Source organism: Embiotoca jacksoni, unplaced genomic scaffold (assembly GCF_022577435.1).
Source record: "Embiotoca jacksoni isolate LCO1_2020_lvr unplaced genomic scaffold, fEmbJac1.0.p SCAF_11, whole genome shotgun sequence".
Lineage (NCBI taxonomy): Eukaryota > Metazoa > Chordata > Actinopteri > Embiotocidae > Embiotoca > Embiotoca jacksoni.
In genome coordinates, this window is record NW_027185241.1 from 6356097 (window position 1) to 6460153 (window position 104057).

Below are 104057 nucleotides of genomic sequence, written 5' to 3' on the forward strand. Positions count from 1 at the left end.
AATTCCAAAGACTTAATTCCTTAGTTTTGACTTGTAGTTACTCGTTGTGCAGATATTTTTATTTGTCCGCGTTTTGAGAACTGCGTCCGAGACTTGTGGCGCCGCTGCAACAGCTTCAAGGTGAAATGAATTTTCTTTGCACGGCTTTCTCCGATGAAAAATTACATAAAAAAAAAAAGAAAAAATTCAACAGTAGCATCTCTTTCGTGTTTGTTCACACTTTTCTTAATTTTTTCCTTGACATTTTTGTTTTTATTCTATGATGGTGTTTTTCAGTTAAGTGTATCGAGACCACGCTACGTGGTGATACTACACTCAAGTAAAATAGATGGAATTATTGAAAATAAACATCCCGATTCCTCTGAATACTTCTACTTCTTTCAGTTCACTGTAAAAACAGCCACCACCAGTAAGTAGTTCATTCACTGCCCTCAATATTAGAAACACCAGAAATCTCAGATGTAAATCTTAAAACCTGAAGATAAATAAGAACATGTTTTTGTTTTTTTTAATAGGGGTGAACATCCCCGTTAGACCCACGCTGTTCTGTTCAAAGGCCGTTGACCCTCTTTCAATCTCACTCTGACTTAGATTTAATGTCATTTATCCTATTTAAAAGCTCCATTCTTGCACATTATGATCTATTATCTGCACAACTATGTAATTTAAAGGTTTAAAGATGCTGACTTTTTAAGTGAGATCCGAGTTTGATTTAAACTTTGTTTTCAAACCGATTCAATCCAACGGCATCGCGAACCTGCTTCGGCTTTTGTCTCTCTCGCTGCATAAAGAACACTCAACCCTCTCTACCTGTTTCTCAACCACCTTGGCCGCTTTTGTCCAGTCGATTCCGTTTATTATGTCGGAGCCGACACCTCCCTCTGTCTGTCTGTGTCACTGTTGTGACTGATGTCTTTTCCATCCTGCTGCCCTCTCTCAATTAAAAAGGAAAAACTTCCAATCCTCTTGACCTTTACCTTGACTTGGCTGTTTCCACTAAACACACATGAAAACACACAGCCCTGACTCGGCTGCTCTCTCTCCTATTTTAGTCAAATCCTCCTCCGTACGCTCCCTTTCTTCCAGTCTTTTAAAGGTATGCCTGGTTTTCTACTCTGGTATCCTCACAAGACTTATCTAAGCGGGAGGTTTGCATATTTAATGCTTTCAGCAAACAAATTGCATCTGTAGCTGAGTAATGCTGACTTTAGACAGATAGCGATCTTTAAATAGCCTTCAATTTCTTCTTGTACTTTTTAGGATATACAGGCGGAGTCCATTAAAGGGCAAATCAGCAATGAGTGAAGACTGTAAACATTAGTGATTTATATACCTTTATTACCGTTTTCCCCAGCCATTTCTTCAGACAAAGCCAAATTATAACAGCTGGGACATTTAAAAAGAACATTTATTACTTCAGTGACTCAAGATTTCCAGGACTACCTCATCAAAACTCATCTTGGTTGCTCTTGGTATCTCGTAGCTGCGTGAGGGACGTCAGCACCTCCTCAGTTGGCCTCCTCCCCATCTGTTTACCCCCTCTGCTCCTCACATTCACTGTTCCACTCTCGCGCTCCTCATCCCCCACCACTGCACAGAAACACATGGAAAAGATGCTCAGACATGTTTGCATGTCAATGAAAAATTGGAGATTGTTCACTAAATGAAACCAATCAGCGGTGAGGCAGTCAAGCCTACAAGTAGCCTCCGCTTTCTTCCTTAGTTACTCATCGTTACCAAATATGTAGTTGTACTGAGCCAGCTGAGCAGAGCGAATCTTCTTATTAAAGGTCGCTCCCTGATCATCATTGAAATCAACCATGAAGCCAGCTTCACGGAACCGCCGGACCACCTTAACAGGAGAGAGAGAGAGGGGCTTATTTTAAGATTGTATCTGCAATGTGATTCTCACATTAGCGGGCAAATTAGTCATGACAGAAAGAGAGAAAAAAAAAAAGTCAGAAAAGTACACTTCTGATATACTAGAAGCTAATTTCCATCAGAGACTAACCTGTCTGCCGTATGACTCACTGTTGCCCCCTACAGGAATAACCATGACCTGCGCTGGAGACAACCACAGCGGCCTGAGGGAAGGAAAACAAAGAAGAGGAGATGGGTCAAGGTGGAGCAACAGTATCAGAATCCCTCAATAGAACACGTCTGATTCAATGTGACTCTTATCATTATCTCACCATTTCCCTCCAAAGTTTTCAGCCAGTATGGCGATCATTCTCTCCAGTGACCCCAGCACTGCTCTGTGGATCATCACCGGCCTGCGCAGCTGTCCGTCTCGTCTGAGACGAGTTTAAAAAAAAAAAATTGGATTTTTACATCAATGTGATGACGTATCTTCATCTGTAAAGTGTCTAATCTGTTAAATTAACAAAAACATCTCTCTTTTTAAATGATTTTTTTTTTTGTCCAGAAATTGTACTATATCGTTACATATATTCATGTTGCAATATAAAAATCACAGATATAGATAATAGAGGCTTTTATCCATGCTGGTCTTTCCTGAACTGAGTGATCAAGTCCTCTCAGAGGAAAGCAGGGAGAGGGGATGAGAGGGGGGGGGGGGGGGGCTAATAAGAGGCAAAAACATTGAGTGTGCTCATTGTGGCCGATAAATTCAATAAAGACTAAACATTCAGGATCAAATTAGGTCCCTGTGAAGTTAGGCTTGAGCCATTTTAACCTGAGGAATTATAAGATGTTATGTACAAACATGTGAGTTTTCCAAAAAAGATAAGAAGCATGTGCCACAAGAGTGCAGGTTTAAATCAGTACGGATGTAGGAATGCTGAAGAGACTGATTGCCAAGTACAGAAATGTAAAACCGACCCACCCGACATACTGCAGGTCAAATCTGAGGGGCAGCTGGAAGTCCAACTGGATCGTGGCGCACTGGTGTTGTCTGCCAATCGCATCTTTGATTTGGATGTCAATCTGTGACGAAGCATGACCGAGTGTGTTAGTATCTGGATTTGCTTCTCCTTTCCAGACAAATTCCTACAAATCTTGAGTTCTGAGACGCTGCTGGAGACAAAGAGCGTCTTTGTGAAAAGAGATGGTTACAAATGGTTTTCCAAGAGAAGCTGATCTGTCAAATTGTAGCCAACGCACCGCAGCCGGACGGCTGCGAGGAATGTTTGTTTGTTTCATGGAGCGCGGCGGCGCGTGTCCGACTCCAGCCCTGACTTGACCTCCCTCCTGCTCTCCCTCTGTGCCTCCATAGGAGCGCAATCGTGTCTCCCCGAGACCGACTTCCTCCTGGTGCTCGCCGACGTCTTGCACGAAAAGTGAAAATGAAATCGCGCCAAGAAAAACCAAGGTTTGCTTGCCAGGTTACGCCATTTCCAGTTTTACACAACACCGCAGGGAGCTTTTGTTATAACCCATGAAAAACGATCACATTTTGCTTTTTATTCGCGTGAACGGCATCATTTGTGCTCAAAGATTCTCTCTGCAAAGCCAGAAGGAAACAAAAGATGCCTGTCGCCGTTTAATCTGACGATGGAAGAATCGGACTGTGAATCATTAAATCTACACTCTTAATTTATTTAATATTTTTGACAACCTGGCAAAACACACACACACACACACACACACACACACTGTATTTGTTTTCTTTCTGAGATTTGGATGAGGAGACTGAAACCACCCTCATGACTGTGTATTAAAAATGAAGCTCCAGCCAGAAGCTAATTAGATTAAAGAAAAGCATAACAAGTGGCAGCAGGAGAAAAAGAGAAAAGGAAAAAGTTAACCTGGACCTAACCAGAAGTTAAAAAAAATCCACCTAACAGCACCTCAGAAGCAACACATTTTTATATCTTGTTTGTTTAATCCACAGCAAAGGAAAACACGTTTTTTTTTCATCACCTTAAAGTTGCTGCACTCAGCAAAGAAATAGTCCCACATAAAACCGCCTATAAAAACACTGCTTGTCTTTGTTTTCTTTGGATTAAACAAATCAAATGTAATGTGTCACTTATTAATATAGCGGTGCTGGTAGGTGGATTTTGTGATCTTTGGATGAATCTGAACTGGCTGTTTCCACCTGTTTCCTCGTGTTTTTGCCAAGCTAAGCTAACCAATACTTGGCTGCAACTTAATATTTACCAAGAAATGTGAGAGGGGTATCAAAGCTTTCATTAAAAGCTCTTTCAGGATTTAAAATAAAGTACTTTAGAGGAGTAAAGAACAAAACGAAAAAGTGAATGCACTGAATGAAGCAGCTCGGATGTTTTGGCAGCTGTTAGCAAAGACTGTGATTAACAATATTTACACGAGTGTGGAAATCCCTTTTCTTAATTTCATGCTGCTCTTCACACTGACCTTCGGTCCGTAGAAGGCTCCGTCTCCAGGGTTCAACTCCCAATGTTCACCAAACTGCTGCAGACCCCTCTCCAACTGCTGCTCACACACACACACAAGGACCAACATGGCGATCATAATGTGCACTAATGTACTTACAATCTCTTCCATGCCTACTTACTTACTTACTGTGTGTGTGTGTGTGTGTGTGTGTGTGTGTGTGTGTGTGTGTGTGTGTAGGAGCTGGGAACCATCATAATGTTCAATTACATGCAATTGAATCAGCTTAAATTGCTGCTGTGCCTATTTAAAAAGGCGTCCACGGGGGATTTGGAGATATACATCTACTCAGTAGCTCTCTACTGGAAAGTACCACTCGTATAACTGATTGTTTAAGTGGATATCATTACACCCTGTCATTTAGTTTTAGAGATTTGTTTCCCATAGCTGTGATTAAACTGCCCGCCTCTTACAGTGTACACACGTTTGACATCAGGGCCTGGCTAGAACCGCTGTAAAAAAGAATGTGTGCGTTTACCTGCTCAGCACTGTCCCACTGTTCAGGCTCCCCGAGGCACGGCGTAGGACGTGTGGACAGCAGGCAGTGAAAGGAAAACCCAAACACTTGATAGACACTCCTCACGAAGTCCAAACAACCCACAATCTCTTCTTCCAGCTGGGAGTGAAAGAATGAAAAAAGGTCAAGACGAGAGCAACGAGAGGACACGATAATATCAAACAAATACAGATGAGAGTTAAGACGGAGGAAATTAAAAGTGGCTCATCCCAACCGAGGTGAGAAAAAGAAAAAGGAAAAAAGAAAACAGCACGTGCGTTCTCCGAGTGCTCCCGGGATTTAATTCGAATTTCAGACATAGTGATGATTATCATGTGACTACGATCTCTGTGCATTAACAGGATTGCAAACAGGGCTGGAGGAGCAGTAACATGGTACATTGCAGGACTCTAAGTAGGGGGGGGGGGGATCAGGATTACTGTAAAGACGCACATACGGAGGTGTAATGTTTGAACAGGACAAAGACGTTCATTCATCCAGGCGGAGGCCTCCTGGAATGTCTCAGGAGTTATACGTGCGGTCCATCTAATCACTGTAATATGCGTCCACATGCGTCCCCTTTAGTTTCTATCCCAGTCGCAGCACCTCAACACACGGTGTTTTCGAGAAAAGAACGAAACGAATGTCTGTACGTTAATGTGTACCTGCTCAGGTGTGCAGAAGATGTGAGCGTCGTCCTGGCAGAACCTGCGAACCCGAGTTAAACCTCCCAGAGCTCCAGACAGCTCGTTGCGATGCAGCGCCCCGAAGTCGGCCCAGCGCAAGGGAAGCTCCCGCCACGAGCGAACGCGCTGCTCGAACATGAGGCTGAACATGAGAAAGGAGAGTCAGTCGCTGTAAAGACGACAGGAGTGTCGTGTGTGTGTGTGTGTGTGTGTGTGTGTGTGTGTGTGTGTGTGTGTGTGTGCGTGCGTGCGTGTGTGTATACGAGTGTTCACCAGTGTGCAGGGCAGTTCATGGGTTTGAGAGCGTAGGTCTGAGAGCCCTCCGACGTCACAGTGAACATGTTCTCGCTGTAGTGCTCCCAGTGGCCCGAGCGCTCCCATAATGCAGTGCTGTACAGAGTCGGGGTCACGACCTCATTGAAGCCTCGCCTTCGGTACTCGCTCTGCGAGAGGTCGGGAAGGAAGGATGTGTGTGACAGCGAGTGCAGGACAGGGTCAGACTGTCACAACAGTGTCATAATTGAAGGCTAACGAGAGTAATATCCTGACGACTAACATGAACACATATACCCTGAGGATTACAATCAACACAGCACATGTTAATGCATGTGTGTGTGTGTGTGTGTGTGTGTGTGTGTGTGTGTGTGTGTGTGTGTGTGTGTGTGTGTGTGTGTGTGCGTGTGCGAATTATGTTTACATGGACAATATTCATTATAATCCCAATGGAGGAAACAGTCTGAAGGAAGAAGCTGCACTGTGAGCATCATTTTATGATTAAATAAACACAACTGAAAGGTCAGAGTTGGAGTTTGCGGGATCAAATTCATGCACATGAGGTTTTTGGTTTTAGTTGCACGAACAGTGCTGAAAGGAGTTATTGAATTTCATTTAATTTAAATTGGTTGCTGCAGACAGAGAGTACAGGCTGTCACTGTGTAGTGTTTCTGTTTTAGTTTTTATTTTTTTTAATCAAGGCAACATCTCACAATCTATCACAAAAAGTGGTATTTATGTTCGAGATGGCCAATCAAAATACAGACAAATGGATTATATATAATATTATAGTGATTCCAAAGTGTCTTTGTATTACTGAAGTCTGTGTTCACTCTTTTACACCAAAGTTAAGCGGGCATGTTTAATGACACCTGCTCACACCGACACAGTATCTGCAGCTTTATTCAGGATCCTTGGTTTAGGCTTTCTTATGGTATATTTATACAATTGAATCATTTGTGAGCCAATGTAAGTACAAATAAACCGTCTCTGTGTGGGTTGTAATTTCTTTTTAACGTCCAGAATATAATTGTAGAGAAAAAAAAAAAAAAAAGAGGCCTATTTTAAGTGTCATGCTTTTGCGAGTGAGCGATCTGTTTCCTGACACCGCTGCTTGGTCGTGGATGCAAACATCTCTACTCTTATAGTTCTACAAGCAACATCCGATTCATAATCATTCATAATAATATAAAGTCAGGTGCACCTTTATGTAGTCCGTGAGAGTGCTGTAGATGTGGGCTCCTTTAGGCAGGAAGAAGCAGCTGCCTGGACTGACTTCATTGAAGAAGAACAGCTCCTGGTCCTGTGCGAAAATATGGAAATGTGATTATTGTCGGGGAACACCGGACGTCACCATTTATTTGCTTTTGCTTTTCAGCGGGTCTCCTTCAGAGGTGGAAGACCTCTCCTAACGAAGTTATCCTCTCACCGTCCCGATGCGTCTGTGGTCCCTCCTCCTCGCCTCCTCCTGCTCTCGCTCCCACTCCTCCTTCTCCTTCTCTCCTGGAAAGGCCACACCTAACAGCCGAGTCAAGCCGGAGGACTCCGCCTCGTTGGCCAGGGTCACGGAGGACAGCTGAGATGGTGCAGAGATGTATCATGGAGAGGATGGTGAGGAGAGAACGTAACGAACGAACAAAGAGGCGGTAAAAGAATAAAACGGGAAAGTGAGGGCGAGCCAGAAGAGGAAGGGTGAACAGATGAGAGTGACAGCACCGTCTGACGGATGGCAGTGTGTTTGTAAGAGCCCAGAACAGGAATCTGGCCTCTGACAAACACAACATCCTGCTGCTGATATTTCCAGCCGCAGGCTGTTGTGCAATCCCAGTCTGCCCAGTGACAGCCCAGTACGGGAACACCTCCCTCTCTCTGGATCAATAAAGACGAGGAGGGAAATTCCATTCACGCAGCATGTGTCCCAGATGGGTCCAACTAAAACAGATTTTTACTGATGATACGACGAGATGAAACACAGCCGCTTTCATTATGGTGCGTGTCGTAAATTCTTGAACGCATTGTTTGAAGCTCAAACAAAAAAAAAGAAAGAAAATGACAGCGCTACAATAGATGAAATGTGTTTGTCTTTCAAGGGACTAGTCATCAATCTTGAAGCTCAATGCACGACTAATGCACGACTAATGCACGAGGCCAATTTTTGGAGCAGCTGTGCAAAACAAAGCCAATGAAAAAAAAGAGAGAACAGAAAGAGTACACAAAACCACAACGGAGAACAGGTACACACACAGACACACACAGACACACACACACACACACACACACACACACACACACACCTGGAGCATCTTGAAGACCTTGAGGAGGCCTGTGTGTGGGAGGAGGGGGCCGCTGCAGACCCCGACTCTGTCCCCACACCTGAGTTACACAGAAAGGATGAAACATGTTCAGTTTTTGGTGACCATGCTAGTTAAGTCCACATGAGGTGTGTGTGTGTGTGTGTGTGTGTGTGTGTGTGTGTGTGTGTGTGTGTGTGTGTGTGTGTGTGTATATACACTGATACATGCCTGTATACTGTGAGAGTGGAGTCATTCATCTGCTCTTCAACAAGCTGCAACCTCAGCTTGCTGTTCTAGAACAAAAACATCCACAGAACAAACAGAAAATGAATTAATCAATACACACAGCAGGACAATAGGAAGGCGTCTGACTTCAGTAAAGTTGCTTTTCCGCTGCTCGTCTTTTTTACGGTTTTCTACTGGGAAACGGTTGTGGATAGAAGCTTCTACTGTTTTTTAAATATCACCGCTTTCGGGGCTCTGAGCTGAGCCAATACTAAAAGGTGATGTGAAAACACTGCAGACCTCTGACTGGTCAGAGACAATAAAATCACAATTACTGTGTCATTGTGTGCGCGACACGGGACGTCCTGCACAAACCCACCATTGTTAACTTGCCAAGCTGCTATAGTGGCAGCGATTTTCATTATTCACTTGACTGCTCAATTATGGGCAGTCTGCAAAACAACATGATCAAAAGCAGAGGTTCAGTCATTCCAGTTTAAGATAAACCTTTAGAAGAGTGCCTTTGAAACACCTTCAATATAATGACAAAACGTATAATGTGTCTGTGTTTTAATTATTTAACCGTTTCAGGAAGTTCTCTGCACACCACTTCAGTCAACTCTTTTAGTTTTTATGAGTAAATTCGACTTGGCTTGACTATGACCTCGGAGCAGACATCATGCACATACTGCACATATAAATGCAGGAAAGACACAGGTGCAATTAATAAAATAGTAACGACTGCAGGCTGATAGACCCTTTTCATTGCAGACGTTTTGACTCATTGCAGGACGAAGACGGGTGGAAACTCGCTTCATTTCCAACAGCTTCGATTACCAACTGAACGAGTATCCGAGCAATCCAGGACGGCGAACACAGGTGTTAGTGTCTTCAGCAACAATTCAATTAGATTTTGCTACGCAAATTTGGGCTTCTGGTGTGGTGCGTTAAACGGAACCGAGCCATCGTTAATCTCATTAGAATCACTTGTGCTTTCACTGGTTAAAACAAATGAAGCCGTCCGCTGCGAAACGGGTCTGTTAGCGGTGCCATTTTCAGAGCCCTGCTCCTGTGCATGTCGGCTCCCTGAAGCAGCTTACAGGAACAACCTGAGCCCTCATTAAATGTTATAGGTTTGCGCCTGTGCTTTTCCTGCAATGACAACTAAAATGTCTTTGGTTAAAAAAAAAAAAAAAAAAAAAAAAAAAAAAAAAGTCTATTATCATTTTGGGATGTTAAAAGGAATAAGAGCTGCTGACCTGGAAGAGCTCTTGGGCCTCGTCTGTACTCAGCTCCAGTCTGGACAAAGGCAGTTTGAGGGCTGCCGACTTCTTACACCTCGCCTCCACATCACTCAGAGACAAGGAACTGTGGGCCAAGTCACATTCAGGTAAGACATTAAAAAAAAACAAGAAAACCAGCAGCACTTACACAGAACAGAGCGCAGGAAAGAAATGTAAACCGAGGTGATAATGAGGGAACAAAGAGGTCAGGGAGCCGGAATATTATGACATTAAAGCAGCAGAGAATGACAATGACCTGATCAAACACATAAAGAGAAAATAAATGAGTAAAAGTCATAAAAAGGTCAGGACAAATCTGTAACAAAAGAAGCTTAAAAACACAAATATGATAAGAACTACGAATTCCTTTGTATAGATTAAATTGCTGATGAACTCGAGCTGTTCACGCAAACAAAATATTTTAGACAGATTTCATAACTGATGAAAGAACCTGGCAGACGTAGTCACATAAATATTTACCCGCTATCCAAGAGATGGTCACAGAAGAGCCCGAGCTCCGACGCTCCTTCTCTGCACACCTCGGCACCAAACAACCCCTCCAACACACCACCCAGGACACACGCTCCTGTCCTCCATGCTGCCTACAAATCAAGAATGGTACAGAGATGGTGAGGTGTGGAGAACTACGGGGGGGGTGGGAACGTTAGATATATTTTGTTTTCACTGCGGCTAGAATTAGGGAAAACTCAGAAATGTCTTTTGTGCAGTATGACATGGTTATTATGTCGTAAATAATAAAAGAAGGAGAAAATGTTGTTACAATTTTTTGATAACTTATTTCACAAAAATAGAAAAAAATAATGTGCCCAAATGTTTATTTTTTTACAAACTCTACAACGCTCTCTGTTCTCTCCATCCTCTCCTCGGCGCTCCAGCGTGCACACCGAACATTTGGTTACATTTAAAATCTGACAGTAATTTCAATTTCTTTTTTTTTTTAAACAGTTTCTGGCTATAATAAATGGTGTAATTTTGTACATTTTTAAATAAGAACACATGCCTGACAAACCCACAGGCTGGTCGTGGGGTTCGGAGGGTTAAATCAGTTAAAAAAAAAAAATAAATAAATAAAAGTGGTTAAGATAAGAGGATGTCGTCCGTTTGATTATCAAGATCCATGTTAGAAGTCATTCCATGCAGCTGTGGCACATTTCAGAAAACCTCAAGGAGCCTCATGTAGTTTCCAGTGAAAGGAATAACTACCTGTTTTCCCTCGACTGTGTCAAATCCCAGAAGTTGCAGTTCGCAGTCTGCCTCAAGAGGTCGTCCGAGCTCCCACAGCTCCCCGTTCACCTTACCCACCAGCGCTCCTCTCACTCTGCAGTAACACACACACACACAATTACACTGCTACATCACTGCAGTTAAAACTAACAAAAACAGCCGTGTATGTATTGTGCACTCACCGCACACTCTGAGCAACAAAGGAAGGTGTGGTGACACCAGCTCTTCCTTTTACCGTCCGGCCGTCAGCCAGTCGGATACTGAGGGGTTTCTCCGCAGCTTCAGTTCTCTTCTTACTGCCTTGTTTTTCCCTGAGAGACTCGAAGACTCGCAGTTGCTCAGATAAAGCTGGGGACACCTGTAGCACGGCAAAAAAAAGATTAAGAGTCAAAAAGGGGTGAAAAGCTGCAGAGGATGACAAAAGAGAAATATGAAGTGAAAGGCAGTAGCCAGGAGGAAGGAGTGTATGTACAGTACAGCTGAGAGACATAAAAATACTTTTAATAGGGAATTTGATAATAACAATGCTGAAATAGCATGAATGCCTTACCCTCAATTTAAAAGCCAATAATGTCATATTCTGAACTTATTTACTTTTTCAGCATTGAATAACAATATGGACATAAAATGTGTTTTTCTTGAATATCTGCATCTAGTTTACTTTGTATTAATTTAGACGACATAATATCCTCAACGATACATGTGCGGTTCACTAAATTTGAGAAACACGTCAGTTTAATGCAACGTCATTCAACAGTTCCACAAAGTAAAACCACTAAAATGCCCTCAAAGTGGAATTTGCATATTTAAGACAAGAAGAACTGAGGATCATAACCTTTATAAAGGCAGAGCTATTGTAATAGACCGTGTTGGTGTTACCTGGGTGTACCTAATAAACTGGAGCCTATTTTACTGGTTTTAAATGAATGAATGAATGAATGAATCAGCCTAAATCTTTTCCATCCACTCATAGTTAAATAAAACATGAACTCACAGTGCCATTAGAGGAAAATGATAACATTTCAGGTACAGCATAACAGCCACACCCATACTATTATCAGAGTATTGACATTAAAGTATTCAGTATACAATATTTTGATTACTTTTAGTTTTAAGGTGACCACAAAACCAAACAAGATAGAGACAGAGCAGTGAGAGGAAAAGGATGGCACGGCTGGCTTCATGTAATTCATACATAGTACTACTGTAAACATTGTACTCTCCATACACGTTACATTTGATCCCAGGTGTACTGTTGTCTACCCAAAAGTGACAAAACTAAGACCAACTTCACCAAAAAATGCTGTGGAGTAAAGTTTAACTCGACGGCTACGTTGGTCGTCACGGCACAAAACAGCTGTATTTCCAACCCCACATCAGAAAGGCCAGAAGGAGATCAGCTGCAGCTCCACAACACTGACTGACCACACTCCACTGGCGGCTAACGTTAGCTTCAGCTGCTGTACTCCTGTAATAACAAAGCCAGCGCACCTTGCTGTACCTCCTGTGCGCGCGGAGTGTCGCACGAGCTGCCGACCGACGGACAACCAGCCGAAACAGCTGCGTCACCGCCATCCCCCCCCCCAAAAAAAACACACCTTCCTACACACAAGCGGTCATTTCCAAATATCCTACATTACTGTCCCCCACCCCCGTGCCCTGCGAGCCGCCATATCACCGGAAGCACGGACTATAAGACGGCAGCGGTGACGTCGTGGATTTAACACTTTGTGACGCAGCTCCGGAGCACCGTGCGCGCTCCGGGCGTTTACGACCAAGAGCGCGCGCTTCCACACAGGAGCTGAACATATGAATACTAATCGAGGCATTGCCAGTTATTGCAAAGTGAAATAAAAAAAAATAAAATAAAAAAATAAAATGTCCAGAAGAAACCATGCACAGTCAAAATCAGTCTTTTTTTTTTTTTTTAGACTGGATTCAAATATAATGAAATCTGAACCAAACAGCGCATGCGTTTGGAGCTGGCGACAAGCGATGCAAAACACAAGCTCGTGTGGTGTGACACTCTGGTGTGAAACTCTTGAAGTAATTTTACACAGAGAGGAACCGACCTGACGCATCACGACCGCAACATGGCTAAGCAGCAGAGCCGGTGTGCTCCAAAATGGAGCTGAACACTTTAAGAGCCTGCTGTAGTTTTAAATGCGTTTAATCTATCGGTTTAGTGCCAGAAATACTATTTTAAACCACGAAGTAAACGTGACAAAAATAAAAACGGAATATAACGAATATTTTACTCGTCACAAAAAAAACATCTTCACTGTTGCTACTATTCAGATCATTGACACATTTAAAGCCTTCCCTGTGTAAACTATCACATTAAATATGTAATGTAAAAAGTTCTTAAAATCTTAACGTCAACATGTCAATGCAGTGATAACTGGATTACATTTTAACAAATGGACTTAACCTGCTGTCCTACACGAATAGCTCAGTTAATTCCGAAAAAGGGACGTGATTATGTTTTGATTTCAACAAATTAGCCAACAGAGGTTACTCTGTAAACAAACTGGACTTAATAGCTGAAGTACCACTGATCTGCCACCTGGGGGAGCTACAGCTCTTTGAGAAGTCTGCCTAATCGCGAGATAAAACTCGTATCAATACTAGAGTACAATCCTGTACAATCAGACCACTGTAAACAAGTTTTTGTCACAATGATCAATTAGTGACATCACTAATGGGCAAAACCTAAACAATTTTGCTTTGGCTGAATCCTACATTTAATATATGGTTTAATATATGGGATCGCTTTCAGCGTTTGGTCTCTTCACTAAGCCTTTGTTGAAATGTATTCAACAAAGCTAAACAAAACTAAGCCTTGTGTATATGTATGTATTTGTACACACACACAGATATACATAGCTATATAGATATATATATATATAAGCAACTTATTGACTAGCAAACATTGTTGGCCTTTTGTCAAATACCTGACAAAATATGGCATCAGGTGTTTTTGGTTAATGGTGCAGTATTCAAGATCCAAAAGTTTAGCTATACAATTAACATTTAAATTTTCACTGCTAACCGAAGAATAATGGCATAGAGGCCATAATGTGTTGATGACATGACCCTCAACATGAATGCATAGAGTTAAATTATTTTTTGTCATTTTAACTGATTAATAAAAGAATGTAAAAGCATTTATTTACTGAAAACTGTGTTTTTCTGTTTGTTACTGGCTGGCCCACTGGAGCTAGGTCATCAAAAGAAATATCACATCGTCTAACGAGAGTTCTCTAAATGTGACCCATGTCAGGGGCAATACTGTGGTGTAAAGCTAACAACAATGTTTTAAATTGCATATCGAAAGTGTGGTTTTACAAAAACAGTGTGTTGTGTAGTGTGTAAATGTTAAGCGAAAACAATCAAATAAAAAAAAAATAACAAAAAAATTCTCAAGGAAGTAATGAGATAAAAAAAAGTCTAAGGAAAAAAGAAACAAAATATAAAATTGTCTCTGTTGTTAAATTAAGACAGAGCATCGACTAGTGCAACCACTGGCAAAATGACAGCTGTGCAAAATATGTGAGGAAAATTGAAGCAGGTCACTTCATAAAGGCACTAATAATGTAGTCTTACTAATGGTTGTTTATGATTTGCAAAATATATATAAATGTATTTTCCTCTTCAAATAATAACTGCTGCAGAATGTGTGCATGTTCATCACATCAGAAAAGATTGGACACTCAAAGACCAGTGATATAGCATCATTGATGAGAACAGCAGTCATAGCAGTTAAACTTATCAAATATACACACACTAGATCAGCGTTGTCACATCTTCAGGCATTTTCAAGCTCAAATGCTTTCTTGAGGTCAACAGAATAGAAAGAGGGTATTATTTACAAGGACAACTAAAATGTGATTAATAAGTTGAAAGATGTCTATGACAATGATCTAACTTTCTCAGTTAGCAATGTGAACACAACAAGCCGATATAATATTAGCTGATCCACTTTGTGACCGAGTTAACAGAGTTTACAGAGGGAGGTAACAGACATGTAGAACATTCGGTGAAACGTCAGAACGCTGATGGTGCGTCAACACTGGAGAGAAAAAAATATGTTCTGTTGTTACACTTTTTACAATATATCTATTCACCAACTTTACACAGGAAAGTTGGCAGCATGTAGGTGAACTGTAATTTTGAACTCAACTTGTAAGTGTACACACACACACACACACACACACACACACACACACACACACACACACACACACACACACACACACACACACACACACACACACACACACACACACACACACACACGAGGCCTTTGGCTGCGACACTCAGACCGCACCTCTCTGACAGAGGGCAGGACTGAGGCAACAACTCCTGCAGGAGAGGGGGGATTACTGCCATTGTGCTGAGCCTGTGCCGAGTGTTGAGAGGTGCAGCGGTGTTTTCTGGACAAAGCCATGTGAGCGCAAGGTAAGCAAAGGGGGCTTGAAGGCGGAAGCATGAAATTAGCAAAGAAACAATATAGAGAAAGGGGCCAAAGCAACTGGAGTATTTAAATAAACCTTTTTTTTTTAACACGATCCTAATCGGCTCAAAAGTATTCGCCCCCCCCCCCCCAACATCCACCAGCGAGTGCCTGCAAATGGAAAATTGCCAATTCTATCTAGTTGAAAAACACAACGCAAAAAAACATAAAGACGTCAATGCAATGTGAAAATGGCAACAGCTGTGTGAATATGACAATTTCTTTGAAAACAGGCAGAAAATACAACAGAACAGCGCAAAATAAAGGAAAACAACGCAATTCAAGAGATAAATAGTGACCAAATAAAATAACCCCCCCCCCCCAGTTGAATTGAAACTCTGGATTTTATTCAAGTCAGTACATGTTGAAGCCTAGCAAGTGTGGTTCAAACTGAAATGCCTTCCCCCCGTCGGCCATCCACTACCGAGTATCTTCATGACTCGGTCTAACTTCAAGCGCGCACAGGCAGACATTTATGTCTGAAATAAAATACATTATCTTCACCATCCTCTTCAGTGTGGTGCTTTCAAAAGGAGGGCAGAAAGGTACGATAAGATACTACAGTGAAATTCTTCGGGGCTAAAGCTTATCGATGGCCTCAACCACAGTAAAGACGAGCTGCGTGAGTGACGATCATTGTCCTCATTTACAGAAATAAGAGTTTGAAGAGAAAAGGCTGTAACAACTCAGTCAGTCTTTATATTTACAAGCTTAGAAATATACAGTGAGAAGGACAGATTGGTGAAAGAGGTTGAGCAGGAGAGTAATAGTATTTACAGCAGTTCCTCTGGAAATAAGAACAAGTGTTAACTTCAGCTGCTACACAAATCTCATCACTTCAAAATGAGAATTACCATTTTAGGATGGACAGCACACACCCATACACTCATCGAAGAAGAGTTACTTTGGAACCTGCTTTCATCACTTCGATCACACCTTTTTTTTTTTTTTATTTTTTTTTTAGGGGAGTAGTTTTGACAATTTGGGAAATGCGGTTATTCTTGCCAAGAGTTAAGAGGACGTATTTATCTGTGGAATATGAAGCCATCAGCTTGGCTGAGAATAAAGACTGGAAACGGAGGCAAACAACTAGCCTGGTAGAGTCTCACGGTAACTAAGGTTGCCTACATTTTTTTTTTTTTGGTCAGGAACAGTGACTTCCTGGAGTCGTTCTGTTGCCGAGGTTGCCGGGCAACCAGGGGCGACTTTAAGTCACTGCACCCAGCCGCGACACATGCTGGCTCATAATCCAGTTTAAAGTCGTTTTCTTTTTATGTGGATGAAACAAATGAGATATTGTGTAAGTGGTCAGTAGGCATATAGTTTCTAACCCTTTAGACAGAGCAAAGCATTCTTGCCGTTTCCAGTCTTTCATGCCAAGCTTCTTGTATAGCGGGCTGATGAGAGGTAATAATCTTATTATATAAATCTTAGCAAGAAATGTAACAAACATATTTACCAAAATACCAAACTGCTGCTATTAGTTTCCTCTCAGTATCCCAAGAGATCAAGGCCTTTCTGTTCCACTGTCTGTTCGTCACAAGTAGGAAAACTCTCAATGCAGTATAGTTTAAGTCTACCTCAACTATCTGTGTTTTCTTCTTACGGTTATATCACTCTTGCATCAGACCTAATGAAACTTCTATACACTGTGTATGGATGCCTGGGGGAAAAAAAAAAAAGAAGAGAGATTTGAAGGTTGTTACACAACACTCTGCACTATGTAACAAATAACCTCTTAGCTGTACTGTACAGTGTAAGGTGACTGGCTACCCAGCTGAAGCATGAAGAGTTATCAGCTATTTACACACAACCTAAAGTACTTTTAATTCAAGCTAAATGAACAGAGAAAAGATACCTAGGCTCATACCAGCAGGGCTAACACACACAGCACTGCTAGATGTGTGGCTTGCACTTCTCATTCAGCTTGTCACAGACGACCACTTCAGTAGCGTGGGGGTAGGAAAGGCCTCTTCTGTGCATGGAAGGGACCACCTGTGAATGGAGGACCAGCACGCTTCCCCCCACGGAAACCCCCTTTGGGGAGATCTTGATTAAGCTGGTGAGAGGGGGCTCGGCCTCGCAGCAGGGGTCTCTGTGGGATGGGAACGGAGAGCATTGGGGGCCGAGGAGTGGGCAAGGTGAGGAGGGGAACGGGGTTAGAGGTTTGGTTGCGAGGCTGAGCTGGAGGGCTGGCTGGGGGTTTCTGGTGAGGAAGGGCAGCGGACTGAGCGAGTGAACGACCAGGAGCAGTGTCAACTGCAGGGGAGTTAGGCGTGGAGGGAGAGGTTGTGGAGGATGTGGGAGAGGGAGAAGGGGAATGAAGAGGTAGATTTAGAGGCTCTTTCACTCTGCCCAGTAAAGGTGGAGGAACACCAGGGGTTCCTGGGCGGTGGAGGGGGGGTGCATGGCGGGGGCCAAAAGGCTCTTTGACTGTGCCGGGACGGGGGAGCTTTGGGGGCTCGCCGAGTAACGATGACATGAGGGGTGGAGGGGCCGCTTTGTTTCCTCTGGGCCCCACTCCGCCTCGCTCTACACCCTCAGGTCGGATCGGGTGAGGAAGAGATAAGGGACGGTCAACAGGGACCAATACTCCACCCACCATGACTGCAGAGGGCACAGCAGAATGATTAGGTGGAGGGGATAGGCGCTGCGGAGGCGGAGGGGGGCGAGGGATTGGTGGAGGAGGACCGCTGAAGAAAGGGGATGTAGGAGGAAGATGCTGGTGGAGGTGCGATGGGGGAGGAGTCTGCATGTTCTCTGTGTGGTAGGGTATTTGGAACGGGGTCTGAGGAGGAGGATGTGGGTGAGGGAGGGAGGGTGGAGGGTGAAGATGTTGGAGGAGGAGATGTGGGGGAGGAAGAGGCATGGAGGGGTTCATTTCCTCGGGGCCACGCGGGCCAATATTAAGAGGAGGGGGGCCGATGTGGGGTGAGGGAGGCTGAGCTTCCAGGTATTCCTCCTCTTCGTACCACATCGCTCCACCCGGCCGGCTGCCGGCCCCTTCCCCTCGCCGAGAGCCTCGACCAATCACGCGGATGCTCTCTACCGTCTTGATGCGTTCTCCAGCGAGCGGTCGGTTAGAGTAGCAGAGAGTTTGGATGGGTGCCCCTTCAGTGCAGGGCGACACAAGTGTCTCAATACGGTGGTACTGGCCCGCCTTCCCTTCACCTGGAGACCGTTTTCCCTTCTCCTCTCGTCTTCCACACAGACCTCCATCATCTGAGCCCGTGCTCGCCTTACGAGAGCTAGCAGAGTGTCTCCTCTCTCCCATTGCTCTGTTGTTTCCCATCATCCTTAGCTGGCTGTGGTGTTCATCTTTCTTCCCCTTCATATCATGACAGGGAGAAGAGGAGACGCGCTTCCTCACATTCATCACCTCTTCATCCTTCAGTTTCGTGCCGCTCTTTTTCCCAGCTCCGTACCGGGACGACGAGGAGCTCAGATAGTTTCCATCACTGTTGCTTCCTGACGGGGTGATCACGGCATCCCAGGGTTCACTGCGGTAGGCTGTGGGTGAGAGGTTATGACCTCCAGATGAGCCTAAAGATTCCGGCACACTCCCAGGTGTGTCCATGATCTCATCCTGGGTCGGGGTGCCAGCTGCCTCGTCTCTGACCGGGGTCCCATCCACCCCATCGGGACTGACATCACCCAGAGCGAGACTAAAACCTGGATTACCCTGCAAGAAGCTGTTGATCTTGGATTCTAAGCTGGGGGGAGAGACAGAAGGAGCAGAGGAACGAGGAGGGGGTGGAGGAGGAGGGGACAGCTGTCTCCCTTTCTCCCAGTCTCTGGTTCTTCCAGGTGTGTCTCGTTTGAGGCTGTTCCCCAGGACAGGTTTTGGTTTTGGGGTGGTCGGGGTCACCTGGGTTTTAGTAGTTGCTGAATTTGGGGAGGTTCGGGTGGGAGTACCAGAAGCGGTGTTAGTCACACTTTGGAGGAGAGAGGACAAACCTGCACCGAGACAGAAACAAAGAAGAGGTGACAAATGAAAGAACATTAAAAGATTTTTAAGTCCTTTTGTATTACAATACAAAAAGCAAATAGATACATGTTTCTTACCTGGTGTGTTGGTTTTAGACAGAGCATTGAGTATTCCTTCAGGTGTGATGTCAACACGTGACAGGATGCTGGCCAGGGCAGGGCTCGGGGGGGCTGCTTTGGAGGCAGCTGACTGGCCAGAGGGGGTGGTGGGTGTCCCAGGAGATGGCCGAGGTGATGGACTAGCTGCTGAGAGGCAGGCAAGGATAGAAAGATATGAAGATCAAAGCCAAAGTGGAGATTTCAGAAATGACTTGAATCTTAAACAAAAAGGCAAGTGAGTATCATTTTTTTATTGTCAACAAATCCTATGAAAATAAGAGTGAATTTGTCACACAAACAAGTATTAACCCTGACTGAATTTTTGTCCAAATAATAAATATTACAAGTATTAAAATGAAAACATGGCTGCCACACGTGACATGTTTTTTCATTACAAAGACTATCGGCATAGTAGTATATTTAAAAAAAAAAAAAAGGAAAGGAAATCTCAAAACCAAAACGTTTTCTATGACCGCACAAACCATCTGTCCAAAATAAAAATGAATTATTGCAGAATTTATTTTTGTCAAATATAAAAGCAGATTTGAACTGTGCTCTCATATTCTCATATCAATGCACATTTATTTAACGTCTGTTCAAAAAATAATTAAACTGCTGTAAAATGACATGTGTGCATATTGTAAAAAAGGGGAAGATGACATTTAGTGTTCATTTATCCACCGAATGCTAGGAGAGCAAATCATTCTGGATTAGTCTAGTCATGGCAGTAGTCAGTTATTTTCAAAACTGTTAATACAGTCCATCACATTACATACCTCATGGTGCTACAGTAAGAAGAAAAATACCTTTCACGCTCGAACGGATAACCACTGTAGTTACTTCTAGCACATAAAAGTAAAAATAGTACAATGATTGCTAATCAATTCCTAAAACATTGTAAAGCAATGTTTCAATGTGTTTCTTTATGTCTCACAATGACTAATGATCCCACAGAAATATTGAAATACACTTTTCTGCTATTTGTCTTCTCCTAGCCCCAAACACACCTGTATTTTTCATGGCAGATGTGAGTGAGCTGAGGATGGAGCTGATCTTTCCCAGGTCCACCTTGGCCAGATTGACTCCCAGAGGAGTGGTTGGAGCACTTGCAGCAGTAGCAGATGTGGGAGTCAGCGGGGTTGCCGTGGCAGCAGCAGAAGCATTGGTCTTGGAGGCTTTCGTAGGTGTGTTTGGGAGCTTTGACGGCGCCTCCGACTTTGTAGTCTTGGAAACGGCAGTGGATGGCTTGTCCTTCTTGTCATCTGCGAGAGAACAAAATTCAAGGAGCCTATATATTTACAAATCTGAAATCACAACACAGCAGGTCAAAATGGATTCATATGGAGAATACAATTTATACCGCAACGCAACCCTAGATCTGCAACACTCTGTAGCCACTTACCTCCTGCTGCAGCAGCCTTAAACTCTTCGTCAGACAGATCCATGTCCTCCATGTCTCTGTTGTCACTCACAATTTCTCCTTCATCCATGGCCTTGCCATCCAGCTCTGGATCCACCTGGGCTCTGCTACCCCCCATTCCCAGAAAGGGTGAGTCAGAGCCAGTGGGAGAGGGGGCGTCTTCCGATGGTGAGGGGACGGGAGAGTCCTCTGGTCCAGGTATAGTAGACTTGAGGGAATCCAATTTCCTTTTGAGACTGGCCACACGGTTGGCAAAGGCATTGTATGCCTGAGTAGAGCGGCAGAAAGAAAGAAGATATGAAGAAGATAAAAAAGGTGTTAGAGCGAATTCGTATCCATGACAACATTAGTAGAGTTTTCTATTGTTTTCAAATGGTCAGTGTGCCTAAGCAACAAAGAAACATAACCTTCACATCCCATGTCTGGATCATCAATTTATTAGTTGAATTAAATAACTTAATTTTAATTCAAGAAACCATTTCACACAAAAAACCTAAACATTGTTGAGTCTTTACATTCTACCATGCCATCCGTTAAGTACACAACACTCACATTGGCCACAATCTTAACCTCCTTGTACTGCATTTCGTAGAAAATATCTGCATTTCCCAAAGCTTCCAGCAGAGGTGGTCCAGTTTTCAACTCTTTCTCCAGGAAGCTGACAAACTCCTGCAGCTTCAGACTGCCATCCTCAAAGTCCTTGGCGAACTTGTTCCCCCCAGCCTTGTCTAACCAAACAGACAGTTGACAAACAAGTGAGAAGATACATACAAGGTTTCCTTAAGTTTCTAATGTTTAAATATAAGACCATACCAATGTCAAGATTAAATTCAATGTTTTCAAATCTATATCCAAACACGTGTTTTAAACCAACAGCAAAAAAAAAAAAAAAAAAAAAAAAAAAAAAAGAAGGAAAACGGAAGCAACGTCTCTCTCCAGGTTTCACTAGACCTACTTTCATCTGAAGAAATATGGAGATGCACTTCTGCAGAAAATGGATGCAAACATTACAACTGAAAGTCTATTTTTACAGTTTGCTTGTGTTAAACGTGCACTGGGTGTTCACACGACAGAGTCAACCCTGTACAGGACTGCTACACCTCCACCGCTGATGTGTAAACCTGTGTTTTGACACGTCTTGAAGAGGACACGGATATCGTATCATATGTCGAGCGTGTTTGTGACTCGAGACATAAAGTACAGAGGACAGTAGGTGTCTGGTGATACAGAAATAAGCTCAGTGACGTCTGACCTTTAAGTCTCTTGAGGGCCTCCGTGCTGCAGACATCCACCCTGAGAGCCGCCAGCTGCTTCTCCCTGAACTCCTCCTCAGCGACAGCTCGCTTATATCTTGACAACTGTTCGATGAAGGAGTGGGGCTAGAAAAGAAACAAAGTGTAAATGAATAAAGACGGAAAGCTGTTGCATCGTCAATGGCACGGTTTAAGAAACGTGTTTAGAAAAAGTATTCCAAAACAACACAAATAAAAAAAAAAAAGGCTTACAGTGAACTCCGCTACGATCTTGGACTTCAGGGCAGCTTTGGCGTTGGTAGGAGCTACAGGATAAATAAAAATAAATAATTTTTTTTTTTTTTTTTTTTAAAAGACCTTAAAATTTAAAAAAAATAAAAAAAACTGCTGCATCTGGAAACAGATTTCTATGAAGTTTAATAAACTGACCAGTCACAGGTGGAGTCTCCTTTTCTTTCTCCTTTTCTTTTTCCTTCTGCTTCTCTCGCTCCTTTTCTCTTTTATTCATGCCGGCTTTGAACTTGGAAATGACCTCCTCGGGATACACGCTCCTCTCCTCCCAAATCGTCAAGATCCTTTCCACCGACTTGCGGACCTTCCCGTCTCTGAAACATCAGAATGACAAAACGCCAAACACACCTCAGTAAAAGCAGAAAGAAGAGATGCAGGCAGCAACTTTCATTTGGATACGAGATGGCCACGTCAATTTAACAAAAACAAATGCAAAGTTGACTGAGTGGTACAGGTGAAAAGAAACTTGGTACTCACTTGATGAGCAGAGTAGCATTAGGAAGGACCTCAGCGAAGGCCGAACGAAAGACGATGGCATTCTTTCTTTTGCAGTTTTGTATCACGTCATTGGCAACATAGAAAAGATTCAAGCGATGATTGTTGTCAGCTAAAAAGAAAAGAGAGAGCGGACAAATAAGAAATTATAAGATTACAACAAAAAAAACAATAATAAGTACTAATATTGGGCTACTGGACTATTATTGGGTTTTCACAGATATTTCATGTATAACATATCTCATAGATTGAGTACGTCATTAAATAAGTAAAACGAAAATGATTTTTATTTCCCACTTTGAAGTGATGAAGTTGGCAGTCACGGTTCAGTAGCCCTGGAGATCCATCTGTCTGTAGGAGCTGGGTTACCACCATTATTTAGTTTGAGATTTTGCCCCTTCTGGAGTCTGCATGTAGAGGCTGTTCAAACTTAGCAGGAAGAAGCTGTGGTTCTTTCCTACCCGACACTCTCTTCATTGCATTGTCAAGTGACACACAGGGGCGATGTCTTCCTAAATAATTAATCATATAGGAAGTACTGCCACTAGCATAACCAACATGTGTTGAACAGTGCTTGCACACAGTAGCTGTTTTGTCATCATCACAGGTAACACTAAACCCGTATGTGCCCATACAGCAGACCGAAGACATTCTGGTGGATGTTTTACTTCGTTTCACTTGTTTTTCCAATGACTATTTAATTTTTTTTTTTTTTTTTTTTTTTTTCTGCCCATGGCTCATAGCCTATTTAAAATGAACCTAATACAGAAATGCTGTAGTCACAACACCATGGTTGGACATTTCAGCTCAGCAACCGAGAACGGTCTCAAAAACATGGATTCAGACAGCCCGTGTTTCATGTCACAAACCAAAGGAGCCATGTCAACTTGCTGGGTGGAGGTTTCCATGTCATTAGTATAATGCTACAGCGAAGAGGGTTATCAGAGGGGAAGCCAGGAGTAGCTACATGTCGTATCTGGGAAGCTAAATTTCACAATTTCAAAAAGATGGCAGAGACTAGATCTGTCAACATCACACAGTTTGGGCGAGAAATTGTGAAACTTTAAGAACTATCAAAGTATCTGAAATTGGCGCAGTTTATTTTAGAAAGAAATTCAGACTGCCCCAGCTAAACTCCAGTGCCATTGTCCAGAGCAATGTTTTAAACAATAAAAAAAATAAAAATGTTTTCAAACAAAACTTTTATTGAAGCCCAGTGCTGCTCCATCCATTATCAACAGGACAAAGCAAGTCCACGCCAAGATGTTGATAAATCAGCTGGGCAGTGTACAGGTTCAGCCTGTTTTTCTGGTTTCCATGTCTGGTATGATATGAACATACTGGTGCACTTAAAACAACTGCTGTGATTTAACTTTTGGCAGAAATCAGGATTTACTCAGAGAACTAAAAGTTAAATCCAGGTAACTACAATTGTGCTGCGTTGAAGCCTACAGAGTACAGTTTAGTCACCCCACTTAACTACCTATCCTTTAAACTAATTGCAACAAAACAGTTAATAACTCACAACTAACTCTCTTTAACAGGGCAAAGCATGGTGGCCCACAACAATTTGTGGCACATAAACAATTTGTAACAATAACAATTATCCATTTTAAAAAATTACAAGGGACAAACGGCATGCTCGGTACACTACTTAGCTGGCAAGGTAACCTGACAGCCGGGAGAGGCTCTGCAGTACATTCAAGAACAGGAAAGAGCCATGGAAAATATATAGAGGGAACGGATTATGCACCAGAAGAACTCGTGCCCATGAGAGGAGCTGTGATGGTTGTTTGGAAGTTTTTGGGTTTAAAAAAAAATGGTAAAAATCCAACGTTGACCAAAATACTATATATTATAAGTGCAGTCATAATCAGCGAGTGGAAAGTGGCTTTACTGTGGCCAAAAAAAACTCTATCCTTGAGTCGACTGTCCAGAGCACATTATTCCCAAAAGCCCATGTTGTTATTTTTACAGCAAAGGCTTATTCCTGGCACGCCTCCAATGCGGGTCAAATTTGAGCAATCTCTTTCTGATTTTAGACACATGCACCTTGACCATCACAGGAGATACCTGCAGCTCCTTTGGTGACATGTTGGGGTTCTTGGAGAATTGTTTTTGCATTAAATAGCCTGATTTTTTTTTTTAAATGATGGGTCTAAAGGTGTGATCAATGTAGGGAAGGGGGGGTACTTTTACCATGTGATTAATTTTATTTTATTTTTTTACAATCATGCAAAGAATAAAAAAAATGCAAAATGTTATGTCATTTGTTTGAGCGTTTCACCATTATTTGTAGGCACCGTTTCAAAGAGGGTCAAATGTAGGCTCGATCAAATATGATGACAAATAAACAATTGCATTATGTGCTATTTTTATGACTGTATATGGGTCCTCATTTACACTGATGAAAATACCTTATTACAACTCAACATCAGTAAATAATATCAGCCCATCCACAATACAGTGAACCAAAATGATGATTAGATAGAAGGCTGAAGTCTCCGTCTGCTTCAGTTGGCATGGATTATTTCAGTCACAAATCTGTAATTGTGTTTCCATAGTCACCTAACTGGAGTATTAGTCATACATTTCCATTTCTAAAAGCAATACAATACTACTAAGTACACAATGATTTCTGCTGCGAACAAAAAAGGATTATTCACTACCCGGATTTTACTAAACAGAATACCATTGAAGTCAGTAAACTACATTATTGGAGAATATTCTCAGATTTTCAGAAATAACACTCAATCTCCCCATGTCACATTTTGTTATATGTCAACAGATGTTTGCATCTCAGATAGTCTGAAAAATATCACATTAATTAAAGACTCAATGCCAAAATAAAATGATTTCTCTATATGTTAAGTTTTAGCTTAATCTAATAGTAAAAAAAGAAGAGAACAAAAACCAAAATGAGTATGTCACACATGATCTTCACTCTTCCTTTCATAATCTGTTTCAGAGCTATCGTTTAACTATCTGCATCATCACTAATGAGCCAGTTGCTTTCAGGCTATTAAAATTTATAAACATAAAAAACAGGGAATTTCTTTAAAGAAACAATAAGGGCCAATAGTCAGCATTACCTGGCCAGACATTAAATTATTACCAAACATAATACAAAAATAAAATATCAAATAATACGAGGGTGACACGAGATGTAGATGGGACCTTTGAGAATAAGAGTCAACACGCTTGTGTACATCGCGCAGCCAAACACACTACATGAATCACTTTTATATAGCATCTGTTATGATAACCAAACAGTAAAATTAAATGTCTCAAATCGATTCCCGTACAGAAGATCCCTCTTTAATCTGGTTTCATTCCACCGTTCTACTGAGGGGGAGTTTCACTTAAAAATAATAAGGAATAAATTAATAAAACGTCATTAAAAACACACAGAACAACACCAAGAGAGAACAGTGTTTGTAACTTGAATAAGCCTATATATTTCGAAAACATTGACAAAATGTGCAGCATTTTAAGATCATACATTAAACTGGAATCCATCTCATTTTCAGATTTTACACCTGAATTTGTGACGTCTGCTTATGATCCCAGCGTTTCCTCTGTTTTTGGAGGACTTGTGCACATATTCGGTATGGGGCTCTCAACCACTACATTTCTTTGTTTTCAATTAGAAATATGCAATTTCACTTCATTTTCGACCCTTATTGTACTATCATATCTGTGTTAATGGTTTAAGGACAAAACTACGAGCTTTAGATCAGTAGAAGTCACTTAGATAGTGATAGTGATGGAGCCTGAACAGTTGGGGGGCAGCGTTAGTTACAATAGCAGGGAAATCCTGGATTAGTTAACGTTACAAAACGTACTGTTGTTTGCCTTACAAGGAGATCATTTCAAAACTGAGGAAGGCAGAAAGAATATTTAATCAACTAAATATCGTTCTACTTACAATTTTTTTCAAATCAAGAGTTATTTGCTGTTCATTTTCAATATTGAGTATTTTAAACAAGCGATTTTTTTTTTCCTAGATTGTTTTTAAACAACACTTTAACTGAATGCTGTCAAAGGGTAAAACGATACATGGTTTAGTCATTTTGAATATGTATATATATAAATATTAACTGTCTGAGTAGGAAATTGTTTTTAACCAGCTAGATTTACATCACCTAAAATTTTGCATGAACACTGTACATAACATCCTTTGTGAGTCGAATAGTCTCTCGCATACTTTAAAAACTCACTGACCAAAAAAAGCTATAATTCTCAAACTGAACAATATTACCAATTTTCACACTATTGGTCCTTTTTGAGACTATATTCAGATCAATCACATACACAAATCACATTAATTCAGATCTTTTTTTTTTAACAACCGAGTAATGTCTTATCCATGTCAATATCTAAGTCAATTGTGTTCGACATATCCCATAACACTGTACTATAATAGACGAATGCACAGTTCACATTAAATTATATTGTATCTTTAAAAAAGGACCCATCCAGCAGTTTAATCATCCTCTCTGAAAGTAACAGATCTCCACATCTGTAACATCCATCAGCTTACTGGAACATGTTTATTATTCCATGTGATCAACTTTGTCATTGCCTCATTAGAGTATCAATACACACCGGAAAGGAGTCCACAGCCAAGACTGGCGGACTTGTGGTTTAAACAAACACAACGCACACAAAACCATTTTTGTCACTACCACAAACACCTGAAGATCCTTTTATCACAAAACTGCACTACCATTCAAAATTGATGAATCTCAACTTTGAAATAAAATAAGAGATGAAATGACCATGGTCAAATGATAGGAAAACAATGTCTACTTGTAAGATATTAAACAAAAGAAAGAAATATAATTTGGTGTCTTCTTAACCATCATAGATTGTCTTCACTCAAAATGCCCACAACTCAAAGATTGGTTGAACATTTTTAAATAAATCCAACATGTCAATGCCAAAAGCACACAATAAATGATGATCAGCAGATTGCCTCTTGGTTTGTTGGCACGGCCCTCAACCAGAATACAAAGGCCGACTCGGCCCACAGCAGTTCATTGTGTATTGTCAGCATAAGCTTTTATCACTGTTCTTTGAGCAGTGATGCAGGATGGGGATTAAAAAAATATCTACATGATGATGTGGCTGAGAGAGAAATACCCCACTGGAGTTTTAATTTGTTTTCCAAATCTTAGGGCTGAGACCTATAAAAGATCTGCAGTACAATATTTGTAATTCTTGATGTTGTTGTTGAAGATACATTTAGGAGAAAAATCACTTCTGCCAATCTAAAGTGTGGTTTCTTTCTTTCTGTCAACTCTTGTAAGGATTTCTTTTCACACAGTTAACATCATTAAATTAGGACAAGACTGGAAAAGCACCTTTTGAATCAACGCTTCAAGGATTAAAAACGGACTATTCCTTCCACAATTTTCTTAATTTAAATATATATATATATATATATTTTTTTTTTAAAGATGACAGTGGTTTTAACCTCCATTAATGTTGACATAAAAATCCGCATCATGCAAACAACATTCAAGCAAATGCTATTCCTGTCAATTACACCTGTCAAATATAGACATCAAAATTTCCAAATATCTTAAAAAATTACCTGATAATTTTTTTTAAAAACCAAATATTTGGTATATCGCAGCACAAGTATTCACTTTGTGATTACAAGTCAATCCTCACACAAATTAAACTACCAACTGAAATGTATTTCCAAAAACAGATTAAGCTTTCCCAACGCCCACCACAGTAATGAATAAACACAAAAACATAATTCTTATGATGTTGTCAATTAGTCCTGACCTATGAAGTGACTACAAAATGATCCCTGAAGGGATTAACAAAGTAATCAGCCAATAGACAAACTCCTCCAACATTTAGTTTGGGAATTCACTAAATTTCTTACTTTTCTACCAAAAACAAACAAACAAAAAAAAAAAGCTAAAATTATTAATCACGTTTTCATTAAGCACTTGCAACAAGCCATTACATTTATTCCTGCATTCGTCAACATCAATGGCCGAGCACATGATATCTGAGACTGTGTGCTCGGTTTAGCCCACATCTCACCAAGAACCTGATTAAATCTGCTGAAACATTCATGACTCCCAAGTTTTACAAAAAAAATTCCGATTATAACCAATCAGTCTTCTACTAATTTTTCTACAAAACATTAAGTTAGACAGAGGCAGCTTTCTGTAAAGTTCCTTTAGTTTGAAGTAAAAAGATGACTAACCACATAAACACTAAACAACAACATTAAAATCATTATTTATGAGTGAGAATGGACAGAGATGAAAGCGACAAAGAAAAAGTGTTTGATAGTAAGTAAGAGATAGTGTGTCTGCAGATAGTGAGCGTGCTGTTAAAAGCACACAAGCTAAAAGAAATGAGAGCAGTTTGGTGGCTTCGTTAAGAGTACTACTGCTTCACATTGAAGAACTCGTGCTTGGCTTCCTTTATATTAATAAAGAATTAGTCATGAACAAAGAAGATCACTGTCAGACATATGTATCACTTAAATATACTGCGGCGACACCGTTCGGCTCTCAACAAATACTCCAAACACTGCAAGTGTGGTTTGACGAATACATTTCCGACACAAGATCCAGTTTGGAACCATTTCCACAGCTTTCAACCACATCTCTCAGCCTTCTTCGCTGGATGGAGTTTGCGCGGTTGTAACGCTCGCCATAACAACGGAGCAATCACGACAACTTTATCCGATTGGTTACACCTCGTGAGCAATGGCCAATCAACGCCGAGCACTTCTTTGCTTTCAGCAGCTCAGAGGACGGCAGAAGTTAAAACACCGCCGTGCCTCTACGCTGAAGTTGCAGAAACACCACCACGTCATATTTACTTGCTCTTTTTATGAGTTTAATGGCACACGGTGCGTTTCGTAAATTCGTCTCCCGCCGTAGCAACTCGTTAAGTGTTTCCACCACCACCGCCGCCGTCCGGGGAGGGCAGCCCGGCCAATGGGACCTCCCGCGCCGCCAGAACCAAATAATAGATTCTGTTATTTACCGAGTCCCTGTGCTCCCGCTGCATTTCAGCTCAGTGTGAGAGTCGCTCGTGCATTTTTCTGTCGCCGGAAGCCGCTCTAATTTCTGTTCTGCTGCTTTTCTGTTCACTCTCTGTATGTCATGGAGGGCACACAGACACACTGCAGCAGAGCAGAAGAGGGGATGCAAGTGAACGTTACTAGAGGCGATAACGACTGCGCTCGCTACGTGGCTCGTAATAAAAGCGCAAAGTTAAGCTATCGGTGAACAAACACAAAGCACATTTTAAAATCGGGTATCAAACATTCTGCTGGTGTTTCAATAAAGGATTTTTTGTTGTTGTTTTGTTTTCACAATAAATACCCCAAATTTTTTTTTACTGCAAATGTACATCGGTTCCAAATATCGGTTTATCGGTCTTGCCAATAATCGGTATCATAAAGCCAGATCAGTCGACCCCTCAGACAAACTGTCTGCAGACGGCATTTGCCACATTGAAATGGCCTTGCAGTCTATTGTTGTACACTGGCCCCGCCCCCTAATGCATCTGCAAATTTGGCGCAAATTGCCGAGGGTTACGCCAAGTAATGTGCCCGTAAATGTGTTCTTTTCTCTGATCGTCTTCAAGTCTGCGGTCTTTATTATGTTAGCGCAACAAATCGCCGTAAACAAAAAGGACGCACGTGTTGCTCTCGGCTCTTCTGTAGCTTGGATGTGCGCAATGATTTTCAAATGACAGGAAAAGTAGTTTCAGATTCTGATTGCGACTCCAAAAGTGACATTAGAGGTGATCTTGGACGATGGAGTAAAACGTAAACCCAGCCGATCATAAAACACCAGCATTGACACCGGATGCTGTTTATGATCAGTTACAGACAGCGTTAACAGACTGTTTACGGTGGCTAGGCTAACGTTAGCTCTAACATCTAATAAAGAGGCGAGAGAAACATGTACATGCCTTTATTTACAGCCCGCTGTTGCGCTAACATAATAAACACCACAGACTTGAAGATGATCAGAGAAAATAACACATTTACGGCAGTACTCGGCAAAATCGCGCCAAATTTGCATATGCATCCGGGGGGGGCGGGGCCTGTCTACCGTGACGTAGCATACGCCACTTTAATGCGGCAAAGGAGCGGCATGCTCTCTCCTGATAGGTACATAACCCCTGAAGGAGTTGGTGTACCACCAGGAATCGGCACATGGCTCTTTAGAGAAGGCGGGTCATAACCATAAAGTGTCCCCACCACCAGGGAACATTTGTTCTCCAGTAGTTTGTGATATTTCCCTCTAAAGTACATCCAATAAAACTCTTGTTGTTGTTTTTTTTAACATAACCAACCAAGGACCTCCGTACGAAGTGAACAAACCTGCTCGAGCAACACACACACATATTATAAAATCCGGATTTGTAATAAGTTTTGCTGTCCTACAAATATACAGCGTCGTTTTAAATGCGAAGCAGACAAAAGTGAAGTTTGAGGGAGTCAAAGGTGCATGAATAATTTACAACGTAAATGGGGTGAGAAGTGGCCCATCGTTAATACTCCCATACGTCAGGCGTGACACGACGGTGCTGCGTGAATTTGGTTAAAGTGGACTTTAACGCTTTCCATTGTTAAACTATGTCCGCCACAAAGCTACAAGCCACGGGATCGAAAAAAATAAATAAATAAAAAAATTAAAAAAATAAATCAAATCACGCAACGACTATAACCTTCAGACAGAACCGAGCTAAAAAAAATAAAAAAAACCTGCAAAACACGCCGGACCCACTCTTGTGTTTCTAGTTGGCGCAAAGCTTCAGCAGCGTGTCGGTCGGTCTGCAGCCGGACAACAACCAGGAGGCCCGACTGTAAACACAGCAGCGATTAGCTTAGCTTAGCATCCAGCAGCTAATTTTACGTCGCGGCAGCAACACCTGCGTTAGTTGTTTTTTTTAAATGTCGGTGCGAGGTTTACAATTATCTTTTGGGAATCGGTTATTGTGTTACGGTGCAAATAAACTACTTTGCTCTTCACGCAAATCTTACCAAAAAATTTTTTTTTTAAAAAAAGAGGGTTTAGTTTGGCGAGCAGAAATAAATATATATATATTTTTTTTGTAGCTAAAAGTGCGTTAGCCAGCGGCTTTAGCTTCAGCGGCGAAGCTACTCACATTTCTTGAGCCACTTCATCCAGGAGCGAACGACGAGGCCGTGGTGCTTCTTGTTTTCAATGCACCAATTGGCAAGTCCCTGTATCGACTCCATAGTGTTGGATACTCCTTGAAATCGCCGGTCCAAAGACGCTTCGAGAGCGGCGGTGGAGCTGCGTGCTCCGTGGCCGCTGGTAGCCCCTGAGCCGGCCGCCATCTTTCGAGCTGTCTGCAGATCGCTCGCTGCTGATGGGGATGAAGGAGGAAACGTAATGAGGACGACCCGGGAAAAACACGCCCCCCGTGTTTCACTTTATCGGGACATCTTAGAATAATAAAAAAATAAAAACTAGTCATGGCAGTTAACGCTGCATAACAGCCGACTAATGTCTCGCGTTGGGAGTAATTCAACATTAAATGTGACGAAAAAACGGGACACACGGTCGCTTTAATTTTTGTTTATTTAAGACGGGGGACTAATGTTACAGATATAGCTACAGCTGGATCAGACTTGCTTGTTTCCCCCAAAATAAAAAATAAAATAAAAAAAATGATTTGGGGACTTTACAGTTGTTTGAAATGTATTTGCAATGTCTACAACATTAACCAAGTGTTCAGTCTTACACTGATGAGGTGGTTTTTTTTTTTTTTTTTTTTTTTTATTAATTGTTTGACTCAGACGGATTATTATCAGTGGAGACTGGGATTTTAGCACAAAAATTGAGTTGTAACAATCTGACACCATTTTTAATGATCACATAAAGCCTTGGGTACGTGATTTATATGCAATCTGCCAGATTTTATTCAATAATGCATGACAAAATATCTGACAGAAAAGGTCTACCACCAAAGAAAAGAACACTGCTGCCGACCTAAACGCACATACTGTTCTACACGCACCCTGATCTGACTCGCATCCTCACAAAAACATCCACACAGGTTTATTGTTGCTCCTTTTCAATGTTCAAGTCTCTTGGTGAAGCTCATGTCCCCAAGAGCTGAAGCCAGCCAGTCAGGAGTGTGAGGGGCCGGCTGGCTGGGAGGCTCTGGATCTGGAGGCTCGTGAGGAGGGAGCACGGACTGAAACTCGGCACCCCACTGGCAGGTCTCAGTCATCTGTGCAGTCCAACACACTCTGGCTGAGCGCTAGGTCCCAGTAGTGTTCTGTGCCGTGCTTCTTGAAGTGTTCTCTGGCCATGTTCTCTGTGGGGCACTGCTTGAACTTCATCTCCCCAAAGCTACGCTCTTTAGCTGTTCCCTGGAGAGCCAAGAGGAATCGGTAGGTTCGAATGAGATCACAAACAAAAACATCATCCAATTTCATTAAAGTGACACAACATGAGCATGCAACAGAAAGAAAAGAAAAACATGTGACCGCTCACCTCCCAAATCAACCAACACTTGTTGTTCCTCTTTGTATCGTCGTCACCATCCGGATCTAATTAAGAATAAAAGAAAAAGAGTTTAATATTACTGAAATACTTACAAACATGACACAGAAAGGCCCAAAAGTAAGACAATCTTACCATCTCTTTTACTGTTGTGTTCTTCCCATTTGATTCTGTGCATCATCAACCTCTTAAACTTTTTCTGGGATTTAGGGCCTGAAAGAAGAGAAATTTAGATTTTAAGTAGGACTTTGATCATCCAACCGCTTAACTTTCCCAGTGAGTAACAGGTCAGATAAAACAATGAAATTGACATCAGGCCTTGAGAAAGTGAAACTATGTCATTTCTGTTCATACACTGGAGCTATACTTAACATTACACAGCTTATTAGTACTGCAGATTAAATGGAAAAAGAAGGTCTGCAAGTCATACTAATAAGCTGTGGGGACCGAATGGTCAAGGCTGGGCAATATCACCTACAATCCATATCATGATTTTTCACATTTGCCATGATAACTATTGATCTAAACATTACATTTTAGATCCAGCGCTGAAGAAAATCCATATTCAAAGCAGACATTTATTTTTATTTGCACTGCTAGTCCTTTTTTTGGGGGGAAAAAAAATCTATACTCTCACTCTCTACGGTTGTAAATGTATCAAACTGTGCATCACTTACCGAATGCAAGTGTATTCAAACACAATAAATGAATAAGGTTGTTGTGTTTGGGGAAATATATCAAACAGCTGAAAATATTTAAGTAAAGGAAAAAAAAAATTCAAATCATTAAGCTCTTAAGGACAAAATTGATGTCCCTTACCTCCCTCCACCACAACAAGGTTGACATCTTTGTGCAGAACTACCGTGCCCGTCAGGTACAGCTGGTTGGCATTGGCCTCCACTTTAAACTTCTTGGCAGGATTTTGCAGGTTACGGATCCTGTAAATGGAAGGCAAGGTGCTTAAATTAGACACACAATCGCTGCACCATGCAATATATCTGAAGCATGTGCGACAAACACAAACCTGTACACTGCAATGTAAACACCATCAGTGATGTCTTCTTTTAACTTCTTCACCTTCTTCTCTTTTCTCTGCCCTGCTGTGAGCTTACGAGCCGCATTCGCCTCTTCATGAGCCCTGCGAGTAAAGGACAGATTTAGAACAACCTTAAAAAAGGGCTTTGTTCTTCATGAATTATCATACAATATCCAATAGGTCCAAGAATACACAAAAGGTGACAGGATTAACCGCGTTACTCACTTTTGTCTCTTGGCCATTTGTGCTCTGACGTGGGCTTCTACTTTTGTGGGGTCCTGAACCGCCTCCGTTCCCAAGACTCTCATCAGGTTTGAGATTCGAACTGAGGAAATGAAAGCAAATATCAGCTACATTCTGTTTAACCTGGCACTGTGATAGTTTGTAATAAAAGGGATTTGTGCGCGTCTACCTTTGGGTTCTGGTGGGGGCATCAGGCCCAGACGGACCTTCTCTTGCACTTCTTTTTGTCCCTCCCTCCGTGTCTGTCTTCTCAGTTTCTTCTGCTCTTTCTTTGTCAAGTATACGCCCAGCGTTACTGGCTTATCTGTGTCAACTGAGAAAAAGAAAAACACATATATGTAGTAATGTCTAGTAATGAAATGGACACCATTAAGACAGGTGAAAGAGTGTAAAAAAGAGCTTGCAGATGAGGTAAAGATGTATAACGTCTTTCAAAAATTAGAGCAAATACTGTACATCTCACTGCTCAGAGACACGACAGACGTAACAAAAGTACATAAAAGTCTGCACAGTCCTAAAAAGCTGCTGCACAAATGCAAAATAATGAATTGTATCTGCTACAAACAGTTTCACAGAGTAAGGATCAAAGTCTGAGAGACCAAAACAAACATAGACATCTTCAATTCCAGCTGCTGGAGAAGTTTATGTGAATACAAAAAAACTGGATGATGCCGGGAAATTTGATCCGTTTCAAAGACAGTCATCTTCCTGCATCTGAACACCACATTCCTAACTATGAAAGTATGCACAGCTGGTGTTTTTCATGCAAATGCTTGTGAATGCAATTTTACTTTCTGTTGTTATCTTCTCAGGGGAGTGCTTTTTTAACTTTCTGTTGACAGTGGGCATCGCTGTGCCATAAATCAAAGAGGAGCATAAACTGTGAAAATTGCTGCAATCAGTAGACAACCAGGAAGAGTCAATTTCATGATGAATTGCATATTTTCACAGGTGTTCCCCCCCCCATTTATGAAATCAGATTATTTCAAATTACTACTATATTAACTTTTAACTGTTCAGGTTGATGTAAATCTCACCACCTATAGCTAGCTCCTACTAGGTTTATTTCTACCTCTATGATTAATATCTTTGTGGGAGAGAAATGTTCCTGTTTAAACAAAAAATTTTACCTTCCATAGACTTACCCGGAGGGCTAATTTGGGCGGGATGTTCTACCAGGTTGGTGACTCCAAAAAGCTCTAAATTGTCAAATTTTGAGTCCAGATTTCTTCATGAGATAAAAGGAAAAACATGTCAGTAAACTTCAACAGGTCAACTGTAAAAACTGCATTAGGCCACAAAGATTGAGCTACATAACATAACTTCACTATGTTAACATTGTGAGGTTGTTAACATGAAGCCAAACACAACACTCAGTGTTTAAGAATAAGTATGTACATGTACATTCTTACATGTCCATGTTGCAGGGCAAGATGAAGGAGTCCCACCACTCAATATTAGGAACCTCCCCTTCTCCAATCTCTTTTTTTGGGGCAATCAGCGCCAGCTTGGTGGACGCCTGGATTCCTGTCTTCTTCGCTGCCTGTGCGATCTCATTCTGCAGCCGTTCCAACTGGGCCTGATGGGGGTAAAGATTCATGCGTGAGGGACAAACGCCATGTTCTGAAACATGTTTTAACAAAAATATTCTATTTCCAAATGAACCAGTTGAAGGAACTGCTGAGCTGACATGGAGTAGTTTAAGTATTATATCCAACCTTAGTCCTAATTCTCTGAGCAATCTTCTCAAAGCGCCCCTGGTCGTGGAATTTGAAGCCCCTACGGGGTCGCTGCGCTGGTGTAATAAACACTCGTTGGTCAAAGTAGGACGTGGACTCCAAATCCTCCCCGGGTTTCTCCTTCAGCTGCTGACGGAACTGCTCCCTCTTCACCGCACGAATGTTGGCTAGGCAGGGAGAAAAAAATTCTTGAGAAACACCTAAACAAGAAATGAACATGATGTGTGATTACAGGTATTGGACCTGCATACATACCTTTGAGCGTGGGCATACGGTGTGTGAGTTCAACCTCTTTGCCGCTGGCATCTACAGTTCTTCCCTTGTCATCCAGAATAAGAGGTGTTGGCTTGTTCACCTCTTTGGCTTCTACTTTCCTGTAGTTACACATACAGAGAGAGTTGTTTATTTTAACGCTGCAGTGAGCAAATAAATATCTGACTCGTGTTTTCTGTTCTCTGTAGATTTTAAAATTGTATTAACTGTGACGTTACTCACGGTGGAGCAATTCCCATGGCATGAAGATTAGCCAGTGCTACTAGGTTGTGAGGCCCAGTGTTCCCCAGGGCTCCAAGGATGCCAGGCTTCATAGCCAACTGGGACTGGATCCGGGCCTGAAGCTCAGCAGCCTTGCGGGCCTTCTCGATGGCATCATTCATAAAGCTGGCAGCCTGCGAAGGGGCGATGGATGAGCCGCCACCACCACCAGCTGCAGCAGCGGAAGTGCCCAGAAGCCGTGAGACTGGAGGGCCGTCCAGCTGCGACTGTGAAGAGGGAAGAGGCAATCGTTGAAGTCAGACAGAAATAAGAGCAGTTTCATATTGAATGTCCTAGTGATAGTTTGTTTTTTTTAGTCTGTAGTCTTTACATTTTTGAAAAAAAAGTTTTATCTTCTTACTGTTGCAGAAGGAACTGAAGAGGCAAAGCTCAGCTGTTTCTTCCTCTCTTCTATCTGTCTTGTGGCCGCTTCCATCATCTGTTTGATCTGTTAGTGGAGCAAAAGGGTTTGTAAATAGTTGACAACAATCTAAAAACAATTCATGAATTGACAAAGCAGTTGTTATTCAGTAAATTACACCAACAGTCATTTACCTGCATTTTGGTGAGCATGCCGGGGCTCTCGGATGGAGGTCCAGGTATGACCTCCGGCTCCTCCACCTCCTCAAAGCGAGGGACCCGTTTGCGCTTTGCCACTGTGCCATCTACTGTCTCAGGAGCTTCTCGCACTGCACCAGATTCCGTCTCATCACCAAACACATCCTGAGTCCAACCAGCCACAACAGAAATACCAATAAAAGGAAATCATTATAGCACCATTAAAGTAAACACAAGGGTGATTACAATTGGTGTCCTCGTTATTTTTTGCTTTCGCCAATCATCTGATTTGAGAAACCATGTGAATATTAAACCCAGTTTCCGACCTGGCCCAGATGTGCAGTTAAATTTGATGCTAGGCTTTAGGGGAAAAGTCTGGTTACTCAACACCCTTCGTAAACGGAGGTTTAAACGAATCAAACTAATTCTATTCAGGCGTTACATTTTCCAACTTTACTTAATCACTTATGTATGAGAGCGTGTTCATGTAGGCAGTGTAATTTCTTGTCAATAAAATGATCAGCGTCAAGTCTAATCATTTATAGATACAGTGCCAACACAAAGTCAGAACATTTGCTAGGGTGTTTGGTTACCTTAAGGTCTCTCTTTCTGTGCTTTTCTCCTGCTCCTTTGTTCCCACGGGAGCTGCGGCTCTCTTCCAGCGCTTCAAAAAGCCGCTCCACAAACCCTCCAGCAGAGTCATCGAGGAACGGACGTAGCTGGTCTGAGGGAAAACGAGTGTCAAGTAATTAGCACAAATCCAGTCCTGCTTTTATCACCGTCACAATGAAAACACATTATTTCAGAGCACCTTTACCTTCACAAAAAGCATGATCACTGTGAATAGCATCCAGACAGTCAAGTGCTTTACCTTGTTTGGTCTGGACTTTTCAGTTTAGTTGAAACTAAAATAGAAAGGTGTGAAATGTGCCACGCACCACAGTCCGGACCAAAGCACCAAAATCTCATCTGACCGAAAGCGGTGGTTGCTGCCTGGATGAAACTGAACCAAAATGGACTGGCTCAATTGTGCACAAAGTCACAAACAAATTTACCTTGGTTTGCACATTTACTGCCAACAAACCAAACAGCGGTTCAGTTTGACCCAGACCAAAACCACATGTTTTGGTTAGATAAAATGTTGGTCGTCCAGTCTGGACTGGTGGTCTGAGGGACTTACACACTTACTAATAAAAGTCAAAGTCTAATCCCTAACACAGTGGTCTCAACTGGTCAGCAGAGTTACCTATGGTCTTTCTTTTGTCCAGTCCCTTTCCCACACAGTGCAAAGCTGCAGTGACCACAGTGGGCTCCGAGAAACCCAGCACTTTCTTCACCGTGCGCTCCACCCACGGCCTCAGCTCCTCCACCTCCCGCTTAGGAAGAGACATCCTTCAATCCTGCAAAAACAACACACAATTTACAACACGGAACACCACCTTTCATTAATGCTTGTTATCCACATTTTCACCAAAATGTCTTCCTGAGCGCCAGCCTCGTTTGGGACTGTGTCAAGTAGCTACACGAGCACAAACAACCTCCGTCCAAACACAAACGCTCGCCAGTTATTAATTCATCCAAACTCACACACAAAACCTGGTGCTCTTTATTGAGTTTTTAACTATTAGGTCAATACATGTGCTGGCCCGGACCAACATACAACATCCGCCAAAACTCCCCGGTTACCTGCTAACTAACGTTAGCACACTACTGTAGGCGAGCTACCAACAACAGCGAATAAGGGCTGAATTAGACTTACAAACCTTTAAATTCTGTCTGTATTATCTGTCAGTACGCAAACGCTATAAAATCCAAACAGAAACGACAACGTTTAATAAGCGTAAAACAGTCACACGGCTAGGTTTTCAGGAAAACTTTCTGTTTGGTCGCGCCGTTCGCACGACGTTTCTGTATCAAAACCCGGAACCGGAAATGGGATGCTGCTTCTTCTTCTTCGCGACTTTTCCACGCACTCGTTTTGTTTAAATGTACGATGTTTCCGCCTATCTGCTACCACGAGGAACGATGATCCCGTCTGTCCCTGCCTGTCTGAAGGTTACACTAGTTTGTTCAAAAACGAGGATTACAAATAAAAGTTTTAGAGAACTTATGAATCCTTTACAGTTCGTATGTAACCAAAACGTGAACACGTTAAACAGTGACACTGAAACGCATTATGACCGAATTGGGTAAAACGGTTAAAAGCAATTTTATTTTTAACTACCAGCACCAAAGTGTTTTCAAATTTACGAGACAAAACGTTCATTTGCATTAACTCATGCTCAACACATGTATGCACCACTTTGAAATGCAAGTTTCCTTCAATTGTTGACCTCAAATTGTCGAGAGGAGGCGTATATTCAGATCCTTTCCGGTTCAGGTTTGCAACCTCTCCACAACCTGTTTTAGTCAGTCTAGGGTTGAAGATCCGCTCCAGACAGGCATTAAAACATGTAAAAAAAGACTCTGATAATACAATGATGTGTGTCTGATGTGGTTTTTCCACTAAAAGAAGAGCAATTCAACTTAGAAAAACCTCCACTCTTTGTCCCTTATTGAAAATCCCACAATCTATATTAAATTTCTAAAGTTTAACTGCAGGACACACAATGTCTCTTATTTCACTGTAAAGTCCCATTCTCTGTGTATTAAAATAATAATAAACTTTATTTGTATAGCACCTTTCATACAAGTAATGCAATCAAAGTGCTTTACAGTAAGAAAATTGCATTCAGTGCTTCACATAAAAATGGATATAAATGAACATAAAAATGTAATTTAGGATGAAATTAAAAAAAGAAATACAATGCATATGAACAGATCAAATTAAACACAAGACAACACATTCAAATAAAATATAATTAAAATATAGACTAAAGAAAACGCATTTTAAAGGTGCAGTGTATGCACAGGAGGCTTCAAGTTTTCCACAAAACACTTGTAAGCCAAGGCAAAATGTATATGTATAGCGCCGTTCATACCTCCAGGCAACACAAAGTACTTTACAGAATACATGGAAAATGAAGTGATGAAATGTATTAAAAGAAAGACACAATCAAAAGCACACTATAAAAACAATACAAGTAAACAATCAAAAACACAGAGATACCAATTAAGAGCTTAAAGTGGTCAGAATCGTCTCAAGTCTCAGCTCCTCTGGCAGTTTGTTCCACATTCAATCGGCCTAAAAGGTAAACGTTGAATAATGGACCACGATCGGCTTCCAAACTATTAGTAATTACGCAAATCATGCTTAAAATCAGATTTTCAATGAGCGCATAGAAACTTTGCACTTTAAGCAGATGAATGTGAAAATCCGCCCTTTAGTTTTAAACTCTGCGCACACATTTTCTGCACAGTGAAGCTCAAACAATCAAATGTAGGAACAAAAAGAAATGTGTTTTTGAGTGGAAGGGGACTTTGCATGATTATTGCCCAGCTCACCACAGACTAGTCATGAACCCATTCCCCTGGCAAAAACATGGGATTATCATGTGATCTCCATTTCCTTCCACTGTTGGCCCTCCCCCTCATTTTTTTCTCTCCTTGCGTGATGTGGGTCAACAGAGTGCATTTTTAGTGGTGTGAGCATGAATCAGTAGTAGTGAGCCTGAGGCTACACCAGTCTGCAAATTTCCCCCCTCCCTTTACGACAAGCCACATCCATGCTTTCACTCACAGTTCTATGTTATGTGTACCCGTCGGGATTAACTGTATGCACATACACAGCACGTTATAGCTGCCAGACGTGCTCTTTCTGCCTCATCACAAACTCTGCCGTTGATTACAGCTACACGATCATTTACTCAGACTAAACAGTGCACCCCTACCATCAACCCCCCTGATTCAACAACACTACATCACCCACCGTTGACCATCTCACTCACCCACATACTTACTGTTTACAACCATGTTTACAAGCACACAGTAACCAGAAAGAGGTTTTCCATGGTTTGCAGCACTGCAGCTTTGTACATGACAGGATGTGTGGTAGTGTAAAGGAAACCTCTTATTAGTACCACAGGATAATTTATGGAAATTTGAGAAACTTTTGTATGTTTTCTATCTCTGCTTTTTCCAACACCACAAATGCCTGTGTGTATAAAACACAGCTTTGGATTCAGGTCACTCTGACCTCTCTGGTAGACATGCAGAGTCAAAACACCATAAATAATTTGATTAAAGAACCCATATTATATTCTTTTACAATGTTTTATTTTGCAGTCTTAAGATCCATTAAAAAAAAGACGTTTTTGTGGTTTTAACTACCAAAAACATCTCAAAATAGTTTTACATCTCTTTCTGGAGCTCTAACAAGAAAAGGCTGTTTTGTGTCTGTGACTTTAAGACACTGATATCAATGGCCATCTGTTCTGATTGGCTGACTGCTTTTTGAATGCCCAGGCTGTTCTTCGGTCTCCTAATGTTAAAAGCAATGCTTTTCAGAGTCCCGAATTACAATAATTAGTTCATTAGAAAGAGTTGTTCACTAAAGTGCTGTTGCTTTGCTAAAAACGCCAAATTCCGTTTATATTTAATGATATTTTAAAAGTTTTCTTACTGAATATCAGAGACGAACGCTTGTTTTAAAATACTTTCCAGTCTTTTTTTTTTAACTGATATTCAGTTCGGCATTTCTCTTGAACTTGCTGGGCCTTATTTCTGCATTTTGAGCTACTGAATGTCAATCAGGCTCACGTTCACTGTTTATTCCGATCCGCTGAACCCTCGCAGTGAGGGGATTTCCCGTCATGGCAGCTGCAGCAACACCAGTGGGTCTCCGCTCTCCTCTCAAACGGGCCAGTGTAGCATTTGCTCTTTGTGTTTAATCAGGGAAGTCTGTTAAAAGAACAGACCATTTGCAGGTTTGTGAGTGTTTATGTTCACGTGGCTTTGTACTGTAAGTGTAACCACATAAAGAATTGATAGAGCTCAAATTAGCCACCAGCTCACTCACTGAGTGCACGCTCACTCGCAATTGACTGAGAGCTCAACTGAAGTGAGAAATGAACAGATCGTTCCAGGAAACGATTCAGTCGAATAGGTCCCCCAAAAAGATATATATATATATTTCTTCATTAAACGCTACTTCGGTTCTTGTAGATTATTTGCTCCACGATGGAGTGATTGCTGAGTGTTTTGGTCCATGTGGGGGAGGGGGGGGGAGGCCTGGTCAGCTGCAGAGAACATGTACTATTTTTATTCATCTTTTCTTTCAAATTAGCCATTTGGTTTCATAGGTAAAACAAGACATTTAAATCTTTATCATGTGCTCTGGGAATGTGTGATGGGCATCTATCTTTCTAAAGACGCAGTCCTATTCAGACTGATATTGCTTTTCTATGAACAGTATAAAATTTAAAAAAATTTAAAAATACTGCATTTTTAACTACATAAAACAGAATGCTGTAAAAATCCTCACATTTACAAAGCTGGAAAAAAAAACTGATCGGTATCTGTGTTCAATAAATGGCTTAAATGATGTGAAAGTCGCTGTTGGTCAGTTTTCTGTTGATCAACAAACAAGTACAACATGAGACGCTAACTGCATGATGTCAGTATAAAGCTGGTCTGCCAGGTTGGGAATTCTCCACACAGCTTTGTCCTTAATTTTGGTATAACAACCTGTTTACGTATTTGCATGACATTTCCAAGAGTAATGCTTTAATCTGCTTGTGATCGAGTGACTAGCGAGCCAGTAAACAGCACACACTCACACAGACACGCACGTATACAGCTGTATACCGCCACCCGTGATCAACCTGAATTCCTGGTTGGCACCTCACATGTGTTGTCTGACCCCCTCTCTCCTGCCAACTCTATTATGTAATGACACCTCAGCACATAATATGACAATACCACAGATATTTCTATACAATATGCAGACAGAAAAACAAAACACACACGGGCTCGCATGCACACGGACACATGCTTTTACCAGCAAGGGCAAACAGTGATTTCAACTTGCCTGGGCAGCGGAAACAAGTGCATGTGGTGAGAGCTGTATGAATTCATCTATTATATTACTGGAATGGCAAGTATTTTAGTGTGCACTCAGTAATCCCCGTCCAACATCTGCAAAGCACTAATTGTTCAGGCTCACAAGTGTATCTTTCAACAGTCGTCTCAACTCCCAAAATGATGTCAGCTAAATATAACGATGTGTATTATTGCTGTGCTTTAAATATTACATAAGAGCATTATTTATGAGTTAAGATATTCCCCTTTTTGAGTGTACGGTTATGGTATATTTCATCATGCTGACCCAGTTTTACTTCATTGTATCTGACAGGAGCTGTAAATCATCTTGGAAGATACAATCTCAAGGGAATCTGCTGTCTTTACTTCACACATGGACTGCCAGGACCTTGGTTTGGGTATCAGTGCGAGTGCACGTGCACGTGCTAAATCCCAAATCATCTACCAACAGTGTAATCTTTAATCTCTCACTTTTCTCTCATTCATAACCCCGTTTGTTTGCCAACATCGCCTTCTCCACACACCCCTCTTTTTTTTTTTTTTTTTTTTACTATTCTCTGCATATCCAAGCTGGTGATTCCCTCTCACTCAATGTACGTGAATAATTGAGCAGTCGTGTAAGATGGCGTCATCACGAGCAGGCTGCCGAGAACACATCCAGGCCAAAGAAACTGATGAGGATGTTATTTGCCTGTAGCTCGGCCGTGCCCCAAATATCACACACACAATGTCATGAGATACACGTGCGTCCTTGAAAATGTAGTCCTGGTATCTCTGTCTTTACCGTGTCCCCTGTTGGTGACATCACAGCAATGGGGACCACAGATGGTGGGCAGAGCCACCCCGCTAACCCCCCACACACAAGGCCCGTCATCGCTGTGATCTCCGGCAAGGCAGAAATGACTTCGAAATCGCTCTGATTTCCATCGCAGGGCCGGCCACTGTGCAATTTTAATGAGCATCCAGGCTGTTTTGGGACTACTCTGCACTAAAAAAAAACCCTGTGGATTTAGGGTGAGTAAAAGCCTCTGTGTGATTGTGTGTGTGTGTGTGTGTGTGTGTGTGTGTGTGTGTGTGTGTGTGTGTGTGTGGTTGTAAAGTCACAGTCTGGCTTCACCTCACGTGAGTTTCACTGGAGTGCAGCGAGTGAATTATGGGGGAGGGGAGTTTAGAATAAGTGAACAAGTGTCTCATAGTGTCTTTCCCTTCATTACGTGCACGGCACATGGAGAAAAACCGGACAGACACCCTTAAATCATTAACTTGTTAAAAGTAATAAGGGGACGTGGCCCCAAAATTAAAACCTACACAACAAGGGATAAGAGGCGCAGTAAGTCAATTATGTGCAATCCTATTGATGCACGGACACACATGCTCAATTAATCCAACACATGCGTGTTGGATACTGAGAGAAGTGAAAACAAATGAGAGCGTTAATACTGCTATAACAATGACTGGTTTGTCTCCACCTTCTGCCGTAATAGAAACAACACACAACATGCTACACGGATCACCACGTGCCAACAAATGAACTCAGAACAAAAGGATGTAGCTGGTGGAAACAAATAGTATTGAGAATGAGAGGGGAAAACAACAAATGTCCACCATGCTCCCAAAAACTGCAGTGAGGTCAGGTCTCCTTCCCGTGCCCTCCACACATCCTCTTCCAGTCCTTTTCCTCTTGCACCCCCCCCCCCCCCCCCCCCCCGTTTCCATCCTCCAGAGGAGAAAGAGTGTGTGTGTGTGTGTGTGGGGGGGGGTAGCGGTGGTGGGGAGATGGAGGGCAAGGGCTTCTCTGCTAAAAACTGCATGGATACAAGGGGGGGCCGAGAGGGAGAGAGGAGGGGGAGGGGGGGGGGCGTCTCCGTTGTTGTTGTAACGTAGCACAGTCAGTGTGTCAGAGACAGGCCCATTGCAAAATCAGCCAGTCAGTGTGTTAGAGCGTACGATGGGGAGTGGCACCCGCGTGTGCATGTGTTTATGACCGTGTGTGTGTGTGTGTGTGTGTGTGTGTGTGTGTGTGTGTGTGTGTGCGGCATGGCTGATTTCATCCCGTCTGAGCAGGGTGAAGTCAAACCACACCCTCTTAAAATTTGCCACTTTTGTGCCCATGTGTATGCAGTATCCATGGTTATGGTGGAGTGGGGAGAAAATGGTAAAAGTCTTTCTAGTTCAGGAATGTGAGTCAGATAATAAATAATTACATGAAAATAACAATCAATAATCAGTATGTTTTCTAAATCATTTTTCATTTAGTCTATAAAATGTCAGCATTAGTGAAAATGCCCACCACAATTTACCAGTCACAGTCCAAAACCCACAGATATAAAGTAAAAAAAAAAAAAAGAGAAACTGGAACCAGTGAATGTTTGGTTTTTTTTGTTTCATAAATAACTTAAAATGATTAATCAATAATCAAAATTGTTTAATTTTTCTAACCACTTATTGTACATAATAGTCTACAGCTTTATGCCGTTTACAATTTAGCTGATTTTCATCACAAACCTGCAGTCAAGTCTGAAGTAAAAATCACAACATGTTACATAATATTAAACTTACAAGCAGCCAGTGTATGTTTGTGTTTACAGAAACTTCTGATTTGTTTTCAATCACTTTGCAAAGAAATAAAAATCCCCCCTGGTGTGCTGGTGTGGCTGATAGAGCTGCAATGATTAATCGAGTAGTTGTTCAACAAAAAATTCATCGCCAACTATTTTTATAATTGAGAAATATTAAAATTCTCAGATTTCAGCCTAAATGTAATTCTTTTCTGGTTCCTCTTGTGAGACATGATAATAAACTGAACATCTTTTGGCTGTGACTGTTGGTCAAGACATTTGGGCTTTGGGAAACATTTTGTCACAAGTTAAATAACAGCTGATCAATTATTAGAGAAAATAATCAACAGATTAATCGATGATGAAAATAATCATTATTTGCAGCCTCAGTGGGCAGCACAGCCCACTTTGACTTTTTGACTTTTCACAATGCCCCAATACAGAGATCAGTTTGGGCCGATGTGTGATTGGTCTGTTCTGTCACCAGGAACCCAGCGGAGGCGCCACCATGCCAGGCTCCTCTCTGTTCCACTTATAGGAGGTATTGACTCTGTGAGCTCCCGACATAAACCACCAACTCGGATCAACACAAACTACAGTAGTGTAAGCACTCTGCAGTAGCAGCTGGTTGGAGGATCAGCCATCCCCCCCCACTACTCTCAGTCCGATTACAGTGGCTGTAGTCTCACACCCTGCTGCCCCTCCTCACTCCCCTAGTCTTTCTCCCTTCATTGCCCCTCCCCCCACTCCCACGTACACACACTTCAAAATGTACAGTCTCTAAATCTGAACCCCATTGAGTCACACATCTGTTTAGTGAGAGCTGCTTTCCAAAGCCCGAGTCTTACTCACATCGTTATATCCGGCTAAAAACAAAAGCACAAACTGAATGTGTAAAAATATGTGCGGTGAACGCAGGTGAAACGTACCATAAAATACAGGCAGACAGTTCAGCTTTCCAAAATGTGTCATTTATTAAAAGATTTTTTTTCCTTTTGTATCATGAAAAAACAAATTGAAAAAAATCAAGCCAGCAGAGTGCTATCATGTAAAGATGGGAGTGAGAGAAAGACAAGAGTTTAGTTTCGAAAGAAAATGGGATAGAGGGAGATGAAGGAGAGAAGACATGGGCAGACGAGTGCAGTGGAGTGGGGGATGGGACTGGGGGGAGGGCGGGAGGGAAGGGGGGCTACAGTCAGCTTTTACATTATAAGAAGGCAGCTAAAATAAACAAGACATTATTATTATTATTATTATTATTTCTGACCAATCAGCAAGTGGTCACCACAGTAGAAAACATACATGAAAGAAGGACATAAACAATGAAAAATAAGTGCAATTGGTTTCTCTGTAATACCACAACCGTATAAATGCAGGAGTGGGGTGGAAGACACCCGCAGCCTCGGGTCTGGCAATAGACTCACCCCGCATCTGCGACTGAAGAGTTTGAACACTCATTACTCCAAAAAAAGGTAGGCAGTAACGTAGTGGCTGCCAGTCGCGCTGAGTTCACACGTGGTGCTTGTTGGAGGTATGTGGATATTTCCCCATCTCTAAAGAGTGCATGAACCACTCATACCAATTCAAAAAAAATATTTGTCGTCTAAATATTTACAGTACATCTTGCAATAAAGGTATATCCAATTACATCACTAAAACCCCTTTCCACATTTAGAAGAATATTGTGAGCAGATTTTGAAACATCGAAATTAGAGCTGGAATTAAGAGTAGCAGCGATAGAGGGTGGTGCAAATTAAGATTTCCTCCCTTACATTTATTCATAATTTCTCTGGGTTTTCTTCAAGTTTTCAAGAGCATCAGCTTTAAGTGCAGTTCAGTCTGTTCCCCTACTGAGCAGAACCGAAAACAAAGGCTACACTCACTAAATACTACATGACAAATAGTAGCCACCGCGGATGGCGTGTGTAAAATAGATGTAGGCAGTTTTGGATTGACTGTAGATGTCATGATACCAGAGCTGGACACCGGTTTGTCAGCAGTAGATGACACACTGTTGGTTTTGATGCCGTGAGTGACTTCAGATGGAAGATGACTACATGTAGGCTTTCATGATTGAACGTGTACTGTATTTGTGAGATACAAGCAAACAATCGAAACGCAGTATGAATGCACTGGAAGCACCAAATGCTTCTCTGAACACATCCTATTTGGTTAAAGGCACAGTAGTCCAATCATACGATTTCACTTCCTTCTTTTTTTTCTCCTCATGGTAGCAATAAAAACCACAAACAAAATGTCAACAGCATCTTCTCAATCGCCTCAAAATAATTGTAGGCCAAACCGCACGCAGGCCATAATCAGCTGCTCAATAAATAAATACAAACAATAAATAGATGCAGTATCAGATCAACACATGAATAAATTAACGGTGGGACTTGAGAGTCATGTCTCTGAGTGGATCTTATCGCTTTTAAACTCAGGCTGGTCTTTTTAAAGTCTTTCTTGGATTTTCGTGACGCTGATTGCCGCCGAGTTTGCAGCCAGTGGAGACGTCCGATCCACAGCGCGGCAGGAAAAGTTACGAGTTTACGATGTCACTCCTCTCGATGGCGACAACCCACCGGCCGAGTGCCCGAACAATTCTTGGATTACATTCGTGAGTTGTGACATCATCCTCCTCCCCCCCTCTTCTATGACTCTGAACACACCACACGTACAGTATAATGCTGTTTTCTACGCCGTACTTCTCACATCACTAGCTACAAGATTTTCAAGGACTTCAATGTCACTTATATTTCCTCTGCAAGCCAGATGCCTCAGTCCTATCTACAAGTAAATGTCAAGTCAAACATGTCTCCTGCCATAAGGCTGGAATCGGCTCACTAACTCTGGGTCGGATCCTAATTCCACTTACCTCATTACCATAAACACTGAAGCTTTCATTCTTGATATGGACATCAGCTTTGCTATTTTCAGAGTTTGTGTCCTTCAAGTTAGAGGTCTGTTCGAACAGCCATCTCTCAATATATTGATTGCTTTCATGCTGAGGAGGAACTATCATTTACTCCTCAATATTCCTCAGAATCTCTCTTATTGGTCATTATAACCTGTAAATCATTTTACTTTTTTTTTTTTTTTTTTTTCCTTTCTCCTTCAACCTCAACCACTTTTGTCCACATTTTTAGATTATTATGTACTTGTTCTTTGATGGATTTGATTCATTATGTCCAGTTGTTTGAAATAACTGTGGTCTTGATGAGGGGTTATCTTTGATCCAACGTTTGTTTTCAACATCTATAACCAACAATTCTTTCCTCCCCTTCTCTCTTTAATGCATTTATAATCACAGGCCCTTCAGCCTCTTCCCTCCTTCCTGCCACGGCAGCTTTTAGCCCGGTGGTGTAGTAACAAAGCGAGGCTGCCGGCTCTTTGCTTGTCCAGTGCATCAGGTCTCTAAGGTGGTGGCGGACTCCCTGGGCAAAGGCTTAAGTGTGACACGAGGAGATTCGCTTTGACCCTGACACGTCTCAGAGGTCCCTCTCTCACTCTGTTGTCCAGCAACAGGCTGGCTTTGGCTCCGGATCGGCTTCGGATTTCTGGGGTGCTTGTAAGGTGTGGTGGAGGAGATGGAGCTGTCTTGTGTAGCTGGACTGCCCCGCCTGCTCGGTATGAGGACATTTTCGTTGCTACCTGCCGCTATTGAGCCCTCGTGCGAGGTGCAGGCCGTCCGTGGGGACGGGATGGGGGCGACGTGCACCCACGTCAGGCTCGGCTCGGAGCTTTGACCTGCTTTGTACTTTGATTGCTTTCCTGCTTTGTCGCTGTCACTGTCTTTTCCCTTTGTGTCATTATTGGGCTGGCTGTTACTGGCCACGTCTGGCGAATTCTGGTTCGTATCGGAAGCGAGTGGTGGCGAGGAAGGAGGGTCAACCCTTTCATCTTGATCCCGCTTCCCCCTCTTCTCTTCAGCGCTGATACGAGGGCACTTGACAAGTACGGGGGAAGGCGTGGGGGAGTCTGTTCCTGTCCAGCTGAGTCTGCGCTTCTGGAAAATGAACAGGAGAGTAATTTACCATATGAAACTCAATTTGTGGTGGTGCGGGTGCTAACAAGGCTCTTGCACACCCAGGAATGCGCGTGTTCTCACCTTGACGGGAATATGTAACTGATCCCTGTGTTTGTGCGGCGGAGTGGAGCTGGAAGTGTCCTGGAGGGAGCGAGCACGGGACGTGGCGACGCTGGAGGCTGCAGACACAGGCTGAGTGGAGATTTGGGGAAACCAAAGCTTTAACATCATCTCAACCTGGAGCAGAGTGTTCAGGTACTTCTCCCTGCAGTGAACAGAAGAGAGAAGGACATACATCTTAAGTGAGGAACAGGAATGCCAGTGTGTTACTGTAAACATCGAGTTAAAAGTTCTCCTGAAGTTTGGTCTTTCTCTGCACTGCCGGTGAATGTTGTAACTCTACCTACGCCCAGGACTGTTCAATAAAACATGCAACAGGAGATGAGGCTTGAAATTTAAAACTACCCCCCACTCGTCCCTTGTACAGTTTAATAATCATGTACATTCTCAGATCGCACTGAAGCTGGGACATGATGAGATGGAGTGACGGATAGAAACTCGGGAGGACGGACGGTGGAACAATGTGGACGACATCTTACCCGCTGTTGGGTCTCTGCAAAACCCCCACAATCCTCTGGATTCGATCCATGGCAACGCTCTGCTGGAAACTACTCAAACCTGTCAATCAAAAACATAATCCTGCAGTCAGCATCTCCACTCTGAGACTCTATATTCCCAGGAAATGAATGGACATGTCGACATGCGCAGTCAGACACCACTTTCGCTCATGATATCGGTAAAGTCTCGTGAGCTAATGAGTCAGCTGTCGACTGTAACTGTCGTTTCACCCACGCTGCACTTTGGACTGCATCAATACAGGCTGCTGCGTAAAAGGAGCACACACTGTAGCAATGGACTGAAGCCGCTTCGATCATGCAAACTTGAGTTCGGCATCTACACTTTTAGCCGCCAGTGTGTACACATGCTCGCCCCGAGGCAGTGAAGTAAGGATGCTCACCACGCTCGAATCGGCCCCTCTTCAGTCCATTCAGCAGCTCCAGCAACGGCCTGATGAAACCCTGCAGCTCAGCACACTGACAGAGGAAGAGGGAGAGAAGATAGATTACTACCAAGGCTGTCTGCTGGGCTTTCCTCTGCACACACATTGCTATGTCATCCCTCTTTCTTTTCCTTACCTTTTGAGCGAACAGCAGATCTCCCTGTGACTTTGGGGTCTGGCTGGCAGGAGCCGTCTCGCCGATGTGAGCCGCTTTGCCGGCACTCTCAGACCTGTATGGCGGCTCCTCCTCTTCCTCTTTGTCGGTGAAGCCTTCGCAGGTCCACTGGGACCCGGGGCTCTCTGATCCCGCATCTCCGCTGGTCGTAGCCCTTCCCGCCCCGCTGATGATGATGGAGGAAGAGCTGTCCGTCAGAAAGACGTCGGCGTCATCCTCCGCCTGCTCGGAGTCGCTGAACACGAGGCTGTCGCTGGAGCTCAGGGAATCGAAGGAGGGCTGAGAGGAAGTGCTGCCCTGGGACTGCATAGCTGTTGGGGCAGCAGGAGAGGGTTGGGATTATTACAATTCAGCTTAGACAGAAACACTAAAACCAGCATGTTTGAAGTTGGTACTCAAGTGGGAGGCGGTTCAAATGTTGACAGACATGAAGCGAGAGACACCGAAACAAATTAATCGCACAAAACTGCCTTACAATTGGCAATACTCCATTTCCCTGTCTCTCCAAAATAATAACCCCTATTACTCAAAATGGTGGGTATACCGGTGCCCTAGTTTAACATGGTGCAGAGTGGGAATGGGGGTAGGCAGTAGGCACACAATGGTAGTGCATGTCTCGCTCCCATTGAAGAGATTGGAGACTGGAGGAGAGTAAAATGTGAGGGGGATGGGAGCTTGTAGAGTAGTGAAATCAGAATAGGCTCTCTCGCTCGCTCTCTCTCTCGCTCAGCCTCCTGTGCTCTCTCTAGCCCCTCCTCTCTGTCTCGCTCTCCATCCCCCCCCTGGATTCACTCACTCACTCTCTCACTCACTCACTCACTCATTCACTCACACAACACAACACACACACTCTCTCTCTCTCTCTCTCACAACACACACACACCACTCTCTTTCCTCTCCGGCTGCATTTCGGTATGCCTCTCATCCCTCTGCTCTGCTTTCAGCTCATCCTGTTCGTTATGCACACAAGCGTGGTGCCCTGCTCTTCCTTTCCTGTCCAAACCAGCCCTCCTCCTCCTCTTCCTCTCTCACTCACATTTTACATTCTGTATCTGCGGCCATGTGCCTTTCTCTCATTTGTCTTTTCAGTTTCTTTTTCTTGGTCCTGCGTAATCTCCCGAGTGCCTGCTGCTGGTCTCTGATCCCACCGACACAGAAGGGGGGAAATTACTGGGCGAACAGGAACAACCCAACACAGATCTTATCACAAATAAAAGTCTAAACTCGTACAGATTCAGCCCACACAGAAAGCAAAGCGAGAAAAGACCCGCTCATTAAAGTGGATGCAATGTCTTAAACCTGTTCTGCTTTGATCACAGAATGCGTCGGAGTGTCTCTAATGGCTGGAAAAACCAGATGTCACGTAGTTTACGCGAATGTGTCAAGAGCGCAATGTGGTCCTTATTCCTATTTTTGTCCACGCCCTTTCTGATTTGGCTTATTCAGCCTGTGGCGGATGGAGATAAGAGGTGGGAGTGTGCATGTGTCGGCGGCACAGCCTGCACAGGTAGGCATGGACCATGAGGCTGCGTCTCAGGTGTTGGCCGCCTGCCTCTCGTCTGCTCCGCACCACGATACCAACAACGGGAACTAACACGCCACACATTTTAATACAAAGTGCTCAGCACATTTGAAACACACAGAATCTGAAATAATCCCACTAACGTGATCATAAAGCAAACGTCAAACAAGAAAAACGTTTTTATTTTTTGTATCGTTGTATTGTTCTGTTAATATAAAAGCGATGACAATTTGTGAATGAAAGTAGCTGCAACAAAACACCACGAGGAAATAAAATAAGCTTTAATACGGGGAGCACATACAGGATGTAGCGGGACAGGAAATTCCTTTAGGCTAGCCTGCCAACTTCGGGGGACGCTAGCCACAAAGCAGAAAACGGACGGAGGAAATACTCACCTTCGGTAATGTGAGGGGAAAAAAAACAAAAAATAGCAGCTGCCAAAAACAATCGATGACGGCTCTACCTCCTACTTTAATACGACAGATCCGTCAGCACACACTCCGTGGATGGAGCAGCATCGGGGCGCCCAGCCTCAGCTCTCACACACGCTCACCGCCCGGCTGCTCATCGGTCTGTGCCTTTGCTAGCTCTTTCTCTCGACAGTTTACGAGCGTCAACATGTGCGCTGATCCACGTGCCCACGTTTTGCACGCATTCTATTGGCTCCCGTCCCGGCGGCGGCGCACGCCATTGGCCGAACCGTCCAGCCAGTGATTGCTTTACGAGCCGCTGATTGGACGGCCGTCCGGGCACTCACGGTCCTGCCCACTCATGTGTCGCCCGTTGTGTATGGTGTCGGGCAGGGCTGCTCTACTACAGCGAGCGGGTGTAAACACACGCACGGACACGCACGCACGCACAAGAGCTTCGGCCCAGGAGATGGCACAATGTTTTATGCATCTGATGTAGACAGAAATGAGGACCCCGCCCACTCCCACCGAAAACATAGGAACACGCGCATGCTGTGAGTGCGCCAGAAAATAAGAAACCTTATGCAACTCAACTCACCGATTAATGGTTTAATCGAATAAATGTTTGCGGAGATCCAGCAAAGCCTGATGACCTTTCCTCCACTCACTATCATTCAAAGGGAGAGGTCATAAAGTCATTTTTCTGCATTGGCATGAAAGCCCACCCAGACACATAAACACCTTTCTCCTGGACTGTGTAGAGCAGATTTGACACCTGCCAATCGAAAATATAATTCAAAGGTGACATATTTCGACTGAGTTCAGCCACACTTCCACTCAGACCAGGTTATTATCACTATGTGGAATTATATTGCATTACATTGCACAGTCTGTCTCCAGGCAGTTTCAATAGGTCTGTGCTGTATGTCTGAAGATTGTATAAGAGCATAGATATATAATATATAATATTTCTGTTTTTATCTCATAGCTAGGAACAGGCCAGAATATCATATATTTCTTCTCAGTATTGCCACGACTAAGTCTCCCTATTATCCCAAAGTAATTCTCTCCGTCAGCGATATCTTGCCTAATGTAACTGTCACTGTATGGGTGAAATTATTCTGTTGCTTCCATTTAGTATTTTTCCTGCACTTTCACAATTAAAAAAAGGTCAGTATTTTCTTGCCTTGCTTTGTAAGCTAGATAGATAAACAGCTGAAACATTTGACGTCACAAATGTGATATTTTGGTATATTTAACATAATGTGATATTGTATTTGGTTTTGTGTCATTGTGCTTGTATCTTTAAATTGAAATTAATAATTATTCAAAGTGCAGTGGCCATAACACCACGAGTCAGTTTCCATGACCATGACCTACAGCCTCCCCCTCCTATAGGTTCCCAGTGAACCCAATGACACTCACTTGAAACATGCAGTGCATTATACCAGCATGTATAGACCACACAGCATCATCTGTCACACTCATTATGTATTGGTATTTTCTCTCCTCACAAGACTTTAATTGCCGGTCAGTTATGTTGGCTTTTAGTGTTATTTTTAGACGTAAAGTATCAGTTTGAAGAGCGGTGGATGCCTCTTAGGAGCTTTGGTAATGCAGTCAGGAATGAAGGACGTGCCCTTCCCCCACTGTACATACAACATACACATGAACCTACTGACCCTCCTTACCATCCACACAACAGGCTGTGACCTGGTTTGATTGACAATATCTGTGTTTGAGAGCTGTAACTATACAGTCCCTCAGTATCTGCAAGACCAGGTGAGCAAACTACCTCCTTTTATTGTAAAAACACAATAATGCCTGACCTTTGGTAATGGTAAACCAAGGACAAGGTTCCTGTTTGTGTATGCGTAACAGAGACCAGGTTGAAAAAGCTCCCTACCCCCCGCAGCATTCCTCTGCAGCACACGAACCCAATGAACCCACTCTGAGTTCATGGGTGCTGAAGACCACCCCCATCCTTTCCATCTTTCCATCTCCCTTCCCCCTAAACCCCTTCCCCCACCTGCTTTCTGTGTGTTTTTCTCTAAATCCCCTTCTCGTTATCGTCCCTTGTATTGACGTAGTTCAGAATCCAATAAGAGTGGCCATGACAAACCTAAGCCTAAGTGGGTCAAAGTGCGTTGCGTCAAACTGGTATCTAAGGGTGGAAATCAGAGACTTCTTCAATTGGGTTACACTGGTAGAAATGGAAGAATGTACATATGGAATAAAGTCTGTTTTGCCACCTCTGAAGGTACATTACGGTGTAAATGATTTGTAGATGTTGGAGTTTAGATTTAGACTTGGATTTGGACTTTATTAATCCCACAGTGGGGAAATTTTGTTGTTACAGCAGCAAAGAAACACAAAAAAAGAGGCACACAATAAGACAACATTTACAAATATGTATACATAAAATAAGATGGATAAAAATAACTATTTTAGAGAAAAATAAGATCAATGAATAAATAAATACACACACACACAAACTCTATATACAAAAAAAACAAATCAAATTAAATAAATAAATACGGCTTGGGATGAGTGGAAAAGTGGAAAAATGTCAGGTGCTATGAAATGATGTATGGTGCAATGTCATTTAAGGCTGGTGTTGAAAAGTATGTAGTATGTCCTCAAAAGCATATGGTATAGATTTATGTCAGGAGGAAGCTGAAAGAGCTTAATTACAGTATATTTACACATATTAAATACATTATTATTAATAATATTTCTGAAATGATAAAGGTCTTTTGTCTTTCATTCTTGTTCACTCTGAAAGCATGCAAGCGTTTAGGTACTGAAAGCGGGCAGATGTTCCTGTAAGGCCAAATGCTCGGCATGTATGGTGAGAGCTAGACACCACAACAGAAATCGTATCCGCTTATGGGAAGACAAGAAGCCCTGAGAGAGACTAAACTTTATCTCTTCTTATTGCAGAGGCTAATTCATATATCAAGTTTCACCTGGAAACTACTACAGCTGGGGAGCAATTACACACTGCTACTCTGTCCTCTCTGCACTGCACATATCTACCAGGCTTCTTCTTCAGCCTCCTCATCACTACAGGTAATGTAGTTATTCATTCTTATTGCAATTGAATAATTTTCAGAAAAGAAAAGAAGGAAACATTTGGTATTCTTTGTGTAGTGTTTGCATATGCCTTGACAGTTAATTTCATGGCAAGACAAGCAGGGACAGCTCCACTTAAGTATTCCTTTTCAAATTAAAAGCATTCATTATTTAGTTTGAAGCCCTAATTGATCACCTACTTCTTAATTATCAACCATCATCTCTCCTCCTTTCGGTTAGATTTCTATACTGATGGATCTGCATTGGTGCAACAGCGCGTGCATAATACTCCCGTTTCAGATGTCGAGATTTAATATTTACAATCGCTGTTACCTCAACGGATACCAATTTGTTAATATACATTAAGGAATTAAAAAAAACCCGACTGTATAAGCAACTTGTCAAATAAAATGAAACACCAATGTTTTATTCATAGTCAAGCACCATCTTCTGCCACGGCTGCAGAGGTTCTCTCCGCTCACATTGGCGGAGCAGAGACATGTGTGCCACAGTATAAACAGAGGGATCTTCACATGTCGGAGAGGTGCTCCGCTGCTAGATTTGTGAATGAAATCAGCTGACGCCCCCCGTGCGTAGACGTAGCCAATAGCGTGTAGAAATATTTTGACCACGCCCCTCGGGAACGCTGGGTAGCCAATTGGAGGCCGGCGAGGGCTACCGCTGTTGCATAATTTTGCTGTTGCGCTTCACGTTTGAGCGGTCCTGTGCACAGCGTGAAAAAGACAGAGCATGGAGATAGACTGAGGATGTGGAGAACAAATAAAGCTGTGGTGTTAATGCCAGAGATGTGAGTTTATGTCGAAAATAACTCTGACCAGTCAAATAAATCACTGTCAAGTAACTCTAAATCGAGAGCAGTAAAGAGTCTAACATGAAGTTAAGATTAAGTGTTGTGAAAACAGGAATATAGCCTATAGCGACAATCTGATGGATTACAGTAAAGTGCTGACAAAGAAAAACATCTCGCTGCAAATATAGAGATACATATGAGCAGACATGTTAATTTTAGGCTATATATCTTAATGTAGTCCTGCATCATTCAGATTACATTAAATAAAAGAAATAATAGACCTAATCAATTTATTAGAATAGGGAAACTGGCAAAGTAGTTTACCAGTATCTATCTATCTATCTATCTATCTATCTATCTATCTATCTATCTATCTATCTATCTATCTATCTATCTATCTATCTATCTATCTATCTATCTATCTATCTATCTATCTATCTATCTATCTATCTGTCTGCCTGTCTGCCTGTCTGTCTGTCTATATACCTATATACCTACATACCTACCAACCATGTTTCTCTTCCAGACTTCGCATACATGATGCAGTGAGTGATGTAACCTTTGCAGTTTTATTTTAATGTTTTAAGTTTATCCTTGACTCCACGTGATGTAATCTACATCAAAAGACTCTTGGCTGAATTGCCCGAGATTTTAAAGGAAAATGCACCCTAAAAGACAATATACAGCATATTCTAGTTTAAAAACGTAAAGCAGAGCACCAACACTTATTGGTGATGTAATTTGGTGGCAGTTAGTGGTTTACAGAAGTGGAATGGTTTTTTTGTTTTGTTACACCCACATTAGTTTTTTTTTTTTTTTTACGTGAATGCCTATTTTCCATCGAAATGAGTGTCGTTTTTCCATTATTCACCGCTAAAGGAGCAGATCCAGGATCGTAGCCAATCTTTCCAATGTTACAGGAGGGAATAACTCCATGTACATTTCGTTTTAGGGTGTATTTTTTGCTTACGGACTCAAAATATGTCGCGTGGAGAGGGCTCCCCCTCGTGTTCGTATTGAACAAGTGTTTTATGAAAGTTTTCTGTCCTAAATTCTTAGTTTATCTAACCTTTTTTAACATGGAGACATAGTGTACGTCCCAAAATCAGTCAGATTTTGTTCAGACTATAAATAGTGTCCATACATTAAACAGGTTCTTACAAAGAATGATGCATCCTAAAAAAAAGAAAACGATAAATGCTGATTGTTCTGACTAAAAAGACATGAAACAGTGCCGATCAATTTGGGATGAAAATTATTTATATTATTATTATTTTCTAATATTTTGTACCCTGGACATGCCACAATGTCCTCTGTGAAAAAGGCCGGTATAGACACCTCATGACACACAAAAATCAAAGACAAAAAAAATCACATTATTGTGGGTTTAATTCTGACCAATCTAACACAGCTGCAACCACTGATTGATTCACTGATTAGTTAACCAGCAGAAAATACATCTGCAATCTTTCTGATACATTATTTCAGTCACATTCTTCAGCTTCATTCATGTGAGCACTTGTTGTTTCTCCTGTCCTGTATGACAGTATTACACAGATTTATTCAGTCAAAACAAGACATTTGAAGTCACAAATCCATTTGGATGCTTTTCAGAACTTTTATTAATATTTTCTGTCATTATACAGACAAATCATAGAACTATTTAACGATGAAAATAACAGTGGTGAAAGAAGTATTCAGATCTTTTACTCAAGTTAAAGTACCACTACCACGATTAAAAATACTCCTATAAGTAAAATGTCTGCATTGAAAATTCTACTTAAGTAAAAGTACATACTGTAGCTCCAGAAGTAAGTATTATAGTCTAAATATCAAAAGTATTTGCAGAATGTCAGTCCCTACGACTCCTATATTTTAATATATTACATTAATAATACTGTTGCATCAATGTATATGCATCATTTTAATGCAGTAACTGCTCAAGGTGTCAGTAAGGTTTGATCCGTAACCTTGAATGTTTTAACTGGATACAGTTAGCTGGTTTATTCAGTGCTTCCCAACACAGAAGCTGAGCCCCTCCAAAGGGTTGCAAGACCAACTAAAGGGGTCAAGAGATAATTCATGGGAGAATAAACATACATTTGAATTGACTTTTCTCTAAGCTTTGCCTCTTTTTGAAAAAAAATAAAAAAAAATAAAAAAAAAATAGAAGAGTTTGGTTTAAACTAAGCTATCTAAGGCAGTCAGAGGAGAAATGTCTGTTTTTTTGGGTGAACTGATGACATGACAAAGAGACACAACTGGACAGTGATGTTTTTGTCACAAGCCAAAAAAAATACAACATTAAGCCACTGAATAGTGGCTTAATGTTGTATTTTTTTTAAACTAATTTTTTTTTTTTCAAACGAAGAAAATGTATATTTAAAAGTAACTAAAGCTGCTAAATATATAGTGGAACAAACAAACAATATTTCCCTCAGATATGTGTTAGAGTGGAAGAATAAAATTGCATAAAATGGATATACAGTAGTCAAGTAAATTAAAAATAAACTATGGCAAATTTGTACTTAAGTACATCTACTTAGTTACATTCCACCACTGTAAAATAATCAACTAATTGATTAATAACAAAAAACACTTGTTGGTTGTAGCCCAGATTACATTGGGTCTAATAGTTAGTAGTAAGAATTGTTAGTAATTAGTCATTCGAATGTAGTGTCACTTTAATGTGACTGCTCTGCAGATGAAATATACTTCATATGCCTAACCATCACATACAAAACATAGTATAAAATATAGTATAAGCTTGCATATGTTTGTTATGGGTTACATATGTAAATGGTGAGAATAGCCAACATATTACACAGACTCATTCATTTAAAATGAACAATTAGGAGCAGAATGGATTCCAACCAGAGGCCCGGGACTTCAGAAAGGATCTCTGAGATTAATCATGTTCAACTACAAGTTCAAGTTTATATACAGAATTCATAAGACTCTGCAGTGAAATTATTGTACCGTAATACTCTAAATTAAAAATACAATTATCCAAAGATAGAATAAACAATAAAAGATGTAACGTATAAAGATGTAGTGTGGGTCATAATTAAGAAAATATATAAGATGCTGTTTACCTGTCAGCTAAAGTACAACAAATCAGTCTGAGAAGGGAAGAACTACTTACAAGTTAGTCATGCAGCCAGTGATGCGGCTTATTCTCTGTTTCTGTCATGTCTGATAATCATCGAGAGTAATAAGGCAAATAAAATCAAATGAAGTTCGTTGTCAAACTGAAGGAAGCTCCTCTCACCCAGAATGAATTCAGAAGCACTCAAATTTAGAATTCGTCCTCTCAGAAACTCCTCTTATTTCACACATGTCCATTTCTCCTCCGTCGTGGTCGGTGCATTCTTTATATTTTATGGCTTTCTCTTTTATTCACCGTTTTTTTTTTGCCCTTTTTACCCTATTGCCTCCATGCAGTCACTTGCTTTTCCCTCCATCCCTCCATCTCTCTCACCCTTTGTTCTATCACCCCCACTCTTTCCACAACTAACAGTGAATTAATTCTCACTCAGTGGTCCTTCTTTGGGGACTTGTCTCTCCCTGATCTACCGCTTTCTTTTCTTTTATTACTTTCTGTCCATCCGTGTCTTGCTGAGACCTGCTCTGGTGCCCTGTATGCTGGAGTGGAGTCAGCATCAACACTCTGGCTGTTAAACAGAGCAGTGGCAGGTGGGATCGCTGGACCCAGTCCTCCCCCCCTCTCTTTCTGTCTCTCCCTCACTTGCTCCTCATCTCGCCGTCTGCTTTTATTCATTTCTGTGTATGGGCAAAGAGGGCGAACATGGACTGTTTGGGTCTTTTTATCCTTCTAATACTTATGTTTTTCCAGTGGACGGCTGGTCATACTGCCGGTAAGGTCTTATTAACATAATAACAGGCATCATGTGAGATTTTGTTGGCCTTGATGTTGGTGCTGTTTGGGTGTTTCAGTCTGAGTTTTAATCGTGGAGTAGTAGTCCTTTCCAGAAATAACAAAGGGATTTGAATAGTATTTGAGAGCTATTGTGTTGTGGAACATAATCAGCTACTTCTTATTTAGAATTTTACTGGAGTGATTATTTATAATGATTTTAGCACAGCCAGTGTTTGCTGAAAAATCTAATTTAGAGCCACTGTGAGTGAAGAGAACAAGAAATGACTAAAATAGGAGTTTCATGAAGTTTTTTTTCTTTTCTTTTTTTTCAGAGGAAATCAGCTGGACCTACACTGGTAAGTTAACATTTACTATAACTCTACTTTATGGAGAAAAATCTAAATCAAAGCAACTCAGTGTTGCAGAGAGTGGTAAGTATGTCTGATATAATGTATAATGTGGGGCCAGACTATTACCCGCTTTACAAATAAGGAGCAAAATCCTAAAGTCAGTTCAGCATTAAACGGAAAGCATTGTGACATTTGGAGAATTGGAGTGAAATGATGGAATTTTGGGGGAATTTTAATGTCTAATACATATTAACTTGTGGTGAACTAGTCTGCTGATATCTCAAACTTTAACACGTTCTCCTGAAAAATTCTCTGAATAAAACAGCCCTAGTCTTGCACACGTTAAAGAGGAAAACATTAACACTTTAATGAACGCTTGGTAGCGTGAACTTGGGTAGAATTTGCGTCTGTTCCCCCTCCCCACATTTCCCACTGCTTCTCCCTCTGTTTGCCTCTCCTTCCCTCTCTGTCTGTATTAGTTACAGTTCAACAAGCTGGCATGAGCACAGCAGTCACACAGAGATGATGAAGGGGAGGAGGGCGATAGAGAGGAAGAAAGCCAGAGCAAGACTGAGAGGGAGGCTGGCGGAGGGAGACAGGTGCACGAGGATGAGTGTGTTGGACGGAGAGAGGGAGATGGGACGGGATGAAGCAAAAGCATTCAAAATCGCGCACTGTATTGTTGCAGCACACAATAACCGATGTGTTTATTGTGTTGTTGACGCACACTGGCTGCCTATGCCCTGGACAATGACATTGTGGGAATGAATGGGGCACACAGATTACCAGCACTCTGCGTGCATTCAGGAGAGCAACACTGATGTACAGTACTTACAGAATACACTGCAAACTTAAGAAGCAGTGCCTGGAGCCTATTGGCATTGTGTTTGTTAAGGCGTTATTAGGCTCGTGTGCTGTGCAGCAACATGCGGAGTGATCTAGTATCTAACACGTTTGCGTGTAAATATTGTCATTAGGGACCATCCACAAGGGTGAGCTGGTGTGTGAGGCATGGCGTGTGATGCTGCATTGCATGATGTGGCCATTGCTGAGCTGTTAGGATCTGCATGTGTGTGTGTGCGTGCGTGCGTGCGTGTCTTTGTTAGGGGCTGCATTCAGGACAGGGGTAAGCATGCAAGGAAAGGTAGAGTAGGTGCAGAGGGTCAGAAATTTCGGCCTCCGGTCACCATGGAGACCTCCATGACGACCAATGGCAGGGCCGCGAGATTCACTTTTGAAGTTGAGTCGCGGTGCGGGGTTTTTGCTGCAGAGAGGGGTCGCGGGGAGAGAACGGATTAGAAGTGCATGGTGGGGGGTTCGAGGCACTGAGAGAGCAGCGGGAGAGGAGGAGTGGTATGTGTTTACATCACTCACGTAAAGCCCCCCCTTCTCTCATTTATACGTGTGTGCGCGAGAAATAGAGGTGATTGAGGGACAAACTAGGCGTTCCGTAGATAAATTATCGCGATGTGACGCGTTGCATCCAAATCATGGTCCATGCCTTACAAATCATGGTACGGTGAAACCTGCAGCCACAAATATGGGACTGAACACTTGCATTTTTGTGTGTAAAACGTGTCAGTGGTGCGCCTGCTTTCTAAAGCATTCCTCTCTTTGCAATTGAAATCTAGCGTCTTTGACACGTCACTCTCGTTTTCTTTTAGGTTTTTTTTTTTTTTTTTTTTTTTTTTTTTTTTTTTTTTGGGGGGGGGGTAACTTTCTTTTATCATGCAATTGGGCAGCCGAGTCTCTTTTTGTTCAGTGAACTCAGGCCTCAGTCGCTCTGTTCTCCCTCAACTACTTTCTCTCTCTGTCCACCTAGGGTTTTAATTCGGGCAGATGTGTCTGGTTGTCTAAGAATGAATAAAGTTTTATTTTTTACAAGGTCTTTCTTGGAATTTAAACTACATAGCTTATTTAACTGTAAGTAGTGTAAGTACATTAGCAGATATTAGTACATTATAGCCGAGGACGTACGCTATATAATAGGAACCTACAGTAACCCAACTGTAACCACCGATATTGATTAATATAAAAAATGTACAGAAGACTGAACACTATAAAATATTTTCTCCAAATTTTTATTATATTTTTTCCACTCCTCAGTTTTTTATTATGTTCAAATACTGAAGTTGCAATTCACAAATCAAAGTCATTTTGTATTTGTTTTCCGTGGCTTCCAGTTAATTAGAAGATATTTTAGAACCTGTTATATAACCACATTTTTCTGAATTTTTTTAAAATTATTTTTACATCTTTCATGTGGGTCATGAAAAAACAATTAAATGGTAACTGCAAAGATTTATTCTAAATAATACTAAAGTTAATATTTTCAAAAAACATATTTCTAATGGCAAGAAAAGGACACTTAATTAAGAATAATGGGATGGCAGATTAATATATGTTGGAAGTATTTTTTAAAAATCTTCTCTCAAAGCATTATCCTGTAATTTGTGACACCTTTTAAATCTAAATTGTATACGATTTAAAAAATTTTTTTTTTACTATAACTGCAACGACACGAAAAATATGAGGTCATATGAATAATACCGTAGAACCAAGGTAGGAAGAGGTAATATAAGGCTCAAGTGACATTTGGTATTGATTATGTTGACATTAGTTATTCAGTGAATTGTCTTGATCACCTGCTTTTGTTGTTGGTAACCATTCATGTCCGTGTTCATTTCTACGTCTTTACATGTCACCTGTGTTTAAGGTTGGATTCAGTTTTAAGTATTTAGTAAAGATATGACGGGATAGCTTGATCCTGAGACAAATTCATACAGTAACAAAAGAATCCAGCTTCAGGTGAAACTTATCGAGATGGTGCTGTGTGTGTTTATGGATACCAACTCCTTTCATGTTATGGATGCATGGAGCTCAACATTATTAGGAGGCATATTGGAAAGATGGCCCTTGCTATATGGCTAAAGAAAAGCTTCGTGGATTAATTTCTACAAGGGAAAATGCAATTGAAGTTCATACAGTTATATCTGCATTCACTGAAATGCAGTGTTGATCATTTGGCTAATTTTCGATATATTTCAGGGAAAAGGATAAAAAATTTGTCCTGAATCATCAACTGTGCAAAGACACTCCAATATTGTTCACTTTGCTGTCATGAGGCTGCAAATCTAAAAAGAACAAAATGTAATAACTGTCCTGCATAATTAGAGACCGATCAATAGAGGCTTTTCACAACCAGTGGCCTGTGTGATTGGGTAACATTACTGCTTCTGTCTTTTCTCCGTCAAAGGCCTGGTGGGTCAGTCTGAGTGGCCCGAGTATTTCTCTGACTGCGGCGGTACTTCCCAGTCCCCGGTTGATGTGATAACCACCCAAACTAAATACGACCCCAGTTTGATCCCAGTGACACCGCTAGGCTACAGTCAGCATGGCAACAGGCCTTTCACTCTCTACAATAACGGACACACAGGTAACTATGGCAGCCAGCTGATTTCCTGCTCCCAGTGTGACCAGCTCCTGTGTATTCTAGCAGCCTTTGTGTATTCTGCACTCACACGTAACCCAGCAACAAACTTTTACTACCCATTGATTACTTTGAAACTTGAAGAATTTTGATATCCACTTTTAAGAAAAATTGCAGTTTGTCATCAAATGCCTTCCTCGAGAGCACAGAGAAGACGTCAACTGTTTTTTCCCCCCATTTTCTCTCCATCAGCGGTCATTGAGCTGCCAGACTGGATGGGACTGGGGGGGCTGCCGTGGCTCTTCACAGCCGTACAAATGCACCTCCACTGGGGCAGCGGCAGCCCGAGTCACGGGGGCAGCGAACACACCATCAATGGGCTGAGTGCGGATGCAGAGGTACATTTAAACACACCCAAACGTATGTAGTAAAATCCACAGGAGTGGTAAGAGATGATGACAGTGTAAAACACAGACGATACATGACGCATCAATTACATAATCAACAGATTACGAACAACAAAGTCAGTCCTTTTTGAAGAGATTAAGAAGTGTGTACCATCTAGAAGCCAAAAATCAGGCCAGTTCAATGAGATTTAACTAAGCCTTTAAGAATACAAGGAATTTACGATCGATTAAAACGGCTGATATTTGTGGTGTATTAACACATTACTACAGGACACACACCTACACATAGGTTTTCTATGGAGCTGCCATTAAATACATATTAAAAAAAAAAAACCACATTTATGCAAATTATTGTCAGCAAACACAATTGTGTGAAACAAGACGGCAGATACAACTATTATCTTTAATGATCATGTCATCGAATAAATAACTATTCACTGGCACACTACATGTGGAAGAAATCCGCAGCTGAAAATAGTCCCAAACAAAATCACTGTCCACTGTTTTAATAACATTTGCTAAAAACCACGCTGGGTTAGGAAATCACTTAAAAAAAAAAGTCAACTAAATATCTGTGCCCTTAAGAGCTGCAATAGTCAGTTTGTCAATCCATTAGATCATTAACAGAACCATAATAGGCAATTAAATAGTTGTTAGTCATTTTTCCAGCAAAAAAACCCAACATTTTTTTCAAACATTTTCAGTTTTTAGCCTCTCAAATGTGACGACTTCCTGTTTGTCTTTAACATGTGCAGTAAACAGACTATCTAAAGATTGTAAATGGACTAAACATGGACATTTAAGACATTATCGAATTGTTAATACCATTTTTTTAAAACTATTTTTCAACATGTAATTGATTACATGATGAATCGATTAAGAAAAATAATCAGCTCAATGATAAAAAATAATCATCAATTACAGGGTTTCTGACCACCCTTTTATAGGAATAAATGAGCACTCCACAGCTGCAGAGTATTGAGAGATGAACTAACACATTGTTGTCTTTCATCTTTACTGTGGATTTATGGGATTTAAGGACAATTTGAGCACCATTCTTTGCTATACTTAGTACTGTATTTCTTCTCTTCTGTGACTATAGCCCTCTTTCCCTCTAATAACTTATTTTTTTCTCAGCATCTCTCACAAAAACGTATTCTGTTGAGTCAATTCTGGTTTACAGAGTGATAAAGATGGAGACAGAACATTGAAGTCCCGTCATTGAGAGTATAGGTTGAGAAAGGGAACAAGGAAACATTTGTGGTAGATTATTTTTGATTAAAACAAAGAATTACTGCTTTGTGGTTTTATACCTCTGCCAACCAGTCAAGTTTTACATTCATGTCTGTCCAGACGCATATAATATAATATGTAATCAAGGCTTTGAAGGAGTTTGACCATTAAAGCTGATTGTGATAGAACTTAAAGTTGTAGCCAACTGTTGTTGACAACAGACAAAGCTTAAACTACAGATGTTGCTGCAAAGAAGCGACAAATTCTAAAACGTGGATGCTTCACGCACACCTTCAACCAGACAGCACAGAAGACCTACACAATCACCACAGTTTCAAGGTGGACACCCAAGATTAGATAGGAGCAACTGGGGTTCAGTGTCTTGCCCAAGGAAACTTTGTCATTTGGACAGGAGAAAACAGGGATTGAATCGCCCCACCTTACTTTTAGTGGGCCATCCATTCTAGAGTTGAATAATGGCCACAAAAAGGTTTTTGTAGAACATTATGTCATAGTAAAGTTAACCTTTTACCTTTTGTATATGAAATGTCATCACTACATCATTTTATCGTGTTACACATTTGTGGGAAATGTTTTCAGAATTAGCATAAAATGTGTTTTGTGAGGTCACAGTGACCTTTAGCCACCAAAATTTCACGTTACATTTGAAGGAATACTGTCAAGGTGTTGCAGACATATTACAGACAGAGGGATGAAATTGAGGTCACAGTGACCTTCACCTCTGACCTTTGAATGCCATAATCGAATCAGGACATCCTTGGGACAAAGTGAACCCATCTGCCAAATTTGAAGTAATCCCTTTAAGGCGTTGTTGAGATATCATGTGGTAAAGAGTGCAGTAAGGACGGGCGCCTCAGTGCCTCAGTTTCTGCCATCTGTCACTGACCAGCTCCTTCAGGGGTTAGCGGCTGGAGGGAAAAGAGGTGTGAGGGAATTTAAGACTCAAATCTTGCAGAGCTGGTAGAAACAAGATAAAGTCAAGGACAAATATATATTAAAAAAAAAGGAAGCGGACATGATCGAGTGGTCTCATTACATAATGAGACAATTAAGTGCTTTCTCATTCGTTTCATTCACGCAATCCTTCTTCTGCTGGTCTCTCCCTCTCTTTTTAACCGTTAGCTGTCAGAACAGAGCAACACAAGTCTGTCTTCGTCTCTCTGTTTGTCATCGATGTGATTACAGTGTACTCCTCCTTCCTCCAGCTGCATGTGGTGCACTACAACTCTGAACTCTACCCCAACATGTCCGCAGCGATGACACAGAGAGACGGCTTGGCTGTTTTAGGGATTCTCATTGTGGTAACAAAACTATTCGGTCATACAGTAGCAAATCACACAATAAGGAAAGAACACGAAGAATACATGTTTTACACTTTAGCTGGAGTAGCAATGAAAAAAAATGTAAGCCTGAGTTTTGGTTTCTCAGACAGGTGAGGAGACGAACCCGTCATTCAACAACATCCTCAACTACCTGAGCCGCATCAGACATGCCAGTACGTCCTCTAGTAGTTTTTAAAACCGCATCTTGCTGTTTGGCTTACAGTGCTTTTCCATTTCTTTTACAACCAAGTAATTTGACAAACATTTGTGCTGCATTCTCTGTTTAGTAATTTGAAGTTTCCATTTCTATTTTTGGATTGAGTGAATTAAATGTAAATTGATTCTCAATACTCTCCAGTCAGAGTTTATCACTAAATTTGACGTCATGGGGAACAATTTGACAATAAGAATATTTTGTTCTCAAACAGGCATAAAAAGAAACATATTGGTTTGAGTATTTATAAAGTGGTTGTTTTTTTTCTGTGTGATGCTACAACCTCCTTTAACCGCCTCCTTATTTTTCTTTGCCTCTCATCCACAATCAGACCAGAAAGTGTCCATCCCAGCCTTCGACGTCCAGTCTCTGCTCCCTCAGGATCTGGGACGCTACTATCGATACAATGGCTCCCTAACAACACCGCCGTGTTACCAGAGCGTTATCTGGACACTGTTTCATGAAAGGGTTCAAATCTCAAAGGCACAGGTCTGGATGAAACACAGCTAATTGTTCATTAAGACAAATTCCATTATAATCCAGCATGAAATCAAAATGCTGTCTCATCCCAATAACACTGAACTTGATACATCTACATTACTGCACCCTGGTAATTTTTAGTAAGTAGCTATTTAATATTAGGGGCAATCAAAAAGTTCCAAGACTGTTCCTGTTGCACATGAACGGATCGTAGCACAGGAATGCACAGGGGGCAGTGAAGCAATACCTTTCAAGTATTCCAAATTATGTGGCACTGGTACTTGAGCAATTGCGATTTGCAGATTTTGTATCAAACTTTTGGGGAACAGAAAGAATTCGTAGGAAACACAATGTCATGTTGCAGAACCTACTGTAAGTGCCATCAGACACGTCAGGACATCACAGTTGAACTTGGTGTTGACTGTATTCACATTCAAACTCACCGAGTCATGCGATTCCAGCAGAGCTGAACACCGAGTTAATCATATCAGTGCTAATTAAATAGAGATTTTTCTAAAGAAATTATATTTTGTTGTGTTTCTGTGCACTGGGGAATATTTTGCTGTATTCAATAATTTACCCACATTTTTGAAGAAAAGTTCCTACATGAAACACATGCTGAATGTAAATCATTTTTGTTTGTAGAATGTGAGAAAGCTGACGTGAAAATGTGTATAAAGTTAAGTCATTACTCACAATACACCTTTCAGGAAATATATGTATGCTTTCAGTATATTACACGAGTAAATAACTAAAAAATGTTTTTATTTATGTTGGAATGTGTAAACTTGGACTACACCTCTTAAATTGGTCAACATGATTTGCAACAAATTCATTTCCTTTATGACTCTTACCTAACTTTGCAGTACCACACCATGTCTGTCAACTTTTACTCAACCAGCAGGAGAGAAAGTTGCTCTGTGTTTTTATGTGAAGCACTTATAACTCACTGTAACTGCTCTTCTCGCCCTTCTCCCGCTCACCTCTCCATTCCAGCTGCTGAGGATGGAGACGATCCTTTACTCCAGTAAAGCTGAAGAACCAGACAAGATGCTGCTGCAGGACAACTACCGTGCGACTCATCCGCTCAACCACAGAGTCATACTCACCTCCTTCTCTGCAGGTTAGACAGAGACAGAAAGGTTTAATCCACCATTTTAAAGAAACATGAAACTCGCTCTTTAATGTTGACTGCTGGAATGAAAGATAAGCAAATGGCTTACGTAGAAATGCTACGTGGTTACTGTCACATAAAATCTGATCCTCAGAGGATATCTGTTTAGACTGAACTAATGTTGAGTTGCAAAAGCCAATCTGCTTTGAACTCAAGTGCTGCAGCCCCTTAAGTACTTCCACATTGGTTCATTGTGGTGATAAATCTGCTGCCACATTAACAAGCCAGTGGGTGACTGTGTAGACCAACTTAGCAATTAGTGCAATGCACGCAGAGAGTGAAATGTGGAATGTGGAGAGAAATTAAGGAATATTAACAATTACCAGTGACTTTGTCTTAGAGAAAGAGCCTTAAAAAGGCAGACTTAGAGCGAGTTGGAGAGAAATATAAGAGGAGAAGGGGAGGCAAAGCAAGGAGAGCAGTGTTTGTTTGCGAGCTGATTAGAGAAAAGGATTGGCAAAATCTAAACACTGACTCCATTGTTGTCACAGGAGTCTAACTGAGAAAAGCGGAGAGGAAAAGAGAGACAGAGAAGTGAAAGAGGGAGACAGAGTGTTAGACAAAGACAAAGGAGAAAGAATTTGTGTAAAGTGCTCATTGTGGTGAGTGACTGAACTGGAAGGCCTGTGATATCAGCACTGTGGTCAAAGGCAGCAAGACTAAGTAGACATAACATTTTCAAACAGCTGAACAGCAGATTCTACTGTGATAAACCAACCAATCACTCTGTATGTGTCTCTGTATGACAGAGATAAAAATCTACTGTGATTTTTCTGATAATTTATTCTGTACTTTGTAGAATCTTGGAAGGAGCTTTCCTCTGGTAAGACTACAAGTTATTTTCATGAATACTTTTGCTCGAAACAAAGAAAGTCTCTGGCTGATGTAACTGGTAATAATATCACTTAACGGCTCAGATTTATTTCTGTATTTTTGGAAGTTTTTGTGCCTCTCTCTGATTTCTTCTCCAGGTGAAGTCACAGCCATAGTGATAGGAGTGATGTGTGGTTGTGTGGGTCTGGCAGTAGTCATTCGCTTCATCGTGAAGACAATACGGTAAGGAGTTCTGCTGCGTTTATCATTTGCTTCAGTTTGCTATTCTCTTTCTACTCTGACAGAGGCAGATCGTGTCACCAGTCTGCTGCTGTTCTGGTTTAACTGGATGATTTGTGGAAAACTGCGGGAGCTCACTGTGGAAGAATCCAGCCTCCCTCTCACTCCATCTCCTTTCTCTTGGCAGATTTTTTAAACTCCTCCACCTCGAAACAGTCGTGGTAAACAGGTGGTTTATCTGATGTCACTACTGACAAGGATGTTCAGCTAGCACTGACTGCTTGTGACTTCTCTTCTTGTTCTTCAGATATCCTTTAGCGCTGATCAATGATAAACAAAGGATGCAAGGCATAAAAGTGGGAACATAAATACATTTGTTTATTTATTTACATACATTTTCAATCCATGTTAAACCACCACAAAAGTTACTGAAAAGTTTTGTGTTCCCACAGAAAGTACTGATACATGCTGACAACAGACATAAATTAGAGCCCAATCTATACATTAACGTATTGTTGGCTTATTTTGTCTATTGCAAATTTATACTTGGCCTGTGAATACATTGGTCTGGCCATGCTCCATTGGGGATTGTTTCCAATTGTTGCATCCTTGATGGGTGGAGACCTCGGGTTAAATGTGAAACTGTCGGGGAAGCCTTTTATCAATCAGACCACCATGAGTAGGTTGTGCATCAAAACTCGTCAAACTGTAAACTACAGAGACACTCCCCCTATGTGAGCAGAATGAAACGCCATGTCTGTGAACCATCGCCATTGTTGGAACTACATTTAAAAACAAATGCTTGACTTCAAAGTCAATGCCCTTAGCCACCCCCATTGGTCAGTGATTGGTCGGGCCTTTAGAGTGGCTGAGCAAACTTTCATGCAAACAGGGTTTCCGGACTATAATCACAGCGTTAACTGAAGCTGTGAACAGGTGGGAGGAGTCAGGCCAAAACATATTGTTGGCAATATGTCGGTGTTGGCACACATTTGAGCCAATAAGTAAAAAGAAATTGCCGTACAGAAACCCAAAATATGTTTGACATAGCCTGGAAACTGTCTGCACTTTTCTAATCATTCTTTTTAAATACAAATATAAATATTGTCATCAGCTTCAACTTCAACAGTGTGGGACGGGCTCGTATAGTGTATAGTGTATTATCCTCCCTGTAATGTTTCCTCATGAAAAGCCATATGCAACCCTAAAATCAGCGCTGGGGATAATCTGATCCTCTGACCTCTGCTGCAATAACATGCTTGTTTCTCAAATCCGTTATTGCTTTCTCTCCCGATTACCAATGATTAATGGAAATATGTGCTGGGTTTCTTCTGTGTCCCACCAGTGAGTAATTTAACCCTTCAACGGTTCCCAAAGTTCCCATATAGTGTATCTTCTTATTTACTGTATGGGTGTTATTCAAACCATGTAGCCTTATTACACAGTCCTCAGTCTTAAGGATAACAATATGATTTTCATTGTTGTTTATAATTGAATTAATGTTACAAGTAAAGGTGAAAAGACCTCTGCCTAATCTTCAAATGATAATAGTAGATTTATGATAATTTTATGGGTGTCTCTTAGATCCTTATCAAGAACCCTTCAGGATGCCCCTACACCCCACTTTGGGAACCACTTGCTTTCATAACATCAATCAGCCATGTGTACTTTTTTCAAAACGTCATGTCCAATCCCTCCATCTTATGAAAGATGCGAAGGAAGCCAGATTGAGGTTTTGAAATATTTGCACGTAGCCCCTTTGAAATGCTAAAGCCACGATTTTCTTTCTTGTTTTGATCATGTTATCCTGTCTTTTGATCTTGCGACAGCTCTACCTCTAGCTGGGACGTCCTGCCCAGTAACCGGCCTGCTCCCATGCCAAGGTCACTGTTCGAAATAATGACCTCTGACCCCAGAACTTTAACTTTGACCTCTAGCACGAGTTAGATTCCTGACCACTTCTCTTTGTTTTAACCCCACATTCACAGTGACTTATCCTTTCACCGGTCTTACAGTATTACTGCTTAAAGAAATTCCACACACACAGTGAGGGAAACAGTAGTTAGACTGAAGTCTTAGGAAATTCCCAGTGTTACCAGTGTTTAGAAATCCTTTAACGTCAGTCAACACTAAGAGAGAGAGTAACACCTTAAGTCCGAGGTGTTAGGTGTTCGAGTTTTTTGTTGACATTGTCATAAGGTGATTCAATCTACTTGCATTACATTGAAAAGTGTTCCTAATATTAACACACATGTAATATCAATTCCCAGAGCCTTGGCTGAAAAATGAGAGCGGCATGGAGGCGGAGAGATGCGGACAACTTTTTGTGGCACTAGAATATTTATAAAAAATACTATTCAGGAAGTACAGATAAAAATAAAATGGCACAGCGTAGTACAGTTATTAAACTAAGCAGAGCACATGCAGCCACAAATCATCTCTCACCACATCTAAATTAGCTGACAATGTGTCTGTACGCTAATAAAATGTCTATAACTCAATACTATATTCATAATATGGCTGCTGTAGGTAAAATGCTACCCTTTTGAAATTTGCAGCAGAGAAGTGGCCATCCAGTGGGCATTCTTGTTAACATATCTCTCCCTGCTACTGACTGACTGTACTAATTAATCATTTTAATTCAGTATTACCACTAATGCATTTAAACATGGTCTTCTATAACACACTTGTTTTAAATCATTTTACGGTGGACCACTAGTTGCTATTTCATTTTATACTGGAGCCCTAAACTCAGGCTGAATTGTATTTATTTACAAAGAGAGACCTCTTCTGGATAAGACAATACATTACACTGACACCATTCTCAGGGCAGTTTTGCAGCAGGTGGGATAACTCAGTAGGTATAATTTTACCATTTGTTTTTTAGGATAAAGGAGATGGAAAAAGCGCTGGAGAAAAAACAAGACATGACTCTGAATTCGACCTCAGAGACAGAGAAGAAAGAGGAGCCCTCACCGTGCCCTGAGACTGAGCCCTAGCTGACAGCACCGTCCACCTCAGGCCAGACACTCAAACACAGTCACCTTTCCTCTTATCAGTGATGTTGATCAATGTCTCCGTAGGGGACAGAAAATGTTTTCATTTCATCAGTTACAAAAAGACACCAAGAAAAAAAACATGTAGTAAGAAGTGGCAGTGACCTGGACACAGGAAAATTCATCTGCTGCCCAGATTATTTGTGTCAAATGTTGTTTTCCACCCTGATAAAGTGACGTTGGTAGCCTTTATGTATGACATTTTTTAGTTTGCATGTGAAGTACTCGTTGTAAATATGTCATTTTGCTGGTTTACGCTCAGGCATGGCTCTTGCATGCCTGGGGCACATGATTGATTCATGTAAATACTATAATATATATATATATATATTTTTTTTTTCAGATTTCAGATGTTATTTCATCTTGTTCCTTGAGACACAAGCACACTGCACTCTATATGAAATGTCACAGACTTGTTTAATTGGTGAACTAATAATCAGTGTATTGTCAATATTTTTATTTTTCCCTAAAACGTAGGGATTAATTTAAAGTAGACATTTTGGCATTAAGGCACATGAGAGGTGAAGCATATTTGATTTATATATACAGATGCTGTCCAAACATTGTGGCTCTGAATTTAAATCAGCAGATCCTGTTGTAAATGGATGAGTAGTATTTATGTACACGTGTTTCCATGTGTTGAAAAGAGGATTTTTGGGTGCTTAATGTCATCTTTGTGTTATCGATTTTATTTTGCTGTATCTAACTTGTCAACATGGGCACCACATTAAAACACCTGAATGTCAAACTCGCATGTTTTTGAAATCTTCATTGCCAGTGTCTGACAATGTTGGGTTCACCTTAGAAATCACCACCTCATGCCGTAAGTTTTTAAAAAGAAATTAGGTGCAGCTTCTGCATCTGCAGGACAGTACAAAGTTAGTACCCTGATATTTATACCTCTGTGAAGCTGTCTTAATAAATTTTAAATAAACAAAACAAAGAATTAAAAAAAAAAAGACAATTACCTACTAAACCTCACAGATTTGCCATGTCATATGACTAGGTTATCAAATTAAAAGGAATTGGGCAAGACATTTATTTATTTGGAAAACACAAAATTAAGACATCATGTTACTTGCATATTGAAAGAAAAGAAATAGTTATAATTTATCATTCATATATTTCTCAGTGTCATATGTGCTAATGATATTTTTTATGATTTCATAAACGGAAAGTCATGGTTATTGTCATAGTATCATTATTTCTGCTCCGGAAGACTGAAGATTATTTTACAGCACAGAATGAACGAGCGGAAGAAAAAACGAGTTGAATGAGTTAGAAATCAGAAATGAGACCAGACAATGAGGAAGCTTTCTGTAGTAATATTGTACTTATGAAAGCAAAATTTCTCAGGTAGCAGGCCACTGTGCTACTTTTGTCTACTTTAAGTGATGACTTTATGAGGTTGTTAAACTTATTCTGAAGGAGATAATGTTTTAAGTTTGTATGTATAAAACTAAATAATATATAAACAATATACACACACACACACACACACACACGCACACGCACACGCACACACACACACACACACACACACACACACACACACACACGGTGAGCATTCAAAAATAACTCCCTGGACCTCTAACAGGTATTTATAGCAATAACTGGATCTCCTCCTCTCACCATGACTGCTGCTCTAAAGCACAGCTCTGTGGACAAAATTGCATCATGCACATAGATTATGGCCACTCCCACTCCTAGTTACTGGAAGTGAAATGCGGAAGCGCGACTAAAGAACAAAGGAGAGATCTCACATCTGGAGCTTTTAGGTCACTTCTGTAACTCACAGACGCATCCACAGTTGCCAATTCGAGGTAGGGAAGTTCTCTCAGCGAGAGAAACAGCTGTTTTCTATATCCTCTCCTGCTTACAGGTTTAAAATCTGGACAAACAGACAGCTGTGGCTTTGTTTGTTTACTTAAAGACGTGTCATCTAAAATTTGGTAAAATGTTAAAAGTAACAAAGAACTATGCAATTAAAGGCTGTTAAGTGAAGTGTTTGTTCACTTTGTTATTTTACTTTTTATTTTTGGATTCATGACAGGACTGCTGGATAATGGCTTCTCTCAGAGCTTTCCTTTATCTTGCCGTCTGCCTTCTGCTGGGTCATCAAACCTTCGCTAAAAACAACGCTCCCTGCCAGCTCTCCAAGTGGAACAACGGTTTCAACAACTTTCTGAAACGACACGTTCCCTCTGGAACTCCAAATTCTCTCGATCAGAACGAATGGGAGAGGTACATCAAGAATCTCGGGAGCTGCAGCAGACCCACACAGTCCTTCCTGCCTCCACAGGAAGTGGAGAGGGTGAAGGCCGTGTGCACCAAGAGAGGGGGTAAGGTGTACAAGGAGAACATGTGCATCAGTGAGCAGCCTTTCACTTTTGTCACAGTGAGGAGTGAAATGGGAACGTGCGGGATCAAAAACGTCCGAAAGGAAACCAAACACCTGATCCTGGCCTGTGAGCAACTGGAAAATGACTGCTTGCCGGTCCATTTTGAGGGAAATCCTGACAATCTAAAGCCTAGTAACAACGCCAAAGACTGCCAGGACCCAGGCATAAGTCATGCTTCCAGTTTGAGACCGACATGGCTCTGGTTGTCGTTGTTTGTTGTACCTATCATTATTAATGGCTGTTAACTTTTTTATTTGAGAAACTGGAGTTTTTCTCAGTGGACACTTTTGCTTTTTGAAGTCGTCGCCTCTTTCAATCTTGAAATTTCATTGGAGTTTTTGGTTTTAAAACAGTATTACATCACAACCACACTGCCAACATTTCAGCCATATATTTTTGAAGAATTTAAATTTTTCAAAATGTGTTTTTGTAACAAAACTTTTCATTTTTATATGCATGGATCAGTCAATCTGTGAGTTTGCTTTCAATAGTTGTGGACAACACAAACCATGCTGAATTTGAATCATTTACTCTTGTGCGAATTTGAAAAAAGAAACACTTTTTTTTGTATTCTTGCCTCAACCGTGCACCTGTTGTGGTTCAATATTTGTGTGTTGTGCGAGCTATTTTTCTTTATAAGAATTTTAAAAATGCTTGAATAAAATTTTCATACAAATGGGATTCATTTGACATCTAATTTCCCCTCTGGATACTTTCCAAATGTGATACAGATCCCTGTAATGAACATGTTTCCCTAACTCTGACCATAAAACTAATTAGACAGCTGAAATCCATATTAGATGCTCATTTATGAAGTCATCAACAGAAAACTTGGCAAAATTGTTGGTGCTCAAGGAGATTGTCTTACATGTTGGCTCGATCTTTGACACGTCATTTGCCTTTGCTAAATGAGAGGTCCAAAAGCAAACTTAAACAAATCCATCCACTTTTTTTGTACGCGCGTCCAAGTTTCCACAGCATAAATGTTGCCAGGAGACAATGATTCATGTTTGCAAATGAGTTATTCATCCAAACATAGAGGAACAGCATGTGAGGAGTCTGTTTCAGGGTTTATCTTATTTAAACAGATGCTCCATATGCACATCATTAATGATGGAGAAACCACAGAATGTGCAGAAAAGAAAAAAAACAGACCCGACTACGCTACACAGAAAGCTCTGATACGATTTTCTGGTTCAAAACCAAAAATGAAAGAAATGAAGTCTATCCTTAATTAAACATTCAAAGTTTTTCAAGGTTCAGTTCTGTAACTAAACTGTAAAGAGGAAGTTTCAACTCCATGACAGCACTTTATGCAGCTGAAACTAAGAAAATGTATTCTAAACTAATTAGAGAAATTCAAATTTGCTTCGTACTCAGCATTTTCTTTTTGCCTTGGAGCACGTAGTCCAAATGTTGGCCTTAAATAGTCTTAAAAAGATTAAAGTAACAGTAGCTTATAGAGTCGAGTGGAAACCCAAAGGCATGTGGAATATTCAAGCATTAGGTAGGTAGGTAGGTAGGTAGTTACTTTATTAATCCCCAAGGGGAAATTGTTTCGCTACAGCAGCATTTATAGATACAGGAAAGCAATAAAATAACAGTAAAAAATATTAAATATAAAAATGCACAGTATATACAATAAAATAGAATAAGATAAAATAGAATCATTAAATTAAATTAAAACTAACTAAAAAATAGTGCAAAGTTTTTAATATTTTTAAAAAATATTTAAACAAACAAGAAAATAGACAACGGTGTTATTGTTGTTGTTGTTGTTGTGTGCAGAGCATCTAATACACACTATTAATTATCCTTAAATTGCTCTCCACTGTCCCAGATGCTGAGATGCTTATAATGCAGAAGATGGCAGTAATGCACAAATCTATGGTCAAACAATATAAAAGCACAAAGAATAAGACATTTTTCTATTATTTGGGATTTTTTTTTTTTTTTACAAAACATGTATTTTTTTAAGAAGGGTCTAAATTTGGAGGTCAGGTTTGTCATGTAGGTCTGATTTAATTTTATATCAATGTGATATACTGCATACATACAAAAAAGGGCCATAAAAGTAGATTGTATTTGAGGCTTCAACAAGATGGAGCCTCAAGATCAAGTAATGAGGCTGGTAATGCTTTAAGGTTTTTATAATTTCAGTTTATTGTTTTAAACTTTTCAGTGGTATCTGTACTGCAGTCGTATTTAAAAAAAAAAAAAAAACAGAATTTCAATTAACTAATTGCCACATAGTGAAGCAGAGCTTTTGGGAGTTTGGGATCCCAGAGCAATTACCATTTACACTGTTCAACATGTGTGTAACCTTGACCTAACCATCTAAAACTAAACCCTAAACACTAAAAAAGCATGAGAATAACTGAAAGCCTGGATGGATTGCAACACTCAGGTCTCACAGTAAAACTAGTTCCTACAAAGACACAAACACGAACACAGTTTTCTGGACAAACTTGCAAGTGTTCTGACTGCACCTGTCCCTACAGGGATTTGAATAGGCCTGCAGGCACCAAACAGAAGTAAAGACTAACAGCAATCGTTTGATTGGTATTAGTAGGTCATCGTAGCTGCACATGCCCAGACAAATCCCATATGTGGAGCCGAGGTTCCAGATCTGAGCAGGGAGACACCGCCTGTTTGTGACCACTAGATGGCAGGAGAGTTTCTTCTTACTCACCCCAGACGTCACAGGACCAGACAGAAGCCTCAGCAAAGCACCTTTTAAACAGCCGGTCTATTTGGTCCGTTTTTAGATTATTTTTAATTTGCTCCTAAAACATGGAATTACTTTTCGAGGATTAGTTTTGACAATTTCTCCTCAATCAAGAGGTAAAAACATGATGATGGGAAGATGAGAGATTTGAAAAACATGCTTTGACTTTCTTGGCTAGAGTTAAATAACTTTTCTTTTGTCTTTTTTCCAGATAACGGATATTAAAAGGAAGCATGAGACCAAAAATAGAGAAATAATGAGGAAATAATGGAAAATAATGTGGCAATCTTAAGACAAATGCTGATATTGGAGTTATGGGGCAATACTGGAATATGAGTGTGTATATTACTGCATGTATAAGCTACGATACGTTAAGTGCATTTATATTAATGGAGGTGAGAGGAAGGCAACATGCTCTTATTTTTGCTGAAGGATCTTTGCATCCAGGTACACATAAGAAAAAACTAGAATTAATATCTTGCATTTACATCCATGAGTAATGGCATTGTGTTCACCGGAATGAGATGGACATGAGGTAACAGTGACCTTTGACCGCAATCAGTTCATTCTTGAGTCCAAATGAACGTTTGTGCCGAATTTGAAGAAATCCCTTCAAGGCGTTCTCAAGAATGGGATGGACAGATGAGATGATTGGGACGGATGGGAAAGATGTGAGGTCACAGTGACCTTTGTCCACCAAAATCCAATCATCTTTGAGAATCAGTTCATATATGAGTCCAAATGAATATTTGTGCCAAATTTGAAGAAATTCCATTCGGGCATTCTTGAGATATTGCTGTCACAAGAATATGACAACTGTGGCTATCGCTGTAAAGAAGTGACCACATGTTTAAAGCTTCATGCAAATGCTGTTAGTTCAAATTGTGTTTCTTACACAGTGAAGCTAAAGGCATCGATTGCACATATAGAGTATCTGAAGAAATTGTTTTCCTTTAGAGAGAAGTGCAGCCCTGATCTTCAACTCTCCCTCAGCCTGTATTTTTTCTGCCCCATGATTCTGTTGCAGAGGCAGAGGAATACAACTATCACTAACGTATTCGTTAGAGTTTCAGTTTCTTACAGGCCAAAGTCATAAGATCGTGAAGAAATCACAGGACCAGTTAATGTTATTTTTCTGTTTTCTGCCTTGAGGCACAGAAGGAGCAATATGCAGGCCTGCTGCTATTCAAGCCAATCAAACTAAATGAAACATAACTTTAATACCAAATTGTCAAGAAATGTTGTGGAGACTTTAGGCCCACACTCTGGTCATGTACATTCGCAGTGGCCTTCAGTCAAATATTCAACGATAGCAATTCCTAATCCATGACATCATCACAGGGTCACACATGCACACACAGTCTAATGCGTACAAATGCACAAAGTCACACATACAAGAACACTGTCTCTTGAACACGTGCACACGCAGACTGCTGACACACAATCACGGCTGAGGAAAAAGCAAAGGCGAACAACAATCGTTGACTCGGGTCAAAGAGGAAAGGCTAGAGGAGAATAAAAGAATGAGTGCAGAGTGAGAGGCAGATTGAGGGTGGAGGGGCTGAGCACTAGGATGCAAGAAGAAGGAGGGGTGATACGATAAAAACACTGCTGCACTTTTATTGAACTTTTCGCGGTTTTTACAAAAACAAAACACACTGACATAAAATACGATGAAAAAGCAGGGGAAGTATGGGAACCGGCTCTTGTTTTCCTTCTCAGCTTTCTCTTGTCCCATCAAGTTCAGCTCACTGTACTTCACACAACCGCTATCTCCTTCACTTCCTATCTTTGCATATCTGACCTCCCTTTTCTCCTTTCTTCTTCTCAATTCATCCCTTCCTGTTGTCCTTTGTCTTCAGCATCATTCAGGACACACAATCGGCTTTTACAAGGCTGTTTTCATGTTGTTAAAACTTTGACACAGACAGGCTGAGAAAACAGGAGGGAAATCTGAAGGGGTCTTAAAGAGAACTTTGAATAAACTTCTTTTATTTGCTCTGATTAAGCGCATACAGCTGCTTTCCTTCCTGATCAGGCCACTCTCGGTTCTCGTTCTCCCGCTGTCCAGACCGACTCATAACAAATGAGCGCGATAATTAGAACCACAAAGACCTGGAGGGCGGGAGGGGGTGGGGTGGGTGTGGGGAGATCGGGAGAGGGGGGTGGGGACGCGGAGGAGGGGGGGTTGTCGCCCTACAAGTATACTCGGGGACATTTTGACTTTAAGTCTCTTTTTCAGTTCTTATCTCTTCCTCTCTGCTCACCCACGATCTCTGTCTCCTGTTTCCACATACGTAGTTAAACGCTGCCATCTCCGCTTCTCTAATCAAACCCACATGGTTTGCTGGGTCAGCATGCCAGCATCCCCGAGTACTGCACACACTTATGGTGGTGACAGTGAGTTGTCTGTCACCCTGGCTGTTTGTTGTGCAACTGTTTAGAAAGTCACACAGAGCAGTGGTTCACAAACGTTTTGACTCGTGATCCCTTAACATAAAAGAAAAATGTCTTTTGCATTGCAGAATGTAACTTTCAGAGGCCGAAAGAGGTTCAGCTGTCAAGTGTTTAATGATAAAAGTGCGAAGATTACAGAAAATGACACCACTCCGCGTCACATAAATGTTTGGTCTCCTTTCCTGTCCAGTTAATCATGCGGCAGCACCACCGCTTCCTCTGACGACCCCTTGGGGAGATCCCAAGCCCACACTGACGCAGAGGTAAATCACAGGAGAACGATACAGTAATTCAGGGAGCTTTTGTCTGCATACATGTGCACGTCTCGCCCAGTGGCTTCCTATGAGGGTAAAGGTCAGTAATAATGACTTCCAGGAGTTGGCGATTTGGAAGGCCAGGGTCAAGTTCACATCTGGGATTACTGGGGTTACTGGGGTGAGACTTTTAACTGGAGGTCATCTGGATGATAAAGTGGAGAATGCCACTGAAGTGTGACTTTTCTAAGGGCTGATCATGCCGACATTCACACGCACCAGCTCCAGCTTGTGCTGACATGTTGCTGCTTTTAAAAACATGGTGATTGCAACATAAAAGTGATAAGGGCCACATCTGAAGTAGGGCACTGGTATAAAAAAAAAACATACTGCACATGTTGCATGAAGCGTAGCATGGAGCAAGTCGTTTTTCATCCCACGTTCAGATCAGGGTTCTTTGGAACACTAAATACTCTGTAGACGGTCTGGATGCTCCACACATGTTTCAAATCTGTCATTTGAATGAGAAAAGGAAATAGGAAACAATAAGCAACATAAGAGGAAGTGAGCGTGGAGATATGGGTCACCCGGGTGAGAGTGTTGATACAAGGCTTGGTCTGATTTGAATGGAACTGAGGCTCCTTCAACCCACAGACGAACAGAGAAGGAAATACAGCTCTTTGCCACGGGCACAACTGGACTCAGATTGTTTAAAAGATTAATTTGTAGTCATCTGTTTAAATTACAGACATCCAGTCATTATTTTCATTGCCAACGAAGCTGCTGATTTTTCTTTAAAATAATGTTTCATTCCTTGATCTATAAAATATCTGAAAATAGTGAGAAATTTCAGTGTTTCAGAGGTGAAATCCTAAAAATGATTGTTCAGCGTGAAATGAAAAGCAGCAAATTCTGCAGAAAAAAACTGCAGAAGTTGGAGACAGCAAATGGTTGACTTTGCTGTCTCCTAAATAACCCCAATAGTAAGTGTCTAATTCAATACTTTCAGCATGTATGACTATTTCCAAAGGGGAAACCCAAAAGTTGTCAACCTCTTCTTCCTCTTGTGTTGTTATTGCAGTTTGTTTATCTTATTCTTTTGAGTAATGCTAAGTGTGATTCTGTCTCAAACTCGGGCTGATAAGAGATAAACATTATTGTAAACAATCCACAATAGACTTTGTTAATTTGCACGAGAAACGGCCTGCCTCTCAGTCTCTGTGATGGCAGATTGGGGATATCAGTTATCAGCAATAATCTCGGTGAGAAAAAAAACACGGAAAGATGAAGGTGACGGAACAAAAGAAGCGAACACTATATGGCAGGATAATAGATGGAACATAAGGAAATGAAGATGAGTGAAATAAAGTTGGCAGCGGAGGAGCAAACTAATACTCCTTACAGCACCAAAGACAGAGTCTCTCTTTCCATATCTGTTGGCATCATTTTTTCACTGTTTCTCAACGTGTCCATCTCTGTCTCTATTTGTTGGCTTTTGATCTCGGCGTCTCTCTTTGCTGACTCACTCTCCCTATCCTTTTCTTCACAACAACGAGATAAAAAAAAAAAAAAATGACCGGCACTCCACTCTCTAACTTTCTCACTAACTCCCCTACCCCCATTTCTTTTTTTCTCTTTTCCATCCTCTCCCCTTCTGTTTTCCCCTTCTCCCTGTCTTCAACGTACTCAAGGAATGTGTCAGAGCAGCACAAAAGAACAAAAGCTTGACAGGAGGAGGAGGAGGAGGAAGAAAAGGAGGAGAAAGGGGGAGAAAGTTGCATGAGGTAAAGCAGAGGCAGAAAGGAAAAGGGGGAACGGAGGGAAGGAATGAGTGGAGAGAGAAAGGTTGAGAGGAGCAGAGCACGGTCCAGTGGATCTGAATGCGGAGCGGTGCTTTGTCACCACGTGCTGACATGCAGCATCACACACATTTCAGAGCTCTTTATCAAGCCCCCCTTTGAACAGCACGCACACAAGATGGGTGAGGTTGTCACTGTGCTATACTGCGTCCCTGCCTGGTTGATTCAGTGGCCTTTGATGCATGTCATGGTAATATGCTAATAGCCTGCAGCGAGGCTGAGGATGAATTTTCCCAAAGCTAGCCACCACGCTTTTGTAACCTTTGTGTTTGAATCAGTCACTTTTAAACTGGGGGCATGATCAATTCCTTTTTTCTGAGCAGACCACATTCGACAGACCACCACAGCTGCAGAGAGGCATACTGATGCCGCACTTTTTCTTTTTTTGGACTAATTTATGAATTACAATTTTCTAATTCCCTCACAAGTTTTTTTTTTTTGTGTGTATATTAAAGAGTTAAAAAGCTGCAAGTTAGCTGCATGAAGTGAATGACAGTAAAGAAAAGCACCAGTGGCTGAAGTGTAAATTACAGCTCTGATATGGCTGTCTTGTAAGGGCATGCTCTGATTGTTGCATGGTGTGTGGCCAATGACTTGTGTGTGTGTGTGTGTGTGTGTGTGCGTGTGCGTTGTGTGTGTGTGTGTGTGTGTGTGTGTGTGTCTGGGCGTGCGCTGATGAGGGAAACAATGTGAGCAAGCTTTGTTCACATCAAACAGACCTGCCGGCCAAATGCAATCCCCTGGATTTGGACGCAGTTCTGTGCGTAAAAGCGCATATCACGTTACCAAATATCAATGAGGCTGTTATTCACCTTTGTTAGTCAGTGTGTCTTTGTTATAAGTCTTACACTGAGCCGGTGCATTAGCGGGTGTGTGCGTGTAGCCTACATGGTTCTATGGGGGACCTTCTCCTTATGCCCCCCCCTTCCTCCGAGTCGCCCGGGTTACTTCGCGCTAATTCGCAGTGCAGTGTAGCGGATGGGATCATCCATCAAGAGTCAATAGTTAACGTCGGCTTTGTCCAGTTGCCATCAATCATCAGCGCGTGCGTGCACGTATACATACAGTGTGTGTGTGTGTGTGTGTGTGTGTTCTTTATAGGGCTACCTCCGACCCCGCAGGCCCCTGACCCTGCCTGTCTGCCGCGTCTCCTCCCCTCTTCCTCCCTCTCTCCCCTTTCTTCCGTCCGAGCAGCGGGGAGCGAAAAGCTCTAAGGGGAGACACCGCCGACCTGCGCCGATCCCACCTCTTATTTTAATCTCTGCCTCGCTCTGTGAGCTACCCTCATGGGTTCGGGCTGTTTTTTACTCTGACGCAGGCCCCATTAAATGGATAGCCCACCAGTCGCAGCCAGAAGCTGTATCCCATTACCGCCGCTTTTATTTTTATGACACAGTGCCGTGGTGCACAGGAGGCTGGGGGTGAACTTGGCCTCTCTGCTTCTCTCTCTGTCTCTCTCTCGCTCACCTCACAAACACAACCACACACACAACCGCTCTACCATCCAGTCTGCCAGTTGACTTGCTCTTCCTTCACGGCACTGCCAAGATGACATATTCTGTGACCAGACTGGCCTGGCTACCTCTCTGTTTTTGCAATGATAGCGTTGACTGCATCGAAGTCATCCATTTAACCACATGACTGTATCACAATGGGAAAAGCACGTCCTCCGCCTAAATATTTTATATCAAATCAGACTTCTTCAAAGCGCTCGGGGCGCGGTGAGTTTGGCTGATTCCAGGTGCGCGCATGAAAGAGAGGCGTCTCCAAATGTTGGCTGCGTGGGCAGCTCTGAAGTGTAAATGTTCCAGACAGGGGCGTGGTCAGGTTGAAGCACTGTGGACGTTAGCCCCCGGGGCGTGTCCGTATAGAAAGGGGCGTATGCACCCCTGCACAAGTATCTTTGCTTGCTGTGCCATTCATTTGAAACGCAGCCGCTTATAACGTGCCCGGGTACATAGATGAGATAAGAGCTCTGGCAGTCGGTCACTGATCCCGGGAAAAGTGCAGAACTAACTGGACAGACAGAGTCAAATCATCCGGCAGTCCACACTCGCAAAGATTGAGAAGTTGGACTTGGGGCATTTTTGAGGCACCGGCCAGACTTGGACCTGACAGTTCACCTATAATCCACAAACTACCTGCAGACAAACATGGAGCGCAAAATCCCTGATTTCGCCGGCACTTGGGAGATGAAGAGCTCTGAAAACTTTGAGGAACTCTTGAAAACGTTGGGTAAGTAACGGGAATTATAATTTAAAAAGAAATATCCCTGCAGCCTAATGTGGCAGTTTGAATCGTTTTTTGCATCACTGGTTTCGTCTGAAGCTTTTATTTCTCTTCAGTGACACAGATCAGATGTGTCAGCTTTAACTGTAGCTTTCTCAGCACATCGTCAAATCTTCCTCTGCGTCCATGCACCAGCGAGGATCACTGTTTACAGCATGGGTGGGGGGTCTTTGTTATTCTGCAGAACCTAAAACTCATTGCTCGACCCCCTGGCAGTTTCACCCTTTTTTTCTTTCATCTCCCCTTTTGGCCTCCTCTGCCAACACAATAGAGACAAACGGCGGCACATCTGTCTTGTGTCACAACCTCACAATGTGTGGGTGTGTTTCGAAGAGGACCGTTAAAACACAATACAGTGCGGGACAGTCGCATCGTAATCCGAAGTGACAGTCAGAGAGGAGGACAAATACCTGCTGCTGAGAGTCACACTGTTTTGTCTGCGTTTGGAGTCTGGACAGGCGTGACGGTGTGCGCGCGTCCGTGTGTGTGTGTGTGCGCGAAGTCAGGCGTCTGTCGTTAGTAGCCAATTTCCATTACCATGACTTGCCAATGCATACCTGGAATTCATATCATCACGTAGCACAAAGGGTCTGAGTGCACCAAACAACGCCACCCCTTATCTTGCTCTCTCTCTCTCTCTCTCTCTCACACACACACACACACACACACACACACACACACACACACACACACACACACACACACACACACACACAGTTTATCAGCTGCATATGGAGGTTATGGAAATAGTTGTCAAATGACAGTGTTGTCCCGACTAAAGACACATTTCCACAGGGCGGGGAGCGCAGATTCACCAAATAGATTTCAAATTCTGTCTCCATCACTCTTTTTAAATATGTGTTTGAGGCAGAAATTAGGGAAGAGGAGGAGGAGATGAGGCTGTAATAAAGGGAAAGATGACAATATAATACACACACACACACACACACACACACACACACACACACACACACACACACACACACACACACACACACACACACACACGCACACACCACTGCATCTGTTCCTATGATGTCCACCAGCATGACTGACAGAGAGGAATGGCCCCTGATCCTCGGTTTCATTGGGGGCAAAGCGCAGCTGGACACAGCCTGTCAGCACCCACTGCCCTCTTCCCTCCATCCATCCCCTCTTCCTTTCCTCACTCCTGCGCTCCTCCCTCTTCCCTCCTCATCTCCCTGTGTCCCAAATGCTTCCTCTGACCTCTGCTCTTTGACCCCTGACCCTGACCGTCTGTCTAACTGTGACTGTGCGTGTTCCCAGTCGTCAGGTCTGTGTGAATTTAAGCATTTTGGTTGCAGGTTTGCAAAAGTCTGTTGAGGCAATTTCAAACTTTCAACAACTGGCGGTTACTTGAGAAGCTTCAAAAATCTCTGTGACTCCCAAATGGTCCACAAGCCAGCACTTGACCCGTGTGTCACAAGTTTTCAGTGATAATTTCATTAAATATATCAGGAATCACTACATATCCTGTGAGGGACAAATGAGGAAAATGAAATATATTAAGGATGAATTCATAAAACAAGATTGTTGATAAATGTCTGAAACCGATTATATGTAAATTACGATGATAAAAAAATTAAGAAATCCTCATATTTTTTTTAAAACCTTTTCCTGCAAGTATTGGACCTGTTTGCTTAAAATTAATTAAAGGATTCTTATAATCAACTAATCAATGACCAATTATTTCAGCACTATAGCAGCACATTACTGGATGCAGTGGTGGAAGAATTATCAATGTATATCCTTAAATAAAAGACACAACACCGCAGTGTAAAGACACACATAGTGCTGTAACAAGTATAATATTATATATCACATATAGCAATACTTCAACAATGTAAAATGAATGCTGCCAAGAAGTGCAAGTATTTCCTGAATATGTCCTCACACCCTTTCACATAATGCAGTTTGCATGTTATACATCCACACTCACTAGACGATGACAATGCATATACTGTAGGTGCTATGTGTGCTGTCCATGCAGAGCATACAGTAGAGACGCTGCACATCCTGATGCATGCTGAATGAATGTGCATTTCTCTGTGTATATATTTACACTTGGTGACAGGTGGGAATGTGCAAGAGGTGAGAAGTGTGAAACCCAACTCGACGGCAGATACACACTGGGCGACGTACACACAAACACAAACACACACACACACACACACACACACACACACACACACACACACACACACACACACACACACACACACACACACACACACCCTGCTTCCCCTCACACTTGGACAGAGATCTTCACACACCACACACAGACCACTGTCCTACGCCCTCCCCTTCCCCCCAACCCCCTCCCCCCTCCTCCACCCCATCCTCCCTCCTTCCAGACCAGCCTGCTTTTTGTTCCCTCTCTTTTCCCACACTGTATCATTCGTTTCTCTCCTTCCCCTTTTCAGATATTCGGTGTCTGACAAACCTTTTCCCCTCTCCACTTCTCTCTCAAAACCGTCACACTTACCCTATATATATCTATATCTATATCTATATCTATATCTATATATATATATCTATATCTATATCTATATCTATAGATATATATAGGCTGTTAAAATTCATCATTAACCAACACAGAACCATGACAAATATCAATTACAAAATAGTAAGTGATTTAGCATCCTGCTTCTAGACGGTGTCTTATCACTCTTTGCATCCCAGAGACATATGGGTGATCAATATATCACAAGCATTTGTGTCTTTTGTCCCAACTGTCATGGAACTTGCTTTCATAACCACGCTGTGTGATTATGAGTCGGTTGCTGTGTCTCTCTGTATTTGCTAAAGGTTGAAAAGAGGAGAAAAATGCAGATTGTATTGCAGAAAGTCTGAGTGTTTAAATCTGTGCGTGTGTTTGCATGTGTGCAAAGATGATTTAATCTGGGGGGAATGCCGATGTGCGGACATGCTTTGTCATATGACCTCATTGTTTCCTCTGCCATCATTATTGGACAGAGCTGTGCAATGCAAGTCTGCTCCTTTTACCCTGAGAGTGCTGTGTGCAGGAGAACACGGAACAGGCTGACACACCACAACGCGCGCGCGCACACACACACACACACACACACACACACACACACACACACACACACACACACACACACACACACACACACACACACACACACACACACACACACACAAAATGGACTTACGTCTTGTGGTTTTACATAATTTTGTTAAAAACAGGTTTAGTTTGCCAAGCTCCTTACAGCTCTCAGAGGTCTATTCTACAAACCAACACTTTGACACAAATAGATCTGTCCCCATAGAGTTGACCATTTTTCACTGATGTATACATTTTTTTAATGGAATGAGCAAATATTTACAACACATTGCGCAAGAACATTGTCGACTTGTCCTTGTTGTCCTTTATACGATTCAATTCTCACACACAAATGATCACCTTTTGTTTTAAATGTGTTTTTTAGGTGTGAATGTGATGCTGCGCAAGATTGCAGTGAAGGCAGCCTCCAAACCTCTGGTAGAGATTACGCAGGATGGAGAGACGCTGTCTATTAAAACCTCAACCACAGTCCGCACCACCCACATCACCTTCACCGTGGGGCATGAATTCAACGAGAGCACGGTGGATGGACGTGCCTGCACGGTAAACAACACATGGAAATGACTATGTGCCTAAATTTACTGCAGTTCCACTTTCCCGTTGTACTTGCTCCTTACCCTGACCTTAACCATCACAACTAAATGCCTGAGCTTAACTAAACTCTAACCCTAAAACCAAGTCTTATCCCTCAAAAAGCAGACTCTACCCATAGGGACCCCAATTTTGTCCCCACAGTGACACATCTCCCCATGCGTTGGTGTACATTCAGGTTAAAAGTCCCCATCGGGATATAAAAACAAAAACAAGCTCTCTCACACACACACACACACACACACACACACACACACACACACACACACACACACAAGCAAAAACACAGAAGAAACGAGTGTATGGGGAGGAAACTGTCCAGATTACATCAATCTGTTTAATTTGGCTTTTCGTCATATTTGGACTGATAGCATAGCTACCACTCCCTTGGTCTCTGAAGGCTTATCTTGCTACATTACACTCCTTCACACTCTTTACAATCTCTTTCAACTTCCCATCTTCCCTTCATTCCCCCCGCTTGCCCTTCCTTGTCCTGTGTCCCTCCCTAATTCTCCCCGTTTTCCCTTAGATGGCCTCTGTTTGGCCGTCTCCAAAGCAAACACATGCTATGAGCCAGTGCTTCACTCTACTAACGATGAGCGCATGACAAGTTATCACCTCTCGGTGATTACCCTGCTCCAGCTTTCTTATGTTCTCTCTCCATTAGACACATGCTAATTAGGTGCCTTTGAATGGCATTGTATTCATCCATGGATCCATTCACCAACACATCCGTTAAATAACACAATGTTTCTGATGGTTTTTCTCCTTCATGCTCTCTCTACCCTCAGAGTTTTCCACTTTGGGAAACGGACAACAAGATCAGCTGTGAGCAGACTCTGCATAAAGGAGAGGGACCTAAGACGTCCTGGACCCGAGAGATCACCAGTGACGGCAAGCTGATCCTGGTAAAACAAACCAACTATCCACTCGGCCAGAGTTTAGATTCAGAAACCAATGCTCTGCTGTAGATTACAGACCACAGATCACAATGCAATTATGTCATACATACTGGGTATCAAGAATGTGTATCCATATCTACCTGTAGAGTTGTGGACACAGAGTTGTTGGTCTGAGTTGGACTACATTTACAAACCACCTTAACTTTAATTTGAATGACTCGTGACTTAAAATTGGACTCCTGAGTTTGACTAATTTGACTCCTCCAAGAGCCGAAAGCTGAAAAGATGTATGCGTTGGGTAGTTCATGATTGTCCTTGGAATCAATAGTTTAACAACAAAATAAAATCTTAGCTCAAGGCCCACTTCCTATGTTTTCCTGGAGCTTTAGTTTTAACCTCATCTCACATACCACAGTGGACAGTTGTTTTTCTGTAGGTAACGGAGTTGTCATCACATAACCTAAGAGAGGAACAAAGCAAACTCTCTGCTGATAAAGGCCGTGAGAAAAAAAAGCTAGTAAGTGGTCCACTAGTTAAGATTTATTTGTTCAATAGATAAAGATAATGTATTGACTACATTTATCATCAACAATGAGAGGACTTCCACATAAAAAGCTAATTCTTCTTTTAGTTGCTAAATACCCTGTACACCACACTTAAGCTCAGTATTTTTTCATGTTAATTATACCAAATCTATATTATACATCATAATCTAATATTATTTGTCTTACCCCACTTTTTGCATCTTTTCTTGTTTTTTATCCATTTATGATATTATTGTATCTTGCATCTCCAACAACATTTAAAACATTTGGAGTTTATTATTTGAATGCTACTCTTAAGTGCAAACTTAGCGTTTTTCATTTTTATTATTACCAACCACTGATACGGATATTTGTGTACTGGTAGCTTCCAGTAAGAATTTTATTGGTACCACATTTGTAAGACAAAATTGCACTGTAATTTGCAAGCTATAGTCTGTGTTGTCTTTAAATTGAACAATTATATAATTTTGTTTCAAGTACCATGTCTAATTATTCTCCTGGCAGAGGATGAACGAGCCTCTGTCGAGATTACAAGCATCAGCCTGAAGTCATGAAAGTGAGAGTGTAAACGGCATCTGATCAAAAATCAAACAGAACAGGACAAAACAAACAATTATCTCATATTTATGGTGAAGGCTGATAAAGGGTTGCTGAACAGATTAAATATTATTTTTTAAACACGTGTTTGCAGTCTTTTGTTCTGCTGCTGACAGATACTAACACGCTGTTCTGTTAATGACAACAGAAACAGAACTGTTTTTAATAGGAAACCCCACCCAGCTTGTACTTCAGGTTCATTAAAACAAACTTTCAAACACTTATTCGACTCTGCTCCACCAGTAAACCTGTTTAACATCGTCTTCTCTGGAGTAAATTGAGCAAACTGTATATAGAAAAAGCATTTATGGGGAGCTGCTTGCTTGACGGTTGGTGGTAAATTCACATTTAAGACTCCTGACGTGCTCTTAAGCACCAAACCCACAGCTGCTTTTTAGAAGCCAGTGGTTGTATAAGTGTGTTGGATAAGTGTTTTGCTGAGCAGAGAATATTTACGTCAACAATTTTCCATAAAAAGTGTTTGTTCAAAACAGTTTGGCACAGTGAGGTGATGTTGATCTTAGCTGCTGCAGACGTTTAAAAAAAAAAAACTCCATTTGGAGGTTTAGAGGGGATCAACATTAATGACTGTTTTGTTAAATACTTTTATTATGCATACACATTCAACTGTGGATAATGTGTCAGTATTTTTACCACATTGCGTGCAAGTATTTCTATTAAAACGCCCACGTTACCCTCTCTTTCTTTTCAGACCATGAGCGCAGACGATGTGATATGCACCAGAGTCTACGAACGACAATGAACAAGAACACTTGTCACTTTTCGTCCTTCTCGCCCCCCACCCAATGCTCCCCTTTTGCCGGTACTGGGAGATAGAAGTTTATCATTTTATTCCAGTGTCCCTGTTAGCTTCACTGTGTAATAAGTGTAGTAATTGTATCTAGCATGTCACATACAGTATACACTATAGTCTTAGCTCCTGTTTTATCCATCTGTCTTTCCAGCTCCATCAAACGTGTCCAGCTGGAGTTTTGAACATGAAAATGAATGCTGCATCGTATGTTTGACTTGCTAAGTGACAGTTCATGTATTTGGCATTGTTAGTGCGTCTGTGTGCATGAGTGTGTGGCAGCAGACGAGGTGTGAGACTATATTTGTAGATGTGTAAACCAATCTACGAGCTCTTCCAGTTTTAGGTCAGTTTTGACATGTCCCTCTGTCCTCTCTGTTTCTGTAGCCCCGCCCCAAAAACTTTAACCTTTTCCGTCTCATGATGACATTTTATATTTATTACTACACTAGGGTTGGTTTTTACATTGTGTCTCTTTTATACGAAACGTGATCATAGGAAACAACACTTTCTATGGGAAAACAATAAACCACAATATTAACTCAGCTTGACGTTGTCTCTTGGCTCTCCTGTGCTGAAAACCATTATGGACATAAAAGTCTTTAACAGTTCATGTGTTTTATGGTTTGTGAGTGTAGCTGTAGAATGTGTGCATATTAGATGGCTCCATCTTATTTTGGGCTTTCTGTCAGCTGTCTGCAACTAGAATAACTTGTCTGTCCCCTCCCATTCAGTCTCGCTCGCTCACTCTCTTTTCTATCTTCACATCCCTCCCTTCCTTCTCTCACTGTCTATCATCTCTATGCCACATGACCTCGTTATTCCTGTCTCACTCTGTTTCAAGGCTGCGAATCGCCCATTTAATGTGGATCTGCTCATGCTGGAATTTTCACCTGGCTGCTGCAGGAGTGCCAGTTTTAAACTGCTCTCTTTTATTTATATTTTATTTGCCAAGTGGTTACATATGTGTTTTCAGGTCTTCTGGCTGCTTGATTTCAAGCAATAGGTCATCTTTGAGCAAAGTATTTACTTTACTGTCAATTGATGGTTTGATATTGAAATTGAATTCAAAATTGAAATCAAAGATTGGTATCGCCCTCACATATGTGAGGTAAATCTGCATTGAGGACCAGCATGCAGTTAGCTTATTCTAAAGACTGGAAACAACTGCCTGACACAATCTAAAAAAAAAAATGGGCCAACCAGGACATGTAAAGCTCATTAATTCATGTGTTTTATCTTAACCGTTTAATCCATGAAAAAACTTAAGTCAAGAATTACAACGCACAGTTTTACCTGGGTGATGACGTGCTGGACTACGAAGGGGGATCAAAAAGTTCCAAAACTGCTCCTGTTTTGTGTGAATGGAGAGCAGCACTGACGCACACATAGCAGCAGTAAGCTATAATCTTTGTGAGAAAGTATTCCAGGTTCCGCTGCTTGATCAGCACCTGAGTTATCCATGTTTTTGTGACCACTGGTACATGTGCATTTGCAATGACACCATGAACAAGAGCAGAGGGCGCAAATCAAATTCTGTGTCAAAGTTGGGAAATCGGCTTGAAATGCTTCAGAAAGCCTACGGCAATGAAGCAATGATCCGGCTGTGGTGTTCTGAGTGGGATTCACATTTCAAGAGGGGCAGAACATCACTATCCAGGACCAAAGAAAAAAAAAAAAACAGCCAGATGGATTTTCTTTGACAGTCACGGGGTTGCGCTCCGTGAATTCACCCTCCAGGGTCAGACTGTCAACACCGAGTTCTACTGTGATGTTTTGGACAAACAGTTGGTGCAAATGACTTGAACTGCGGCGTGAAAACATGATAATGTGCCCGCAGGTTTCTAGCCTGCAACAACACAGTCATCGCTCATTCCTGCTCGCTGGATTTGGCTCCCACTGACTGCTCCGAGCAGTCACAAAAACACATGTAACTCAGGTGCTGATGTTAATCAGGCGATGTAACTTGGAACAAAGGTTATCGCTCCCTCCTGCTTTGTGCATGTCAGGTTTTGTTGAGATCAAACACAAGACTCACCGGGTTAATTAATGAGCTCAAGAGGTGGATTTGTTGCCTTTGCAAAGAGTCAGGCTAGTGGTCTTCTCCTGTTCCAGTCTTTATGCAAAGCTAAGATAATTGCCCACACGCACGCACGCACGCACGCACGCACGCACACACACACACACACACACACACACACACACACACACACACACACACACACACACACACACACGTGGTATTGATCTTCTGTTCTTGGAAAGAAGACAAGTAAACCTTCAACCTAAAATGTCAGCCTTTTCCATTAAAAACATCCTAAACTATTGTTATGGAGGGTTAGAGGACAAATAGAGGCCATCGTTTTGATCTTTTGGGGTCGGACAGTGTACCTCTTAACCAATAATCAAAGGTCAGAGTGCAGGTCAGTGGCCGTGTCTCCAATGGCAGGAAATGCCAGTTGGATTACAGGGTACCGCTGATTGACAGCAGATGTGCTTAACAACAAGCGGGCTGTTAAGGGTCCTGGAAATGGAGAAGGGGCTGGATGACACACACACACACACACACACACACACACACACACACACACACACACACACACACACACACACAGTTACACAACAAGTAAGAACTAGACATGGAAGGATTCCTGAGAGTGGAATTTGGTGATGATAAAACGTTTCTCCAGAACTATCTCTTCTTTATTTCTCTTCTTGCCCTGCAGCTGTGTGTAGTTACAGTGTGACCCCAATAAAGTCACTGCCTCTTGCCCTAATAAAAGAGGTAAATAACTACCCCTCCCTCTCTGTTTATTACCCCCTGGGGCAGTAAAAGGCAGCTGTCTGGCCCCCTTCAAAACGCCCAGCCTGCACTGGAACCCCGTAAAAAACACACATGTACACACACGTACACACACACACACACACACACACACACACACACACACACCAAACTAAAAACACACATTCTGAGAACTGTTCACACATACCATCAAACACTCACACTGTACATGCAGCTCATAAAACACGGTTGTGGCTTAACCAAAAGGTGAACAGACAAACAACCTGGTGCCCGAAAACCTGTGAAAACTTCTTCAAGACGTAACACCACAAGAACGTCTGAAAAAAACAACTGAGCACACTGTCTCCGCTGTTGATGTACAGACTGCATCGTTACTTCTGCAGGTTGTTGGGTGTGCAGAAATAGTAAACAAGGAACAGAAGATATCTGAATAGTTTGGCAACGTTGGGGCAAACGTACTTCACTCAAACATTCTCTGGACAAAATCAAAAGTAATATACTATAGAGAGAAGCTAAACACACACACACATGCATTCCTACCAAATACAAAACATCTGCATGGTGAATAACCAGTGCACTTCATCCATCAGAGTTAAGTGGAAATCTGACACCATCTTGGTAACCATAGGACTGAAATTTGACTAGAAACCAAACGTTGCTGCTGTTGACATTTGTGGGAGAGCAGGTTAGTTTAGGTGCCCCGGGGCCATGAATGACTCAGAGTGCAGTTGGATAGGTGACTTATGTGCAGGGAAGAGTAGAGTGTGCGTCTGCATAGTTGAGTGCATGTCACAAAAGTCAAGACAGATGATTTGTGATCTGGTTGAAGCAATTATCGGCAAAAGGGTCAAGTGCATTCTGGGTTGGATAGTAAAGAAGTACAGCAGGCGGCCTCATGGAAAAATGCCCTGCAGGAGGCTGAGCCGGAGAGCAGGAATGGGTAAAAAGAGGCCCATTCCCATAATGATAGTCTGTTATTGCACAGAACACACGTTCATCGTAAGGACATGCATGTGGCAGGTGTGTGCCATTAAATGATAATTGTAAAACACTAGTCAAGAACAGTGCACATGACGGCATACCACACACACTCTGCTTCTCTTACAGTTTACAGTGGAAACAAGCAACCGTACTGGTCTACTTGAATACTCACAACTTTGTACACATCCACACATTAACATACAAAAATATGATCTTAAATTCACTTCTTCTTTTTTTTTTTCAACGCATTTTGAGTTTGACAGTTAAAAAGCCACAGGAAAGACATGAGAGAGTGAGGAAGGCATGCAGGAAAAGGCCATGGGAAGAAGTCTGGAAATCAAGAGTTTATGGTTGGCACCTCGGCCAGCTGACAAGACACTCAAACCAGCAGCCTTCAAAATATCCTGGGCAGAGAATCCTTCCATTTGGGGAAAAGAGGAGTGCAACCGAGAGACATGGAGATGTTGAGTCAGAGACCAAAGGAGGAGCCCTTTTAACTTCCTACTCTAATTTTATATATATATATAAAAATGATTCATTCACCTAAACACAGGGACCAAAAGTTTTTTCATGCAGTTTGCTCAGACATCTACAAATTGACTGTCAACTCAGAGTCTCTGAACTTATATCACTGATCTGGCATGCACTTCCTCCTCCTCTGTAGGACAATGGTCCTACAGTATACTGAAGGTGGACTAAATGAAGTCTTTGTACAGATAAAGAATGTAATAACAAATATGATTACAGACTCTGAACGATGACCTCTGGATAGACTGAGAGACGCTGAGATGATGGAAGATAGTGTTTGAAGAGAGAGGTCGAGTGTGTGTGCAATTTAAGAGAGAGGGTGAGCAGTCAGTCACATTTTAGTTACCAAAAAAAAAAGACTCAGCACTGATTTTACTGAATATATTTTCCCTTCATTAATGGCAGGCTATCCTTGTTCACGGGCAGTAAATCAGCTCCAGGTGTGACCACATGGGTTTGTAATAGATCACCATATTGTTCACACAGAAAACACAGATGAGTGTATTCAGTCATGAATGTCATAAAATGTCAAGTGATCTCTGAGAGCTTCGAGGGAAGCAGGGAGAAGATCGAAGGAGGTGGAAGATTAAGGCATCTTAAAAAATAATAACTGCAGTTAAATCAGTGACAATTAGAGACCTTAATATATAGACTTAAAAATCCTGGACATGAGGTTAATCTTATCACCTTCTCTTTCCTTTTTCCTCTCTCCCTCCCTCTCTTTACCTCTTTTGACCGGCTCCAAACAGCCACCACGCCAAAGAGACCAGTATGTCATGGATGGACACAGCCATGTAATGCTGCTTAAGGTGAGCTGTGGTGACATTTGATTGGTTGCAGAGCACTGCGATTTGGGAAACGGGTGGAGGGAACACACCTAGTTAAAACCCGCTGGCGGCTGCACACACACACACACACACACACACGCACACGCACACGCACACACACACACACACACACACACACACACACACACACACAAAACATGTGTGTACATGAAACAAATCCCCAAAGCTGCTTCTCAAAATTTGGTGCATGTGTCAGAGAGCAAAAAAAACCCAGAGTGTTTTCTCAAGAAGAAAAGTAATCCGGTGCATTCTTCATGGTAACAGATCACAGGCCATGAACACTGACAGAAAATCATCAACCTCAGGTGTAAAATTGCTGGCGCAGCTCCTGCCAAACCCAACGAGAGTGACGCTTCAGGAGCACCTGGTGACAGACACAAAAACAGGCTTTTCCTACTAACACTACAATGTCACTACCGTCTAAAGCATCTACAAATCACAGCTACTGTACTGCGCAGATAAAATGTAACACACTGGTGATATGGGCTCCTTCTGCCCTCCGTCTATCCATCTACACAGCCGTGCTCCATGTCTGACGTTGATTTACTGATCGTCCAACAGACAAAATATCCCACGGACACGCCAACTGATGTAGTACGCCCAGCGGACATTCCATTTTCTCCTCATCCAGATGTGCATTTGCCTGGAAAGAAGAACGACCCAGTCCCCGCTGCGGACCAACCACATACATATGTAGCTCACATACAGCTTAGAACATTTCTTAATGTTGTATTTCTCAGTTTTCAACCCACAAAATATATGATTGCATCTTAATAAAACATATCAGGAGCAAAAATCAAATATGCATCGGAGAATTTACGTACAATACTTAAATCTAATTAATCTTCCCTTCCCAAAATCTCAAAATATTAAAACAACTCTTGGCTAATCAATGGCAAAGTCCTTGGCGGTAACACAGAGAATAAAGTAAGTTTTCCACCGGTATTCAATATTCACTCTAAAGTGCAGCAGTTAAAGTGAACTACTCTGCATTGATTTAAGTGGCGTTGTTACAGCACTCTGCAAAGTTTGATTTTATGCCTGACGTTAATGAGCTCCTGCATAGCTCCTACTGGTGTGAAACAGTTTGTGCGTGTGTGTGTGTGTGTGCGTGTATGCGTACGTGCATGTGTGTGTACTGGCTCTCACACTGGTTCCATCTCACTGCAGGAATCTGTGGTTGTGTACAGTGAGGCTTGGTTGCGTGTGAGCTAATGGACCTGACTTTGTATGTGGCTGCCAGTCAGCATGACTATGCTGCCAGTCGAGTTACAGTAATCACCACTTGCCAGAAATGCTTAATGTGTGTCATTGCAAAATAAAAACAGTGTGTGTCTCTTGGCGTGGTGTTTCTTCATACTTTTGTTATCATGGGAATATACTATGAAATGCTTCTTTACAAGCTTCTTTAGATTCCTTGTGGTTGTGATGAAATGGGATATTAGAACTGTAAGGAGGAAAAAGGTAGCAGATGGAGAAAGAGGAAGGCAATAATGGCAAGGACAGTGATGAAGACCAATGTCAATTGCGCAGTAACTGCGAGGAAAATGAGAGAGAGCGAGGTCATTTTTTCCAGTAGTGATCACCTTTTCTCCCGCTGGACTCATAAATCAAAGCAAATGATGTTCTTTTCATGTAAAGATGTGTCGGCCACTTACGAGTTTACTCTCTAAACCCATTGCGCTCTCTGTCCTACTGTTGGCAGAAATCCATCGCCACATGATGAGTCTCAACAGGGAAAGCTGATTTGCAGGAGACAGAGAAAAAAAAAAAAACATTCGGCAGAATTCTAACAAATGTGAGAGGAAGAAATCAGCATTATATAAAACATCATCTGATCATCATGAGTTTGTTGCACTGACAGCACAAACTGGCTTTGGATGATCTTTGCAATCAAAAGGAAACCCCACTAAGTTTGAGGAGCTGCACACCACGAGGTTGCTGCTCAGTCAGTCTTGGTGCGGCTGTTTCAAATTAGTTGAAACAGAGCGGCACCAAGTGGTGGTACGTGACAATTTGTTTTAGCAGCAGCTACTAGGAGCAGAATATTATCTTTATTCAGTCATTCATTTTATGAATTCTGTGTGTAAATGTAAAATCAGCACTGTGCAAAGAATGTCGGAGGAAGCTCTTTCGTAACATACAACCGTCACGATGCTTCTTGGTTTTCTTAACACTAAGAATATGTTCATTTTCTTTGTGAAAGGGGTTATATGAATTTGCCTTTTGGGCAAAGTCTGGAAAACAATATCTATAGATCTTATTAAAATGTATTTTGAGGGGGGAGCTAGCTTCTTAATATAATACCATTCCCAAGGGTTTCCAACTACCTTAGTTTTGCCATCATTTTGTGAGAGTTTATGCGTTGGATTATTTCTTGGGGTGAAAAAGTTGTAACCAATGAAATTGCTGGGTGTACGGTGGTGGAAGAAACTCATTTCACAAAATGTGTAAGTTGTCCTTTAATGACAGGCAAACAGATAAAGTTACTGTAATTCACCTAAAGATTTTAAGATTTTTTTTTTTTTTTTTTTTAAGTGATGCACAGAATTCGGTGGACATGTGTTTCACACCTAGACGTACAAACAAAAACACTTGGGTCACTTTTTGCTATATTATGACTTTATTTCAAGGCATGACATGGGGGGGGGAGAGAGAGAGAGAGAGAGAGAGAGAGAGAGAGAGAGAGAGAAATCAAACTCCTAACCTTCTGGTTGAGAGGTAACAGTGCTAACCACTGCGCCAACAATATTGTAATGTAATGTGTTATGGATGCAAAACTTTTTCAATTTCTCCAAACGTTTCAACTTCACTAAAAGTTGAATCACCATCAACAGGCCAAGGTGGAATCTGAACCATTAATAGCAACCTTTGGTGAAGTCGAATCTTTTACCTGTTGAGTTAACCAGACGAGTCACTGGAAAGCTCTGAGTGAACTCCGTGAAACTCGTTTCTACTGCCGCGGTTCATCCTCCGGCGCCGAAGATAATCCAGCGGTCTACGACGCCGACTCCGAGCTGGAAACGACCTCATGAAAACACGGGGTTGACCCCCGCCGAGGTAACACACATGGTACATGGTTTACTTGTGCGTTAATAAGCCACATGGTTCACAGGGAGCAAATCCCTCTAAGGGTAAGCCACGTGGTTCACAGAGGGCGAGACCTCCTAAGTCCCTCTAAGGGTGAACCACACAGGTTCGTTTGTACGTGCAGTCATACTAATACCAAACCAAAGGTCAACAACAATACAAAACTAAAAAAAAAAAAAATCAAAAAGTGACCTTTTTTTTTTTTCCACATTTCGGACAACATGATATATAGCAGGGGTGGGCAATTATTTTTTTTTCCATGGGGCCACATGAGAAACAGAAAATATTGTGGAGGGCCAGGCCAAAAGGCTGAACTCAATTCTGCATAATATTAATTAGATTTCTTTATAAAAGCAGTATATAGCATTGTTTTGACAAGCTGGTAAGACTGGTAAGAGTACTGCATGTTATGATTAAGCAATGAAAAAGCGAAGGTTGCCTTACAAAAAAAAAAAAAGTCATTTATTCAATAAAACACCAAAACAAACAAAATGTGAGTGTTTTTTTTTTTTTTTTTTTTTTTACCATTTGTGACTCATTATATTAGTAAAAAAATACCGATTTCTGATCTGGATCGATTTCAGTCACTTTATCTTGCATACGTTTCAAAAGTCCGACATTTTTCCCGGTCAGACTTGGGACATCCGTCCGTTGTGACACCTACCAGTCTGTCCCATTTCAGACCCGGCGTGTCCATGCGTGCAACTACCTCCGTGAAAAGGTTGCTCCCTGTCGTTGTCCCTTTCATTGACCGCAGTGCTGCCCAGCTTCCTCCGTTAACCTTGAAGTCCTTTATCCCACGGACGAATACGGGTAACCGGGCTGTGTCACGGACATCGCAGCTCTCGTCCAAAGCCAAGGAGGAAAAAAAAGTCAAAACGTACCACTTCACGTTGCAGCTGAAGCTCCAGATTCGCCGCCATGTCCTCGGTCCTTCTTGTCCTCGGTCCTTCTTGTCCTCGATCCTTCTTGTTTGGATAGCGGGACTTGCTCAAATGCTTCTTTTGTTTTATTTCAGGGCATATTAGTGCTGCAGAGTCCACCAAGCACTCTTTGACAAACTCCCCCTCCGAGAATTGGCTTTACTGTTTTTAGCGATTTTGTGGGATATCACAAAGCTGGTCTTGGTTGGTCATCCCTGGCTGTGTGAAGCTTGGTAAAAAAAAAAAAGAAGAAGAAATAAAGCCTTGCTGCTTTTGTAGCTCAGCCAGCAAAGCTTCCGATGCCGCCGTCTTTTCAGCGTCAGTCAAGTTTTTTGTATTTCTCCGCGTGCTTCGTCTCGTAATGCCGACTCAAGATTGTAATCCTTAAACACACGGCTTTACCTCCGACTTCAGTAAATAAATAATTAGCAGTCCATTTTTGTTGTTGTTGAAAACCCTGCAGGCGTCTACCTTTCTTTTTTTTTCTTTTTTTTTTTTAGCATGAGTGGACATTTTTGAGGGCTAAAGTCGTCTCGTGAGTTGTGACTGCTCGTACACTTGATTCAATCATGCGCACGTATTTGATTTACGTTTTGCGTCAGTACGTGAATAAAACACTTCAAAATAAAAGCACTGCAGCTTTAGTCCACGCAAGAGGTAAAATTAGAAAATATGTTTATTTTGTAATTTCCAATCAACCTCACACGGGCCAGTCAGAATCAACCAAAGGGCCACATGTGGCCCGCGGGCCACACAATGCCCAGGTCTGGTATAGAGTATAGAGTACAGAGTATATAGTATATTGTATAGAGTATAGAGTATAGAGTATATAGTATAACCAGGGCGATGCGGCTAAGTTTGTTGTTTCACTGTGACACAGGAAGTTGATGTTTAAGGTCAAACTATGCACCAAACCTCATGAAACTTGCGTCAGGCACCAAGTTTCATGAGTTTTTGAACCGCCAAATAAAGCCGGTTTAAAAAAAAAAAAAAAAAAAAATTATTCTTTATTTTTTTTAAAGAAGAATAAGGAACAAGATCGAGAAAAAAAAAAAATTAAACTGAAAGCAGAAATATGCCGAGCCGGCGGCCCCGACCCGCTGGATCCCGGACGTGAAGCTGCTAGGGCCCGCATATCACTGCTTGCAGTTTTAATTTTAGTATTATAATTACTATATAGCCTACAATTTCACTGACTTGATAAAATCACAAAGTGCTAAAATAATTGCCCAGCTAATGTCATCTTAAAAACAAAATTATATAATTACATACATATGGCCTAATTGTATTTTGTGCTACTGTGGACATGTGTAGGAACTATAGAGACCAGAGGGTGATGCCCAAGAGCTTTGTAAGAATATGAGGCGTCTGCATGACGTAATTCCCATTTCATTTTCGTATAGCATGGACATTAAGTAATGGCCTTTTTATACTGTCAACACTAATTTTAATGTGAACACATTAGGGACAGACTCTCCTTCATCAGACCCAAACAATAGCTGATTGTGATTAGGGGTATTATATATATGGAAGGGAGTGCTGCCTGGGAGCCCCAATCCAGGGCAACAATTGTGAAAATAATTAATGATCATTTGACCTGGTAAATGGCTGAGCTACTCTGTGGCCCTCAAATGATAAGCAGGATGGATGGATGAGTGTAAATGTTTACTTGACATGAATAATAGTACTCTTTTTACATTTTATAAACTGCTACAATAAGCAACATATTACTCTAAAAGTGTAATAAACTACTTAAAATTATATATATACTATAATTCTGTAAACCATTTCCATATATTTGTAATAAATTACTCTCAATGTGTAATGATTTTGCCCGTGTGAGTAATAGATTACTCTAAAAGTGTCATACTTTAACTGAGCATGAGAATTACAAATAGATCAATTTGAAATGTGTAAATGATTCCTATTTATAAAGTATTCCATCTAATATGTAAACCAAGAGCAAACCATGACCTAACCCTTTTATTTCATAACTTTAGGTGCATATAATTAATGTATTTTTTAACATGTTTTAAAAAAGATGATAATTGTTTTGATGTTTGGCAGGGTTGAGATCTTGTGGCTGTGAAAACCAAAGCATTTGGTTCACAAGATTTTCTTGTCAAACCATTCATGACTCCCTCTGTCCTGTAGATGGGGCCATTGTCATGCTATAAGAGACACCCATCAAGATAGAAATGTTTCATCATAGGATTAAGGTGTTCGCTCAGGACTGAAGGTAAGAAAATTCATATTATAAATAACATGATTTTGTTTTTTATTAAGTTTATCTCATTAGTTTCTAATTAATAAAATGTGTAGCTCCCACAGTTTTGTTTTTTTAGGAGTTTTTACATGGTTATCCCACTACGTTCTAATCAGACTTGTTTGCAAGGTTTTTGGTTTATCTCTGTTGAAATCTGCTTATTTTGTACATTTGAATGAATTTGTTTTACCTGAATCTTAATGATGTCACCAGCATCAGGGCACTAGTGTTTTTGTCATTCTCATACAAATC

General features: G+C 41.5%; 5 protein-coding genes and 1 long non-coding RNA gene across 13 annotated transcripts; 3 read left to right on the forward strand and 3 right to left on the reverse strand.

The window, feature by feature from the left end:
• Positions 1 to 1321: 1321 nt before the first annotated feature.
• Positions 1322 to 32322, reverse strand: LOC138194177 (threonine--tRNA ligase 1, cytoplasmic-like). 5 transcript variants are annotated; one of them, XM_069142703.1, is made up of 18 exons: positions 12371 to 12471; positions 11062 to 11237; positions 10859 to 10973; positions 10115 to 10236; positions 9611 to 9719; positions 8355 to 8419; positions 8127 to 8205; positions 7262 to 7408; positions 7037 to 7135; positions 5833 to 6002; positions 5539 to 5701; positions 4856 to 4993; positions 4339 to 4416; positions 2846 to 2946; positions 2193 to 2294; positions 2012 to 2084; positions 1738 to 1852; positions 1322 to 1590 (listed from the first exon to the last, which is right to left on the reverse strand). In XM_069142703.1, exons 1-18 carry the CDS (start codon positions 12452 to 12454, stop codon positions 1448 to 1450), a joined length of 2079 nt encoding a protein of 692 aa, XP_068998804.1. In that variant the 5' UTR covers positions 12455 to 12471; the 3' UTR covers positions 1322 to 1447. The 5 variants fall into 5 exon arrangements, 2 of the variants coding, with proteins under 2 accessions (XP_068998804.1, XP_068998803.1); XR_011177908.1 differs by lacking the exons at positions 1322 to 1590; positions 1738 to 1852; positions 2012 to 2084; ... (12 more) ...; positions 10859 to 10973; positions 12371 to 12471 and adding exons at positions 17266 to 19352; positions 19461 to 19628; positions 20489 to 20743; ... (5 more) ...; positions 22923 to 23052; positions 32106 to 32322 and having other exon boundaries at positions 11147 to 11237; XR_011177909.1 differs by lacking the exons at positions 1322 to 1590; positions 1738 to 1852; positions 2012 to 2084; ... (12 more) ...; positions 10859 to 10973; positions 12371 to 12471 and adding exons at positions 17254 to 19352; positions 19461 to 19628; positions 20489 to 20743; ... (5 more) ...; positions 22923 to 23052; positions 32106 to 32322 and having other exon boundaries at positions 11154 to 11237.
• A 205-nt stretch (positions 32323 to 32527) lies between these two features.
• Positions 32528 to 39501, reverse strand: prpf3 (PRP3 pre-mRNA processing factor 3 homolog (yeast)). The gene is made up of 17 exons (XM_069142704.1): positions 39349 to 39501; positions 38832 to 38985; positions 38179 to 38309; positions 37583 to 37750; positions 37389 to 37475; positions 36989 to 37254; positions 36749 to 36867; positions 36473 to 36660; positions 36167 to 36333; positions 35900 to 35982; positions 34924 to 35067; positions 34737 to 34836; positions 34500 to 34613; positions 34295 to 34413; positions 33611 to 33688; positions 33467 to 33522; positions 32528 to 33342 (listed from the first exon to the last, which is right to left on the reverse strand). Exons 2-17 carry the CDS (start codon positions 38974 to 38976, stop codon positions 33193 to 33195), a joined length of 2115 nt encoding a protein of 704 aa, XP_068998805.1. The 5' UTR covers positions 38977 to 38985; positions 39349 to 39501; the 3' UTR covers positions 32528 to 33192.
• Positions 39502 to 47071: 7570 nt separating this feature from the next.
• On the reverse strand, positions 47072 to 53497 carry LOC138194179 (circadian-associated transcriptional repressor-like). The gene is made up of 6 exons (XM_069142705.1): positions 53302 to 53497; positions 51346 to 51695; positions 51168 to 51243; positions 50749 to 50827; positions 50231 to 50414; positions 47072 to 50128 (listed from the first exon to the last, which is right to left on the reverse strand). Exons 2-6 carry the CDS (start codon positions 51691 to 51693, stop codon positions 49529 to 49531), a joined length of 1287 nt encoding a protein of 428 aa, XP_068998806.1. The 5' UTR covers positions 51694 to 51695; positions 53302 to 53497; the 3' UTR covers positions 47072 to 49528.
• Positions 53498 to 60846: 7349 nt separating this feature from the next.
• ca14 (carbonic anhydrase XIV) lies at positions 60847 to 74570 on the forward strand. Of its 4 annotated transcripts, none has more exons than XM_069142709.1 (13): positions 60847 to 61080; positions 61415 to 61438; positions 64689 to 64868; positions 65115 to 65260; positions 67729 to 67824; positions 67952 to 68018; positions 68391 to 68548; positions 69536 to 69662; positions 70513 to 70536; positions 70685 to 70769; positions 70954 to 70995; positions 72596 to 72649; positions 73654 to 74570. In XM_069142709.1, exons 1-13 carry the CDS (start codon positions 61011 to 61013, stop codon positions 73763 to 73765), a joined length of 1185 nt encoding a protein of 394 aa, XP_068998810.1. In that variant the 5' UTR covers positions 60847 to 61010; the 3' UTR covers positions 73766 to 74570. The 4 variants fall into 4 exon arrangements, with proteins under 4 accessions (XP_068998810.1, XP_068998809.1, XP_068998807.1 ...); XM_069142708.1 differs by having other exon boundaries at positions 60939 to 61080; positions 70954 to 70987; positions 73654 to 73743; XM_069142706.1 differs by lacking the exon at positions 70954 to 70995 and having other exon boundaries at positions 60939 to 61080.
• Positions 74571 to 75155: 585 nt separating this feature from the next.
• On the forward strand, positions 75156 to 76905 carry LOC138192110 (uncharacterized). The gene is made up of 2 exons (XR_011177773.1): positions 75156 to 75645; positions 75876 to 76905. It is a non-coding gene; the product is annotated as an uncharacterized lncRNA (long non-coding RNA).
• Positions 76906 to 85448: 8543 nt separating this feature from the next.
• crabp2a (cellular retinoic acid binding protein 2, a) lies at positions 85449 to 92911 on the forward strand. The gene is made up of 4 exons (XM_069139329.1): positions 85449 to 85757; positions 89285 to 89463; positions 90303 to 90419; positions 92268 to 92911. The coding sequence occupies exons 1-4, from the start codon at positions 85676 to 85678 to the stop codon at positions 92316 to 92318; spliced, it is 429 nt and encodes a 142-aa protein (XP_068995430.1). The 5' UTR covers positions 85449 to 85675; the 3' UTR covers positions 92319 to 92911.
• The last annotated feature ends 11146 nt before the right edge of the window (positions 92912 to 104057 follow it).

Coding starts and splice junctions, on each gene's coding strand:
- ca14 (XM_069142709.1), top strand. CDS start 61,011: ATGGACTGTTTGGGTCTTTTTATCCTTCTAATACTTATGTTTTTCCAG. Junction 61,081..61,414: donor GACGGCTGGTCATACTGCCG/GTAAGGTCTTAT, acceptor CTTTTTTTTCAG/AGGAAATCAGCTGGACCTAC. Junction 64,869..65,114: donor CTACAATAACGGACACACAG/GTAACTATGGCA, acceptor TCTCTCCATCAG/CGGTCATTGAGCTGCCAGAC.
- LOC138194179 (XM_069142705.1), bottom strand. CDS start 51,693: ATGCAGTCCCAGGGCAGCACTTCCTCTCAGCCCTCCTTCGATTCCCTG. Junction 50,415..50,748: donor TTGCAGAGACCCAACAGCGG/GTAAGATGTCGT, acceptor TGTTCACTGCAG/GGAGAAGTACCTGAACACTC. Junction 50,129..50,230: donor AGTTACATATTCCCGTCAAG/GTGAGAACACGC, acceptor TTCATTTTCCAG/AAGCGCAGACTCAGCTGGAC.
- crabp2a (XM_069139329.1), top strand. CDS start 85,676: ATGGAGCGCAAAATCCCTGATTTCGCCGGCACTTGGGAGATGAAGAGC. Junction 89,464..90,302: donor TGGATGGACGTGCCTGCACG/GTAAACAACACA, acceptor CTCTACCCTCAG/AGTTTTCCACTTTGGGAAAC. Junction 90,420..92,267: donor GTGACGGCAAGCTGATCCTG/GTAAAACAAACC, acceptor CTTTCTTTTCAG/ACCATGAGCGCAGACGATGT.
- prpf3 (XM_069142704.1), bottom strand. CDS start 38,976: ATGTCTCTTCCTAAGCGGGAGGTGGAGGAGCTGAGGCCGTGGGTGGAG. Junction 36,661..36,748: donor CCGTATGCCCACGCTCAAAG/GTATGTATGCAG, acceptor CTCCCTGCCTAG/CCAACATTCGTGCGGTGAAG. Junction 36,334..36,472: donor CTCAGAGAATTAGGACTAAG/GTTGGATATAAT, acceptor TACCCCCATCAG/GCCCAGTTGGAACGGCTGCA.
- LOC138194177 (XM_069142702.1), bottom strand. CDS start 32,301: ATGGCGGCCGGCTCAGGGGCTACCAGCGGCCACGGAGCACGCAGCTCC. Junction 22,281..22,406: donor AGATCGTAGCGGAGTTCACT/GTAAGCCTTTTT, acceptor TTTCTTTTCTAG/CCCCACTCCTTCATCGAACA. Junction 21,630..22,153: donor GGCCCTCAAGAGACTTAAAG/GTCAGACGTCAC, acceptor CTGTTTGGTTAG/ACAAGGCTGGGGGGAACAAG.